This window comes from Lytechinus pictus, chromosome 14 (genome assembly GCF_037042905.1).
Source record: "Lytechinus pictus isolate F3 Inbred chromosome 14, Lp3.0, whole genome shotgun sequence".
Lineage (NCBI taxonomy): Eukaryota > Metazoa > Echinodermata > Echinoidea > Temnopleuroida > Toxopneustidae > Lytechinus > Lytechinus pictus.
This window is the reverse complement of record NC_087258.1, coordinates 1,468,177-1,584,138: the sequence shown is the minus strand read 5'-3', so window position 1 is coordinate 1,584,138 and position 115,962 is coordinate 1,468,177. Positions and strand designations below refer to the sequence as shown.

Below are 115,962 nucleotides of genomic sequence, written 5' to 3'. Positions count from 1 at the left end.
ATGGTAAATATTGGGAAATCAATATAGGATTATCTATATCAAGATAATATTCTTTGCCACAGACGAATTAAGGGAAATGTTTATAAAAAAAAATAAAAAACAGAATGAAACTAAAAGCAATTTTACGGTCAAATTGAAATTCCTGATCACGTTTTGTTTAAAAAGTTGAATCAGGACTTCACTCCAAGGGTATCATCGACACATTAATAGATAAAAATCTTCTTATTTATATTATTCACGTCTCCTTGCAAAATATGAGTTCTAAATGATGGTTCTATATCATGCAAGAGTATATGTTATCAGTGTGTGCATGTCATGTGGAAATGAAAGGGTAGACACATATTTTCATATACATCCAATATATACGGATGTAATGAAATTACATGAGCAGTAATACTTCAACATGTTTATAATAATAATAATAATATAGGTATATTTACCCATGGAAGCCACTTCAGTTCTGAAAACTGTTCTGCCGGTGGGCCCTGCTATTATTATTACCCCGGCTTTAGCTGGGCTGCCTAGGCGCTCAAAGCATTCAAGGAATTTCTTCCCACCGGGTACCCATTCACCTCACCTGGGTTGAGTGCAGCACAATGTGGATGAATTTCTTGCTGAAGGAAATTACGCCATGGCTTGGATTGGACCTCACGACCCTCCGTTTCAAAGTCAGAAGACTAATCCACTGGGCCACAACGCTCCACATCCCTTATAACCCTGCAGGAAGGAACACTATATGTCACAATTTAGCATAGTGACTGCTGTACTGACGATGTGCAGTAATTCTCGTTTTTATTTTCATTTTCGTAGCGAAATATTCATAATAAACTCAATCACTTATGAATTTTGATATATCTCTGATTCTTTATTTTTACCTATTTGACTATTTGATCATAAAAAGCCTATCATACAAAATATAGATAAATCTAAAAATATTTGTAAAGGGTCCGTCCACTTTAATTGGAACATAATCATGATCGTACTGGATTGATGAGAGTTAGAAAAAGCCTATACATGAATAAATTATCTGCAGTTTTCTCCCTTTCTCTCTCTCTCTCCTTTTTTCGCGGTAAACATGGTTTTAAAGAAAAACGGTACAGTGCACATATTAGCATGATTTGTTTGATTTGTCATCACTTACTGTACCTCATTGTCAGATCTATACCAAGTTGTGACATATTCAAATGCCAAGTACATCAACGTTTCACAATGGTTTCACAATGAGGGCACTCATCTCTCTCTTTTTTTTTGCCAATCAACAATTAAAAAGGAAGACAGAGAGAGAGAGAAAATGTAAGTTCGTTAATATCAGGTACTCAACCCCCCCCCCCACCCCGAGAAAGAATGATAGTTGAAATGTTTATAATGATAATAAATAACAAGGATGATGATGATAATTACTATCATAATAATCATGATTAATAGATGAATAAATACATGCATTCATACATCAATTAATTGATTAATAGATAAAGATTACAAGCAAAAAGTGCCCCGTTTCCTTCGAAAGAGGCATGTTTTTTATCTTTACCTCAAAAAGAGGGAAAACAGAAATGAATATATGTGTACAGATAAACTCCCCTTGGGCATGAACATTTGCCCCCTCCCCCCATGGTCTGCTCCTTCAATGCAAAAATGAGCACGATGTAATATCGTAAGCACATGAATAAAAAAAAAAAAACATATTACCTTTATTCATAGGATTGAAACCAAATAAAAAAAATAAATATTAAACGGGTGAGGCAAAACCAACCAATTGGGTTGAATTCTCTTCAAGAACCAACGGTCATTTAAAAAAAAAGAAACGGTTTGATACGCTCATTCACACATTGGCTTGTAATGTCGCTTTTATTTCTAAAGATTGTCTTGTTTTATATGTAAGTATCCTTGTCAAATTATTCAATTTTCAATTTTAAACAATACATTATGATAACTGTTATATATAATAATTAGCTTTGAAGTTATTAGAATTGACATCAGCTCCTTTGATTACAAAGAGTTATACGATTAAAGAGTATGAAACACTTCATGGTAATATTACTGTGTTTAATTTTAGATCGAAGTGATGTACATGCTCAAGTCAAAACCTAGTTGATGACTTCAAATATTTAACATTTCAAGTTTTCCTTTCGATTATCCAAAGCGCTGAAATGCTGTCACATAAAAAAATCTAAAATAACATGCATGACTTGTATACTTCTGCAAAATTGGTAATGCAATTAGGCCTATAAGCACTTACGGAACTATGCACTGCAGTATGAATTCGTCTTCTGCCAAATATTGGTCCTCGGATAATGATTATTTTGTCTTATTAAAGTGTATCGCGAACTCTACATTAGATTCGACAGTTAAATGCTACGGATAATGTTTGCTCAGCCATGTTCGTACTGCCTACATACCAAACAGAGTAAAGTACGCATCTCTTTTACCCCAGATCCCTCTGAACTTTAATCGGAACAAAGTAGTCTCACCAATTTCACGCAGCAAAACAATGTTGAGTTAAGCGGTTTACATAGGGCAGGGACGTGAGAGGGCACGTCCCTGTACAGGGACGACGCCATGTCATTTCCATCCGGTGAGAAATTTATACATATGGATGTTATTACAACATATTCGGTTGTTACTTTTAAATTCCTATTGGTGTTATGATCAATCTATAAGGTGTAATTGGTTCATACACTTCTGGGTGTGGTCATCAAGGGGCACCGATTGGTGCCAGTTTCAACACCCAATTTTTATATTAGATAACTGGACAAAGGAAGAAATGAGAGGGATGTGTTCTGAATACCTTGCCCCTTATAATTTAAAGTTTTCGAGCAAAAAGCTAAAACTGCAATTGTATATATGTATGTAAATATATATATGTCATGTATGTGGCGGATCCAGGGGGGGGGGCAAAGCCGGCCCGTCCCCCCCCCCCCTCGAGAGGCACAATCAAAATTTGTTAAAATTGTAAAATTGTAAAATTGCCGATAAAACAGAAGTGTGCCCCTCCTCTTTGAAAGTGAAGACCCTTTTTTTATTTTAATTTTTTCATTTTTTTTGCTTGCCAAATTTTTCCTTGGGGAAAAATGCCCCCCTCCCCTTGGAAAACCCTGAATCTGCCCCTGATATACACTACTCAAAAAAAGTTAAGGACCACTTTTTAAAACGTACATAAAGATTTTATACAAGGTGTTTTATTTCTGGAAATACCTCAGTACAACTGTCCTAAATGTCCTTAAACACGCTGTAATCAATTTCACGCATGGGTGGTTTCAGTTGTTGCACAATGTCTCTCGCATCACTGCACATCCTGAAAAGTGGGCCCCGAGGGGTATCAGCTACCGACATGAAGTGGTAAAAACGAATGTCTGAGTGTCTTTCAGGCAGTTCAGTAACGAGTGTGACCACCTCCTGCAGCAATAACGGCTTCACAGCGCTGTCTCATGGAGCTGATGAGGCGATTGATGTCTCTGACGTCCAGTGCATCCCATGCAGCCTCCAGAGCCACACCCAGCTGCTGCAGTCCAAGTGGATGGGCTTCGAGCTGCTCGAGACTCCTCCCCATCATGTCCCAGACGTGCTCTATCGGGTTTAAGTCCGGGGACCTCGCTGGCCACTCCATACGCTCAATCCCCTGGCCCTCAAGGAACTCGGTCACCACCCTAGCTCGGTGGGCACGGGCATTGTCATCCATGAAAATGATGTTTTGTCCCACATTTTCTGCAAATGGCACCACTATAGGTTCAAGGACCTCATCCCTGTACCTCACTCCTGTCATTGCTCCCCCTGGGACCACGTAGAGACGAGTACGGTTGGCGTAGGTGATGCCTCCCCACACCATGACGCTGCCTCCCCCATAACGGTCATGTTCTGCAATACAGGGGTCTGCAAATCTCTCTCCTGGTCGCCTCCAGACTCTCGAACGTCCATCATTGTGGTCAAGGGAAAATCTGCTCTCATCTGTGAACAGAACTCTACGCCATTGCTGTCTGGTCCATCTGACATGCTCCCGGGCCCAGTTGAGACGAATTCTTCTGTGAGCAGGGGTGAGTGGGACACACACGAGAGACCCCGCAGTGGCCGACCAGTTTCGACAACCCCTAGAGATGATCGCTACCTGACGAATCTCAGCCTCCGCAACCGCTTTCACAGTGCACGCCGCCTCAACAATGACTTCGCTGCAGCAACTGGAGTGATTGTTTCCACTCAAACAATCCGTAACCGACTTCACAGAGCCAATATGCATGCCAGACGGCCAGCTCAGTGTGTCCCACTCACCCCTGCTCACAGAAGAATTCGTCTCAACTGGGCCCGGGAGCATGTCAGATGGACCAGACAGCAATGGCGTAGAGTTCTGTTCACAGATGAGAGCAGATTTTCCCTTGACCACAATGATGGACGTTCGAGAGTCTGGAGGCGACCAGGAGAGAGATTTGCAGACCCCTGTATTGCAGAACATGACCGTTATGGGGGAGGCAGCGTCATGGTGTGGGGAGGCATCACCTACGCCAACCGTACTCGTCTCTACGTGGTCCCAGGGGGAGCAATGACAGGAGTGAGGTACAGGGATGAGGTCCTTGAACCTATAGTGGTGCCATTTGCAGAAAATGTGGGACAAAACATCATTTTCATGGATGACAATGCCCGTGCCCACCGAGCTAGGGTGGTGACCGAGTTCCTTGAGGGCCAGGGGATTGAGCGTATGGAGTGGCCAGCGAGGTCCCCGGACTTAAACCCGATAGAGCACGTCTGGGACATGATGGGGAGGAGTCTCGAGCAGCTCGAAGCCCATCCACTTGGACTGCAGCAGCTGGGTGTGGCTCTGGAGGCTGCATGGGATGCACTGGACGTCAGAGACATCAATCGCCTCATCAGCTCCATGAGACAGCGCTGTGAAGCCGTTATTGCTGCAGGAGGTGGTCACACTCGTTACTGAACTGCCTGAAAGACACTCAGACATTCGTTTTTACCACTTCATGTCGGTAGCTGATACCCCTCGGGGCCCACTTTTCAGGATGTGCAGTGATGCGAGAGACATTGTGCAACAACTGAAACCACCCATGCGTGAAATTGATTACAGCGTGTTTAAGGACATTTAGGACAGTTGTACTGAGGTATTTCCAGAAATAAAACACCTTGTATAAAATCTTTATGTACGTTTTAAAAAGTGGTCCTTAACTTTTTTTGAGTAGTGTATATAATATATACACTACTCAAAAAAAGTTATATATATATATATATATATATATATATATATATATATATATATATATATACATGTATATACATATATATATTTATTTATATATTTTTTATATGTATTTTATATATTTATCGCATAAAGGGTTACGATAATTCGTCGAATTTTCGTTCAAAATCACCGTACTTGTGTTCTCACAGTGTAATAGTAAGTAAAAAAAAATTTAATGCTGTTAAAGTGCTTACGTTTGATAATGTGAGCATGGTGAATCTCATAATTCCTTTATATGAACATACTGTGAACATTCTCACGGTACAGGTGTCAACTTGTGAAATTATCTTCATATTGTTAAATTTTGGCACTTTTAATAGGTGTATCACATCATGGACCTATTAATAGGTCCATGATCACATCGTCTTATAGCCCATCATGTGAGCACACTGAAAATACTCTGTGACACTGTTGCATTGCATTCTAAAGTGTGATTTGGGATGTTTATTCACTTCATTCAGGGAATCATAATAACCACGATTTCTTCCATATCGTTATCACTGGTTTTACATGTTTTATAAGCCGGGCCGTTGTATGCTCTAACTTTTATATGTTGGAGACAGCGATATTTATGGTTTATTGAGGAACCGGATAATATACCGTGAAACCAATTTAAAGAGGGTGGGCTGGGGGCAAATGACTGATTGGTTGCTTTGTTAGCAGGTTTGATTTACAATGTAATTAAAAGAGATGAGCACTATAGCAACGGGTTTTTCTGATAGAGATATGGCACTTTTAATGGGTGTTCCTTTCCTTACGTCGTTAACCTTAATATTCCCGACCTTTCGTTGGAGAACGCGAACGCTTATTTGCGACGGTAGTTGATTTTGGAAGAGACTTTTTGGCCCGTCGTCATGGTCGTAAAACTCTGTCCTGCAATGTAAATTGTGTGACATGAGATTTTTTTTTTCGTTTCGCATCTGGAACGGAAACATTCAATCTGCGTTTCATGTGCAAAATTCTGGTTGATACTATGGTAACAGCGATATATCCGATTTAGGACGACTTTCCAAAGCCACATTTGGTTCCTCCCAGAGCTCGAGAGGCCGCCCGGGGGCCCACTTCCATTGAAGAGTGGATACCAGGCGCGACCACGTGTAAAAAGGAAAAAAGTGGGCAAGTACGTTACGTATACGCCTATGTAACGTTATCAGGGTGTCAAAAACGATGTTTAAAATACTGAAAAGGAGGATATGTTTTAAATACTTTTAGGGTTTCACAAGCTAAATACTTGTTAAGAGATGTATTTTCATAATCTGGAAAATCCTTGCTTCCCTTGTTTAGGGTGCTTTTCGAAACCGCATGGTCGTGCCTGGTATCCACTCATCAATGGAAGTGGTCCCCCCGGGAATTCGAATCTAATCCCCATTTCTGGGGAAAGTAAAACATAATGCCCATTACATTGTGTGCTAGAGGCATATCGTTTGTGTAGGAGTATACAAAAGAAAAAACCCCGCAAATTCGGCTGGTACGTGTACAGACGTATACATGCTGTGTTCATAATCAACGCATGCGAAATGGTTTCGGCTGGAGGGGTGATTTGACCCATGGAATCAATTGCCGGAGATCCACCAATAATCCACATTGAATGCAATATCGATTCGATGGACTGTAATGATCTATATCTAAGCCTTAATTCAGTAACTTTTTCCTCACTCAATATGTACTCGATTTGTTTGAAAAACAACTTTCTTATCCATGTCATAATCTATTGTAGGTCCTGCATTTAGAATATCTCCAGCCATCAGTCGTAATGTACATGCATGTATGGTGCGGGTGTCGCGGGAAAGAATTTTGCACACGAAAAACAGATTTGTAGGGCCTGTAACCTCCCTGTAACACAAAGCTTAGCATTGATTGTAGAGCAGTTTTCTACGTTTGATTCTATTGACTATAATGTACAATCAATCTTAAAAATCAAGTGTATGATTAAGCGTTAACTTTTGTGTTAGGGGACCCTAATATTAGCGTCCGTGAGGATTGCGAAAGGTGGCTATTGATTTCACATGCACTCTACCAACCACTTTGGTAGAATGGTGAGGGGCCTACTCGTTACCCCAAGAAGTAGGAAAATATTCAACAAGCGGAATACTGAAAATGTGATAAAAACCGGAAGTGAAATGAGATTATACCTGACTTAATTTAAAAAAATAGTAATGTCCACGACACGTGTGATATCTAAATTCACGGGTCGATGATTATAATCATAATAAAAATAATTTAGTTGGTGTTATGTAACATAATATATGTAACTTATATTTTATTTAGTAATAAAGTAACTTTTTTATTGAATTATAATAGGTTGGAAATAAATATTACACATATTCATGGACCATTCAAAGGGTACCCCCTTCTTTTATCATAATTCATTATTTTGTTCATTATCATAAGATATGTTGGATTATTGCTTTTTTTGCTCGACAAATTAAATAAATAAAAAGTATTATTTCAATGGTTTGTCTTGAAAGAGATTTGTAGTTTTGTTTTTATATAATAATAGAAGCCCAACTGATACCACAGCTGAACAACTAATGCCGATGTTGAGGGCTTGACAGAGATGAGCGGTCTGAGGTTTCATTTGTGCCTGCACTTAAGCAGTTTGTAAAGCTTTCCAGTCAGGTAGAAATGACAACAGCCCCAAATGCTTCACGGAACTGACAAGCCTGTGCTGTTAATTTCACGACATCCCTACGATTTGTGTTCATGAATATTTATAAAATATCCTTTGGCTAACCATTGAAAGGACTGTCTTGCGATGCTTGGACAGGAGAGATAATGTCCTGTGCAGGAAATAGCTCCCCACTTAGTTCGTAATAAACGAGTGAGAATGATCCAGCTATATTGGGGTTCTACAAACATGACTCCGTCCATATATACCATCTTTGTCAAATCTACAGGCTCTTCTTAATCATCACACATTTAATGAGATTTAATGAGATCATGCTTATTTGTCGACTATGAATAATATTCAAGTCGTTTGTGTAACCACGGCTGTGTGTAACTTTCAAAAACAGACAAGTGATCGGCGAACTTTGACTAGACAATTAATTTTACCGTAGTGGTTAACATCGCGCCTGATAGATCAACCACTGGCAATCTAATGAATCCGCATCAACCAGGTATTTATCCAAAAACTGTATACGATCTCAATTTAGCGAAGCTTATTTTGTCTTCAAACGTTTGGAAGGGGCGGGGCTTATTTCACTTGGCGCTGTCCACTCGTGCTGTTTGTTCTGTACTTAGTTTTTAACATCTTCCAAAATGGTAGGCCTATATTATGGCAGTCAATCTGGAAAGAAAACATTCTTAGCAAGAAAATTGAAAAGATGGAGCCTTTGGGTGCATTCAACATCAGCTATCTAGTAATATTTTGTGTTTTGGGCATTTTTGGAAATACTGTCATCATACGCGTTTTCAAGAAACGGAATGGGAAAATATCGACAGATACACTTATTATAGCACTGGCTATTGTGGATCTTCTAAGCAGTATTTTGTTTCTTGCACCTATCCTTTGGGCCATCTACAATGGTTTCAGAAATCGCTTCAACTGCGTTTTATTCTGGACGTTTCGTAGATCGTTTGCCTATGAATCTGCATTTCTAGGGATCCTCATTGCATTCGATAGATACATCATCGTATGCAGTCCATTCAAACTGAAAACATCCAAAGGAAAAGCAAAAATATCGATAGTTGTGAGCTCGGTGATCTGTTTTGCCTCAAACATATACTTTGCTGTATATGGTGATGCAGTTGGCGTCGGTAACACAAAAGTGTGCTCTTACACTGGTCCAACATGGCTCAAGACCACCTTTTTCATAGTACCAAACTTGTTACTTGTATTGACAGTCATTAGTTGGTCATTTTCATACACTATGATTTATCTGAAAATAAGAAAGCACAACGTAGAAACTGCACATGTTTTGCAGTCTGGTATCAGTTCTGGAGCCAAGTCCGTTAGTAACAAGGAAAAAACATTCATCACGCAAAGGAAAGAAACGGAAACATCTAATGGGCCTAAATCTCGAGAACTTGGACATTCGTCGGATGTCCGTGGTCAGTTTGAATTGCAAGAAAGCCCATCAATTCCAGGAGACCAGGAAGGTTCTACTGACGAAGAAAATACTTTGGAAAGAAATAAAGACGAAGTGCCCTCCGTCTCCAAAACCGTTGACTCGTCACAGCTTCATATCAACAAGGCTGTTGTCGGCTTCAAGAATAAAATATCACCGCAGACTCAATCATCAACTGGTGCTACTACAGGCAAGGTTCCAGAAGCTAAAGGTCGGAAGAAAAGGGATAAGATGACCAAAATGATGATGATCGTTACGGTGATCTACGTCATATCGGTCTTACCTGTGATGATACTCGAGAATATTCCCACCCGATACTTAAACAGGATGCACGTTTCTTCTATTGGAGAGGCGTCTGTTAATCTATTATATCAACTACGTCTCATCAATCACGTTATCAATATATTTGTCTACTACGGCGTCAATAACCACTTCAGACAAGAAACTAATGCACTGTTCGGATTTGGCAATACTGGAAACTAAAAGGATGGCATTCTTTTAATCTAGCCTATGTTAATTATAGTCTAAACTAGAATTTTAGACCTCACTTCCATGGAAAGCTGGTCGGGTTTCACAATCCTTTTTTTTTCATATTAATGCCAAAGATGAGTAACTCTTTTTTCATTAATTCATTAAAAATTATAATATTTTTACCGCTTCCAACTCTTCTCACTTCACAACGCTAACTTTAATTAGTTAATAAAATAGTGAGAAGAAAATTGATAAAATGAATACAGTGAAATAAAATGGTTAGATTCATTAAATGTTCTGGTCCCAGAACCCACGTTGGCTACACCGAGCTCTCTGGAGCAGGTTTTCTTGAAGTCAACAAAAGATCAAAAGAACACCACTTGCATAAACTTTATCACAATAGATCATTATATTGGATCAAATTTTAATCTAGTTACCGAATTACATCTTGAAAATAACAAGTGTCTTTTTTAATCTCAATACGGCTTTTGTAGTGACCACTCAACAGATCTAGCTCTTCTCGAAGTAAGAAATACCATAATTGACTCCTTTGAGCACGACTAATTCGCAATAGGGATATTTATTGACTTGTCAAAGGCGTTTGATACAATTAATCATAATATACTTTTATCAAAACTAAATAACTATGGTATTCGCGGAACTGCCCTTGACCTTTTTTCTAGTTACCTCTCAAATCGTAAACAATGCACCATTTATCATGTTTATAACTCCGTTCAGTCCGAATTTAGGACAATTGAATGTGGAGTACCACAAGGGTCATTACTTGGCCCACTTTTGTTTATTTTATTTATTAATAACATTTATCGTTCGTCAAATCTCCTTTCCTTTATCATGTACGTCGACGATACCAATATTGTTTATTCTGATAAAAATCTTTATCACTTGTGTGAAACTGTAAATACTGAACTAACAAATGTTTGTAAATGGTTTTGTGCATTAACTATAAGAAATGCAATTACATTATATTCCGTAACTCCACAATTCGTATTGATCTTAATCGTGTAGTGGTGAAGCTTAACAACCAAATTATTCCCAGAGTTGTAAATACTAGGTTTCTTGGCGTTATCATTGATATTAATTTAACATGGATACATCACATAAATGAAATTGAGAACAAGAGAACAAAGCAACTGTTGCCAAAAAATATTGGAATAATACATCGCCTAAGTTTTTACTTGCCTGAAACTGTATTGCGTACAATATATTGCTCTTTAATCTTGCCATATATTTATTACTGTAATTTGGTCTGGGCTAACATGTTCCCTTTAAAATAAAATTGTACGTATTATTTCTCCAGACGACAAGATACCACTAGCAAATAATAAAAATTTGTTTCATTCCCTAAACTTGTTAAGATTAGACGACATCAACAAACTTCAACAATGTAATTTTCTCTACAGTTGTTTAAATTATCAAATTCCACAAAAATTGCGTGATTCATTTACGCATGTTTCCAACATACATCCTTTTGATACCCGCTCAAATAATCAAATATTCATTCCCAGACATAGAAAAAATAATCTTCCAACACAACATTCGTTATACTGGCCCAAAAATATGGAACCAAATTCCGGATTACATAAAAAAAAATCTTTATCGACACCTAGCTTTAAGTATGAAATAAAATTTAAAAATGGTTCTGTCATTTTATACATGAATATTTTCCATTTTACGTTTCCTTTTGACTTTGAGATAACATGATAATATGAACCATGGACAATTATTGTTGCAGCATTTATATTTTTCCCCAACTGATACATTTGTTGAGCATTCTATTTTATTTAGTAATTCATGCCCGCCTCCCCGCTCACGTCTACCTCTCTCGTTCCCTTCCTTCTCTTCTTTTCTCTGCCCTTTCCTTTGTATTGTTTATTGTATTGTATTTTTGTCTATAGGCGTATCCCACCACAAGCCTCAGCTTTTAGGGTACATGCCTTCTTCTTTAAACCCAACACAAACATATTTATATTCTTCATAACAAATTGAATTTTGTATGAATTAATGTTTACGAAATGTAATGAAATGGAAGAAAATAAATGTTTATTTGAATTGAATTGAATTGAATTGAATTGAATTGAATTGGACATAACTATAATACAGGAAACGGAATTTCAATTTCTGCTTACCAGAAAGGGTAGGTATAGTATTGGTAACTCCTTTTATTACAATGCCATATAAGACATTGAAATTCTCTTCCCAATGACTTAAATACGGAAACTTTTTCCCATTTTAAGAGGAAATTGAAAGAATATCTTTCACTTGAGAGTCAAAGAGAATATGCAAATGAAATGTTATACGGTTGATTTACCATGTTCTATTCTCTTCTCTGCCAGGTATCATTATTTATTTTACATAATATAATTGAAGTTTTTTTTTGTGATATGTCCCTTCTTTTTTCCTTCTTTTTCTTTTCTCTGTTCTATTCTCCTCTGTTTTGCTGGTATTTATGCTGTTCTTCCCCTTGTTCTTTTTCTTCCTCGCTTTCCCGTTATTCTTCTCCTCACCCCCCCCCCCCTTCTTCTTGTTTTCTTCTCATTTTTCTTCTTCTTTTTATTTTTCTTCTTCTTCTTCTTTTTTTTCATCATCTTCTTCTTTTACTTCTCCTTCTTCTTCTTATTTTATTCTTCTTCTTCTTGTTTTCTTCTTCTTCTTCTCCTTCTTTTTCTTCTTCTTCTTCTCCTTCTTTTTTTTCCTCTATATTTTTTAGATCATCTCTATATCTCATTTATTGCTAATTATAGTAAATTATTTTTATGTTTGTTTTCAATGTGTGAATAGTATAGATTTTTCTTTTATTATTGTAATTTTATACATGTCGAGGACCCCACTGGAAATAAGCTTTCGAGCTTTTGCATTTTGTGGGTCATCATGTACAAGCCTGTTGTATTTCATGCTACTGTATATATGTGGGGACGACTTGCCAAATAAAATCAATCAATCAATCAATTTTGTTTTCATAGTGGGTTTAAGAATCATATTAGGTTATCCCAAGTATTTGCCGGTAGTAATAGAATATGCAGTATAATTTTGCTTTTAGCAGGTTTAGTGTATAGATTTGTCTTTTGTATTTTTTTATGGTGACTGGAAGTTGATAAAATATAAGAAAAGGTCCTTGACTATAATTCTAAGGGCCTTTTCACAAGTGAATCTTGAATCATCATTGTAATGATGATTGCAATTCGTCTATACAGTGCGTATCAAAAAAAAGTTTACACTTAGAAAAATCCTGTAAAATTATACATTTGTAATATCCTGAAGATTTTTTCACATTTTAACATTGGTACAGATCCATTTAAACAAATGACGATATAACTGCCGAAAAATATTTCCGCTTGAGTGAGCACCATTTACTAGTGAAAAATGTTTTACGCAGAACTTTGAAATAGTTCTGCGAATAAAAGTAGACCTTAATCATGAAGAACACGTGTAATTTAGCTAGTAAAATTTATTTGAAGATATCTTATACCTTTTTAACTTGTTTCCTTGCCCAAAACACTTCGAAGAGTGCATTGCACCCCACCCCACTCCCCCACACACCGAGGCCATCGTGACGATATTTGCTTTACACTGAGCTGTGATTTACATGAAATGGCTTAGGCTTGATTTTCAGTTTGTTAATCATTGTCAAGCTTGGGAAAAGTGTCGAGAAACAAGTATTAAATGAAAAATGAAATGTAAACCCACTTTAAATGATAAAAACTTAGTGAAAAAATGCTGGAGATGTCTGATATACACTTTTGTTCAGACTTAGTTATGTCCTCAGATCCAGCTGGCACCGTGCAAAAAGGGTAAAGGTTGTGCTTATTAAGTGTTGAAATTTCAATTTGGGTGGCAAAATTGTTACAAAATGGTTGAATGTATCCGTTTTATTTCAATTGACTAAAAGTGCAATGGAAATGTAAAAGAAATGTTTCGCAGGGTACGTTTGATTTCGCCCTTTCCTCTTGACACAGCGTGAAAACGAGCATTTCTGCGCAAACAGATTTCTGCGAGCTTTACAAGAATGGACAATGCTCACTCAAGTGTAACATTCTGTCAAAACTTTTACTTTCATTGGATAGATGAGACCTAAACCCAAGATTATATGTGAAAAAATTAGCAACATGTTGTATATTTTTTAATTCCTAGGGCTTTTTCAAAGTGTAAACTTTTTTTTTGATACGCACTGTAGAACCATCGGACCTTTCACACGCTCACTCGAAAACTGTTTGAATTCAAATTCCAGACCGAAAGCGGTATGTGTCCTTGGTGACTTGTCAATCAAAGAACTGCATCGCAAATTTATACGGAAGGGATGAATGAGAGAATGAGACCCCTGAACAAGTGCTTGAAAGGTCACGTAAGCTCCGCCCCCCCCCCCAAAAAAAAAAGATGTTTTGGAGGACAATTAGGCTTTCACACGCAAAATTCGTATCGTAATTTGAGTGAAACTTAACTGTAATTCACCTCCGGAGTAGAATTTGAATTCGTGATTGTGATTAGAAGGCTGGTTTGAGCATGGGGAGGTGGTACTAAAATGGTATGGGGGTGCACATCTTGGGGAGGTGTACATCTTGGGGAGGTGGAACCAAAATGGTATGGGGGTGCACATCTTGGGGAGGTGGAACTAAAGTGGTATGGGGGTGCACATCTTGGGGAGGTGGAACTAAAGTGGTATGGGGGTGCACATCTTGGGGAGGTGGAACTAAAGTGGTATGGGGGTGCACATCTTGGGGAGGTGGAACTAAAGTGGTATGGGGGTGCACATCTTGAGGAGGTGGAACTAAAGTGGTATGGGGGTGCACATCTTGAGGAGGTGGAACTAAAGTGGTATGGGGGTGCACATCTTGGGGAGGTGGAGCTAAAGTGGTATGGGGGTGCACATCTTGGGGAGGTGGAGCTAAAGCTGCAATCGCTGATGTGACGGTACACCATGTGGAGAATTATAGAAACAGTGGATAGAAGAAGAAAAGAAATGGATAGGCGAGAAAGTGGAAATTTGAGAGTAGAGTAATCTTTCTTGAATGTAGTCCTGAAAAGGACTGTAAACCAGAAGAGATTGATGAGTTGAAACAGCTTGAGTAGTAGGATGGATGAGGAGATGCTGGCTTGAGTCGGCGAGTAGAGATGATGAGCAGAACCATAGAGAGATCCGACGTTCCGGGTAGGTTGACTGTCCGTCTTCAGGAGTGTGAGTTTTTGATCTGTGACGGCATATACGAGCAGCTGCCCCGTATTTTATGCACCAAAATGGATACTTTTCAATTTTTTAATCAGTGGTTCATGACTGCTAAAAAAAATCTTTCAGGAGCGGATGTGAAATGATTTGTATGTTGATACACTTAAGGTACAATAAAAACCATTTTAATTTTTTTTTATGAAATTTCATTTATATGTTTTATTACAGCATATATGGGGAAAAACTGCTCGCAAATGACGTCACCATATAAATCTAAAATTCTAAGAGCTTTTTAAATCTTTGATGAATTCCCTAAAACCTTCACCAATATAACTTTAATTATTTTCTGCTATTTCTACCATAAACTTTATGTCAGGGTGAATTGCCCCTTTAATCCATTAAGTACAATACTTGGGATCCAAATTGTGCTTCACATTTGAATAAGACATGAGAAGGCCGTGCATGTAAGTCCAGGGAAAATAAGAAATACTAACTCAAGTGTTATCAATTAGGTGCGGAAGATCTACAGTATGATTTAAAAATGTTACCCTTTCCATTAGTCCAACATTATAATTCTAATTTTATTCTCAGAACCTTTCTTATTTAATCTACTGTACATGGAGGGACTTTTGGATTTTTGGGGCATGGGGGTTTAAGGCTGACCATTTATACCTCTGCCTTTAATATTACCTCTGCCATTTTTACACCGAGCCTGTTATTGAATGTCGATTCTTTGAAATGTATAAAGTGGAAAATATATTATGTCGTTATTAAATTAAATTTATCCGCCTATTTTGCAAGGAATTAATTTACCGTGCGAAACATATTTTTTTTCAAATGACGCTGTGGTTGTCCAATTGGTAAATCAAATTAGTGTTATAAAGCATCCTTTGTTTTTACCGCACATATCCTATTTACCAGTGGATCTTTAAGTCCCCCACATTGATTTAACAGTCATATAACACTGCATAATTGAGAGGAACTAGTCATCGATTCAATGAAACATATACGTTTATTCATAACTGACAAGGAATAATTACTGAAGTAGTTACCTTCATCATTGAAACAAGAGGAAAGAGTCAAGTAAAAATAGGAAAACAAATAATCTAAAAGCAATTTTGACAGTTTGGGCTTCTAATGATTTTAACACAGAGTTGGACCATGACCCAAGTAAGATCGGATTTTTGAAATACAGACCTTTGAACCCGGCTACTATTTTTAGACCTGTGTATTTTTTTTAAAGTCTAAAAATGCAAATTAGGTGTTCGCCTATACTGGGATGCGATTTCGCAACTTGCTCCCCACCCCCTCCCGGTGCCTCCAATGAACGCATATCATATGTCAAATCACTGGCGAATCCAGGGGGGGGGGGGGGAAAGCCGACCCCCCCCCCCTTGAGAGGCGCAATCAGAATTTGTAATGTAAAAATGCGGTTAAAACATAAGTGTGCCCCCCCCCCTTGTAAATGTAAGTGAAGACCCTTTTTTGGCTTCCCGTTGCGAAAATACAATGTTTTGTGCATTTGAATCATTATCTTTATTTGAAGTTGAAAAAAAACCTTTCAAATCATTCCTATGAAGTAATAAGCGCCAGGCTTAAACAATGAACAATTCCCAATCATAAGTGCAGTGTGTTCTTCAGGATGCGATGGTGTTTATTTAGATGTGTTTTGTATGGAGAGGTGGACTTTTGTGACATATTTTTCTACTGTTATGATTCGGTTCCGCCGCCGTCGGGAAAGCGGCGCCTAGTCTCACGTACTCTGCTATGCAGGTGAGACCAAAAAAAAAATCGTAATTTGAATGATGATTCCACAGAAAGATAAGGCTAATGACGAATTTCTAGCACGTGTGCAACCAAACTAGAATCACGAACGCTAATCACATTCACGAAAATCAATTCAAATTCTACTCCAGAGGTGAATTCCAATTAAGTTTCACTCAAATTACGGTACGAATATTCCGTGTGAAAGGGCCGATGATTATGAGGACGAATTACACTCATCATTACAATAGTGATTCAAGATTCACGTGTGAAAAGACCCGAAGACTCATTGTAATGAAAGAAAAAATGATTAACACGGTAGCCAAAAGATTTGAAGAAAATCGGCATGTTCGTTGAAAGGTTTGTTTGAAATACGAGATCACTGAAAATTTGAAACTTTGCATTCCCCTGCCTAGATTTGTGCTATCCTTTCTATGAATTCCTATATCATTTATCTATGTAGCGTCAACTTCACGGTTGAGTTTTACGATTTTCATCTGCGGTTGGCTATTTTGTTTATTACCAATAAAGGCTTATATATACTAGCGCATATTCCGAGAGTGCCGTGCATTTGATAACAATTCTGCAAGATGGACGTAATGGCCGCAACCTACGTAGCTTATCTGGTCGTCTGTTGCATTTTAGGAATTCCCGGGAACGTCATCATCATTCACGTTTTCATGAAGAAAAGACAGAAAATGTCCACAGACATTCTCCTCATCACCCTAGCCGTCATCGACTTAATGAGCAGTGTTCTCCTCATTGTAGCAATCATCTGGGCTGTCAATCCAAGTTTTCGAACCCAGTTCAACTGTGTCTTCTTCTGGTATTTCCGTCGAACGTTCGCTATCGAAACTGGTTTCATGCCAAGCATCATTGCCATCGATAGATACATTATGGTTTGTAGTCCTTTCAACTGGCGAACCTCAAAAAGGAAAGCCGTCTTTTGGGTTGTCGTCTCCAATTCATTGTGTTTTACATTTTCCATACCATTTATTCTCTACGGCAATGCAGTCGGTGTAGTTTGCGTGTACAACGGGCCCAAGATTGTGCACTATTTTTTCTTAACCTTGTTGAATATCATCTACCTGACTGTTGGTATAAGCTGCCCATTCTGCTACTTGATGATCTACAGGAAAATCAAACGCCACTTTGAGGAGACTGCCTATATCCAAGCCAGTATACGTTCTGCCCCCGTGTCAACCAAAGTTTCCGGAAGCACATTTGTATCTCAGAGTCAACCTCGAACAGAAAACGCAGATGACATTCCGTTCATTACTAATGGTAAGGCTCATCAGCAAGGAAGCGTTTCCGAACAAACGGATATCCATGAAGTCACTACACGTTCACGGGTCGCCTTTATTTCTGACCATCTCGCAATTCCCTCAATCTCTGGCTCTGTTGATATCCCGGAATCCTCATACACGAAGTGCCACCATGGCGCCAAAAATCAGGTTTCACCAACCACAGCAGGACCAGAAACAGCCGACCCAAAGGCTGTTCCATCTCTCACCTCCTCTAAGCCTCGTACCAAGAGAGACAAGATGACGAAGATGATGTTCATCATCACCGTCATCTACGTCATCACCGTTATGCCTGCAGTGATACTTGAAAATCTGGGAGAGAAATATATCAAGCAGATACAGCAAACGACCGTCGGGGAAATGACAGTCAACTTCCTCTATCAAATGCGTATCATCAACCACATCATCAATATATTTGTCTACTACGGTGTCAATGAAAATTTCAGGAAGGACACCAATGCGTTGTTCGTTAGTATACTCAGCAAGCTTGGTGGGAAATGAATGACTGGAGAGGGAACTATGATTCATCTGTCCCTTTTTCATTAAATTCTTAATTTCTAGATCAAATTATTGCAATTCTAAGATTGCATGCATATGTATTGGCAAGCACTATTAAAATGATGGAGATAGATTTTTGTTGTAAAATAGAAGTGCTTATGTTTTGTAAATAATTAATTTATTATTTTTAGTAACAATGGCAGTAACAATGGCAGGAATAAATGCTTTACTCAATTTTGTAATACATTTCAGGAAAGCTATTACATACAACCACGGGAAACACTGGGCGTGTCTTTTTAAGCTGGATAAATTATCGTCTGTGGTTTACTCTGATCAGAAATTCATCATCTGCATTGGGCAATATAGCAGAATATTCGTTGCAAGGATTTTGTTACCCTCCCTTTTTTTTCATTTTTACATGATTTTGATTCACTCTTCCCATTGCTTTGCATTATATCGTATATGCCGATTAAACTCAGTCTCAGTCTTTTTTGGAATAATAACTCGAACACAACGTAATGTCTCAAAGTGGTTAAAGGCTTACAGTATCTTACTAAATCTTATATAGTCAAAGATTTTATTGTATATTGATCATTTTCCCATCAAACCTTTAAACAAAATCTTTCAGTCATATCTCTCATTCAAAATTTCAAAATCATATGCTTTTCGTGTCCATGTTTTCTGGGAGCATTGCTGGTTGGACGTCCATCTTGACACCATCACACAGAAGTCATTGATAATATATGTAAATTAGTAATTAATGTACCATGTCAATTCACTTTATACAAGTCTGTCATTTTTACCTTATTGTATTGGCACAGTCATAACCATTATATTATCAACGGAAAGAGTATCGTCTCTCAAATATTTTGATGCTATATTTATTTGGTATGTGTTAACCACTTTGATCAGGGCCCCGTAACACAAAGGTTATAGTAATTTCAACGCTAAATGAAATGGCCTATCAAGATCATCGTTTCATGCGCATTTTGCTCAGTAGACTGACTAGGAACCAATCAAAATTGTTCGTTCGAATTAGCGATTAACGCTAACTTTTGTGTTAAGGGGCCCATGAGGTATTCTTTGCTGAAATGAATGTTTCCAGATGCGATGTCATTTTCCTACAGGAGTTGCAGTAAAGTCATAAACTTGAGAGTAGAAACTATATTGTTATTAACCAATTCTAATATTAATTACTATTGAAAAGATAGATTTTACTGCAATCTCTTTTACGATTATGACTTCATTGACATCTTGATTCATGAACGGCAGTTGTGGCGCAAAATCAGAATTTACATCGCAGCAGAGAATACCTACTTATCTTCCAAGTGTAATCCTCTACTACATTTTAAATGGTATCAAATTATTTCGGTGAAATACTCTTTCAGGACATGGCATAATCTTTCCTTAATCTGGGATTTGTGATGTGTAAATGTTGTTTTACTCACACATGTTGTAGATTAAAGGAGCCATTCCGGATTCGATGTGTACTTTATTGACGATATATTTATTTATATATATATATATATATATATATATATATCGTGAAGCAATACTACACCGAGAGTCCTTTTGGATATCAAAACTAAAAACATTACAACCACATGGTATCAATGCCGAACAATAGATCATTGACCACCCAAAGTTCCCCACCCCCCCCCCCCGACCTACTCCTGATTGACTCTAACCCCACGACCCATTTCCGTTTCCCCTTTCAAGGGTCAATGCACTTTCACATTCACTGATACACACACAAACCCACACATCACCCACCTGGTTAAGCACTTACAGTAAAACTTGAAGGTAAGAAATCAGATATTTATAATGTATTTTTATTGTATACATCACTTATTTATCGCAGAACCACATATATTATTGTTACCTCTACCTTATATAATACTTTGTGTAATTACTAGCACTACCAAGGATATATAGGAGTAGGATTTGTTTGGGTGTCTGCGCGTATGTGTGAGTGTATGTGACTGCGAGTGTGATTACTTACATACATAAGTTCACGTGCTTAGACGCGAATGTATATGAATCAATACCTTTCCTTAATATGTACTCAATATATATTATACAGTACATACACCACAATATGTCTATATACTTTCATAAAATATTTGTAATAAAAATCTGTGCAAACTTAAACTCTTTTAATAGCTTTTGGATAATCTTAATTAAGCATTACCAATGCAATACAACTTCTTTTGAGATATATACTATTTTGAGAAATATGTATTAGTATACATTTTGGGATATATGTATCATACAGCACACATAACTTTAAAAAAAAATGTTTGTAATAAAAATTTGCGTAAACTTAATTGATTTTAATAGCTATTGGATAATCCTAATTAAACATTACCGATGTAAAACATTTTCTTTTAAGATATACCTATATTTAGTAAATTGATCCAAATATATGCATGGTAATTGTTAAGCCATTATGTCTTTTACATCTTCAGATACCTGAAGAAGGCCTAACTAAATGGCCGAAAGCTTGTACTAATAAAAGTTGAAGAAATACAGGCTACGTCTCTAGCTTCAATGCTTTTTGAGCTTCTTCGCCAATATATATATATATATATATATATATATATAGTAAAGAAATGGATGAAGAGAACAATGGTAAGCGTAGCTTAAATCAAGGTTCCCCAGAGCTATCTACCCTTTGGAAAACGTGGTGATGCCGAAAAAATGTCTCTGCCGGGAATCGAACCAGAGCCCCCAGCTTTGAACGCCGGTGCCTTTACACATTTATATATATATAAATGTGCCTTTAATATATATATAAATATATATATAAATGTGCCGGTGCCTTTACACATTTATATATATATAAATGTCCTTTACACATTTATATATATATTTACCTTTCATTTTTGAGAGCTATGCTCCTTTTAAAATCTACGATTTTATTTTTACGGCATTTACTAAACCTTTTGTGATTATGTTATTCCTTATGCCGAAGCAGACTATTTCTATTATATATATATATATATATATATATATATATATAAACATGCATTGTTAATGTATGAACTTTCTTGTTTGATAAATGTCACAAATTGTTTTAGATATAATAATTCGAAAATTCGTGAAAAATCACAACTTCGGGAAAAGCTTTATCATATTTATGTTGCACATCCAGGTGCAAATACTTATTTTCAAATTGTTTCACATTCTTTTTCTAAAGATTTTATTAAACTCCCAAAGACCTAAATGTCGTACATAAAATTGCATCATTCTGTCTCTAAACTGGGCCTCTTCTTACCGCCGAATCATTACATCTATGTTATTATTTAGTCATATGTCCTTTTATGGTTGCAGTTTTCTTTTTCATTTCTGACTACAATCTGTTGGGGGAAATTTATCGAGCTATCAACCGTTCCTTGAAACTTGTAGATAGAATCCTAGGAGTATTGATCACATTTTTATTATATCTTTGCAAGGAAATCCCAACTTGCTACAAATTATAACGAACCGTGAATGGCTTTCCAAAGGACGGACCTAGGGGGAGTCACGTTTGATTCTCTAGTGAGACCTGAATACGAATTTTAATCAAATGAAACATACAAACCACAATCAGTTATGAAATAAGAACTGCCAGTTATTCGAATGAATCCAAATTAAGCTTTGCAAAAGTCAATCTGTAAAATTAAGCTATAAGATGCTTCTAACGATTTTCATTTCATGTATGGTTGGGTGATTACGAATCTTGAAACAAATTGAGCAAGTATAATCATCCGATTACGGCGATGGGAAATCATTATTGTTTATATGATACGATCGATCACTCAAACTTTTTGAAATCAATAAAATCCATTTGCCTGTGGTTATTTTGTTTCCTATTGTATATTATCTTATTTTTCAAAATCGGTCTCGTCGGGATAAAATCATTGTTCTGTCATATATTGGAAAACTTTAAAAGACCGTTACATCTGCGTTTCGTAAATATCTGTACAAGAGGGCGCTTCAGCTATATAAACTGCTGTAATTTTGTGTGGGCGGCACACTTGTTATCATTACAACAAGATGGAGGTGATGCTCGCAATATACGTTTCTTATATGACAGTCAGCAGCTTCGTTGGGATCTTCGGAAACGGTATCATCACTCGTGTTTTCCAGAAAAGGAAACAGAAAACGTCAACTGATACCCTCATCATTGCCCTTGCAGTCGTCGATCTTATCAGCAGTGCCCTTCTCATTGTGGCTATCATATGGGCGGTTACCCTTGATTTCAGAACGCGGTTCAACTGCGTATTTTTCTGGTTTTTTCGACGACTGTTTGCCTGCGAATCTGCACTATTGGCCTCCATCATTGCCGTCGATAGATACATTATGGTGTGTAGTCCTTTTAAACTGAGAACGTCGCGAAAGAAGGCCGTATATTGGGTTGCCGCCAGCAATATCATGTGCACGGTCATATGCTTACCATTCATTCCTTACGGCAATGCGGTCGGTGCAGTTTGTATTTACAAAGGCCCCATTGGGTACCACTATGCCTTTCTGACGGTGATGAACCTGATTTATCTATCTGCGTGCATTAGTTGTCCGGTTTGCTATTCCAGGATTTATCGCAAGATCAAACGCCACCACCAAGATACTGCCTACATGCATGTTGGTATTACTTCTACTGCCGTCTCATCAACGAAGGACTCTGGCATCTCGGAATCGCCAAAGAAGGAACTTCAAGGATCAAACGAAGTTAACCAAGGCCATGACAGTGGAGACCATGTCCATGTAAACAATGGCGAACATTCTCCGCAAAGATGCGTTCCTGAGCCAAATGACAGCCAGGGTGATACAACACGTTCCCGAATATCCCTTGGCAACGACCACGCTCCCATTCCTGCCATCTCTGGCTCGGTGGGTTTCACGAAATCTTCGAGCCCGACGGGTCATTGTGGCGCGAAGAATCGAGTTTCACCAGCTGACGTTCCTGGACCGGCCTCAGTGCCTGCTCCAGCACCCATCGCTAAACCTCGCATTCAGAAAGACAGAATGACCAAGATGATGTTCATTGTCACAGTCATTTATGTCATTTCCTGTATGCCGGTTGTGATTCTTGAAAACCTGGGACAGAAGTACATCGCGTTGATGCAGCAGAGTGCCGCAGGAGAAGCGACAGTTAACTTCCTCTATCAAATCCGTCTGATCAATCACATCGTCAATATATTCGTCTACTATAGCGTCAATGAAAAATTCAGAAGGGAGACCCATGATTTATTTAGTTACAAACGCAAGTGACATGAAGTGAGTGATCATTGATAAAATTTCACGTGACAGTTTGCGATCAATCAGTTCACCAAACGCATTGTTTTTGTTTTTTTCTCTCAATATTCGTAGTCTTGCGAGTTTTCATCACGAAATGGTCGTTTACTCCAACGGGTCTCGAAACAATTCGTCGAGATGCTGTGAAAATCCAGAAAGTTGCACAATCTGTGCAGGAGCAATAATGATATTCAAATATCGGACGAATCAGAAAAAATATACCAGCTTAGTGTTGATACAGCCGAAAGCTTAATCGGCATTTGAATCGGCTCGCGGTTCTGAACCGCGAGCCGATTCAGCATCGGCTTTTTCATAGCGTGTAAACGCGAGCAACTTGAATCGGCTCGCGGTTCAGAACCGGCAATTTGCACCACCAAAGTAGTAGGTTCTGAACCGCGAGCCGATGCAGAATCGGCTTTTTTACTACGTGTAAACAGAAAGCCGATTCTGCACCGGCAATTTGTGCGCATTTCAATTACTTTACCATTGTGACGTAATTGTAAGCGCCCTGATCCAGCGTTGTCTTTGTTATGACGTTGGTATGCGTATCATTTCAGGTTTTTGCATCGGCTCGCGGTTCTGAACCGCGAGCTGTAACAACGTGTAAACGCAATCCAAACGCCGATTCTGCATCGGCATTTGGTTCAGAACCAAATGCCGATTAAGTGTAAACACGGTAAGAGTTGCAATCAAACGCAACTCTAAAAATCATGCGCAACTTGATTTTCAACCAATCAACAGCGCGGATTTGGGACTTGCGATTGATTTTTTGGCTTGCGTTTAAACGAAACTCCTTCTGCAACGGACCCCTGGTCCCTAATCATTCCTCTCGAGACGAGGAACCAATCCTCTTGAAATGAGCTTTGCGTCTTTTGAAAGCGAAGTCAATCTCTTCTTGGACTGAAAGTATACGTGGAAAAGCACAGTTCACTCCAGATGGAATTATAATACACTGTATAAGGATTGGTTTGTAATATCACTCCGAGAGGGGAGGAGCGTGATTTGGGGCTAAACAAGCGATCTCATGTACAATTATTATCAGGATTGCTATCATGATTAAACCTAGTGTACATATCTTTAATTAATTTGTTAGATTTATTCAGCCATTTGGAACATGTCACTATTAACGCCTCGGCACATTTCTTTCTCTAATCTGTTCAAAATTCTTGAAGATTTTCTTTTAGCAGCATTGTAGATGAGCCCCGTTGAACCCTTGGTGATTTCACATATAGTTTCTTGTTAATAATTTACTGGTTTGCTTTTATGGCTATTCATCGATGTATCAATCTATTGGTGTGTTCTATATAGATACTTGTCAAATGTTAAATTCAATCAATATCGATCGATCGATATGAATATTCCAAAGTCCTGGAAAATCTTTTTGATCGAAGTTTCGAAAGTGGTATGAATCAAATTACATGCAGCTTCTTGCCAGCCCCATAGCAGGAAAAAAAAACGAATTCAATTCTAAATCGGAGTGAACCTATGTTTCCATCAGTCACAATTTGATTTGGACTTTACTCCAACCACTGGCAATCACGCATAAGTTTTGTTGGTATTTCTTGCATTACTCTGATTTTAAAAATAAGATCATTTATTTCTTTATCTCTCGTATCCAATGCAAACTGTTATTTCTTAAATAAAAAACGGAGTAGTAGTCTGATCGTATAGTGGCTTTAAAAAGTGTTTTAAGCAGCGTTAAGTCGAGAAATGGCGGTGTGTCACAACGGAGGCCTCGGGAAATGTCCCGAGGTGCAAGTAAGTCAGTTTTCGCTAGCAAAATTTACAGTAAGCCAAACGATTAGTCCAATACCACGTATATGTCTATCTGCATCTAACCTTTTCAATTAATCTTAATATCGGATAATGTTTAAACAATGAAGGAATGCATATGTTTTAATTGAAACCTCATCAGTTGTGCCATCTTCGTCCATCCCACTGCATGGTGTATTTTATAACATTACATATATTCGTGCTTTGATATTTGCTATGTAGGGAAATAAATGCACTTACACAGAATTATCTTTGATTGCTTAGTGCTTGGATATGTTATTTATTTTTATTATTCCTACAACATGTACAGTGCGTCCCAGAAAACACGAAACCGAGATTAAGCGATGATTTATCATAACTTAATCACAAATACAATAGACAAATGACCTACCAATGTAAAGCTTAGAATCTCCTCTTTCATCTGATATTACTTAGATTATTCCTCATTCACGCATGAGTGAGCAAAAACAATTTGAACAAAGGATACCAAAAACTCATTTGGCTGGGGTATCTGAATTTCAAAAAGAAAATCACATGCCTAAAAAATTCAATATCTGCTCTTTTATTTGATACCTTATAATTAATCATAAAAAATGGTCAAGAAGTAAAAAAGTTATGTTCCCTCGAAACAATGCTTGTATTTCCATAATTTCATTAAATAAATGTGTTTCACCGGTTTCCCACAGAAGCTATCGCATGGTTAACAAAATACTTAATGCATGGCTGATCGTCAACAAAACGGAGTGTCAAGTGAGTTTGAACGCTTCCTCTTCATTGTATGAAATTATTGAAATTCAAGCCTTATTTCAAATAACCAGAACTTTGTTATTTCTCGACCATTTTCTGTAATTGAGGTATCAAATTAAAGAGAAAATATTGAACACTTTAACAATGTGGTTTTCTTTTTGAAAACCAGATACAGCCCGCCAAATGGCTTTTTGGTATCCCCTCTTCAAATTGATTTTCCTCACTCATGTGTGAATGAGAAATAGTAATTTCATATGAAAGAGGAGATTCTAAGCTTTACAATGGTAGTTCATTTGTCTATTGTATTTATGATTAAGTTATGATAAATCATCGCTTAATCTCGGTTTCGTTTTTTTCTGGGACGCACTGTACAAGTAGAAATAATAGTTTTAATAACAATTAGCCCCCCCCCCTCCCCGGTCGATGTCTCTGTATGTCTCTTTCTATCCCGAACTCAATCTAATAGTCCAGGATAGGCCCCATAGAAAACTGATCAAACCTTGTTTTTTCATATATACAATATGTTTTGATGGTTTCTTGTCAATTCGATGGTGCTGATTACGAATCTGAATGATGCCACTCGTGTAACCTTGAGCATTTTCCGCAAATTGGCAAAATCTAATATGGCCACCGAAATAGGCAAATTACCCATGAAAATCATAAAACTGCCAGCAGATTGGCTATGAAATGTATGTAATTGTGTAGCAGGGGTGAAATACTCTGTGAAAAAACGATTTTTGAAAAAATATTTATTTTCTTGATATTTAAAATGGCCGCCATAGACCGCTGTATTCAACTTTATGTACAATATGAATGGGAAAAAATAATTTTCACAAAAGTGGGCACTAAATGCAAGTAAATGTGATTTTTTTGGTGAACTAATGGATGAAAACAAGATTGCTAACGAAACTTATCATTTGTTATGTCATATATGTAATAAATGAAGCATTTTAGTATTCAAAAAGCCACCAAACGCCCTGACAGTATTATGTATAATGTTCATGGGGACAAAAGAAAATCACAAGACTTCGTACTAAAATGCATATTATTAAGATAAGTGAGTGGAATACTGGCTAAAAATTCAATTTTAACGGAATATAATATTTAAGATGCAATTTATGTGATAAAAGCTGTATTTTGAAATTCAAAATGGCCGCCATAGGCCCATTATACATTATGTACAATGCGAATGGAGAAACTAATTTTCACAAGTCAGAATAAGTACGTCAAATGCATGTAATTGTGATATACGAGTAAAATATTGTCTGAAAACATGTTTTCTAGCTAAACATATAATTTCTCTTGTCATGCATAAGATAAAAGCTGTATTGTTAAATTCAAAATGGCCCCTATAGGCCCGAACAGTATTATCTACAATGTAAATGAGGACATGTAATTTTGTAAGAATTTGGATTTGCTTGACTATCAAATCCATATAATCCTTTTGTATGAGTAAAATATTATTTGAAAGCATGATTTTTATGAAATATAGCATTTCTTCTGCCATGTAAGAGATAAATACTGTATTTTGACATTCAAAATAGCCGCTGCAAGCCTTAACTAAATTATGTTTAAATGCGTTTAGGGAAACTTATTTTCAGTGGGAATCATAAAATATGCATGTTGCTGTGATGTACGAGTAAAAATATTGTCTTAAATATGATTTCTAAATAAATACATTACATGTTGGTGATGGAGGTAATAAATGCTGTACTTTGAAATTCAAAATGGCTGCCATAAGCCCTAAAAGTATTATGTACATTGTAATTTGGTGCATATAATTTTGACAGAATTTGGCTTTGCTTGACTATAGGTATTGCATATAATTGTGATGTAAGAGTGAAATATTGTCTAACACCATGGTTTCTAACGAGATATATCATAATCTGGTGTAATTAAGGTGACAAATGCTGCATTCTGAAATTGAAAATGGCCCTTACTGTATTATGTACAATTTGAATGAGGACAGATAATTTTCACAAAAGGGCATGTGGCGGCCATTTTGAATTTTGAAATATAACATTAATCACCTAAATTTTACATAATATGATATATTTCGATAGTTATCATGTTTTCAGACAATATTTTACTCATACACCACCATTTAGTCAAGCAAAGCGAAAATCTGCTAAAATAATTTGTCCCCATTCAGATTGTACATAATAATGTTAGGGCCTGTAGCGGCCATTTTGACTTTCAAAATCCAGTATTTTCACCTACCTGGCAGGAGAACTGATATATCTTGTTATAAATTATGCTTTCAGACAATATTTTACTCATAGATCAGAATTACGTTGCATTTATGGTGCTCACTCCTGTGAAAACTGATTTCCCAGTTCGCATTGTACATAATACAATTATGTCTATGGGCGGTCATTTTGAAAGTCAAAATAAAGTATTAAACACCAACTTTAAACCTAAGTGATATATTTCGTTAAAAATGATGTTTTTTAGACAGTATCCATTTATTTATCACAAATAAATGCATTTCAGTGCTCACTCTTGTGAATTCTTTGGTCCTCTTTCTCATTGTACATAATACTTTTAGGGCCTTTGGCGGCCATTTTGAATATCAAAATACAACATTTATCACATACATGGCATATTAAATAATATATTTGTGAACAATTATGTTTTTAGTCAGTATTCCATACGTTTATCTTAATAATACGCATTTTAGTGCTCACTCTTGTGATTTGCTTTTGCCCCCTTTGCTATAGTACATAATACTATTTGGGCCAGTGGTGGCTATTTTGAATATAAAATACAACAATTTTCCCATACATGACATAGTAAATGATATATCTTGTTAGCATTGATGATTTTCATACATTACTTCGTCCATAGATCACAATTACTTGCAGTTTAGGGATCATTTTTTTGAAAAATAGTTTTCCCTATTCATACTGTACATAATAGGGTATATGGCGGCCATTTTGAATATCAATACAATTAATATTTTTTCTAAAATCGTTTTTTCAGATTATTTCACTCCTACAACACAATTACATACATTTTGTAGCCAGTCTGCTGGCAATTTTATGATTTTCATGGGTGATTTGCATATTTTGGCAGCCATATTGGATTTTGCCAATTTGCGGAAAATGCTCAAGGTTACACGAGTGGCATCATTCAGATTCGTAATCAGCACCCTCGAATTGACAAGAAACCATGAAAAAATATTGTACATATGAAAAAACAAGGTTATGCCTCTTCTATCCTGGACTATAAGGCCCATCCTGCCTATCTATATATCGCATGCACCTCACATTCCCTTCCATTTTCTTTTAAAGGTATTGTTTAACTTTGTGAGCAGCCGATTAAAAAAATTATCAAACCAAGATGAAACATGTGTACAAGTGCATGTATTAGAACTAATAAACCCTGAAAACAAACATTATTGAGAATGAAAAGCTAAAACTACAAGGCAAACCCCGATTTTGTAAATAGGCGTCTTATAGACGCCTAAAATAGTACACATAAGTGTATGGGATGAAATTAAGATGGTGTTTTCGGTCACTTTATATTTCAATTTTTGAAGCACTAAATAATTATTTTCGAACGCAATTTTTTCTGGGCTTCATTTTTGTAACATATTACAGACACAGGTGACAAGTGTGACCTTCTAGCTCAGATTTTTAAAAAGTCAAACCAATGTTAACCAATCACTTTAATAACTATCATAAGCTTGAAAAAAAAAATCCCTTAAACGGTTGGCCCTGAAAATGCAAAAGGCTGGATTCTAAGTTTTTAGCCTTTGTAATATAAGTCCGTTCAAAATTATTCGTTAAGAAAATTCACCGAATGGAATGATTACGAAGATGAATCATTGGTTGCGTTTTTCTTATTTTTTTCCAAATTTTACATGCTTTGCGACAGAATTTTGACGTGTACAATGTTTGAAGATGCTGTCACACTCTCTATAATCACATACTCATTTCAAGTCAACTAACATCGATAAGACTTCCTAAGAAACGGTCTGTGATATTAATTCACCAATAAGGCTTACCCAAAATCCGTGTAGTATTGGCGCCCAAGTTTAAAAAAAATTAAGTAACAGCATTAAGAGTCGGGTATAATCAATATAACTCATTTCCAAATCCAATTATCTTGATACCATCGTCTTCTATAGAAGCCTCAACAAACGATACAAATGAAAATATATCCTGAAGGTACCTTAAATCTATCATTCCCTCTTTTCTGTGAGAACCGTTAGGCCTGTAGTCTGTCCGCGTTTCCGATGCCTAAAGCTCCCATCATCACAGCATGTTTAACATATAATGTACATAACTTTTATAGATATCAACCTAAAGAAGCACTCAATGATCAATCAAAATAATTGAAATGGAAATTGAAATTTTATTAAATTTAGTCTCACACTTATTAATTCTTCCGTAACAAAACTTGAATTTACTCTTTCATATCAAAACAGTTCGTACATCACTTTTTAGTGAGAGTGAGACTACGATTACCTTCTCAGCATTACGGTTGTCATTATTGGTTCTCATATAATTTAAAGACCACACAATAATGCACATATAGCTCGTGCGGGGAACGCACGACCATCGCGATGCATAGGTTGAAAATATGAGAAGCATGGGTCGCGTTCGTACGATTCCATGCAGAGACCTAGGGTCCCGTTACACAAAACTTATTATTATAGTAACTTTGCCATCAAATGGAAACTTTCATGGTAATGCTCATCAGCCAATCAAAATCAATGGTTCTTTGAAAGTTACCATTGGATGGCAAAGTTAACATAATACTATTGTTTATGCAACGACGCCCAGATCTCAAATTTTCCTACTGTTGTTTCTTCTTTGTTTATATATCTTTTTCTTCATCCTTTCCCCCTCTTTATCCACTACTCTCATTTCATAGGGCTGACCCTGCTCTCCAACTAAAATGCCTCCAAAATCGCAAGCAGGAAGATTTTAGACAATTATCGCAGGAACACAAAGACAAAGTCCTACAAATCATTGTGCAAGATATTTAAGTGTTCATCTAGTATAAATGCCCCTTACAAACAAGAAGCTTTATATGATGAAAAGAATTTGAGCTATGAACCAGGATTACGATGGTTTGTTGTGGAAAGAGTTAAAAATCAACCATGGATTGTGCACTCAAACATCTATGAATTTAGAAACAGAGTAAAAAGAATCTTACTACTCAATGTTAGTTTAATATTGAGTGGCATCGATCCTTGAAGTTGACAGTTGTGATAATCTAGGTGTAGCCTTAAGTACGCAAATCATTAACATTTGTACTGAGACTGTTACGATAAAAATGTACGACTAATAAGACTACGTCATCCGTATATTCAAAGAAACTCCGTCAATATAGTGTTCAGCATTGTTCAGCTAAAAAAAAAAGAGAAAGAAATTCAATTAACATAATCTCTATGGCGACGAAGAGAAAGACACAAGTAGAGCACACATCAGTGTTAAAATGGACACCTTCGAAAGAGCTTCAGCGCCACCGACTCCAGGGTACAATCCATCGGTCCCGCAGAGGGCGTCCCATTGGCAACCATTCGAAGACGTTTTGAGATGCGACGCCACCTCGTCATAGGCGCAGAAGAAATCCTCGCAGTTTCCGACCTTGATCGGGAGTTCGTTGTGAAGAACCAGTACGCGGTTCTGCTCGCTAGGACACTGGAAAACGTTGAAGCTTAGGTGACCGGACATGGGTGATATACGACCGCTTCTCCAGGCGCGGTTCACGCTGACGTCATAGTTGCTGGCGAGTAGTTTGGGCGTGTCCATGTAAAGGCCGAGAATCGCCAGTAAAGGTTGAAAAGTAGATGAATGGCCGAACTTGAAACTGCCTCTATGGGTTCTGTAGAAAATAAGGTTGACAAAAGCCTTGATCAGACCTGGGTTACTAATCAAAGTAAAATTATACAATGAAAGGATTAAAATTCTAAAGATATTTATCAGATCACGAACCAGACGTAGGCTGTTTTGGTCGGAGGAAGGGTCAGAGGAAGTCCAGTCGAATGAAAGGTAGGAGTAGTGCCCGTCTGGACAGAGATACTCTGACCTTCCTCCGACCAAGGATCCCACGTCGGATCAATGACAAATACTCAAAAGGTTGGGCGACTTATGATAGACCGCTGCCAATGCTAAGAAAATATTGTAAAGAAAAGAAAATGAATTTTCTGCCTTGGAATAAATGCAACGGTGTTCCCACATCCTGTGCTCATACGTCAATGCATGCAACATTGGACTTTCTTAATGTCCTTGGATTTTTATTTTGCCTATCTCCTAAGGTACTTGAACTCCTCAATAATTATACCCTATTAAAAACTTTGATCTCTTAATTCAATTGGTTTTCTATCAAATCAGTGACGTCACTAATTCAGAACAATAATATGCTGGACTATAGTGCTCTCAACAAATGACTTTGGTTCAATATCCGATGACACGACATTTGCTCCTGAGACGTTTGCTCCGACCTCAGAGGGCATATCGATCGTTTGAGTTAGGATTGTAATAGAGTATTTGGTTCAGAATAATGTAAAGATAAGAATTAGGGTTTATGGAGGTAAGTTTTTATGTTTGGCCATGGAGCTATTACATGAATAGCTCCATGGTTTGGCTTAACGTGCAGATTTTCCATCGGAACAGTTGTGGCTGGACCCGTCATGGAACCAATAACTATCCATATTTCGCTTAGGGCAATTGCAGCAAGTTCGCCTGTTCGGTTTGTTTATCATTGCTGTTTACCGGGAGATGAAATCACATTTGTGCCACCGTGGGCCTCGAAAAAATGCGTGTTTGGGGTTTCCATTAGTTCGGACATAACCGGGTTTTCATCAAAATCTTACCTATTTGTCATAACTGACGTCATATAGTTGAGGATATCATCAACGAGTGGGCAGGCCATTTGGTGATTGATGTCGTAGCCATAACCCTCTGTCCAGTACTGTTTAAGATCAAGCCAGTATTCCACTGCCAAAGACTCGTTATTTGAAAAGAGGTTGCACCAGGGGGAGGAACCGTAGTATCCACTTTCATAGCCACACATATGATGCATAACTTCAAGGTCATCTGTAGGATAGGTTCGATAATATCACACGATGAGAAAATAGTGCTAAGAATGCTTTTCGTTAAATGTTGGCCTAGTATTAGAGTATGTCCAATTCTGAGCCATCCTATATAAATATTGGGATACTTTAAAATATGTTTGTTCTAAAGACTTTCTCCCTAAACTAAGATATGGCATGCCAAATGACTGATTTGGAAATAGACTGGCATTAAAGGGAAAGTTTACTCTGCAGTAAATTTGATTTTGATAAAAGCAAAACAACAATTGGAATGCATTATTTTGGCGAACATCCGTGGAAGTCACAATAAACGGAGTAATGACATTTTCTTATCATTTTTTGTGACCTCACAAACGAGGAGCTATTATGTCGTGTGATATAATTTCAATAAAATGTGAAAGTATTTTTTCTACCCTTTTAACCATTTCACAAAAAAAATATTTTTATTCATTGAGAACCACAAGAAAATATGATTTTATGGAATTGTATCACACGAAATAATGATGCATCTGCTCGTCACGGTATATGACGTCACAAATCAAACAGTGTAGAATTTCTTTACTCTCTTTTTCTTTGAGGGCCTTTCATCAAACCTTCACCAGTATTGTTCTCTATCATGTTTTCAGTAAATTTATTATAATTAAATTATATGGTGAACTTCCCTTTGAAATAATACATATTCCAAGGAGCTCAGTAAAGATACCATACGGACAAACATGGATAAAGCTTTAAATCATCACTAACAACCTTAATTTAAAAAAAATCACAGATAATGATGAAACCGTGAGAGACATGTGATATCCATGGATGGCCACATACACGAGAATATACCAATCTCAGTTGTTATAATAGTTTAACATGCAAACAGGATAGAGATAATGTATCTTTCAATAGGACAACAAATATTCGCCCTCGGTTTTTCTCCAGGACACTATCATGACTACACGGCCTACATCTTAAATGTATAATCAAGAGATAAGTGTATGTAGACATCAATATAAGAATGGCTTTTATGCATTTTGTACCCAAAGTGATTCACCTATTATGTTTAGAAAAATGCACCCCCGTCCTTCTCCCTGACTCATCTCTCTCTCTCTCCCTCATTGATTCCTTTACTTTAAAGGAATTAATGGGGAACATAAAAATCTCTCAATAAAACCTGGGAAATATTGTGCATGAGCTCTGGTAGGCATGGTAGGAGGCGGAAATATATATCTAACATCAATTTCCTTTACCCCTCCCAAGCCTTGGACAATCTCCAAAATGACACATACTCGGGGCGCATAATGGGGGCATAACGGAAGAATACACTTCACTTCGTGGAATAACAAGGAGGAAGAGACATAACGAGGGGGAATTTGAAGATTTTTGAAAATATTAGATAGGGAAATAAAAGTTAAGCGATCAACAAACTAGTCTTCATGCACAGACCCTTGGTTTCGCATCGTGGATAATGCAGTCTGAAGTAGTGAGACTATTTAGTGTCAAATGCGTGTCTGTGCTTGCAGACTACTAACAAAGGGTCACCAGCCCTGCGTGTATAGTTTGAAATTACATCCATATAAAAGGGGAAACAGAAATGGATAACTATACATGTATAATGGTAGTGAAAATATCAATGAAAGGTCAACTTAATAATACTGATTTATTTCGACCTATGATAAGTGGGCAGTTAAGTCTACTTGTTCTTGCTAAACATCAGCCTATTTGCATGCATGTTTAATGGATATGTAATACCAGGGGCCGCGGAACGGTTTTCAAAGTGGGTGGCTGACCATGCAAAAAATCACAATCATATGGTCATTTTTACGTTTTTGTACACGGTTTTGGAAAAAAGTGGGGGGCTCAAGCCCCCCCCCCCCCCCCCCGCTTCCGCGGCCCCTGTAAACACTACATGGATGATCACAATCAACGGTCGCAATTACGTTTACATTATTGAACGTTTTTCTGTTTATGAATTAATGTGCCTTATTAATAATGCGAGCCACTTTTATATAAAAGATCATTAACCATATCACAGCCAAGTCAACTTCCCTGTTAGGCCCCGAGCGCAAGATGACTTTGATGGATTCATTTGATCGACAGCAGCAGAAAGGAGTTCCGGGAAATTGAGGCCATGTATTTCGGAAAATTTGGCACAAAACCTTTGGAAATCTTCATCGAGAAAGAATACAATGAAGGCCTTGAATGAGAAAAAATATGTATCTATTTTATTAGTTTTATTCAAACATCAATTGCTCTTAGATAATTTAGTGGAGGAAAGAGGGCCTTGGGTCACCTTTTGTCATGTTCCATGGTGATGTCCATCCTATGGGGGCGAGTTTATCGGCCACCGATTGATAGGCCGAAGTGAGTTCTGGTCCCTCACCGAACCTATCAACTTCGATAACCGCGGCATCGTTGTCGTCGACGTCGGTGATGAAGTTGGTACAGCTCTCGTAGAACTTCAACAGGAGGTCTTCGCCTTCGAGTGCGTGGTCGATGGCTACTGTTTCAGTGTTCGTCGTCGAATTGAACGTACAAGTTAATTCGTCCTATCAACAAGAAAAAGATAGTCACAAAACATTTATTCAAAATGAAAACTAATCATGCAGATCGGTCAACCAAAACTGAAATGTGTATGATTTTTCACAATTTTATTTTTCTACTACATATTGTGCTTTTAATGACCTTGATTTTTTTTCAATTTTCTAAAATATCATTTGGCAGTATGCCTATATTGGCTACATTCTTACATTAACGACCATTACTGATTAGCAGCCATTGTGTTTTTGATGTCCCGTTTTCTACCAAAGGCACCATTCATCTGCTTGTTTTATACTGAATACATTGTTTAGATTTCCATCTTCCCCTTCAATGTCAGATATAAAATTAAAAAAAACGCAAAAATAACAGACACAATATTGAAATCAATATCAATAATCAGTGCGCTAAAATCATTATCAATCATCGGTGACAGAACTGTCAATATTCGTAATTTTGAGAAATCGTTATTGTCATTCAAATCGAATAGAAGAATGGAATAAAATCAAACAATACAGAGTTGATTTTCAAACCGTGTAAAAGAATGAAATGCTCGCATTTTTGTTATAAATATTGGTGTAGTATACATATCGCATAGACTGCATTCACGTTACAAATATTGCGCTCGTCTACGACTCGTGCCATACACATGCCATGTGTATATGTCCCAAGTAACTCGAAAATAAAGCCAATATAATCACTATCGTTATTTTGCTACAGAAACCGAGCCGTCATTGCATAATTAAAATCTGGGATGTAGACATAATCGATTCTGTACAGGGAATAGTGACTGTAATTACGTGGGCTCATATTTTGGCCGTGGGCGCAATTTATCAACATTTTGTAACACCGAACAGTCCAATAAACATGATAAACTATTGCACTGTGTAGTTCCCATAAGCTGCATGAACTCTTGAAAGACACAGGAAAGGGCAAAGTGCTTATCATAATCATTAAACTCGATTCAGTTACATCATCTTCTATGGAAAACAAATGTACATTATATAACAATATAATGCATTGCATCGAACAGTCAATATATCCATGAATGTTTTGGACTTTGATACATTAATTTTCACCCTATGGGAGCATTTTGAAGACAGTATCAAAACTAATACAAAAATAGTTTTACCATTGAAAACGCAGAAAGTTTCCAGGACCCGTACCAAATAGGGATGTGCATGTATTGTATTCATCATTTTATGTTTTTTTTTCTTCTTCTCCTCAGACCTCCTCCTCCTCCTTCTTCTTCTTCTTTTCTCCTCCATAATTCTTTTCTTCCTGTTTTTTTCTCTCAGGTGTGGGGTGTTTTCTACTGTTGCTCGTTTCATTTCACTTCAAACAATCACGATGGCATGTTGTTAAACGCCGAAAAACTTACCACTCCGGAAATATTCTCATATCCGCTTGCAATTTAAGCCAAAATCGCATCCTACGTACGTATGCCCCCTCACCATATAACTTTGTTCTCATAACGCAGTTTTATTCTTTAACAATGGAGCTATTAACATATATATAGCTCCATGCTTTATAACCATGTTTATAGGAAGTGTATATTGATAGAAATAGGATGCCTGTTGAAAACGAGTCCCATCATGCCTAGCTATACGTCATAATCGATGGCTGCCCTGTCATAATCAATGGCAGATTCATTCTATAACATAATATCTCGGCAGTTGATGAACTTGTATGTAAAACCATGCTTACTGTATAAGCTAGGGTAACTTATGCATGCTTAGGCTCGGCCATACAGGAAATGGGCAGCGGCAACCATCCCCCCCCCCCCCTCCTTCACCCCCACACACACGCACCCACCCTCCTCCACACACACACATACACACATTTTATTTTCATTAAAAGATACTGAGACAGTGGACTATGAGATGAATAAGTGTAATATGAGAGAAGCAAACAACTATGTATGCAATGTCCTCGTTTCTATGTAAAAATGCATAACTTCAATATCCACAGGATTATATAGATTACCTCAGGAAAGTTTAAATGATTTTTTAATGTGCACTGGATATATAATTGGAGACACGACTACCTCGTACACTTTTGAACAAAATATCAATTGACAAGATCCAATTTATGGAGAAACAACTCGAAACAAACGTCAAAGAGTTGTCATCATAAAGAAAGATGTGATTTCAATAAAACTGTATTGTGATTCGCTCTTTATTTCTTATTGACTTATTGACTATAACTGAAGTTTGGAACGTTAATGGACTTCAAGTTTATTTGCAGCTATCTAAAAAAAAAATTCAAATAGGCAGTGCCAAGGTCATGAAGGTGCGAGCTTGAATTGCCACACACCTGAAGAGGGGCAACTAGGGAATCGGTTCCTTCTACCAGAATTGCAGTAACTGTTTGTATTTGGGGCTCTATTCATGAAATGAATCAACTTACCCTTGTTGACGATTTGCTCGAGACGGTACAATTTGCTTCCAGACCTTGAAGACCGTTGATAAAACCTTGAGCACTGTCGATCGTCCGCTGTCGATACGTGCCTTGGAAGTCGAATCCAGAGAGACCATCTTCGACGAACAATTCTGGAAGACGTTGTTTGATTCTTGTACCCAACTCTTCCATTTCAGCCAACCCAGCAGGATGTAGAGAGCCTTCCACAGCTATCGGATAGAGGTTATCCGTGATGTTGAGCAGGTAGTCGAACTCGTCGTTGACGCCGGTCAGTTTCATCCTCGCCAAGATGACATTGTAATCTTCGATATCGCCATCGCTGGGGTAGCGCAGTCCATGTCGATGGACTACATAGACGCCTGCTGGCTTGCAGCCGGTCAACGAGGCGCTCTCCCCGACATCTCGAGCTATCGTCTGCCAGTCCCTCAACCGCTGGGCCTTTTCGTCGGTTCCCGGTTCGAAGCTCGTTTCGTATCCAGTCTTCGTGCTGTAGCGTGCTGATGGACCTGCTGGTCCTTGACCATGGGCACAGGCGATGGTGATTACAAGAACTGATATTAGTCGAAGATGCATTTTGGGAGTAGTTGTTGACACGTCCCGCGATGACCCGCACTTAAACTTGTTCTGAGTTCGAGCGATCCCAGGGAAGTCGAGCGGGCGTGTAGTGTTCCGGGGTTTAACATTAATTTCGGAATAACCTTAATGAGCAACGTCCGAACTCAACAAAAGCGTCTCATTTGTCGAAAAGGTTTAAGTTTGGGCCGGAGTTTAAGCGGGAACTAGACACATCATTATAATGTTCGATCTTTTAGTAAAATATACAAAGGATTGACATTGAACTTTATTTCAGGTTTATTTACATGTTGTTTGACTTATGAAACAATTAGAATTTTTGACAGTTTCGAGAGAAACGGTTTAGTTTTCTAAACGATATTTTCTCCCGAATGATTAAAATGTGATTTCTTTTCATGGCAGGATGAATGACACTAAACCTGTTAAACGGTTCTGTGATGTCACTTTTTAAAGTTTAGTGACCTAGCAAGAGAGAATAATACTTGCCTTTTATCATTTCATTCTACGAAATCGGCTATTCGGGTATTTATTCTTATTTTTTAATGCAGTAAACATGAGCATAGCGCCCTTCTGAAAAACATACTATAGGCCTATAGGGTGAAAACCATAATGCTCTTACATGGACTTTGAACGTAAACCCTAGATAAGTTTATTACCCCTCGACCCCATAGCTCCCTAAACATTTATGCGTACTTTTCCCTACGTTTTAATGTCTAATAATTGCAACATATTCGATACCCTGATAAAATGAATGAAAGATTTGCATAGTGAAGCTATTTATTTATTTATTTATTTATTTTTGATATTTTGACAGGGTAGCCCATTCACCAATAAGTAGTGGTCTTCCATGGGGCCCTGAATAACAATAAACATATTTACAAAATGCATAACGTATGTACAGAATGTTACGGCATTAAAATTCACATTAGGATTTGAATGTAAAACGAAACATTAACAAACTTAGCAGCAAACAAAACGCAGACGGACACTCGTTTGACGTATAATCAAATATCAATAAATCAAATTAACTAAGAACGACATGACTGCAAAGACGATGACCAGATCGGAGAACAGTATACGAGGCAATACAAGAATGGTTTTGGCCTACTATAAGCCTCATATTTATTGGTAAAAAAATCGTTTTATTGACTGTAACGTAAACAAGAGAGGCTAATTTCATAGTTCGTGGAATATGCTATCATAATATGCATAACTAGATCTACACAGCAAAAACTGTGGTGTTAACCGGTGTACATAGAAGACCACACCAGTTATTTTACACCGGTGTTAAATTGACAGTGTTATTTTAACACCTATAGGTGGTATTGCAACACCATTGGTTGTTACATTTACACTATTTGGTGTTATGGTAAATCTCGATGGTGTAATTTTAACACCTCAGGGTGTGGTCCTCTATTAACACCGACTGGTGTCAGTTTTAACACTACAGTTTTTACAGTGTATATATAAGTATACTGGATGTAATGAGGTAATAAAAGTGAATATAACATTGCAAGGTAATATTCACCTTAATTACCTCAGTACATGGCTACACATGGCTATAAATCTAATTTTAACATCACGTATAGCATATCAACAGAAGAATATAAAGTATCCAAAGTAATATAAATTGGTTATGAACAAAGCGTAAATGGCTTAAATCTTAATCGAGTATATTAAGCATATGCTTAGATAAGCATTATATTATATAAGTATTATATCATATACACGAAGTCTAAATCGAGTAGATCTATAAGATAATAAAAGATGGATATTAAAAAGTATCCAAAGAAATGTAAATCGGATAATGAATTTAGAGTAAAGGGCTAAAATCTTGATTGGGCTTGTTGAGTAAAATAGACACGTACGTGTAACATTTGCAAAGTAATATAAATCAGATAAGAATAAAAAGTAATTGGCTTTTGTCTCAACAATTGGCATACTGAACTTAAAAAGAAAAAAATAGGCGAATACTCAATCATGTAACATTATGCAAAGTAATACAAATTGGATATAAACATGAAATAGCTTTCGAGGAATAACACAGATTGACAATTATTCTACAAATTAAATATTTTATTCCGAATTTGAAATCAGTTTTTGCGAACCTTCCCCCAAATATTTTCAGATGCGATAGTGCATTTTATTCCCCATGTGTACATAATATTTATATTTAAAAATCAGTTTTGGTCAAAACTAGATTTAGCCCTTTTGGAATCAAGCTCTTCATTTTATGACCACAGTCAATCACAAGAAGAAAAAAAAAACAGTTCAGAACTGGCCTCAATCCCACGCGCTATTAACAAAGAGCAGGTATTTCCACATAGGTAAATAAAGCTCAGTCAGTTATTTTGAAAGAAAGTTTAAAAACAGAATAGCGAGGAGAATAAGACAATCGAAGCCAACTGAAATTCATTCTAAGAAAACAATATACATACATGACGTTTCATTAATCACAAATTTACGAAGAAAATTATTTGGGATACTATTAACGTGATGAAACGATTAAACTAAAAGGTGGGGAAATGAGGACAATAATAATTATTTTATCCTATCATAATTATTAAAAGGAGAATTTTGAATGAATATATATATATATATATATATATATAACAAATCCTATGGCAATGTTAAGATAAACACGACGAGGGCCCACATTAAAGTAAAACTGGACAGCTTCGAAAGAATGCAGGCGCCACTGATATCAGGGTATAGAGTCCATCGTACCTGAGAGGGCGTCCCAGCGGCAACCATCCAACGACTTCTTGAGATAACCATTCAGAGGTGCCGAAAGCGCATATTAAGAAGTCTTCGCAGTCTCCAGGCTTTCAGATTTAAAGTTCGTTATGAAGGGTGAGCATGCGAAAAAAAAAATATATATTAGCACCTATTACCATTAAAAAATCGAGGTCGGGGAATCATTATCTATATAGTAATAATATGATTTCGTTCTATCCCACTTTAATGTTATTTTTTTTTTTTATCAGTCATAATTGCTCATATTATTCCCCCCCCCCTTTTCTCTTTGTCTTTGTCTATATATCAGTGACGGATCCGGGGGGGGGGGCACATCCAGCCCGTGCCCTGCGCACCCCCATAGAGAACAATAATCAATTTTTTAATGTAAATATGACGTTCGTACACAAATATGCCCCCCTTGAATTATAGGGAAAAAAACCTTTTTTATTGGCTTGTCAAATTTTCCTCGGAAAATCCTGGATCATCCCCTGCTCTATAAAACTCGCAATGCGCAGCGATGTTGGTGCGTTAATTTCATTCATCAGTACCTCCTGCAAGAAATCATGCTAGCCTTGTTCTGTTGAAATTGAAACAGTTTCTTTTTCTTTCCTTAAATTGACAACCGGTGAGAATTTACTATTTTACCACAGCTTTTAAAAATGATCATTTCAAAAGCTTTTTTTCATTTTTTTAATAAGTGTTCGTCTTTTCTTTGAAAGAAGTGAGTTTCTTTCATATTTGAATTATTTGTCTTTCTTTCTCCTCCATATTTCCCCTTTTTATCTTTTTTCATGGTAATTCCTTCTTTTCTTTTTATACTGTTTTCTTTCTTTTTCTTTTCTTTTTCTATTTCTTATTACTTTATCTTTTTTTTATTTCTGTTCTTTTCTATTCTATTATATTCTTTTTTTCTCTTTCGTTTTCTTTTTTCTCCTTTAATTTTTGTTTCTTTACTTCGTTTTTCTTGTCTCTATCCCCTTTTGTTTGTCCTCTTCTGTGTATTTTTTCTGCTTTTGTTTTGATTATAAGAATATTTTTGTTTGTAAAGGTTTCTTCTGTTGCATTATGCTACACCTGTCATGTTATGATATGATATATGTTTATGCATGCGCGTGGTTGCCAGGGGTTGCTAGGTAACGCGACATGTAACCAAGATGTAAGGGCTCCGAGTTGTTGTTAAATAAACTTGATATTTGAGAGTTCAATCAGTCATGTGTCCTTCTCAGTGATATACAGTGTCATTCCACCAACATAACATTACAACACCAGAGTCCCGTCTTATATACAAAGAGTTACGATTGATCCGGTCAACCTTAACTGTGTGGAAATCCATCAATGCCATTTTGCACAATGTTCTTTCCAAACAGAAAGAAGCATGCAGAATTTTCAATAAATAAAATGAATGTATGAATAGATATACAAAATGTTAGAAATCTTCTGAGTAAAAAGGGCAGGAAAGAAATAGAAATAAACTAGATTTTAATTCGTCATGCGGACGAATTAGGTGGTCTGTCATGATTTTTCATTCATTGTCGGCTAATGTTGTATAAAATGAATCCCGGGAATGAATCATTCAGATATGATTGATAATCTTGATCATAGACATCAAAGGAATAAATTTTGACCATTGCTAAATGTGATTATAAATGTAGTGATGACAATCGTGATGATTATAATGATGGTGGTGATAATGCAATATGTTAAATACGAAATAAAGTTAGGAGCACGTAAAATGCCGGCTTAAAAACTCTCCAAAAATCTCAGACGATTTTACCGAAATTGGCTTTCCAAAATTGCGCAATGAAAGGCGCCTTAATTTTCACAGCAGCTAATTTTTAATCGACAGTTTGATGTTTTTTATGCAAATTCTTGTTAAAAATTCTTTGTACTTTGAGCATTTTTTTTTTTATTTCACCCACTGACATTTCACAATGTCAGTGGGTATTAATTTCACAGAATACTTGAAAATTCATAGGTGATACTTTTTAAAAGCTAAAATATCTTAAATATTTTTGTTCAAATTTTCTGCTACATTTCAATAAATTTTAATGAGAAGTTTCATAATGCTATAATTTCACAGCATTCACCTCAAAACTCATGAGTGATGTATTTGATAAAAGAACCAGATTTTTTTGTAAATGTTTGCCAAATTTCTGAAAATTTTTAAACATTTCAAATAATATTTTCCGTCAAAAATTGTCAATATCCATTTATTAATTGTGTATGACTTTGACATTTACTTGAAAATTCTTTCTTGATGATTTTTACTGAAAAAAAGTCAGGTAAAAGATTCAAATACTGGCAATTTTCCCGCAAAATTTCGGGAACATGTGTAATTAACTAAATTGCACAATTTTTTCATTTCACAGAAGGTACCTGAAAATTTGTTATATGTTATATTAAGTAAAAATGAAAAAACAGAAAAAAATCCAGGAATTTCCGCAAAATGTCCGGAATGAAAATTTTCAACCCAATAGCGTTTAAATATTGCAGCGTTTACTAAAAAATACATAAATGATGTTTTACAATGTTAAAATTGCCCCTTAAAAAGTTCCGGCAAAATTACAAAAATTGTCCTACATAAAAAAATGCAAGGCAAGTGGGCTTGAAATTTTCAGTAAGACTGTACAATTGGTTAATAAAACATTTCTCTAAAGAATTTCTGAAAAATTACGTCCAGAAAAAATTTGCAAAAATTTAAACACATCATAACACATTGATGCTGTGGTCAAAAGTCAAAATTATTCACACGTTATTTGTAGAGAATTGTCTTCACTATACGATATCAAAATTTGGAAGAAAACTGACCAGTAAAAACGAAGATACGGTCAAGTCATTGACGTTTGTTGCGGAAATATGTAATTTTCACTAATAACTTAAAATTGACGTAATTACAAAATCTCCAAATGAAATATTGAATATATAAAAGAGTGAGAAAAAATTTGGGGTCAACGGACTCCCTGAAGAGCTACAGTGAATTTTATATAGGCATATTTTAGCCCATTTACGCGCGCGTAATGCAAATTTGAATGGACGCGCATTCCCGTATTATTGGTCGTAAGAGGCTGAATGAGGTATCAAATTAATCAGAAGATAATGAACAATGGAAAGACATGAAAGAAATGATGACTCGAAGATGCATAACGATGGTAGGTGCAAGAACGCGCACGCATACCTGTGCGCGCGCAAATTCTTGACATGCTCAAAATGACCAGAAACGTACCCAAACTTGACCACGGTCGATTTGGGGAAATTTAAAATTTTGACGCGCGCGTACGTGCGCGTCGTGACCTTTGCATGACCTCTGATGATATGTCCTGATGACCTGTCACCTGAACTTGATATGATGCAAATATGGATGATTTTTGATGATTAGTTGCGATGATATGATCAATCATTTAATTTTACAAAATGGCGCCTAGATGACGTCATCATGATTTGATAACCTTGAAAAGTTTCCATTCCCATGTCCATAATGATGCCCATACATGACATGAAAATCAAGGAAATTGACATGCCCGATTTTGAGATAGAGGTGGACAAAGATTTGGCAATAAAAATAAAGAAAATTCTGACGAATATAATAGGTGATCTGTCATCTTAATGACAGACCACCTAAAAAGGACCAAAAAAAAAAAAAAAAAAAAAAAAGGGGGTCCAGCGAGGTTTGAACCACCGAACCCTGGTATACCAGTCAGGTGTGTTATCCAGTCGGCCACAGTGTGTTCGACAAGCACAGAGAGCAAAATAGGAAACATATTGTCAACTTGACATTGAATGTACATTCTTGCAATTCCAAATTGGCATGATGACAAAACTCTACAAATTCTAGTTTTGAGAATAGTACAAGCTTTAAAATGAAACAGTGGAGATATTGTCTAAAGGATACATTCTAAGCTAAAACATATTGAAAATTTGGCGAGAACAGAACAAGATTTACGGAATTAAAATCAATTTAAATGACTGTGGTGACATCATGAAACAGAAAACACTTGTTCTTAGTTCCGACGCCATTTTGATGACGTCACGATGTAATTAAGAGTCAAATGTGGCATGAAATCATATCTCCTATTCATACTCTATTCGAATATGAAAAGAAAAATTGGGGTCAACGGACTCCCTGAAGAGCTACAGTGAATTTTATATAGGCATATTTTAGCCCATTTACGCGCGCGTAATGCAAATTTGAATGGACGCGCATTCCCGTATTATTGGTCGTAAGAGGCTGAATGAGGTATCAAATTAATCAGAAGATAATGAACAATGGAAAGACATGAAAGAAATGATGACTCGAAGATGCATAACGATGGTAGGTGCAAGAACGCGCACGCATACCTGTGCGCGCGCAAATTCTTGACATGCTCAAAATGACCAGAAACGTACCCAAACTTGACCACGGTCGATTTGGGGAAATTTAAAATTTTGACGCGCGCGTACGTGCGCGTCGTGACCTTTGCATGACCTCTGATGATATGTCCTGATGACCTGTCACCTGAACTTGATATGATGCAAATATGGATGATTTTTGATGATTAGTTGCGATGATATGATCAATCATTTAATTTTACAAAATGGCGCCTAGATGACGTCATCATGATTTGATAACCTTGAAAAGTTTCCATTCCCATGTCCATAATGATGCCCATACATGACATGAAAATCAAGGAAATTGACATGCCCGATTTTGAGATAGAGGTGGACAAAGATTTGGCAATAAAAATAAAGAAAATTCTGACGAATATAATAGGTGATCTGTCATCTTAATGACAGACCACCTAATTAAGACTTTTTTAAACATGCATTGTTCGTATGCATGCAATGGGTAATAAGTTAACATTTCATTAGATTCGATTCCACGATCATTGCGGCCCTAGCAAACTGGGTCCCAGACTCAGGTCAGCAACTGATCGTATAGCCCTATGCCTGATCTTCACTATTGGCAGTTGTACATTGTGGTCAATACAATCAATCGCAAAACCACTGACCTCTACTCTAACATGGGCGGAAATCCCAGGGGGGACGTGTCCCCCCTACCTAAAATAGTAGGGGGACACAATATCAAATGTCCCCCTACTATTTGTGGTAAAAAAATACATCATTCAAAATCGAAATAAAACATGTATTTTAGGACGAGATGACCTTACTTTTGGGGTGATAAACTTTTTTTTTTGCTTGTCAAATTTTCCAGCCCCTTGTCCCCCTACCTTTTGGGAAAGATTTTCGCCCCTGACCTCTACGATGATCGCTAAGCAGGGGCGTCGCTATACAGGTATATTTCCAGGGGGGTGATTGGTGAAGGCCCTGATTACCGACAATTAACGGTATATACCGATTACCGACGTCCGACGAACCTGAGTCATGGTAGAGTTCCCCATTATCCTCAGTCACATTTTCTTTCGTCATACCCAGGGGCAGATCCAGCCTTCATCAATAGGAGTGGCCGAAAACTATTTTCATTCACAATTTCCCCGTCGTGGCCACCAAATCCGATTTATCATTTCATTAGGGGGATAATCCTAACTTTATTTTCATTATTCGAAACAAGATAGGGTATTTCATGTGGCCAGAATATCAAATACCATGCGAGCGGGAAGCGCGAGCTCTTATATATATATTTCATATAGATCTAGGTCTAATATTAAGAATTTAACATTTTGAGCAGCTTTCATGGATTAGATGCGTATCGAATATGAACGATCCATGTGAGCGCGAAGCGCGAGCTGAAATTTAATACACTGGCCTGCAAATTTGACTTGTGAAAGACAATTCGCAGTGATCCATGATTAGAATATTTTTAGGATCCCAAAATGCAAGCGCGAAGCGCGAGCTGAATTTTTTTATTTCGACCATGAAACCAGACATTCTAAGCAATATTTGTATGAATGATATACGTATATAACTAAGCCGCTAACCTTTTGTTAACTAGTCTTAAAAAAAAAAGAATATGTTAATGACTGTTTGCAGTAATTCATGAATAGAAAAAATTGTCACTTATCAAATAGAGCGAGCGCAAAGCGCGAGCTATAAATTTTTTAGATATTCGACCTGAAAAAATGGATGGTTAGGCATTTTTTTAAATACAGAACATAGTAAACAAGCGCGAGCTGAATTTTTCTTCAGATTTAGAATGAATAAATAGGAATGAGAATAGAACTGAACTATTGTTGCGAGAGTGAAGCTCGAACTGAAATTATTTGATTTTACAACCAGACAATTGGACATTCTAAACCCTTTTTAAATCATGAACACGATGGGTATCTAATCAAACAAGTAATGCGAGCGCGAAGCACGAGCCCTTTTTTTAGATTTAGACTTAAAATTGGATCATGAAAAGAAAATTAAGTTATCGCGCGAGCTTTAAATTCATCATATGAAAATGATAACTATCTTTCTATTCCTCTTGCTAAGCGCGAGATGAAACAAAAGGGACAATTTAATTATTAAATTAATATCATATTTATTAATGCCTAATGAGGGCGCGAAATCTGATGATATCATGGCATAAAAATTGGACATTTCACTTTTGTGATTATGAATAAGATGCATCAGTTAATATATTTTTGACCATTAATGCGAGCGCAAATCGCAAGCTAAAATTTTTGATAAACTGTCATGAAAAGGGGATTTTAAGTAGTTTGTTGTATAATCAATATTGAAACATTTATATAACTCGCCAATAAAAATGCGAGCGTGCAGCGCGCTAGCTGATACGTCTTGACAATCAGACCTGAAAAGGGATATTTTGAAAACTTTATGGAATACACGAAAATAATAGGTACCTGATAAATCAAAATTTGCGAGCGCGCAGCGCAAGCAGCAAATGTTAAAATTTAGACCATAAAACTGACATTTTTACAGAGCACTTTTTAAAAACCAATTTGTAAATTACACATAATAATGAAAGTTCGATTTCCGAGGTGAAATATGTTTTGTATATTGACTTCCAAACTTGATATTCGAACTCCATATCGAACAAGATATGTAAATCACCTAACAGGCAATGCGAGTGCGAAGCGCGAGCAAAAATTTTATATAGTGGCACGAACGATTCTTTTTATTTTCCAAGTCTGCCCCTCATCTTATTTTATGCACTCGTCGTCCTTCTCTTCTTTTTCTCCTCTCTTTTCCCTCCCTTTTTCCTTCTTTCTTTCCCTTTTTTATTTTTTTGCTCCGCCAAGAGGGGGGGGGGGGGGGGGGGGCGGGCCCCTCGGCCCCCTGGATCCGCCTATGGGGACAAGGGGCGGGAAAATTTGACAAGCAAAAAAAAGGTTATTATCGCCAAAGTAAGGTCATATCTCGTCCCAAAATACATGTTTTATTTCGATTTAGAATGATGTATTTCTTACCATCATAAAAGACCAAAAATAGTAGGGGGGACATTTGATATTGTGTCCCCCCTACTATTTTGAGTAGGGGGGACACGTCCCCCCTGTCCCCCCTGGGATTTCCGCCCATGTTGGCTGGCAACCATGGCAGTAAAAAAATGACTATATTTTTGCCACTGCTTTTTTTAGCTTTATTTTCTTTTATTGGTTGAATTGCTTTTTACCTTTCATTTCTTTTCTGCTTCTTTTTGTTTGTTCTTTTTATTTTCATTTCCTCTTTTCTTTTTTTTCTATACATGCGCTAGAGTTAAGTTCTATTCTTGTGTGAAGACGCACTTGTTGATCGAAGTTTCAATAAGGGTCTGTGTCTGCAGACTAACTCTGGTTGTTTATTAGACGTCTCCAGGGGCCGATTGCACGAAAGGGTCCTCCCGATGACCGTCTTTCGTGTCGCCCATCTTTTATGATACGCCATGTGAAACGCATTTCAAATAAATTATCTGCAAATATATTTTATTTGTCCGTTAAAATAAACAAAATATTTGTTTATAAAATGATGTGATATTTCATGAAATTGTATAAAATTTGATTTAAAAGCAAGCTTATGAATTTTATTTGTTTATCATAAATTTCAGAAACACCCCGCTTATAGCGCATCATAAAAGATGGGCGACACGAAAGACGGTCCTTGGAAAGACCCTTTCGTGCAATCGGCCCCAGACAACGGAATCCAACTGGTTGAGTTTCTTATTTCGGGGATTATGATACATTTTTCATTTCATAATTTTCTTTAAACAACTGGATTATTTGAAAATAAGAAGTATCCTGTTCCTCGAATTTATTTCCTCGTGAGTATTTTTGTTTTTGTTCGTTATCAACACAAAAATCATTTGCATGGAAAATGTGTAACACTAACACTCAAAACAGTCCCACATGTAGTATTGTATGTATGGTTTTGCCCCCTCAAAAAAAAAGACATTCGACAGAGACTGAACTTGAGTTGAGACGTTGAGTGAAGACATGGGGCCTGTTGCATGAAAGGGTCTTTCGTAGAACCATTCTACGTAAGAACGAGATATCGCTCAACTGTTTCACAAAGCCGATTTGGGCGATACGAAGAATTGTCCTTGGAAAGACACCTCCAGTCTTTGTCCAGACATGTCCTAAGCCTTAGCCGGCTAAGCTACGTAGGCATTAGACCAAAAGCTTCGGTCTCTGTTATGTTGGTTGTTCAGCTGAACTCCGTTGGCTTCACTCACCAAATACAGAGACCGAAGTTCTAGCGCGATCTGTACAGGGGACTCAATGGCCATATGTTTATGTGTATTAAGTTCGGATAAAACAGGGCAGTGAAGTTGCGGGACAGCCGAGGTAAGTCACTGTTTTTGTTCCTTTTAACTTGATTTTCCCCGTTTTTTGGCAATTGATGCCAAGAGGGAATATTAATTTGCATTTCGGCCGCGTTAATTTTCAAAAGTTTGATTAATTTAAAGACAAAAATTGAAGAGCCCCGACGGGGGGATTTTGCATTGTAAGTCCCCTAATGGTGGCTGCACGATAGCGAGCCGTCTGTGTATGAGGAGAAATTTAAAAAATAAAAAAATGTTAAAAAACTCCTCGAAACAGACGGCTGCCAGCTGTCTACGTAGGCATGATCTTCTTTGCACACCGCCCGCCACCGTCGGCATTGAGAGAAAATGCGTTTACGGCAAGCCACACTGACATATCACCTTTAAACATTTTTGGCCTAAGTTATTTTTTTATATGGGGGCTAGTTGTCATCAATTTTAGGTCGTCTGTTTGCACGGCAAGACGACCAAAAACAGATGTCATTTTAACTTCTCCGGGCATTATGTCCGGGGGTAATGTAGGCCCAAATATTTTTATAAATATTTTTTCTTTTATTCTCCGTCCTATCCCCACACCATTTCTATTAATTTTTTTTTTGAAATATCGAAATGGGTGGCACTATCTCTCTGACCCTCATGCTTTCTCATTATAGATAATTAAACAACATGAAAACAAATTTCTTTAAAATAAATTATGTAAGGTAAAAACGTAATATAACGTTCAGCAAAAAAAAACACGATACAAAACTAAAATGTTAAACATGGTAAATCATTCATTTATTTTTATTTCATTTTCATTATAATTATTTTTTTTTTCTGAGATTAATTTTAATCAATAAAAATTAATTGTCGGATTTGGGCTAACTGGAGATGTGAAACAGTGAAACAAAACAAAAAATCTGCAGTAACAAAATAGCTCATTGAATTTAAGATACAGATTAGGCCTATAGCTTACGAATCCATCACAATTATTACAAATGAAGATAAGCTAGTTCATTAAAGAAAAGATTATGGAAATTAAGTCCATACGAAGAGGCGCATTTTAAATCGTAGGGTAGGCCCTTTTCGGCCCCTATGTAATATGTTAAAGCAATAATGTATTCTCTATACACCTCAACTTTGAAATGTTGAACATATATATTTTTTATATTCTTAAACCTTATATTCTTATATAAGCTTCCATAAATTAAGTGATCGACTTTAGAGATGACCAACGTTTATGATCATTGTAATATTTAGCATTATTTCTGTAAATAGTATTTTTTCCATTGCGGATTGCACACCTTTTTCTATGTTTTAATTGTTATTGCAAAGCACTACTTTATCCACTTGGACATGTTTGCATATTTTCCTTGTCTTCTGTTACTCATCATGCAACTGGTATGTTTATACCCTAAACACTCATATTTGTATTTCTTGCGTTATATCTGACAAATAAAATAAATAAATTAGATTTTTCACAGGCAGCCTCTCATATTTTCCATTTTAGTCTCATACAATCAGGCACTGTTGATTTTGTTTACTCCATTCAAACCCTATTTTTACCTCAACAGATAACTTATTAACGCATAAATTGCAAAATCATCATTATATATATGTATTCAATAAAAAATCAGTATATTGAACTAATAAAATGTCGAAATTACTTAGTTAAATCAATTTTTATGTCGGACAAGGGTCTATTTCGTTGAAATATCAATGAAAGGTGTCTCTAAAAGGACACCGTGTTCTAAATAAAGAAAATAATGAAAATTTCGATTTTATCCAGTTATGTTTGTGAATCTTGAAAGTTTTTTCTGTTTTTACCTCATAAAGTACGCTCCATACATCAATTTTAAAATCGGTAATAAATAAAACATTATTTGATATCCCCTTTTATTGAAATATATGATTTTATGAAAAGTCGTCATTCCAAAATAAAAGGTTCAGGTGACGATGAAGAATAAATATTTTTCCGATACTATCGATATCAAATGATGTCGCGGACTTGAAAGACAAAATTGCCTTCGTGAAACGGAAAGCGCTGATTTGTCGCCAGTCTTCCTATCTCGGAAGAATGGTCCTAGGACGTTCCTACGTATCGCTCATCTCGTCATGCAACAGGCCCGTGAGTCATGATAAACACTAACATGATATGTAAGTAAGTATACACACTTGATTATTGTTTGTATCAATTCAACACAGGTTGTTGGTTTTGCCTAGCCAGGAGGCAAGTTCTAGAGAGTAAAAATCTCCACGAAGTCGAAGCCAGGGATTCTATTTCATTCATCTACACATACCGCCCCAAAACCTCAAAATTTCGCCCCTAAGATTTCTACTTTCCTTCTTAAAGATCTAGCCCTAAATCCTGTAAATGGGATACAACTTCATTTCCGAAATTTCTGCGCCATAGATTTCGTTTTTAAACAAGAATTCATTTTTAAAAATGAGAAAAATATTATAAAAAGGCGGGGGAGACTCGCCAGATGCATGTTTACACCGCCATCTTGATTCCTATTGTTTGCACAAAGAACTGCGTTTGGCAGTGGGTTTCTAGCTAGTGGGTTGCACGTGGTGCGACACCACTTCTGTCGTCCACAACACACAACTTTGGCTTGATTTTTCTGTGAGTGGCGGCATGTAATGAACTCTTGATTGAGTCAGATCTAGATTCTACATTTTATTCAATTATTAATTCAACAAAAATTTGTGCAATCATTCTAACGTTTAGTTATGGTCTACAAAATTAGACCCTATATTGTATTTGTACATCAAGTCTAGGAAATAAGTAATGTTTTTTGTAATTGTAGGTCTATAGGATGTAGGCCAAAGCATGAACAGAGGAGCTTCACATGTTTTGATCGCCATTGCTGGCATGTAGTCTAACTTTTTTAGTGCAATTTATTGTTATTTGCTCACTTACTGTTGATGCCTGAAATGTGAAGCCACCATTTCCATTACTTATAAGGAATTTAAATGCCATATTTTATTATTTGGGAAAATACCTACATGTATGCTATGGTGCACGTCTCCACCTTATCGTATTGGAAAACAATAATTAAAGTAGACCTATAATTTCTTTTACAGGACCCATGCAAAAACTACAGAAACAGGCATAGAAAGTGCATGTCATCATGGGATGCGGATCTTCTCGGAGTTACCCTTATGAGGTCAGTCAGCAATGGGAATCAGTAGAGAAAACCATTGAGTCGAGGGGTCGACAGAATCGGGTCACCATCAGACGATCGGGCTGGAAGACTGTAAGAGTATTTGTGTCATCTACGTTCCGTGACTTTCATTCAGAGCGGGATGTCTTGGTCAAAGAGGTAAAAAAAATAAGAGCACAGTCATTTATGAAGCTTTATCAAAAACGTATATAAATATACTTGTAATAGTGCAAAGGTAATTAAAGGAATAAACATGTTTGATTTTACAACATGTACAAAGGGCATGATGATGCCAGTACTGAGAAGCAGGCTTTAACAGTAAAGATTAGTACATATTTCTTAAGGACATTTAATATACAGAATGAGATAACAATATGTTATTTTTGTTTATCAAATACTTTGAGCACACTCCTCTTATAAAAACAAGTTGTTGGTAAAGTATCTTGTTCTAGACTAAGTGCTCAAGAAGAATAAGAACACATGACTCTTGCACCTTTTAATCAGATTCATTTACCGTTGTGTATGATACTTTTGCTAAAGTAGTTGTTCATTTTACTTCAATAACTACTAGTACTTGTGAATGTATAAGATGTAATTTTGAATGTGTTTCCAGTTTGATTGAAAAGGCAACGTACCAATAATTCTCATTCAAATACCCTTGCCAGTTTGACTTCACCCTGGTTAACATGTAACATGTCCCCCCCCCCCCCCCTGAAGCATAATGTAGTACTCAACAGAGGTGCGTTTCTGTTGAGTGTTCACAATCCTGCCTTTGCAAACGAAGCATAAACACATTTAAAGTATGGTAGATTGAAGGCAATGTTACTGACCAAGTCTTATCTCTTGACTTACAGGTGTTTCCTGACTTACGAGAGTGGTGCGAGAAGAGGAGGTTACATCTTGTAGAATGTGATCTGAGATGGGTAAGAAATTCCTCATGCTATGGTCACTATACCTTTACGATTGCCTAACAATTTTTATGCATAGCAAGAAGTGGTATGAAATCGTTTGATGTTCGTTAAGGTATTTCTGACCGTAGAATTACATATCTAAATTTTTTTTTGTAATAACGCCATGATACATGTAAAACAGTAAATTGATGCAACATATTATTGGAAGTAAAATTTAAAGAAAATAACTTAATTTTGGTAAAAATACTTAAAGCACGGCTTAACTTAATCCAAGGCTATTCATGGATATGACCTTGGTTGCCCTATTAATTGGCCTCAATATCCCATTAACTAGCCTTGGTTATTTTTGTACCCTTATTCAATTGTCCCATTTGTGCTGGAATAAAATGATGTCCCTTAAGTGGTCTTGCCCTCAATATATTCTAATTTTATAACCAATGAAGATTAACTTGTGTAGCTGCTACATGCTTCTCCATCTCTCGATATATCAAGATGTCAAAAAGACCCGGGGGGGCCACTTCCATTCACGAGTGGATACCATGCGCGACCATGGGGTCTCGAAAAGCACCCTAAACACGTAATTTCCATATTCTGAAAATGCACCCCTTAACAAGTATTGGCGTGTGAAACCCTACCCTTAACAAGTATAGGAAACAAAACGATACTCTTGGCAAATATTCCCTGAAATGAACCCCTAAACAAGTACAGGAATGTTTGATTGTTACGGTCCTTCGGTCGTCGGCTTTACCTTATTTGGTTTAGTACGACCCCGCCTTCTAAACCTCGCTCAAATCGGACTCTAAACACGAAGTGTTGGGGCAAAATGGACATCCTTTATAAAACATTTTATTTTTGTTTTATCATTCCCGCAAATTCGACCCTAAACACGTTATTTTCCTAGCGAAATAGACACCCTTTTTCATTATTTTTGTGTTTTTGACACCCTTATCACGTTACGTACGTAACGTGCCCTATCGTGAAAAGGACATCCTTTTTACGTGTTTTTTTGGTCGCGCATGGTATCCACTCGTCAATGTAAGTGGCCCCCCCGGGCAAAAAGATCTCTAGCAGGGTTGCAATTTATTCATTGGATGTTGATCTTGTTAATTGCAGGAGATACTTGACTTATAAGAATTCTTTATTCTGATTGTGGCTGCCAACCATTACGTTTTTGCCGTAATCATTACGTTTTTTCATTCAAATTACGGCATTATGTTTTTTCTTTTCAAATTACGTTTTTTGACAATTTTGATAATGTGTGTATATATACATAATTGTATGTATGTGGAGTGCGTGTTGAGCCCGAGATGAGCCTGGTACTTGCGCGTGCGTAGTCGCCCGCCGGCCGGTTTTCCAATGCACTTTAATAATTTGATAGCGTGCACATGTATACATATAAGTTAGTTGAATATGCGAGCGGCATGCATGGTAGAATCGCGATGTATAGCGACTGGTAAATACGTCTGTAAGGATGATGACGTCATCCAAGATGGCAACTTACGATGACAAACGAAAGGATCGAAGATGATTATGTTTTGATCATCATTTGAAAGGAAATAACAGTAACTGCGGTCTAAGGTACGATATTTCTGAATTTTATATATTTTATCTTAAATTTGCATTTAATTTCTTTCCTATAAAGTGATGTTTTACGTACAAAAAAACGATCCGAAAATCAGATTTCCGCCGAATGTTAGATCTAACGTTACTGCTAATACGTTGTCTTTACGCACGGGCCAACACTCTTCAGGGGGGCGTTGCATGAAAGGACTTGTCGGACGTTTTATCCGACAAGTCCCATTTTATCCGACAGTTACCATAGGAACAGTGCCTCTCAGCCAATCAACATCAGAGAAAGATGTCAGATCTGACAACTTGTCGGATGAAAATGTTGATGAAACACTCCCCAGGTGAGTGGAGCCAACGTTTGTTCTTGCAGCGCAGAGCGAGGAGTACGATGAATTGGGTAGGGTAATTCCCCAAATGTAGTAAGAGAAGAGTCCATTTGTAATGGAGGGGGATTTGGAGGTTTGAGGGAAATTATTATTCCACTTGCAAAATTTTACCAAAATACTCATCATAACAAAAATTGAATCATCAAAATATATTTTTCATATACTTTAAAATTAATTGTAGTGATAAAGAAATGAAATTTTGAGGCTATTTTCTTGAATTGATTAATATCAATTCCCTTCGGATAACGGTACTGTCTGGTTAATTTTCATCAACTCGTATCAAACAAATACGATGAATTCGGCTTTGAAAAGACCTGGAAAGCTCTTCATTGTCCCCTGAAGTAATAATTCTGGGTGATATTCAACATTTATTGATAGTTTCACATGATTTATACTAGAGTCCTGTAGAGAGATGTCCTACTGCCTTTGGAATTCATTAAAAAAGTCGGCACTTTAGCATTCAGTTTAGCAGGAATGCAATGGGAAGATTTCTTCCCCGGTTCTGGCGGCCTAGATGTCTGCTCTATAGTGCTGTCACTGCTGGGGATGATTGAGTGTGCGTGCAGTGTGATTGAGGCTGAGCTGTGCACATCGTGAAGTGATTTACGATGGGACTTTTGTGGAATGATTTCAACTTCTTATCTATAGATCTATTTGAATTTTAGATTAGATTGATTTATGAATAATTTTTCTATATTTGTGGAATGTTACATGTACACTTCCATTTTATGACACTTTAATTTTAAAGGGTACTGTTTGGCAAAAACAATGTTACTTGGGAAGAGAAGTCTGAATTGATGTCAACTTTTTTTTTAATTTCTCTTAGTCTACAATTTGGTAGTTTTGTCAGGAAACTCAACATAAAACAATGAATTATTTTAGAAGTGGAAAGGAAGCCCCAGAAAAATGGAGCCCTAAAAATGTTCACGAGAACTGATTTTGGTGCCCCTTAAAGATTTTTTTTCTCCACAATCTTCACCATGATAAGTGCCGGAGTAGGTTGCACTACAAAATGAAAGGCCTACTTGTCATTTTTAGAAAAATTTGCCTAGGTGCCCATTTGACTAGAATAAAAGTGGCCTTCATGCCCTTTAGAATGGCCTTGATACCCCTTGAAATTTTGGGGCATCCAAGGCCACTTTGCCGGTTGCCCCAAGCTGAAAGTGCCCATTTAAAAATGGCCTTGCCCCTCTCAATTCTTAATTCAAGCCCTGCTACTGACTTAATTAAAGTTGGTAGATTATATCAAATGGCCCAAGACTAAGGGTCCAATTTGTAACACTCCGTTACTTAGCCCAGACTAGGCCTAGAGATTAACTTTTTTTAAATTGTTCACTGCATACATACTTTTTGCATTGGTTGTTTGTCGCATGTGGTTTTAAGGTTCGTTTTAACACATTCCTTTTTTTTGTTGGAAATTCCTTTTTTTGGCCATAATGATTCCTTTTTTTGCTTGCACAAGGTTGGCAGCTCTGTATAATAAGACAAATTGTTAGAACATAACTGACTATAAAGTGCATTGGTTTACCAATGTTATTATCATACTGAATATCCAAATGTTTGTTACATTTGTCCCAAAATATGTGAACATGTGCATTTATTTTTACTGTAAACTTGATGATATTGTTTGTTTTTCCGTAGGGAGTACCAAAAGATACTACAACTGAAGAAACTCTTAGGACATGTCTGAGCGAGATCGATAGATGCTATCAAGAAAACATCATGCCTTTCTTTCTTAACATGACCAGGTAATAAACCCATCTTCATTTTATTTATGAGCGTTCAATGAAAATTACATTAATTAGTTAAAAACCATTGAGGTTTTATTATAGGTCTCCAAGTTTGATTCAAAAAGCAGTTGTTTGAATTTTTTCTGTTTTTGTTGTTGCAATTTTAGGGTGCTGAAAGTATTTAAAAACATCCTAGGAATAATCTTGACAAAGGATGTAGTGTTCATGAACAATCCAATCAATTTCATTTTTTGAAGTTAATCTTGGGCCATCTAGGAGGTGTATGCACTGTCCCTTTGTAAATAATACATAACATTTATAAGGCGCTTACTACTGGCGTTTCTAAGCACAAAAACATGGAGTATGACAGTTGGTCAAAACAAAGGCCAATGCTTTGGCCTAGTTCTGGAGAGAATTAATATCTTTGAATAAACATCTAAATAAAGGTACCTTTGGATTTCCAACAATTAAGACACCGTTCTCATTACCATCCTAAGACTAGTTTACTGGAAACTAGTTTAACGTGTAATGAGAAAGGTCGAAACGGTCTTTAAAATGATCTTCCAAACTGGTTTAGAAAACCACCTTGCGATGTAGTTTTGAAGATCGCTTTGCCTCGTTAAACTGGTTTTCGTGTGAGTGAGGACACAACCATTCTTTGGGAAGTAATCGTCGCACATTTCGAGCGCGCTACTCCATACACTGTGTGTGGAATGCCTACGCTACGGTTTCAAATTTTGCGCGAAGCATGTCACCCATTGAGAGTGTTCCCATAGCAACAAGACCGCTTTACGCGAAGTGAGTTTGAAAACCACTTTTGGATAATCAAATGGGAACGCTAGCAAAGGGCTCTTTCAAACTGGGTTCCAGTAAACCAGTTTTAGAAAGTGTAATGAGAACGGTGTCTAAGATCATTATATCAGTCGCAAGTCTTTGTATAAGGAGGCCAACAATTTCTGCAAACCACCTCCCTCAAAATCAGCCTGCATTTATAGCCAGAAATGAAGTTGATGCTATTTCCATGTTTAACTCTGCATTCCAAGTTCTGAGCAATATATTTCCCTGTTATTTTTTACGACAGTGAAAGATGTGGATGGATCCCAGGTTTAGAGGAAGTTCCATCGAGTGTGGTGAGCGATTATCGTTGGATTCATGGCTTGTCCATCACAGAGATGGAGATCATGCATGGTGCCTATCGAAAAGAAAACCCAAACTGTAAGTTCAAACCTTAGGGGCCGTATTCTGAAAACTTTCTTATCTCTTCCTATCTTTTCTCTCTTTACAACCTATGCTGAGTGCGTAAATTTATCACTTGCGCGTATCTAATACCAACGTGTGCTAAAAAGATAAGAACATCCTTTTACCTAGAGAGAATGCTTGAAAGGAATAAGACGTTTTCAGACAAAATGATGTTGCCACCATTTTTCTATGATTACATTATATTGTAGCCCTGTTTGCCTTGAGAGACGAGTCTTTCATCAGTGAGATACCTGAGAAATATAAACAGGAGTTTGTTGATAGCAACCCCATAGCAACCCATAAACTCAAGATGCTTAAGGAGATGCTGCAGAATAGATTTGGGGTAAGTTGCGTCAGATTTCTTTCCTAAATCTTACATTGTAAAGTAATATCTGGGGGGTGTTTCACAAAGATTTAAGTATGACTTTGATAATAAGTCGCACTTAAATGCTGACGCGTACATGATATGCAATGCGCGATCTTATTGATAGATACGCAGTAGTGCGCGTCCTCATGACACGATCTGACCAATGCGGTCAAGTCTCGCAACTAGGTATTTAAGTGCGACTCTAAGTCATACTTAAATCTTTGTGAAACACCCCCCTGGGTATATACTGTGGCCGAGTCGCAGCGGGCGGTCCACAGGTGACCGACTGATTCACCTGTGCAATACAGTATCTTCCAGGCTGGTACATGTAGACCAATAAAATAACAAAAATAAGTAAGAAATTCTTTGTCACCAAAGACTAAGAATATCAACCACTTTAAGAGCTTTACTCTAAATTTAGATCTATATCTTAACTTTAGCATGGTTCTATATTTCCAAACCTTTAATTGACCAAAAAGAGTTATGGAAAATACAATACCAAGCAGGATATCTTCATTTGATTTCTTGAATGTATAGGCCGTTAATGTTATAATCCCTTTAAGAATATATTTTGTAATCATACAAATGGAAATAAAAACATTTGCTGAGCAGTAGCATTATGCGAGATAATGAATAGATCAACTTTTGTAAGGATACAATACATTGTAAACTGTAAATAAATAACATATACATATAAATAACAATCTACTAACTATAACTTTACTTATAATTTTTGGGCCTGTCAAATGTATTGCTTTACAAAATATTTATTATTTTCACTTTTTGGCCCCGAAACAAGTCGCCAGAATATGACCCCGGGGAAAAAGCTTGGGGAAAAACATACCCTAAACACGTTTGACTAGTCTTTAAAAAAGGCTTTGGAAAAGAAACATACCCTAACTATGTTTGACCCCGCAATTGACCATTGATCAGTTTTTCAAAACCACCCTTTTTCTTGAAAATCATTTTGATACCCTTAACCAGTGCACGCATGGCCCGCGTCCAAAACTGAAAAAACACCCCTTTAAACATGTTTTTTTTGGACACGCATGTATACAGCAATATATTTGACTGTTTTTTTTATTTAAAACAACAATAATCATAATGCTCATATCATATCCTTTCCATTGATATATGATAAGACCATATTCATGATCTATATAATGTATTTCTCCTTTAATATTTATAGTTCGATAAAGTCTTCAAGTATTCATGTTCGTACAATGGGATTGATATTGATACTGGTAAGGTGGATCTTGGTGATCTGGATGAATTTAAGGTCAAGGTGAGCAAAGTATCATATTATATTAATGATGATGATGATGATTATTATGGTGATGATGGTGATGATGATGATGAGGTTGATGATGATCATGACGACGATGATAATAATGTTGATAATTGTGATAATGATGATGGTGATGGTGCTAATGATGATGATTGTGATGGTGATGGTGGTGTGATGATGATAATGATCATGATGATTATGTTATTGATCATGATGATGATAATGGTGGTGGTGATGATGATGATGGTGATAATGGTGATGGTGCTAATGATGATGATTGTGATGGTGACGATGATGAGGAGGAGGATGAAGTTGACGATGTTGATAATAAGGATAATAATGAAAATGATAATAATAATTACCTGAGTAAATTCCACCCAAACAAGGAGTAGGGGGAAACCCCGGTGTAGTGGTCCACCTGCAGTCCCCCCAATCAGTTACATGTATATCGGGAGGAGAGACCTGCGAGTCATAGTGATTCAGTTCGCTTTTTGCCTCCCAGGCACAGGTGATGCCAAACAAATAATAATAACAATAATAAAAAATGTTGACGTGAATAAGAGGAGAAAAAATTAACAAGCATAATGCTGAAAAATTCATCCAATTTGGATGAATAAGAAAGGAATGACTAAAATTGAATTGCGAATTGAATTTAGTTTTTGCATATCTTTCACAAAATAGTTATATGCACAACACAGTGACTATTCATTTTGTATTACATTATATTGAATGAAATATACAAACACTGTATAAACATTGTCATTATCAATATAACATGTTTTAACTATGTTTAAACTATTGTTGCAGGTATTTGATTTCTTCAAGAAGGCCATTGGAGAGCAGTATCCTCTTGATGAGAGTAGACAGCTAGATCCCTATGAACAGGACAAAGAAGCTCATGAATCATTCATGAAGAGCAGAAGCAGTATCCTCCTAGGACGGAAGGATATCTTAGAAAAGGTTGGTGAGAATTGAACAGAAAACTAACTTCAAAATAGTGTTATTTTGGTGTGAAGTTGATAGATAGGAAGAAGACAGAGGACTTGATGCAGGTGTTTGGTTTGGAAGAAGAAGTGGACTGGTTGGTGAAGGCGAGTGGGGTGCATTGGTATTGGCACATGTTTAGGAGGGATGACGGTCATGTTTTAAGAAGGGCTTTTGAGTTCAAGGTGGGCGGTTTGGAGTAGGGGGGGGGGCAAAGAAGACATGGATGAGGCAAGTGGAGGAGGAGGAGAGTGGAAGGGTTGGCTTGAGGATGGAGAATGCTCTGAATATGGCAAGGTTGAAGGGATGGGGTAAGGGCGACTGCTGCGAGTGTGAGGTGAATACAGCCACCCTTGTTCCTGGCGACAAAACCAGATTTAAAACTATGATGATGATGATATGATCACTTGTTTGGTATTCCCTCAGACAGCAACACAAAAACTTAAGTTCCTCTATGAAATGTTGACTCTCCATTTTTTATTATCTACATATTTATATTTATTTTGCAGATTGAATCATATATCATGGACAAAGAGAAATGCAGTGCTCTCATTCTCCTTGGTGGACCAGGGAGCGGAAAGTCTTCTCTCCTAGCTCGCGTTGCTGATGTAGCATGCTTGAGGGTTGCCAAGGGAGATATACCAAGGTATGTTCTTTAGAGAAGATCATTTATCCTGATACCAAAGTATAGTGATTATAAGATAAATGCATTTCACTTTACACCACGACAAGTCCCTGATATATTTATATCAAACCTGTTATACAAGTTAGACCTTCTTGAAATAATTTGTGTCTGTCGTCTAGGTCATATGAAAATTTGTAATGCTCTGAAGTCATGGATTAAGCAGTGAAGTGGTGTAAGAATGAAGAAAAATAGGGGTTGAACGAATTTTTTTTAATTTTTTTTATGAAATTACCCAAATTTATTGATTTAGTTAAAAGGAACACACTTGATCTTCTTAAAGGGGTAACCAGAAAACGGTCATTAACTGCCAATTCCTTTAAATAATAAACCGTTTTGTACATCTGGCTCGTGTAACACAAAAGTTAGCAGTTAATCGTATGTTTGATTTTCACGATTGATTGTACACTTTAGGCAGTGCAATCAACCGTTTACAAATGTTCTACGATCATTGCCAAGCTTTGTGTTATTGGCCCCTGATCTTTAACCCTAAGAAGACTGGGGGGGCTGATTCAGCCCCCCCCCCCTCAACATTTCCCACGATAAATCCGCCGCTTGAAATTTTTTGACCGCGTCGCTTATTGACTTTTTACTTTCACGTCTCGCGCAACTTTTGGGACCAAAATTGTGACCCCCGGGATACACGGTTCCGAAATTATGCAACATTTTGTAAGTGCATGCAGACCCAAAATTACTCAAAAACGTGAATTTGTGTACAAATCCAATGCAAATAGTGTTTTTAGCCAAAATTCATAAATGTATCATTATTTTTCCTTTTACTGTTTAAAATCAATTGATTTATGTTTTTTATGGTCAAAATAAAGTCCCCGACAATTTCCATTGAAAAAACAATAAAAAACAAAAAGTCGAAAAACAAAAAAATACATAAGAAATTTAGAAAACAATAGAATACATTAGAAAATAAATGTGATGTTGAAATTTTTGAAAAATGAATTTGATTAGATGCCTATCTAGAGTATGTGGAATTTTTTTTAGCATTTTAGGTGCATTACATGTATTTTATGAATTAGAGCAAACTTATGATTTTACGCAAAAATTAGCATAATTAATGAGATTAATGAGAATATGAATTGTAGATCGTGCCATGGGTAACCCGCATGCCAGTTTTCGTCGCGATCACGTGATCGACGGCCGAGATCATAAGGGGGGGGCTGAATCAGCCCCCCCCCCAGTCTTCTTAGGCATCGAAATAGCCCAGTCTATTTAGGGTTAATATTTGTTACTCTTGTTTTACTTCATGGAGCTGATCAATCTGGGATATTAAACATGAAAGCATTACAACTTTTAGATGAACTCAAACCTAAGATGCCAGTAATTTCAGGAAGGTCACACTAGTCGAATATTAAATGTATATACTTTTTGTAATCACCAGACTAATGATGTCTATTTCTTCTACAGTGGACAGGGACCATGGAACATATTCTATCACTTTGTAGGGGCCATCCCTGGATCCACAAACCCAGAAAAAATGATCAAACGACTCTTGAGAGAACTTAAAGTCTGCAATGTAAGTACACCCTCAAACCTACTCTAGTGACCACCTGTCAATAAAGACCACAAATAGGTTTGTTTCCCTCAAAAAACATATTCAAGAAGCTTTTTCATAAAGGTCATCTGCTTATCAAGACCACTTTTCTTAGAGAACTCAAAGTCTGTAATGTAAGTACACCCTCAAACCTGCTCTAGTGACCACCTGTCAATAAAGACCACAAATAGGTTTGTTTCCCTCAAAAAACATATTCAAGAAGCTTTTTCATAAAGGTCATCTGCTTATCAAGACCACTTTTCTTAGAGAACTTAAAGTCTGTAATGTAAGTACACCCTCAAACCTGCTCTAGTGACCACCTGTCAATAAAGACCACAAATAGGTTTGTTTCCCTCAAAAAACATATTCAAGAAGCTTTTTCATAAAGGTCATCTGCTTATCAAGACCACTTTTCTTAGAGAACTCAAAGTCTGTAATGTAAGTACACCCTCAAACCTGCTCTAGTGACCACCTGTCAATAAAGACCACAAATAGGTTTGTTTCCCTCAAAAAACATATTCAAGAAGCTTTTTCATAAAGGTCATCTGCTTATCAAGACCACTTTTCTTAGAGAACTCAAAGTCTGTAATGTAAGTACACCCTCAAACCTGCTCTAGTGACCACCTGTCAATAAAGACCACAAATAGGTTTGTTTCCCTCAAAAAACATATTCAAGAAGCTTTTTCATAAAGGTCATCTGCTTATCAAGACCACTTTTCTTAGAGAACTCAAAGTCTGTAATGTAAGTACACCCTCAAACCTGCTCTAGTGACCACCTGTCAATAAAGACCACAAATAGGTTTGTTTCCCTCAAAAAACATATTCAAGAAGCTTTTTCATAAAGGTCATCTGCTCATAAAGACCACTTTTCTTAGAGAACTCAAAGTCTGTAATGTAAGTACATTCAAACCTGATTTAAAGGGATAGAGCAACATCGATCTGACGGTGTACTTTGCCTGCCGGGTGCAATATCAATTGTGCAAAATAAATTTTCTGAGTATTTCTGTTTCAGATATCTATTTCGTAAAATAAGATATGGATTTTTCTTTTTAAATTCAGTGTCCAATTGCATAGATGGCCACCAGTCTATACAGACTACAATCTCATATTCCCTTCAATCAATACCTTGTTGAAATATGTATTCCAGGAACCTGTCTGCAAAGACTGCTTTCATGTGGTGATTCTTAATCTACAGGTTTCACTGTGCATTTGTGATCACCCAACTTAAAACCCACAAGAAGTCACTAGGGAAAAGTTCTCCAATGTCACAAATATTTGGCCCTTCAGAAATCAAAATTGAAAATTGAAAACGTTATTCCTCTTCTACAGTAAATATTGTATTGGTTTCTGTTCATTTTTCATGTTTGTAATATTTGTGATAATAAGGCCTCCAAATATGAAAATCCATATTTTCATAACAGTGTGTAAACTACTGATGGAGCCACCCTGCTAATACTAATGAATAAAATACCTAAATAAATCAGTGAATTCCAGTAAGGGCCAAGGTCCTGTACAAGGCTTTTCATTAATCTTCTTCTTTTTTTTGGTCGGATTGTTGATAGTCCCATGTATGTTTTTTAATGTTAGGATTCTAACATGCCAAAGGATTATGAATCAGCATGTCAGATTGCTAGTAGCACCCTCTCAAACCCAAACACCAAGCCAACAATTATTGTCATTGATGCCCTAAATCAGGTATGTAATGAAATCGATTATCTTTTTTTCTTATTCTTCTTTTTTTCTTCCTTCTTCTGATGTTTTCTTCTTTCATCCTTCTTACCTTTTCCTTTCTTCCATCTCTTTTACCATTTCTTCATTCATCCTTCATTGCTCTCATTCTTCTGCTCATCTTTCCTTTTGTTATCTGTCTTTTCCATATCATCCCTTTTCATTCTGTCATCACTTTCATTCTTTCTTTTCCTTCCTTCTTCTGTACTCGTTCTTCCTCTCTTTCTTCAGTTGAGTATTTTATTCTGCGTTGCTAGATGCTAGAATCACATTCATTTTCATATTGATACAAATCTTCAAGAATTGCCTCCTGCAGAAACGTGAAATACAGATTTAATTCACACTACACATTTTCAGATCTCAAAATAATTTAGTACTTTAATATTGCACTTGTAAACATGCTAGAACTGTACATATACCAGGGAATAGTGTTTATTATCAACATCATCCTATTAAACCAGACACGACCTACATATGTAGCAGCCTTAATAGCACGACCTCAAGTCCTCAATAAAACTGGCCAGGTTCGTAACTCATAATGCAACATTCTGAACAATAGTCTGGAATATTTTGCTTTGTTTGCTTTGTTTTATTACTGCGTTCAAAATATTACAATATCAGATATGACATAATTGTATGCAATATACAAAATAATATATATCATAAAAAATATAATCATAATACATAATGAATACTAAATAGCGATGTGAGCATAAACTTGACTTTTCAATAATAATGACAATGAAAATATTTAATGAATGCAGGAGACCGCCATCGTGAGCGGTTAAGCTTGAGATTGATGGTGACCAGGTTCGTAACTCATAATGCAACATTCTGAACAATAGTCTGGAATATAGGCCCACTTGAGTGATAATCACATGAATTCATTACTCAATACATTGTACATTCATTCCACATACCGAGTAGCAAAACAACTACAAACAAGTACCAGTTTCTCTCCAAATACATTTCAGTATTACTAAAATTATAGGCTAGTTTCTTCTCTACATTAATCTACAGCAAGCAGTGATTTCTCGAGAAAGTCTTCAATATCAAGATTGCTGGAAAGCCCCAAATTTTATTAACTACATCTTTCTACAAGAATCACTTTGGGACATATTTATTTTCATTTAAATACTTGTGTGATCATTTTATTGCAATATCTTCAAATTCATTTTCAGGTAAATACAACTGACATTTATGTTCAAGGATTGTCCGTACTTGTCCAAACCTTCATCTTCATTATCCCAAATACCTTCAATTCCATTATACCATGATAACTTCTCCCTTTTACCGTTTCAGCTTGATGAAGACAGAACTGCTTCTACATTGAGATGGCTACCGTCTAAGTTGGCACCTCAGGTTCGTTGCATCTTTTCTATGATCAATGAGACTCCACCTCATCGTATGCTGAAAGAGAGAAAGAATAAACCAGTAGAGTTACCTGTTACTCCACTTGATATGGAATCTAGAAGGGTATGTCTCCTTGATGTTCTTGCAGTATTATTCAGAATGCATGATTAAATCCTGTTTCCTCCAATCTCATTTCCCCACGTAGACTCCTAAATTGAAAAAAAAAATCTTGGCAAGTGTGCGTCCGGATAATAGAGAGATCCGGATAAGGGGAGGCGGGATAAGAGAGGTCGGAGTGTATTATTCAGAATACATGATTAAATCCTGTTTCCTCCAATGGTGGAAAATCATCCAGGATATATATGATACATGGATCGGTTCCATTACTTTTGCTCCAGAGACAATCACTCTAGTAGAAAATCTGCACGTTAAGCCAAACATGAAACCTACATGTAACCTTCAAAATTAAATATACCCTAATCCTTATCTTTACATTATTCCGTACCAAAACTCTATTATAAACCTAACTCTAATCCTGTGCCCTCTGAGATATTAAGACTATTATTATTATTGATGATTTGGCGTCACCTGTGCCTGGGAGGCCTAAAGCGAACTGAATCACTATGACCCGCAGGTCTCTCCTCCCGATATATAACTGATTGGGGGGAGAGCGCAGCTGGACCGCTACACCGGGGTTTCCCCCTACTCTACGAATAGTGCAGTGGGTTCTTAACGTGCAAAGGTGGTGACTCTCCTCTATACGGGGCCTCCATTTAACATCCTATCCAAGGGACGTAGTCTTTTCCAGTGTAACATAGCCTGCATCTATGAAACATGGGAGAGACGTTTACACACAACGCACTGGCTTCAGTAATCCGCCCGGGGTAGGACTCGAACCCAAGATCTTTGGTTCAACGGGCAGACGCGTTACCGACTGAGCCAACAACGCTCTCTTACAGACTGGAGTAAATGTTCTACTATGTAATGTGCCATGGGGCCATTGATTTGTATATTTTGTTGGAACACACAATAATGAAGGGCATTAGATGCCATATTTGAATTTTAATGGCTGAAACAATGCCAAATTTAAATTTATCAACTGAAAATAAAATTCAAGGACCATTAAACTTCTGTAAATATTTGAAATTTGATGACACTGGTATGAATTCACGTTACCGACTGTTTACCAAAGCTTTAGTTGGTACTTTGTCAGTATTTTCAGCATGTACTTTGATCAGTGTCCGTTTTTCTACAATGGTGTTTCAATTGCGGAGCGTTGTGGCCCAGTGGATAAGTTTTCTGACTTTGAAACAGAGGGTCGTGGGTTTTTAATTCCAGCCATGGCGTAATTTCCTTCAGGTGAGGTAAATGGGTACCCGGCAGGATTAATTCCTTGAATGCTTGAGCGCTGAAAGGCAGCTCGAGCTAAAGCCGGGGTAATAATAATTACAACGCCCCTCGGAATAGAATATTTCTAGATAGATGGCGCTATATAAATGCCAATTATTATTATTATTAATACTCAAATGTTTATCTTTTAACAGGAGATTGTCTCTGAGATCCTTGGGAAGTTCAACAAGCGTCTTGATGAAGAACAGATGATAAGCCTTCTCAGCAAGGAAGCATCCCAGAATCCTCTCTGGTTGTCCATCGCTTGTGAAGAGCTCAGAGTCTACGGTGTCTTCGCCAAGGTCACAGACAAGATCAACACCCTAGCAGATGGTCTCCTAGAGTAAGCTTAGGAACCTTGTCAAAAATCTGTACCATGTTTGTTTAGCAGCAATCCTACTACAAAGGCACTATGCATCTTTTCATAGCAGCTCTCCCGCATTTTCCCCATTGTTTTGTCTATGTTGAAATGTGAGAAATAGAATCAAAAGCTTCTTACAGGTTTCCTACGGGGAAGAGATGCTTTTGGCAAAGTCCCTTTATAAGTTATTTTGAATCTTAAATCATGATGAAGTAGATTCTTGTATTTGATTTATGATAGGCAGATTTGAATACCGTGATGATTCAGTTTGGTCTGATTCTTGTCTCACTTGAGCCTTGGAATGAGTGTGGGCATCACTGTTTCCACAACTTTTCTTTGTGGCATCCTGGAGGGGTAGGGGTGGAGTAGGTCACTCTCAACATGGCCAGCTAAGCACTCTGATCCAAGAACAGCATTAAAAAGCGTCCCATTTCAGGCGACCAAGCGCTGTAAATGTCTTTTGTGAAAAATGTTTATTAATTCTGAGTTTGTCGGACAAAGAAGAGTGATAAGTTGTCGAATCTGATAGCTTATCCGACAACAAATATTTGATGAAAGGCTCTCCTGGAAGAAATGATAAGCTGGTTTCTTCTGTAGGAACACAGGTAGTTATTATTTCTTGTCTTCATCGTTCCTCAAGGCTCCTGGCTCAAGTCCTGGAGAGATTTGAAGACGAGAGTGGAGGGAGTCTGATGGTAGCGACCCTTTGTCTTCTAGAATGCTCCTCATCTGGTCTCCTGGAAGCTGAACTCTTGGCCATTCTTGGAGATGAAGATAACCTCATGCCTTCAGATGATGGAGAGAACAACAAAGAAAAGGGTTTGTAAAATGAGACATCTTTATGTTTTACATTTTCAGTATTTATCAGTTTTAATCATGATTTTCATCAGGGAAAAGCAAAATTTGGATGGGATTGGGATAATAGTAAGAAGAATAATCAGTTCTTGTAAAGCACATGTCATGCTATCATCTCACATCTCTTTGCTCTTCCAAAGGAATTTTACATTATTATTACCTTGGCAAGAAATTATTACTTGGCAAGAAATTATTACTTGGCAAGCCTTTTTTCATTTCACAATCATTTCAGGGAATGAATGAAAATGTGTATCACTTTCTTCTGAGGGAAATTACGCTATGGCTTGGACTCGAACCCACGACCTTCTGTTTCAAAGTCCAGAGACTAATCCACTGGGCCACATTGCTTTACCAATGCCACAGTCCTGGACTCCTAGCCTTCTCTTTGAGGACTGCTCCCAGTTCTCTTATTTCTCTCTCTTCTAGATTTTCTTTTTTGACAGACTGTCCATTTTGAGTTTTTCTTTTTTTGAATTATCCATCTTTCTCTTCCTCTAATCCCCTTTCCATCAATCCCCCTGTCAACATTTTTCAGCCTTCCCTTTATCGTTGTCATTTGAAATATCTAGGTGCAAGTGAAAAGAAGGAGAAATCCACCAAGCTCCAACCCCTACCTGCCGTCAAGTGGGCCAAGGTTTACCGTGCCCTACGACCTTTCCTGCGACCTTTCGGTGATAGCGGGGAAGGACGTCTCGACTTCTATCACCGCTCCCTGAGCAAGGCCATCAGGAAGAAGTATTTCAATGCCCGGCTGGCTGGGGAAGGGGAGGAGGATGAAGATGGTGGTGCAGCAATGAATGAAACCCTGCTAAGATGGTGGAACACTAAGCTTGCTGATTACTTTGAAAATGTCTCCAATATTGAGAGGAAAGTGGAGGTTAGTCGATAAATACAAATGTGACCAGCCACTAGTCAGGCAGCATATGTCATGATTTACTGGCTACTTCGACAAATTAGCTACGTCTGATTTTTCACTTTTATGTGATTGGTGACATCACAAGGAACAACTTACAACTTGGTGACAAATTTCTAATGGTCATATTGACCATGTTAGTGGTCAAAATGGGGTCAATAGGGGTCATTTTTTTTAATTGCCCCGATTCTGTCGAGTGACACATCAAATTGTTTGTCTTGTTATATTGAACAAAAACTTGTACACAACTATATACTCTTGACCTCCCGTTAAAAAGTTATGACCGGAAATGTCAAAGGTCAACGATCTTTCGTTAAATGGCAAATTACACTGAAGGTGTGAAGAAATTTTTCCGTGTTTTTATGCATGTGTGTACTTTTTTATTTTCGATTTTGATAAGTCCATCGTCAGAAATCCTTATCCAGAAGATATAAAGGGTCAAGATAAGGTCAGGGAAAGGTCAAAAGGTCAACAAACTTTCATTGGAAGCCAAAATACACGTCTAAAAGCGGTTAGAAGTTTAGAAGTCTTATTTTTCGTGGGTTCTTTATTTTGTTTGGATTATCTTGCTAATAAGATAATGAGGTTAGGATTGAGGATGATAAGTTGGGCTCCAATAAAAATATTGCTCCTCAATTAATTCTAATATTATTTCTGACAAAGAAGCAACATCGTGCAAGCATGCTCATTGTAGTCAGTCATGGGTGTCCATTATGGTGATGTGATATATTCTGACCATTACTCGATCTCTGGAGCCAAGAAGGACTACACATTTCTGGTGCATGTGGTGTTCTGAGCTTATCATTGGGGCCTTTTTGCATTTTGTATAGTGAAATTTAAGGATTTTGTGCATACCTTTGGTCAATTATATTTATTTTTCAGTAAAAATGCAAGTCTTCACAATTTCTGGGGGCAGCTGACCACCTTCCCTCTGCGGTATGGCCGTGGTTTACTTCAATGACATAATGTGACTATTCTTTCTCGTAACATCCAGGTAGTTAATCAAGTAGGAATAAAACAAGAACAAAAACAAAATCTGCATCTAATCTATGCACATCACTATCGTGAGAACTGGTATTACGTTTAGTTTCACGTTGTATGCTCTGGAAAAACACACACTTGATAAAATAGTACAAGCCGTGTTAATGGCAGCACATAATCAGGAATGTGTAGTCCTTCTTGGCTCCAGAGATCGAGTAATGGTCAGAATATATCACATCAGCATGATGGACACCCATGACTGACTACAATGAGCATGCTTGCACGATGTTGCTTCTTTGTCAAAACTCAGAAATAACATAACCGTCACACATTAGAATTAATTAAGGAGCAATTGGAGTCCAACTTATCATTATCCTCAATCCTAACTTCATTATCTTATTCGTAAGTTAATCCAAATAAGACGTTAGTCATCTTTCTTGGGAGCTGGGAGCACTGATCAATCGATGTGTCTGTTATTAACATATAGTGCACATTATATACCCCCAATACATTACAATACTTTCTGTTGATTAAAATATTATGTACAAAGCAAATGGATTAAATGTATCTTTACATATCAAAGACTAGTAAATTAAAAATGAATTGAACTTGAATTGTATTCCTAAATGAAGAAACTCGGAAAGAACTGGTTGCACTTATAACATCATGAAGATGTACAACTTTTAAGGGCAAATAGGGTTTGTCAAGTCGTTTCAAGGTATTCCTGCAATACCATGATACCACACTGAATGTATTCGACGTCTATCTCTGTTTATCTATTTTGTTCCTAAATAAGCACATTTGACCCCTTCATATATAATGTCTTCTTAGATGGAGACTTTTCAAAATAAAGAACTCACGAAAAATAAGACTTCTAAACTTCTAACCGCTCTTAGACGTGTATTTTGGCTTCCAATGAAAGTTTGTTGACCTTTTGACCTTTCCCTGACCTTGTCTTGACCCTTTATATCTTCTGGATAAGGACTTCTGACGATGGACTTATCAAAATCGAAAATAAAAAAGTACACTCATGCATAAAAACACGGAAAAATTAGCTTTCTTCACACCTTCAGTGTAATTTGCCATTTAACGAAAGTTTGTTGACCTTTGACATTTCCGGTCATAACTTTTTGACGGGAGGTCAAGAGTATATAGTTGTGTACACGTTCTTGTTCAATATAACAAGACAAACAATTTGATGTGTCACTCGACAGAATCGGGGCAATTTAAAAAATTGACCCCTATTGACCCCATTTTGACCACTAACATGGTCAAGATGACCATTACAAATTTATTACCAAGTTGTAAGTTGTTTCTTGTGATGTCACCAATCACATAAAAGTGAAATATCAAACTTAGCCAATTTGTCGAAGTAAATGACATATGCTGCCTGACTACACCCCAAAACAAGCAATAGTTGCCAAAAATGAATTTTGAGAGTTTCATTGAACTTGAAAAAGTACATTTTAAGCTTTAAAATGATATATCAACCAGTTTTCTTTCTTCCTATCAAATAATCTACATTTAATGGTATACCTTAGCAAAATATAATTTTGAAACCTCAAAAATAATCTTTAGTAGAAAATGAGCTTGGAAATTTTCTATCAGTACATTAGCATCAAATTTGTAACAAACAGGGAATTTGAAAAAAAAAAGAAATGTCAAATTGATATTATAAACCTTTTATTTTTACCAAGTTCATAACCAAGATACATTGCCTGTCATAGCAGTAATGTGGATTCCGGGGATATTTTTGTCAGTGGCAGAGGGGCACAAGATGACCCTCTTCAATAGACTGCTGTACAATTTTCTAAATTTGGGGTGGGGGGTGGGGGGAGACATCCCCCATCCTCTACATGATTGTTACTGCTTGCATCCCTCTGAAAGCACCTGAATTATTAAAAACCTCATTGTTGTGAAATTATTTTTGTTTCTTTCCAGGAATACCCATACCAGTTGATCAAGCTTGGAGACAAGAAGCGTTTGACAGAGTGCATCTGTGATTGGGATATGATTGAGGGTCTGTATGATGAAGACTACAGCTCACAGCTTCTCTCTTACTGGAGAAAGGTAAGGTCCAATAAAATAAAGGGACCACCTGTCTATAAAGACCATAGTTGGTATTCTCATAAAAATAGTTTAGTTAACCCTATGTTGCCTCCAACTACACTTTTATGCAATGCCAGATGTTAACTCATTCACTATTGAAGTAAAACACAGATCCTTTTGCAAAATAAGTTGTCAAAAAATTGATTATTTTGTGAAATGATAAGAATATGATGATGTGAGCATAGAATTTGTTTTTTTACCAAGCTATAACTATGATAACAGTGAAATACAAGATTTTGCATTAAGTACTAAGTATATTTTACAAATGTAAGCCTGACTTATTTGAAGATTTAACCTACATGTATATCTTCTCTGATTGTTTTGTGTAGATGGATGAGAAATATGACACAATGGCTTCTAAATTCACAGAGATGAGTGAAGCTATGACAGGTGATGATCATAAGAATACTGCTGATAAGCTTAGCTGTCTTGCACACATTCTGTAAGTACTATTAAGCTATTCACCTTACAATCCTTTCATGCAATTCATCATTCCCCCCCCCCCCTCCCCCTGGGGCGGTGGCTTCATAAAGCTGTTTGAAGGTTACGATGTCTTAACGCACGACTCATGTCCCTTTCTTTATTGTGCTAAATGATATATCTCCATGTTACTAACTTAGCATCTAATAACATGTTCCAGTTGTTCATTAGACCCTTCAGCAATTTGCAATATAAATGATTTGATGTCAAAGGTCAGCTGGAATCTAAGTTTAACTCTAAAAATTACTCCTTCACATCATTGCTCCAAGACAAAACCTTCCTGTAAAACAATGTATTAAAACTACAGGGTTCCCGGCCCATCAGGAAAAATTGTTTTACTTTTTTCCAGTCAGGGAAAAATCAGGGAATTTGATAAAAAAATACATGTACCTCAAATCAGGGGAAAATGCCTCAAATGAGGGGAAAATCAGCGAATTTTCATCAGCCCAAAAGTTGAAAGCATGGTAGTCAGTCAGACTCTGTTATATTTTGTTGCATATCAAAACAACATCCATTGAATGACTGGTTATGGTGGTACTAATTAGTTTTACATTATTGTTTTTATACTGAAAATACATGTAATTCACTGCAACAACTTAGAAAACATGCGAAACTGGGAATGAGTTTGAATGATTATCAGGGAATTTTAAACTCTATCAGGGAAAAATCAGGGAATTTTGTTTTCTTCAAAAGCTTGGAACCCTGAACTACTGAGTTTAAGGTTGGTGGTTCCAGGAGGAGGGGGATGGCCAAAGAAGACATTGTGTGGAGGCAAGATGAGAAGGAGGAGGGGGATGGCCAAAGAAGACATTGTGGAGGCAAGGGGAGAAGGAGGAGGGCTGGGGTGAGGATGAAGGATTCACTGGATCAGGTGGGTGTTTCATAAAGCTGTTTGTAAGTTAAGAGCGACTTTAAGAACGACTGGTGATCCTTTCTTGTGGTAAATGGTATATTCATTGGCAATGGTTAAGCGCGTAAGAAAGTTTCACCAGTTGCTCTTAACTTACGAACAGCTTTATGAAACGGCCCCCTGGCAAGGTTGAAGGAGGGTGTAAAAGGCGATTGCTGCAAGTATGAAGTGAATCCGGCCAACCCCTTCACAAGGACAAACCAGGATTGAAAACTTTGGATTGATGATAATGATGATTATGATGCTACTACGCTATATAAAAAAATTGATAAATGAATAAATAAAAGAAGACTTGAACGTATATCTTGGGTGCGTCCTGGTCTGGTGGTTCTGACTCTCGCCTTTCAAACAAAGGGTCGTGGGTTTGAATCCTAGCCATGGCGTGTTTTCCTTCAGCAAGAAATTTATCCACACTGTGCTGCACTCGACCCAGGTGAGGTGATGGTTACCGGCAGGAAGTAATTCCTCAAAAAGCTGTGCGCACCAGAATCGGTAGACTAGCTTAGCCGGGGTAATATCAGAGCGCCTTGAGCACCTAGTAAGGTGGATACGTGCGCTATACAAATCCTATATTATATTATTGAATCCTATATTATTTCATGTGTTGTGTGATACAGGACGCAAGCTGGTCAATACAAAGCAGCGCAGGGTATCATCAATAAGGTCCTAACGATAGAGACTGATGAATTAGATTCTCAACCAGAGAGATTGGTGGAGATCTATGATCTCTGTGGTGAACTCTTTGATGAGGTAAGGTAACTCTTTCTTCTTTTAACCCGTAGGCCCGAATTAACAAAGGTTGTTTTGAAAACCATTGGTATGCATATTTCCTGTATAAGTTACGCTTAATTCAACACGTACATCAGAAAAATGTAAAATGCTGATGCAAGCTTTTGTCACAGTGCACCAAATTGACGCCTGTTGCCATGGTTAAGTATGCTATTGTATCTATGAGTCCCTTGTTTTGAATTAATTATTCCACTCTTCAAAACGGGGGATTCATGAATGAATTAGTGTACACAACTATGGCAATAGGTGTCATTTTAGCACATTGTGACAAAAGCATGCATCAGCATTGCACATTTGTTTAAAATATGCGGTAAAAGCATAATTTATACATGAAATCTGCATAAACCATGGGTTCAACCAATGGTTTTAAAAACCACCTTTGTGAATTCATAGAGGTACCCAGCTTTCACAAGATCAAAATCAATCGTATTTTGCTACTCAAACTTGCAACACTCATTAATTTTTCTCTTAATTTTCACATTTTAAAACTATATACATGTATATATATAAAAGGGATATAACATGAATCAAAATTAATGATTAAAGAAGTGTTTTACCGAATAGTTGCCAATGTGCATTTTAAAAGAATACTTTTTTATTTTCATTGTGTTGCCAATTTTGACTATGTAATATGATTAGCTCATGTTAAATGGATTGTATTCAGTTAGGGGATATGAAATTTGAAGAATTCAACATTTGATTGTTTGTGGGTTTTTTTTAACCCTGATAGATTGCTAAGCTTCATGATTTCATCACAAGAGAACAGATTTCTGATCTGAGACCAGCCATAGACTACTGCAGGAAAGCTGTCGCAATCAGAGAAACGTTAGAAGGACCTTCTCATAAGGTATGTGTATAGGAGAATCTACACAAGTCAAATCCCCAGGGACCTCAGAAACCTGGGGTGGTATTCTGGAACACTGTCATAACTTTTGTCATAAATTTTGTCATTTATCTCCGAGATGTGACACCGCTATGATTGTCACAAATCGGTATTCTGAACATTGTCTTTTCCCTGTCATATCTCTCTAAGTTCCTGCCCATCTTTTCGGAAGTAAACCAATCAAAATCATCGTTAGTTCCCAGTGGGAGCACTTCTAGCCAATGGGAAGGCCCCGTGGCAGGTAGGGCGTATCCCCAATACAGTTGCTTGCATCGCGCAACTACGCATATATTGATGCACTTAATTACAAAGAGAGACAGGGAGGTGTGAAGGATGTTAGAAGAGAAGTAGAAAAAGAAGGAAAACAGAGAAAAAAAGGAGGAATTAATATGTAGGGCCTAACTAAATGTAGCATGACAAAATAATTTTGAAAATTGTCATGGATGATGAGTGAAATTAATACCACAATCTAATCTAAATAATATCATTATATCCTTGACATTCAGTCGGCAGGGTATTGAGATATTTGGTACTAAAAGATATGACAAAATTTATGACTGCTACCCCCTGTCATAACTTTTGTCATATCTTTTGCTTGTATAAAAGGATTACGCGTATTTAAAGCCGCATATTTTTGGTGCGCGCTAAAGAGAAGAGACAAAATTAATGACAATTTTTGTGACAAAAGTTTTGATATCCACCAGAATACCGATTTTGTCATATCTCTGAGAAAAGATAAAATATGGAGAAAAGAAAATGTTCAGAATACCGCCCCTGGATTCCATTTCAGAAAAACTTTTGTCTCGTAATCAAGTATCACTCAACATCTTGTGCAAGTTTCAAGTCACATGACCAAAATAAAAGGTCATTTAAGCTCAATGAACTTTGGCCATGTTGGGGGTAATTGTTGAGTTCATGAAATGTGGACATAGGGTTAATCAAAATATTATTGATCATATTGCACAAGTCCTTAATCAAGATCAAAAGTCACTTAGGGTCAATGAACATAGTATATTATTATATGGATTGTGATTTTTGTGAATGATTATTTGATAGTTGTTTTCAAAGTTAGCACTGCTACTATATTGAATCGCGTAATGCATGCCAGACTGCCAGAGGCGCTCCACTTGTTATAACAAGTTTACTATCAGCCAATCAGATTGAAGGATTTCAGTAGCATTTATGTGTTATTGCAAATTTGTTATTATAACAAGTTTTATGAAACAGGCCCCTGGTTGACTTACAAGCAAATTTTGACTTTGAAGATGTAAAAAATATAATTTTTGCAGTTTCTGGCCTACCAAAATGCCATGAATTAGGAGATATTTGTCTTATGAAAGGTTGTCTTAAGCAGAGTCTACTGAAGTTGTAAATAAAGAGTTAGATCTGATCACTATTTTTATCAATCATTCTAAATTGTTCCATGACATAATATTTTTGTATTTCCTGTGGTTTGCCAAATGGAATGGATAATGAATTAGAGGAAGAGGATAATGAGAAGAGGGAGAAGGAGGAAAGTAAATAAGGTAGAAGTAACTACAGGTAATTGTACATATTCATGAAATAACTCATTATCATGACATACATTATATGTTATTGTCTTTTCTTTTACCTCTCTCTCTCTCTTTCTCTCATCAGTTCAAATTAGCAAACACATTGATGAGGCTGGCTTTCTCTCTGAATACATGGATGGAATGTGGAGGTGATAACACACTCTTGCCTGCTGAAGCCTACGATGAATCTAAGAAACACATTGAATCCTCAATCCAGATGTTCAAAGAGGTAACAATTCATCGTGTCGGTGCAAGAAGGTCCTTAACACCACATTTTTGTGCATCACATGCACGCAAAAATGCCCTTAGCATCAAGCTTAAGGACATTGCATAAGGGAGTACCTGCTCCAATGTGGTGCGCAAAAATGTTTTCTAAGGGCTTTCTTGCTCCGATATAACAAATTCTGCCCTACCATGGCAAAAGGAAACAAGTATCAAATATGTAATTCCGTATGATATGGTACATGTATTAATGCTGGTTTTCAAATTGATCCCGGTGCCGTAGCGGGACGGCGAGACCGCTATAAACCCTCTGTATCTTCATTAATACTGTAAACGCTGTTTTTTGGCGGGATTAATTTTTCGCGCTTGGCGGCTTCAAAACATTTTCGCGGGTTCTTAAATTCGCGCAGCACACTCCATAAATCAAAAAGTCACTTCCTTCTTCCCCATTTGTGAATGGTTTTAATTAACATTTTAGCGATGAAATTGTTTTTTCCGATCATAATTCTAGCTCTAAAGCGGCATAATTCAGCATTGTTTTGATCCAATCATGAGCTTTTGTGACATTTAGTGCAACTTTTCTTTGCGGAGCGGACATCGGGGAAGGCAAAACAGAGGCGCTGCTGGCCTGGTATGGACGGCCAAGCACCGGGTAAGGACCGGGGGATTATGGTTATTCAAAGTGCATGGGATCAATCAACAAACCTGGGAGATCGCACAACAAACCTGGGAGACCCAGGTCGAAATTCCTATAGGCTGAGTTTTCTATAGGACCCATAGACACCTATAAGCCTACGGGGTTCTATATGGAAATGGTATATAGGAAACCCATTGACTTCTATGATGTCTATAGGAAAAATGATACAAAAGGACGTAAGGAAGTCTATATGGGACTGATAGAAAATCCCATAGATCTTTATAGTACCAATAGGAAATGCTATGGGTGCCTATAGGACCACTATAAATGCTATGCCTATGGGTGTCTATTGGCCCAATAGAAAATGCTATGGGTGTCTGTAGGACCAATAGAAAATGCTATGGGTGTCTATTGGCCCAATAGAAAATGCTATGGGTGTCTGTAGTACCAATAGAAAATGCTATGGGTGTCTATTGGCCCAATAGAAAATGCTATGGGTGTCTGTAGGACCAATAGAAAATGCTATGGGTGTCTATAGGACCAATAGAAAATGCTATGGGTGTCTGTAGGACCAATAGAAAATGCTATGGGTGTCTGTAGGACCAATAGAAAATGCTATGGGTGTCTATAGGACCAATAGAAAATGCTATGGGTGTCTGTAGGACCAATAGAAAATGCTATGGGTGTCTATTGGCCCAATAGAAAATGCTATGGGTGTCTATAGGACCAATAGAAAATGCTATGGGTGTCTATAGGACCAATAGGAAATGATATGGGCGTCTATAATAGATAGGACCAATTGAAAATGCTATGGGTGTCTACAGGATGAATAGAAAATGCTATGGGTGTCTATAGGACCAATAGAAAATGCTATGGGTGTCTGTAGGACCAATAGAAAATGCTATGGGTGTCTATAGGACCAATACGAAATGATGTGTGTGTCATTATAGGACCAAGGGAAATCATATTGGTATCTATATGGGACAAATATCTGGGGAGGGAACGGGCTCTATGGGGTAGATGCATGTAGTTCATATCGTAACTGACTTCATGAAGCGTCTGAAGAGGCGGAAATCAATGAAAACTGAATAAAAAATGTTTAGATATCTAGAATTTCTCATAATTCAACTCTATCACTGTGTTTCCTAGATTCAGTACTATAATGGTATGTTGGTTCAGTCACATACTTTTAAATAGCCTTAATGCATTTTTATCAGAAATATATGTGAACGTTCATGAAAGTGATAACGATATGCCTGCAGCTAATGGTACTGATCAGCATTAAGAATATCCTTGTTGCAAACACCTTTTCTGGAAAAGATAGTCAATGGTAATTTGGAAATATTCAAATGAAATAATTCAATGTCTGAAAGTCTCTAGAGCTCATTTCATGGGTGATTTTATTCACTGAATCACAAATCAGCAATGCAATGCTAACAAAGATTTCCAATTTGTAAAATATATCATGTTTTCCCAGGTTGCCTTCATAAAGTGAAAATCACATGAAGCTGCAAGCACAAAAAGTTAGCAATATAATTCAAACATTTTAAATATAGTAGGAAAGTCTTTACCACTTGGAAGTTTAGCAAATGATAAGAAGTTTGACAAATCAATAAATCCTTACATACAGTGTAAGTATTAACGTTCCATTTTTAAGTTTATGTCCATGTTGATTAATGTAGGCATTATGCATTAAGTAAGTTAAAAAAAAATAAAATATAAAGCGACGTTTCAATATTACGAATTCAAATAGGTCAGTAATTATTGCATATATCATTTGAATGTGGTGCATTTCAATGCAGCGTATTTTTATCTTCTTTATATAGCATAATGTAGGTTATATCAAACAAGGTTTTTTGATTGGTCAGATTTGCTCTTGCGATTCTTTACACCATTTCCAGGGTATGAAGTTTTATCGCACACGACATAGTACAATATATGCTAGGTATAGAAAAGATAAAAATTAAGTATTGGCATACAGTACACTTCAATTGGCAGTAACAGTAAGCTTTGATCACAAGAACAGTGCCAAACATAGTACTTATGATAATTTCAGAACATCAGCATCCATACAATACATAAAGAATTGTTGTGCACTATACCAAGCATCAGCATACATGCACATTATTGGTGAAATTGATATAGAACATTTGAGAATTTGTCAAGCTATACAACCACATTGAAATGAATATACTAACTTCAATATGGTTGTATAGCTTTACAAATTTTCAAGTGTTTTGTATGAATTTCACCAATAATGTAGGCTGATGCTTGGTATATAGTGCACATGAATTCCATTTCATGAAATACATTATAATATACAAAAATATTTTTAAAAAATCACCTTTTCATCCCTACTCCTAATACAATGTAAATGATGTGCTCTTCATCATGATGAATGCACAAAAAATGTAGTTAAACAAAAATATTTTTACTTTTAGCACACATAAAACTTTGGTATATGAGCTGAAAGAAATTTGCCCAAAACACGTTTTTTTAGAATACAGGAGTCAAGTTTTTTGGTAAGTTTGTCCGATTGATTTAAGAACTTCGACTGAAATACAGACCATGATATTCATACTCAATAAGATTAAAAAATAAACTAAAAAACTAAAACTAAACACAAAATACATACGGAATAATAGTTTAGTTTGAGGCATTGAATTGGGATAATTAAAATACAGATCTTTTACAAATAAATAAATGAGTTCACGTAAGCAAATCATTTTATAATTAGCAGAGCCTTCTTATCAGAAGAAGTATAGGTTTTTAATGTATATATCATAACTTGGTACCATTTTCAGTAATTTGTTTACATATCTACTGCTTTAAAATATATGTCTACTCTAACGATAAGTATGTTTTGGTGAAGAAAAAAATATAACAAAGAAATTAAAATACAGGTGTGGGTTTGATTAAAGCTTGTCAAAGAATAAAGAGTTACCAACTGTATGATTTCTTAAAAAGGTAAAGTTACGGCATTAAATGCGAGCACCTTCGCAATGTATCATGTTATGTAAATTCTACTCATTCCAGTTTTTGTGAGGAATGATGATGAATACAAATACTTTTCTTACAGAAGGTAGAAATTGATGTGTCTGATGATAAATTCACATCCCCGTCCACAACCTACATATATAATAAATTTCCAATTATTGAGAAAATGAAAATATTGGTAATTTATATCCACCAAAAATAATGAAGGAGCTGCCCATCTGTCACAAAATGAAAATTAAAATTACTGTTTTTTTCTTTGACATATTTCTCATCTAACCTTCTTCAATATGTTTCTCTGATTTTCACAAATATATGATATCAAAACAAACTTCTGATAACTTTGCTTACGCATGTCCCACTTTTTGGAATAGCCTTCCTGAAAACATAAAAACCTGCAGCTCTGTTGATTCTGTTAAATGTCAGCTAAAAACCTTTCTATTTTCTTCTTAACTTTCTAATAGCGCCTTGAGCACTCTCGAGAGTACGAAAACAGGACTCCACTTTACATTTCAAACATTTACGATATTATTAGAGTCCTGGTCAGCAATAACAACTAATTTCAACACCTATTTCAATAGAATTATTATGCAAATTGTTCATCAAACACTGCGTATGTGGCAGACTTCCAGCATAAAGTGATAGTGTCACACCTTCAAACGCTGCGTATGTGGCAGACTTCCAGCACAAAGTGATAGTGTCACACCTTCAAACACTGCGTATGTGGCAGACTTCCAGCACAAAGTGATAGTGTCACACCTTCAAACGCTGCGTATGTGGCAGACTTCCAGCACAAAGTGATAGTGTCACACCTTCAAACGCTGCGTATGTGGCAGACTTCCAGCACAAAGTGATAGTGTCACACCTTCAAACGCTGCGTATGTGGCAGACTTCCAGCACAAAGTGATAGTGTCACACCTTCAAACGCTGCGTATGTGGCAGACTTCCAGCACAAAGTGATAGTGTCACACCCTCAAACGCTGTGTATGTGGCAGACTTCCAGCACAAAGTGAAAAAAATACAACAAAGAAATTAAAATACAGTTGTGGGTTTGATTAAAGCTTGTCAACGAAAAAAGAGTTACCAACTGTGTTCTTAAAAATGTATAGTTACGGCATTAAATGCGAACACCTTCACAATGTATCATGTAAATTCTACTAATTCCAGTTTTTTTTAGGCAAGATGATGAATACAAATACTTTTCTTACAGGAGGTAGAAATTGATGTGTCTGATGATGGCACTTTACAAGTTACATTATTATTATTATTATTATTATTATTATAACAGTTAAGTGACCATTTGGCTGATAATATAAAAATGGGTTCTAATATGTCATGTCAATTAAATGAACAGGGTGTTAGATGGGTGGGGGTATTTCAAGTTAGAGGGGGAAAAAGAATATTACTGATCTTCAGCAACCGTCGGAGCCAATTTTTTCGGTTTCAGGTCTTGAATTTTTTCCCTTAGGTACCTTGAGAATTCCTTCATTTCTTTGTGTTTTTCTGCAGGTTGAAGGGGCTGCTTCCCCAGATGATATTCGAAGAAATCTAAAATATAGGATTCATAGAAACAAACAAACAAAAAATAAGAAATACAAATAAATAAAATTCAGAGATGCAAAAAAGAAGATATTATAAAAGGAAGCACACCATAAAAATTTTAATTTTCATTGAAAAGTACATTTACATTATATTACTATTTGAGCTACAAGCCTACAAGCATGTAATTAAGAAATGGCAATTTGAAGTGGATGAAGGTACGCTATGACATACATGCTACATTACTGATAGACAATTACAAAAGTTGATTTTGCTACGTGTACAAGAAGTACAGGCGATATAAGCTCTTAATCATATGTACCAAAACCTAAACTATAATTTGAAAAATTTGTCTAGGCATTCCTGTTGTAAGTATCGAGATAAAATAATGCATTGTACGTGTATGTTACTATAAGACTACCTTTCAGAGCCTTGACCTTTGCAGGTTCTAGAGCTGGAAGAGGCTGCCTTTCCTTGAACCGATTGCTTGCCTTTCCAGTGACTGATCGATTCCTCAAAGTCTCTGTCCCCCATATGGCGACGGCCATGTTCTTGACGACTAAAGAATTGCGAGTCTCACTAGCAATTGTATCGAACTTTTCCTTCGGGATTTTTATTCCTTCCCCCAAGGAAACCTGAAAGGGGGATATATGTATTAAAATAGATTATGCATGTCAATTTACATTGCACATCTTAATATACATGTATTAAAGGGGTACTCCAGACTAAAAAAAAACCCTCTCATGAATATCCGTAAGAAATTGGATGATAATTTCATATCCCAACTTTCTTTTAATCCTTATATATTATGTTAATACGAAATCAGAATTATCCTAAGATGTGAACATTCCTTGTAGCAGAATAGATATTCTAATACATTGTACTTATTTCATATTCTTTTTTAATTCTTGAGGGACAAACATTAAATTCATGTTCATTTAATTTCATATGATGAAATAAAAAGTTATTAGTGGAGATAAGACATTATAATCAGCCTTTGCATTGAATATTCATGAGGACGTATTCAAAACTGCTTAATGAATTAAATAAAAACATTAACATGTACCACTTTGTTATGATTTTCATACAATTTTCAGTCTTTTGTTTCCCCGACTTTGCTATCATCCATGGAAATTATTATTTTCAATCAAGAATACTTGGTAAAACATTGCCAAGTAATTGCTGAGGGAATTTCCATTATCAGGTCAGCCTAGGTTGTGTAGTCATGCAGAGCATTTATTTGTAACCTGGAAAACATGCAAGGTGACAATCTTAACAATAATTCATAAATAAAAAAGGGGGTCCAAATCACAGAAGCAATTTATAATATCAACATGAGCTGATTAGTTTGATTTGTCAAATGGTTATGAGGTTATCAGACAGCATAGTTGGATCTAGTAGACAAATTTAAATATTATTAATCTAAATTGTTCAGAAAAAAAAAATAATCATAAGATAGTAGTGAGGGTAAATCAAAAAAATCTCAATATTATTTTCAAATTATGATTTTGAACCCCCCCCCAATGTAATCGATTATGATGTGAAGAATTCAGAGAGTAAGCTTATTGGCCTACCTGTCCGTCTTGAGCCATATATTTGACTTCTGAATCTTTCCTAGCTGGATCATCTGCAGCTGAAATGCCTGGGGTCTGGCCCGTCTGGGAAGTTCTTCCAGTCGTAGCTGTGCTTATTCCAGTCACTGATATTAACAAAATAAGAACAAACAAAAATCAATTGAAGAGAAAAACTATAGTGACCCGAAATAAAAGAACCAAAACAAAATCGATTGAAGATAAAGCTAAGACTAGTGACCCGAATTGACTGGACATGGAGCTTAGACAATGAAAAATCTTAATTTGAAACATTTGTTTTCTCCAATAATATGACCAATTATGTATCTTCAGCACTCATGAAGGGTCTATGAATATGTTTTTTTTAATGAGCATTGAAATTTTATAGCATTTTTCCTGCTTTAATTATGGCCTGCATTGTGGACAATATTAATATAATATGAACATGAGTATAGTTACCTGTATTAAACTTGTCCAAGACCTCAACTTGGAGCCTCCTGTTTAATTCAGATAGACGGGCCACCTCTTCCTCGAGGGATTCGTTTTTTTCAGTCAGTTTTTTTAGTTTTGAAGACTGAATCTTACAGTTTGCACAGGAAGAATTGGAAGAATTGGAAGGGATGACAGGAGTGGTGGTCGTTGTGTTCGTCTTTTTTACTACAGCCGTTTTTGTAGTCTTACTTGTACTCATACTTGAGGCAAATGACGAGGAGTTGCTCCTCTCGTTAATCTTTTTAGCCATGATATTTTTCAAGGCAGCATCTTTACTTTTCTTTGCTGTGATAGTCTTTTCTTTCTGTATGCAAAGAAAATGAATAAAAGTATAGACCCTCATAAATATCACTGTATTCAGGTATAGAACTTTTTAGTAACTTCCCTCAATTCAAATACTTTCCCACTCTTAAAATTACTTCTTTTCAGCAGTAATAAGATATATCCTTTGAGGTTTCAGAATAGAGCCTCAGGAAATTACTTTCCTTTGTTTAAGCCTTCAAGTTAATCCTATCAAAAGGAGCAGCAACAACAATACTCTGCTAATAGCATATTTTGTGTCCGGATTATCTTCTCCTGGTTGTGGTCAACATCCAAAGCAAGCACAAACTTAAGACCTTTCTCTATTCAAAATCACTGCCTTTCTGTGTTGATCCCTATCTTCTTCAAGTAAGACATCCTCTAAATATATATATATAATTCTATGTGTATATTTTCCAATTTATTAAGAATAGCATGACGTTTACTTGAACAGCATGAATAAAACTATTAATTTTATGTACATCCCTAATCCTTCATGGCTTAACAGATGTAATTCAATTATATAACATGAATATCAATTTCAAGTTGAACAAAATTTATGAAACAAGTAAACTGAACGATAAATTAATTATACTGATGCATGATGTATGCTGCAGCAATTGAAAACAGATAAAGGAAAGAGACAAAACATATATATAACTTTACATTAAGATGTTGTTCTTCCTCCAGCTTCCTCTTCTGTTGAGATGGACCTGGACAGTCATCATCCTCTGACTCTGTCATAGATTCGATACTAGAATCGATTACTTTTGGAATTTTAAGTCTAGGCCCATTTGCGATCCTTTCAGTCAACTCTTCTTCAGTTTCTGAAATGAATTTATGATGTCATTCTAGAATTTAAAATGCCACATTATAGTTGACCTAGTAGTAGTAAAACAAATCAAATTTTAGTCCAATATAGGGGACTAGTCTTGTAACTTGTTAATCATAATTTAACTCTTTAACGTACATGTATAACCCTCTCCTCAAGAAAAATTAAGTAGGTCTAGATCTAGTGCAAAATAATTGTTTTAATGGATTTGGTATAAAAGCGACAAATATTAAACGAGCTAGCAATATTACATTAAATAAATTGCAAATTATTAGACAGCAACTTCAGAGTATCAACGACACTAACATTATCATGAAAAAACAGTGATTGTAGTCAATGTAGTTAGCTAGCTTATAACTCACTATATCAATCTATATCCCGATCTATATTGATATTTTTTCAATATTTTATTTTCAGTTCAATAAGCCATCTCAACTTTCTCAAGTAGTCTCATTTGAATTTTTAAACTTTAACAGTTGGATCGGACATTATAAATTTAGCTCACCTCCGAGCAGCAGTATTTGTGCTTTGTAGTAGCGTGGTCTGTTTTCATCGTCGTCGATTTCCATTTTTTCGTCATCACCACTGCCAGTGTCATTTTCCTTCTTTTTACTCCATAAAACCCAGTAGCAACGGGAGGGCTCATGAGTTGCTTGGTCAAACTTGCTTATGTCCTTCACGTTAACAATCGCCGTCTCTTGGTCATCCCGATAACGAACGTAGGCAAAGTTGAATGTAACCATCTTGGCAAGGATCACGATATTTTTGACAAATGCAAATATAGTTAAAGTTTAGCGAAACTTTAGCGGTCGCGTATAGATGATAAGTAAAGGCAAAAGAAAAACAAAATCACTGCAAAAGTTACCAACTCTAATAGAGTATAGACCAACTCTGAACACGATCGATATGGCGTTTAACACTTTGAGTGAAACCAACTGAAAAGTGAATGGGTGAGATTCGATTGTGCATGATTGGTTCAGGGTTACATAACAAAGCCGGCCGCCGAACGGTTGGAAAATTATACATGTACACCCGTCCGTTGCTGCGCTTGCAAAAAAGCCCGCGCTAGCTTATTTAGTAGCTCCATGCTGCATCAGCAAAATATGCATCAGCAGATGGATGCGGTACACATGACGGTGGATTGAATCGAGGTATTGCCGGTTTGGTATAATTGAGATTCATTTTATGATTTAATATAATGTAAATAAAACAAATAAATTGACTTTTTAGGAAAAAAATATTGTGGCTATATTTTTTATATCAATAATTATACATTTGTAGAAAAGTGTAGGCCTAAACGTGAGGGGAGCCGTGTGAAACATTGTCTATGCCAGAAATTATTTCGCGCGCGAAAAAAAGGTACAGAGCATAGTTATATAATGCATGATACAGAGCTAAGCTAGCGCGCCGCACGTGCTCTCCCTACAAACAATCCAGAGGGGGGAGAGAGAGAGAGAGGAGACAGGTGTACTGATTGATAACATTCGCCTTTCGGTATTAATATTGTCGTTAGCATATCTTCCGCACTGGTCAGCCTATCCCGGAATGGAATGTAAACAATCTAAGAAGAGGTTCAAGTTATACCTCGAACCAAATAGCACTGCTGCTGTTCCAACCATGACTTTGTGGAGAAAGAAAAGAGCTAACAAATCAACCCCTTCCGACCTCACTTGCGGCAGCAGCCAACATGCAAACTCTGAGGATGAAGAAGTCTCCGTGGAGCAGCAAGAGCGCCTTAGGTCTCCCGCTAGAAATGGCGAATTTACTTCCACTTCCAGTGAAGAGTTGATTAACATGGACAACCGTATATCGGGCAGGAGCAAAACGAGACATGTGAGGAGGAAAAGATCAAGACCAAGGACGATTATTTGTACTTCAAGTTCAGAATCGGTAAGTAAAGTCTTTCTCCCACGTTAAACCCTAAATATTAGTCTATGTAGACTCTAGTAGTAGATCTACAGGCACATTATTTTAGCCATATAGTTTTTTCCTAAGACGTATTCGGTATGATTGGGGGGGGGGGGGGGGGGGGGTCGGGTGTCCGGACACTTTATATTTTTGAAGCCTTCTTTTTTGTTGATTACCCTAAAAATATTAATTTGATAGCTGTAATCATCTTCTATTTTGTTCTCTATAATATTTCCTACAATTTGTACTAAAAATTGATGAAACTTCGACTGTAAATTTTTTCAAATGACTTCCTAAAAATTGATCGTCCGGACACACAACAATTGGGTATACTATAATGCAAATCTTTAGAATTTAATGACTTTACTATTCAATTTTTATCAAATTTTCAGCACTTTGCTCTGTGAATTGTACTATATTTATTGAGAAATAAATATCTCCAGTCTAGCTGGACCATCCCTTTCGTGTTTGGTTTAACACATTTTTCTCAAACCTTCAATATATATATATTTTATTTTTCTTATATTTTTACCACAAACTTTTCTTCAGGGTGAACTTCCCCTTTAGGCCTAGCCTAATAGGAAAAACTTTAATATTAACAAAATGAATTCTGATGTAGATTTGAATGAAATTTGTATGAGCATCAATTGAAAGCTAAATTATTATCCTTTAATAATTTTTTCCTTAGTTTTATTTGTTACCTAGGATGCTATTATGGCCAGTGGTTCAGCCACTTGGGTGTGTGTGTGTGTGCACATGCCCCCTCCCTCCACTCTCTATTTAGTCTATGTCCTATTTCAAATGAAATATTTTTGGTTAATAATGCAGATGCATCTTTGTCTTCTTGTTACTTTTGTACAGGATGACTGCCAAAACACAGAAGCGTCTGTTGCCGATTCTGATTTGTTGTCTTCTATGGCAGAAATGATTGCTTCTGACGTTGACTATCCAGGTTTGTGAAATAAAACTTCATAATTCATAATTCTCAAAGAAGGGAAACCATGTAGGCCTGCATTGATGTTTTCCAGACATCCGACATGACCAAGGAGGAGCTTCAATTTTTCTAAGCCACTCCTAAATTTGCCTGATTTTGGGGCCAATTTTCCCCCATTTATTTGCAGAAGCCTTCTTTGTATTTATGATTTATCCCCACAACGAATAAATTTGTCGTACTCCTACAGAAGGCCATTCTAGATTTCCAGGAAAGAAAGTGGCACATTGTTTTGCAATTTACATTTGTTTTTTTATTTCAAGCATTAAATCTTATTTTATTGGTGAAGTTACATGTTTGCATAGTAAAAAATAAACAATAATTTCATTATGATTGGACCCCATTCAGTGTTACAGTTTCCTTCATTTTCCCTTTTGTAATAGAGACAAGGATTGAAAGCTGATTGCATATTTATTCAAATCCAAGATGAAAATGAAAATGGATGTGTACATGTATTTCAATATCAGTGTCATCTAGCAAGACCAGCATTAATGAAATATTTCTATGAATATGTTCATGTTAAATCTTTTTCAATTTCAGATGTTTGTGGAGAAGATAAAAGTGTGATAAGCACTCTAAATGGAGAGAACAGACATGATAACTTAGTTGCTATAGATGACATACAAGATGAAGGTGATGCTGGTGATTTGAATGGCTCTGTAACTTCCATTTCACAAGATATTGACCATCAAGATGTATTCAGTGACTTTCTAGATGATAGAAATTTTGACGTTGAGGATACAGTTGACGACATTTATCCTGATAGATCAGCATCTCTTAATAACAGTGATGATGAAACTGACATTGAGGAATGGTGGGATGCAGAAGAGGAAGTTGATATGGGAATTAATCAAGGTAGCAGTGACGAGAACAGCGATAGTAACAATAATGATGAATCCATCATGATTGATGATACTTTGAATGACTCTCTGTTTGAAGGGTCAAAAGTTTCAAAGGCAGAAGCATTGATACTTATATTGTCGTTTGTTATGAAACATTGCCTGTCGGCGTTGGCAGTAGGTGATCTACTGGAACTAATGAACATTCTCATAGGCAAGCATGTATTCAAATCAGTCAAGTCTATAATGAAACTTATTTTTTGTAACAATGTAATACAACTCCGTTTCCACTTTTATTGTTTATACTGCTATGCATTTGTGCGCTCATATTCAGGTGTATCAGATGATAATTTATCATGTCCACACTGTAACAAGGCCTGTATCGTGTCTGACCTTAGTAAAGGAAACTTTTTTGTGACAGCAAATCTATGCTCCCAAGTAAAATCCCTCTTTCAGCGAAGAGATATAAATCCACATTTATTTTATCGTGATAGTAGATCTAAGATGAAAAGGGACAATACCGAAGATATCTACGATGGGAGTGTTTATAAAACTATGATGGAAGATGGGCAACCCCTCAGCAATAAACATAATTTCTCATATTGTTTTAACTCAGATGGGTTGCCAGTATTCAAATCCTCTAAGTTCTCAATATGGCCAATATTCATTATGATAAATGAATTACCACCACGATTGAGATTCAAAAACTTAATCCTTGCTGGTGTTTGGTTTGGAGATAAGGAACCAAAAATGGAAATATTTCTTCAGGAGTTTGCAACCGAAGCCAACAAGCTAGCAGAAGAAGGAATCTTTTGGATGAATGAAGGATCACGTATCCACAGTAAACTTTTTGGGCTGTGTTGTTGTGCTGATGCACCAGCAAGAGCTGCAATGCAAAACACTATGAAATTTAATGGGTATTTTGGATGTGGTCTTTGCTATCACCCTGGTAAAATTGTTGACAGAGTAATTAAGTACCCATTTGATGTCTGTGATTACAATGATAGAACAGATAGCGAAGTACTTGAAGATATGACAAGGGCAATTAATGAAGGAAGAACAATAAGGGGTATCAAAGGCCCAAGTGCTTTGATAAATCTGTCCAATTTTCCAATTTGTTGGGGCTTCCCTCCGGATTTCATGCACTGTTTGTTGTTGGGTGTTGTAAGACAACTCTCAGAATTATGGTTTGCATCACCAGCTAGCAGCCCATTTTACATAGGCTCACCAAGGATGGTCTCTCTTATAGACAAAAGATTGAAGTCTATTCAACCACCAAGTAATGTTGCAAGAGCTCCAAGACCGATTTCTGTACGAAAATATTGGAAAGCTTCTGAATGGTACTCCTGGTTGCTTTTCTATGGTGTGATTTGTTTAAATGGAATCCTACCAGAAGAATTCTTACAGCATTTCATTGTTCTTGTAAAGGCTTCCTTCCTTCTTCTACAAAAGTCCATATCATTGGCAGACATAAAGCAAAGTGATGTACTTTTATTTTCATTCGTATGTCGCTTTCAATTGCTTTATGGGACAAACGCAATGACATTTAATGTACACCAATTAACTCACCTTGCCAAGAGTGTTTATTCCTGGGGTCCATTGTGGACCCATTCTTGTTTTCCATTTGAGTCGGCTAACTGGAAAATAAAACGTCAATTGCAGGGGAGTAAAGGATTCATAATGCAGGTAATGAGAAAATTTCTGACATTGCAGACTTTGCCCTTATTCATTGATCATCATTTTATTTCACCCCGGGTCAAAATTTTCACATCAAAAATGCTAAACCTAAAAAGTAACTTAAATGATTTACATGTACATGTAGATCATATCCAGCTTGTAGGCTCTGGTCGTTCTGTGCAGTGTTCGGATCCAGAAAGGGAGGCGCTTGCTGACATTGGTCATTTCCTCGATGAAAATCAGTCAGTTGTTTCATTTACCAGGCTTAAAATGAATGGCTTCCTCTTTTGTACATCTGAATACAGGACAGAGACTATGAAAAGAAATAACAGACTAGTCACATTTTCAGAGGGCAGGGTTGGTAAATTGGTAAAGATTTTGTCATCAAATGATCAATGTTTTATGATAGTGAAGTTGCTTATTTTAGAAGACGAACCACCATTTTTTGATCGTAAATCTGAATCTGAACTTGGTCATGTGAAAATCTGTACTAACTATGCCGAATCATTAACTGCTTTTCAGGCAAAAGATGCTGTTGGTAATTGTATATCAATGAATGCTGATGGGATACATTACATTGCTGAGTTTCCTAATTATGTAGCCCTTAACTGATCGATTGAATTGGGCACTTTGATAGTCATATTTTTGTCATGCCAATTAAATGTTTCTCTGCCTCACATGTGTACATTAATGCTAAAGCTGCTAAACCTGTCTGAAATTGGATTTTTAAGAGAAAGATAACTTGTGTTATATTTTCAATTTGTATTTCTTTCAAAATAGAAGCAAGAATTGAGGCTACATGTTATAATACTTAATATTGTCCTTTGAATGTTAAAATTATCTGATACACCTGAATCTAGAATTGATCTCGATGTTTGGTTGCTTAATTACATTAGGTCAAGTAGCAACGGGATTCTTCTTTTACATGTTTTACACCTTGATGAACAATGGAACTGAAATAGGCAATTAAGGTGTGCTTTGTGTCAATGTGATAGCGTCTGGTGCGCTTGTCTGCGGACATTATTTGAGCATCCAACTGAAGTATCGAGCAGGTGAAACCTTGTTTAGTTATAAGTCTTGGTACTCTTGCAACATTATTTGTGGTTGAATAGATTTCAATCTTTTTCTCTTTAAGAAAAACTATCCTTAGTGAGCCTATGTAAAACGAGATACTAACTGGTGATATAAACCATAATCATTTAAGAAATAAAATTAGATAACCATAACTGTTTTTCCACGCCTAATATGTAAGACTTGGCATGTATGAGAGTATGAGACCTATAGGAAACTTACAAGAGCTATAGAAATCAATAGGAAAATGTGATATTTCTGGACGTATATAAATCTATAGGACCAAGAGGAAAACTATAGGGTTTGTAGAATATAGATACCCATAAAGATTGACCAAGTCCCTTAGAAATCCATTAGAATCCTATAGGAATGAGACCAATAGGAACCATTTAAGATCCATCAGAAACCTATAAGACCTTTAAGAAACCTATAGGACCTATAGAAATCAATAGGGAAATTTGATATTTGCGAACCTATATAAATCTATAGGACCAATAGAAAATCTATAGGGTTTGTAGAATATAGATACCCATAAAGATTGACCGAGTCCCTTAGAAATCCATTAGAATCCTATAGGAATGAGACCAATAGGAACCATTTAAGATCCATCAGAAACCTACACACTTAAAAATAGGTAGTCAAAATTTGACTAGTTTGGGTAGTCATTTCAAAATAACCCTGGATGTAGTCAAATTTGACTGCATATGGGGTCAACCTTTCACTGTTTACTTTGCCTTTTGGCTTTTTGACTGCGCCGGAAGTTAAAAATGACTAGGTGTATGAAGTGGAAAAATAACTTGCCTAAAGAGTCATCATCAAAATGACTGCAATGCAAGTTGAACGGCGGAGGGATATATTACTGTGTGCAGTGTTCAATAATCAATAGTTATTTTGCTAATACTTGTAATGTTGTAATAGCAAACAAATTTAATCAGTGTGAAAGAAACAACATTTTAAAACTTTCCATGTCTTTCACTTCATTTGCGTTGTGATATATATTATTTTTATCAAAGAACTATTTTACTTCAGGTCGAATCACTCAATGTATGGTGAGTATGATTTCGAATTTCCCGCGCGCCGCGTCTCGCTCAAGTTGCGATTTTTTTACTGCAGTCTGCGCATGCGACCGCTTAGTTGGTGTTGATGTTACCGTACTGCGGCGGCAGCGCAGGCTGCGCAGCCCGAACACGTCTAAAGACGTGTCGAGGTCCCCGGGGCAAGTGTTGATGATGGAGAGGCTCCTAAATAAGTGGGGATTAGGTGGTTTAGTTGCTGTGTTTGAAGGTAAGAAATTTGTCTTGAGTGTCAAACATATTTGTGTCTTTACTATGTAAACTTACATGATTGTAGTATTTCGTTAAGCTTAAGTAATTTCACAAAATAACACGTTGACATTGGCATTGCCATTGCAGTGCATGGCATCATGTAACCCAGAGAGCTCCCGCCCGCGCAGCGGGCGGGAGCCCAGGCAGAATCTAAGACTTAGACAAGTAACACTTAACATAACAGATATTAATGCTAAGTCAATCGTATTTCAACACTGATTATTCTGAAGTAAAGCGTTCCTGAATAAAAGAAACTGCTGAGAATTATACTTATTCATATGAAGATGAAATAGAGGGGACGGACTAGGCCTAAACTTCAACTTTCAAGCTTGAAGTTTGGGCCTAGTCCGTCCCCGCTATTTTCATACCCCATGACTACATCGACAATCTCGCTAGCCGGCTAGCACCGGCGATATCAAAGGCCGGATCCCGCTCTGACCATATCCCTACATTGACCTAAATTTGAATAGGCCTAAAATCGACAGTTTGTCGTTACTAAAAACAGGAGGTCGGAAACAAGTCCACATCTACCCCTGATAATTGTCTAATCACAATAAAACTGAAATAAAGGTTTACTTTGGACCTACATGAAGCATTCCGATGAATGTCTAGATCTACGACAAACTATATATATAGACCCCTAGATATAGGCCTAGTATTTTTTGAGAAACTCAATGATCACACTTATTTGGAAGTCAGGCAAAAGAAATATTGAAATTGAGGTTTACATAGTGCGTAATACAGGATGAGCCCCGAACCCCGGCAAACACATTACAATTTGCAAGTGAGATCAAAACATGAAAATGAGCGTAACTTACTTTTATTCCTATGGAATGTCATTTAGAATAGTATTGATGTTCCCTCCAAGATTTTCCGCTCCAATGAAGTTCACTCAGAAACCATGATTTCGAACATCAATTCTATAAACAGATAATTAGTCTAGCTATTTCGTTTCAGAAACTTCAAATTCGCAGAGTCCAAAAGAACGACACTTCGCACAGATATCGTAGGGAATTGTGGGACGGAAAAAAATGTTTAATGCATGAGTACATGAATAAAACATAAGCGTTTAATCCAATCATACAAGTGCATTATGCGTATTTTGACGTCATTCTCATGAATAAAACATTGACCCTCCAAAATCATCCTTCAAATTGTCCGCCGGCAGCCATGTTGGCTATGTACAAAACCTAGCTATGGGAAATAAAAACACGCGGAAAGAGTTCCCTCTCTATTATACGTAAGATCGTATCTCTGTGCCTACAACAAACAGTACAATGTCCCATGCAATGTCTATGTGCTTGTGTGCTTTACGCATACACACAACCCAGTGTGTAAGCACTGCGCGCATATCATATGCAAATAGGTAGACAGGCCAGTCTATTCTCAAGCAGGGTAGAGTAAGTTACTTACAAAGATAATCAAAGAGTTGCCTAAATTTTAGCAATATCAGTTTTAGGAAGAAAACAAACTGAATAATCATGCCTTTAGAATCTATTATAATGCAATGAAAATGATATTTAGCCACTGTATCTTCTGTTTGACATATTTCCCCATTATGTTGATACCCCTATTCCGAAATTGATGAACCTATATGGTATGATAAGTTTATTGAACTTTATTGAACCCTGTATGTCTAGACTATTCCATTTTCAGTTGGGTATGTGGTGCATCATAAATGACTTGGAAGTACTAACAATTGTTTTTCTCACAAGTAAAATGTATTCTTATAACTGCAGGAATTTATTTTTTCATAAAGATGTTATTTCTTAAGATTTATGTCTATCATTCATCCCATGTAAAGCTCCTACAGGTTGCATAGGGCCAATGTCTTATTACTCTGAAATCATATATCCCCATAAGTAAGTGCTGTGTTCCACACTAAGTATAGATTAGACTCTCAAGTTGCCAATGGGAAGAGTGGTCATTGAAATCCTCTCTGACAGGCCCTCTGTCGCGAATGAGTTAAATCGTAAGCATAGCTTACATCGCAAAATTGGATGTTCAGTTGAATTTTTGGACAGTTGAAAATTAACGCAAAAAATTGCATTTTGAAAATGAATAGAGTTTTGTGTCTGATATGAAGACAAATATTGGATTTTGGACCCTGAATTTTTTTTTTTGATGTTAAGCCGGCATGTACAATTTTGTACGCCAATGTTAGAAAAGACGCGCAAGCGTCATTTTAAATCGTAAGCACAGCTTACATCGCAAAATTGGACGTTCGGTCAGATTTTCGGACAGTTGAAAATTAACGAAAAAAATTGCATTTTGAAAATGAATAGAGTTTTGACAAATAGACAAATATTGAATTTGGGACCCTGAAATTTTTAGAATTGGATGTTTAGAATTGCAAAATTGGACGTTCATTTAAATTTTTGAGAGGACTGCCTTTCAATAAAAAAAAATACTAATCAATAATAAAAACCCAATATTTTGAGCAAAATAGGAGTCATGCTGAATAATAGGCCTACAAAATCAGATTGATGTAAACATTTTGTATTTCGTTATTCATTGCACTATACATAATTACATGTACATATCAACTCGTTAACAAAAACTTTTGATAACAAAAAGTATTTTTGTCAAATCTCAAGAAAATGCCTCACATGGTATAAATGTAAACAGTTCTGACAAGAAGTAAATTCTAATTCCCATGTACTTTAACGAGTAACAAATAATTTTTTTCTGGCCTAACTGAAAAAAAAATACTGGTATAATAAAAATAACCGTTCAAATATTTGTTTTTTTCTTTACCAAATTCTAGGACATAAGTGCTATTCTGGAAAAGGCTGCTGGTGGCCAGTCCATTCTCAGTGAACTTGAAGAAGGTGGACCACAAAGTGCCTCTAACAGACGAAGAATGGTGAGAATAGTTGTATCCCACCTCATGGAGAAATATGGAAACAAGTAAGAAAATACTCAAAAATTTCCAAACAACTAACAAAATCAATAGACCAGGGTTGGAGCTTAGACCAGTCAAAAGCTATTTTTCACAAAAGCGGTGAAATGCAGGTTTGCTGCCAGCTTATGCATGCCCTGTCTGGGGATATATGAGGGATGGATATAAGTTCTCAACCTTCAGGTAGAAGGAGAAAAGATAAATTGATGATTTTCATATCCCTGATATGATTCAACAACTCTTAAAATTGGGGGGGGGGGAAGTTTCATTATAAAAATTAACTGAAATATTTGCTTTGTTACAAAACTTTGACTGTTTCAGGTTTCTGAAGATAACTTTTCAATAGAAAATGAAGACAGTTACAATCAATATTCATCTCCAAACTTGTTCAGGTGCATGGTGCAGTGACATCACTGGAAGATGATTGCCCTTGCTGTGCTGCTAAAAAGTATGCAGCATAGTTTAAAGGCAGCAGGGAGCATCTGGAAGATGAATGAGTGCAAAATCTATTTACTAATAAAAGACAAATTTGTTCTTATATTATCTTATAGGTATCTGTAGTAGATCATTATTTTTTTCCTTTCTTCTTGGATCTTTATAATATTATAGACCATCTGCTGAACAGAAGGTGGGCATGGCAATATCCATGATTCAACAATTTCCAGCACTGAAAGATGTTGAAGGACCTGGTTATGTAAGTATAAGTTTAATCACGTTAAAAGAACATCATTTGAAGCAGAAAATTGTGTTGTTATCAACAAGTTGTTTTTGTCCCATTGTACCATATGGCTTTTCCCATGAACAATAACTTTGAACAGAAGATAAAATACCGGACTCATCTAACGCTTATTGGTGGCATTTCGGTTTCTCTCGTGCCATATTCTTTCTGTTGTTCGATAACAACAATATGCGTTGTCAACTATTTTGCACCATCATAAGTGTTTAAATACTGAATTGAACAAAACTTTTACACTTAAATGTTACACTTTTTTAGGTTGTACTGTAAAGTAGGTGCTGTATATTCACTCATTGCTGTTACATGTATTTCTTTGAATAAATTTCGCACATAGGAAGCATGGTATACACCAGCAGTAGAGGGTGAACATGCAAAGGGCTTCATCGAAGAAAGGTTGAAAAATGTGAGAAAGAGAATGCCAAAGCAAGGGTGGACATCTTTGGAACCTTCAAGTTCAAGTGAGGAGAACCAGAAAGAACCATCAACCAAGGAAAAAATTGAAGAACTAAAATCTAAAGGTATGTTAATGTGCCTAGTTTAAGTTTTGTTGCATGCTTTGTGAACATTGAATGTTTAATTATTACTGGCTCATCTTCAAGTTCAAGTTGGGTTTGGTAGGCTTACTTGATTACAATCTTCAGAATTATCAGATGATTTATAATGTTCCACATTCCACAGGGACCAGTCTTTGGTCTACCAATTTTCACCTCATGATGCTCAGCAGATTGCTTGTGATCAAGTTAGCTCAATCGGTAGGGCATTGTACTCCAGATCTTAAGGTTGTGTGTTCAAGTCCCAGCGCAGCCATGATTTGTATGTTTGATTGAAATTCCCTTGGCCACGGAACTAATTGCTTATTGTCTCAGCTACCGGTATAATATTCGGGGACTCCGAGAGCTGGTCCCAGTTGCAATATTGTTCTTATAGATGTAGGCTGAATAGGGTTCTGTGCCCAATAGCAGCTGCATCCCTGGATGATGCTAAATGGAGTGTCTTTTGGGTGAAAGTGATCAATGCCATTTCTCTCAAAGTGTGTTGAGGCTGTGAGTTTACGCTTTAAATTTGTAGAGCGCACTTTAAAATCATCTGCATGGTTTTTTTTTTTTTTTGTTGTTGCTTGTAACACTTAATCAACTTGCATCAAAGGCATGTTCCAACCTCTTACAAGAAACCTATAACTAGTTTAGATAAATTTTTACAGGAAGCTTAGTCTGATTCCTGCAGTGCATCTGGTCAGGAACTTACATCCCAGGGGGGGTCTGTCCTCATTGAAAGGGGGGTATCATGCATGACCAAGGACTTGCCAAAAGCATCCTAAACAAGTATTTACAAATGCAAAAATATACACCCTAAATAAGTATGATTATCGGTAATTTGCTACCCTAAGTAAGTAATCCCCAAAGCAAGTAATAACTATTTTCAAACCAAGCAAATAGTGATATATGTTTTGCTTTCCGTGCATGAGGTCGGGCTAATTCAAGTGTTTGCGGGCATGTGCAAAGTGTTTTTGGCTGGGATTTGGGAATATTCCATCATTGTGATAAACTGTAGTGTTAAATGAACATGCAATTAGCCCTAAGTACACAGGTAAGGTGAATTTTTTTTAAGACACTGAATGCGTAACTCATCGGTTTAAAAAAAGTGACCCTTTTTCTTGATTTTTGGTGATTTTGAGACCCTATTTAAGTTACGCACGTAATGTGCATGATTGTAAAAAACACCCTTTTTACGTGAATTCTTGGTCAAGCATGATACCCCCCCTTTCAATGAGGACAGACCCCCCCCCCCCGGGACTTACATCAGTGCACTAGATCTTAGGATTGATTGCCGTCAAATTTTAGAGCCTTAAACAGGTGTCACCGGCATGGTGGCCTAGTGGTTAGAGCGTCCGCCTCATGATCGGGGGGTTGTGGGTTTGAACCCCAGCCGGGCCATACCAAAGGCTTTAAAAATGGTACCTACTGCTTTCTTGTCAGGCACTCGACATTAGAAGAATGGAGTAGGGAAGTTAAACACATGGCTACCAGTGGACTAACCCCCTGCTGTAGTTTCTCTACTTTCCAGTAGACATGTGGCCTAGGTTTATTGAAATGGAGATAGGCGCCGCTCTATGGGCCGAAAGGCTTGAGAAGGACTTTAACTTTTTGTAAAAGGTAGTTTAGGGTTTGCTGTAGGTAGCCTACTATTGAGTTTGTTTTTTATCACCTTGTCTTTTTCAGAAAAAGATATGGAGCCGGAGAACTTGGAAGAAATGAAGCAATGGCTTCAACATAATAATAGCCCTATCCCTAAAGTGGTGGAATTCATGAAGAAGACTGCACTGAAAAGACAAGAAGAAATTCACTCAGAGAAGAAATCTACCGTGCATGACATCGAGTTGCAATGGCCTCGACTCTTTGATGTCCCTAACATGGTATGGGGTAACTTTTGTTTTCTTGGTTTATGTCAAAAGTACAGTAAAGCATTAATTCTTGAGGTGTGCTTCTCAAAAACCCAAATAAAATTCCTCATTGATCTTTTTTGCCTGCCAGGACCAGTAACAAAAGTCTACCAAATTCTGCCTGTTTTTATTTGGTACTACTGATAATAATATACTTCCCTACATGTATCTTTTGCCAGGTGTCATTAACATAATCAAGGCCTAGCTCCTTGGTTGCTGGATATTCATTTTGCAATTAGACATTACACATGTGCCCACCCCAAAATTACCATACTGAATCAAGGTTTTACAATCCTTCTTTATGCATTTTAATTTGAATCACAGATAGATGGTGATTTCAGAGCAGTTCATGGGGATGTGTCTGACAGATTAATCATGAAATGGACTCAAGAACTGGCAAAAAAACTACTGCAGTATGGAGAAAAGCAAAGTCCACAAGTGCAAGCCGGTACATATTTTCTCCGGGGGGAGGGGCACTCAATATGAAAGTGACGTACGAGTAAGATCACACATCTCGAACATAGGGGTCTTTCGGTGATGCGTTCAAATGAAAAATAGGGGGTCTTTGGGTGACAAATGAAAAATAGGGGGTCTTTGGGTGACAAGTAAAAAAATAGGGTGTCTTTCAGTGACAGTTTAAAATCTGGGTTTTTCGGTGACACACCAAGCTAAAAAATGGGCTCTTTTTTAGTGTGATTAAATGGCATTTTTCTGAAAATCAAAAATTTGGGCAATTTTTGGGTCAGAGAGTGCAAAATTCATGGGTCTTTGGGTGACAAAAAAAAATTGGGTCATCAAATGGAAAAAACGGGGGTCTTTGGGTGACAGCAGTCCAAAAAAGGGGGTCTTTTTGATCGCACATGGTGCGAACTTCAATATTGAGTGCCCCCACCACCACCACCCCCACCCGGGGTATTTTCTGTAATATTTTGCTTTTCAATAATTTTGTATACTGTTGTAAAAAAGATGCGATTCAGTGTTAAAATATTTACCATGGAATTGCTCTATTTTAATTGAAGTTTGTTTTCCTTTCAGATATAGATGATCAAAGTGCACAGGATGCAGGTCTGACAGCACTGCCCTTGATACTGCCTACAGGAAAACTGTCAAACGCAAAGAAATCCAGGGCTACGGTGAAAGAAGCAATGGAGTCCTTCATTGATTTTCAGCCGGTAAGTATGGAGTAAATTTTAGTGCCTACTAAATGAAATGTTTGGGTATAGAGGTGGGATGCAGATGGGATATATCCAATTGGAGGATGTTTTTGTATATCTTCTTGCACATAAAATGAAAGAAATGCCTCAAGTACTCCATTTGGTTGAAAGTGATATGTAAAGAATGGGACACGTTCATCAAGACAACAACAGTTTGGCTGATGTGATGCTCACACAGTTTGTATTGCATAGATCTGTTTTACTTAATTGTTATCATCGGAGATGCCAGACTTCAGGAAATTTTTTTCAGCATCTCCAGTACAAAACAAGATTAAAAATTCATATTTTCAAGAAATTTTATTAGCGTTTCAGGAAAATGTGACCAAAGTCACTGGCATCTCTGTATCATTTTGATTATGGTTCGATTAACTGCAGAATTTGCATGCTTGTCGCACTACAACATTTGTAGCACATCCCACATGCAGACCAAACTTTCCATGTTTGCTAATTGAAGTTCAGCTGACAGGTCCCTAATAGAACTCGACTCTCACTCTACACCTAGATCTGTGATAGATCTTTAGAACTGTGATATAAAGAAAGGTTAAGTTTATATGACAACTTCTATCATGATCATGGTCAAGTTACAGTAGTTACCCTCACTATATAGATTTGACAGACTGACCCATGATGTCAAACGCCAGACAGTATAGTCAAATATTGTTCCTCGACCAGCAAAGTGTGTGCACACAATGTACATCAGGACCATGCTAAAGCTATATCTATCTACAACCCACTTACCAGTAAGAATTAAGTACGCAGACAGAAAATATCTAGATTTATTTTTTAAATGTAAATTAATCAGTAGATTCATTTTCTCTTTTTACAGATAGGGACAAACCTCCCTAAATACTTGGATGGACTCATGTCAAAGAGGCGGCAACCATTTGTCCTGGCCCTTGGCCCACAGAAAGCGCCAGCACAATATTTTGCTGTGGTTGAGGGCCGTGCCCTTAAGCAAGACAGCCTTCTGAAGGCTGTTGATGTGTGTTTCAAGTTGTTTTATGTACTTGACCTGGAGTATCCATCTGCGTGCTATACTACATGGGAGTTTATTCAAAAAGTTCTGTACCAGGTAAATGCCAAAGACAGGAACACCTCCTCCTGTGTGAGGTCATTAAGGACATATGTCCTTCATACTTAATTTTCAACCATTTAATGGTCAATGTCAGTTCAGCAGAACTCAAAATTCTGATATGTCTCCTAATTTGGATATGTCTGTATGCCATGTATGAAATTCAATACTAAAATGGATTTTACAAGTTCAGGTATCGAGGTACGTCAATTCCTCAAGGCAGCAGCTCCACGTGCGTACTTAAGCAGCATCTTCAATTGCTTGCGTGTGTACGCATGCGCCTTTAGGGTTCCTTTGTGATATCAGATAAATGCGTATCAATTTCACTGCCTATCCTTTTCAAATCTATTTTAGTCATTCGTATACAGGGGGGTACAAAGGGTATCCAAATTCCAATACCACATTTTGATTTTAAATTTTGCAAGCAACAAAACAAACAAAATTGCAAAGTGGCAAGTATGCCAACATTTTCATTTTGTCTGCTAAATACCTCTGCGTTTTAAATTGTATTTCTGCAAATTAATGCTAGTGGCTTTAGAAGATGGGTTTGTGACAAAAAGCTCAAACTTGTCATTTTTGTGGCAAATTATGGTTTTTTGATCAGTTAAATTTATAGACTAGGTTTAAGCCAAAATGTTTGCACAGATAACATTTAATGTACATAAGTTAATATATAGCAGACACATTAAGCAAGTTTTGACATAATTACCACTGTGTGATATTGTTTTCTTGACATTAATATTCTGGTAGCAGAATTCAAAGACCTTAGCCCTCATTCATTATACTATGCCATTCATTATACTATGCCATAACCAAGGCGCATATCCAAATTGTGATTCGTATTTTGAGTTCCGCGAGTTGATGTTATTTATACCACTGGATGTACTGAACTACATAGGCCCTTCAAACTAGAATTTAATGAAAATGAAAATAATATGCTGAACTGCATACTTATCAATGTTTAGCTTGGGATCATTGTACTAACCTTGGTGTGATTGTGAGAGGAGAGGGTGGCCACTCATGTGTATACTTTCAAAAATGACCCCAAGCTAGGATTCACCAACAGTGGTCAAATTTACCCCAAACAAGGATTTTAATTGACAAAAAACACCCCAAACAAGGGGTAAAATACCATGTGATCACAAGGTGTGATTGCGCCAGTGAAATGACTAAAATCTATGAATAAGTGATGTAATGTGTGGTAATTGAGTTGTATTGCCTTTTTACAATTGAAGTGTTACAAATAGCAAGTTTTACTTTTACTGATGGAATTATAATTGTAATGGGTAAACAGGAATGCAGGTGATATGCAGCTTTTCTTGGGACAATTCATGTAATAACATCTAGGTGTCAGATGTGGTGTATCATATGCGTGTGTAAATGCCATCATTCCATGTGAATCTGATGCAGACACTTTGTAGATGGCATACAGATATTCAATAGAGAAGATTCATCTTGACAAAACCAATATCAATTACTGACCTGACAGTTTCGGCCATCCTGGTCGAAAGCCATCTTCTCTAGAGGGCGTTCCGACGAGAATCGGATCATAACTGTCAGGTCAGTAATTGATAATTGGTTTTGTCAAGATGAATCTTCTCTATTTATGATGTCAATGCAGTCAAACCAGATGAATTTATTCAAGAAAAAAGCATACAGATCAGATATTTGGCCTACTACTACATCATTGATCAATCAAGGTCAATTATTTGAAAAGCAAATTATAAAATCTGTAATGTCTTAATAATGTTAGAAAATGCTTCAGTGCTTTTCAATTTGACAGTGTACTTTTTAGGATCAAATTTTAAATGTTACCACTCTTGTATTGCTATTTAGTGTTTTGGAAGCATCTAATATGTTCTTTATAAATAAATTATTTGTTTATGCACAATGATCTTTTAGTTTTTGTGTCTAATTAATGTGTTAAGCTTACAAGTAGTCGGATACAACTAACCACTGAAGTCAAAATCTGACTACATTGAAGTTGAAATTGACTACATTGAAGTGAAAGGATGGAGGAATGAAATGACCCTACTGTCTATTGCATTTGACCCCTTTTCATTTAAATGTAGTCAAATTTTGACCTTTTTGTAGTAATTTTTTACTTCATTTGGGTCATTTGTTCACTACCATTGTAGTCAAAATCATTTGACTACATCTAGTGGGTCATAAATGACCCCAATGGGTTCGGTGTATAGTTGACCCTGAGAATGGGGTCAAAAATGACTGTTATAGGGTCATTTTTGACTACCTATTTTTAAGTGTGTATAAGACCTTTAAGAAACCTATAGGACCTACAGAAATCAATAGGAAAATTTGATATTTGCGGACCTTTATAAATCTATAGGACCAATAGAAATTCTATAGGGTTTGTAGAATATAGATACCCATAAAGATTGACCGAGTCCCTTAGAAATCCATTAGAATCCTATAGGAATGAGACCAATAGGAACCATTTAAGATCCATCAGAAACCTATAAGACCTTTAAGAAACCTAGAGGACCTATAGAAATCAATAGGGAAATTTGATATTTGCGAACCTATATAAATCTATAGGACTAATAGAAAATCTATAGGGTTTGTAGAATATAGATACCCATAAAGATTGACCGAGTCCCTTAGAAATCCATTAGAATCCTATAGGAATGAGACCAATAGGAACCATTTAAGATCCATCAGAAACCTATAAGACCTTTAAGAAACCTATAGGACCTACAGAAATCAATAGGAAATTTTTATATTTGCGGACCTTTATAAATCTATAGGACCAATAGAAAATCTATAGGAATTGAACAATTCATTAGATACCAATAGAGTTGACCGAGTCCCATAGGAATCCATTAGAAACCTACAGGAATGGGACCAATGGGTTCTTATATAGGTTTCTATGGGTTTTATATGTTTTTCGAGCATCAGATATATTTCTTATAGGGACCTATAGGAAACCAATAAAAACCATTAAAACCATCAGAAACCAATAGGAATTTCCTATAGGTTTTCTATAGGCCTCTATCGGATTTTCGACCTGGGGATCGCGGGGGCAATCAACCCAACGTCTTTTTAAAAACTAAACAGATCTAAACACTCACCAATCAAACAGCAAAAGCAAGTTATATTTCAACCAAAATCACAATTTAAATACCGATCTGCAACTGTTAAAAAATAATCGCATTGCTTTGTAACAAATTCTCGCGATGCATATGATTTTGGAGCTCAAGCTTGCTTGCTTAAATGTCGCCCTCTATATGTCAAATTATGCAGTCTCTTTGCCAAAACGATACACGCAATTGAACCGCGGTTCAAAACTTTCATTGAAATACATGTAGATGCTCATAAATTTGCGTGTTTTTAAATTCGCGCTCGCCGATCTTGCCGCGAAATCCGCGAAAATTTCCACTTTTACAGTAGTTGAAAAGTTATCCCAGTACAGTTCCGGGGTAAATTTGAGTGTATCCATTCACACTGCAGTAGGTGAATTTTTTACCTCCGCACAAAACACATGTAGGCTTGTGACCACTAGACCACAAAGCCCCTACATTATAGCAAACATATCACAAGATAAGTGGTATATTACAGTATTGTAGCGGTATGTCTACACTGAACGAACACAGCAACAATCGCCATTACAATGGCTTGCCTAGCAAAAGTTATAGCAAGACGAGGTTATCCTGGGGTAGTTAATTGTTCTGAGAATTCACACTGAAGACAACACCGCTACAGTGTCGGACCTCAATTTCAGTTCTCTGGAAACTTGATTCCACTCAGAAATTGCTCAGCCTGTACCGGACGACCCTTTTTAGGAAACAATATCCATATCATCCAAAGCAGGAGCATGGAGAGAGTGCTGCTGTACTTTGACAAAAGGAAGCAAGTTACAAAAGTATCATTTGTTGTAAATGAGCAATGTGTTTTCGTCATTTACATAGGCGTCAACGCAATTTATCAGCATATTTCCTTTAATATATTTCCATAGAACTATCATTTCTCCCCAAAATTTTGCCTGAACGTGCAACATACAAAAGGTGTTTCAGAAACAACAATAACTCAAATTTGACTGATGTGTCACTTGCTTCCTTTTGCCAAAGTTGGGCAGCGTGGTCGAGCACCCAGGTCTTCCACTGGTAAATCACATTATCTAGCCACTGCTACAGTGTCTCCTCAGAAGTCTCACAGCCTAGATTTAAGGTCCATGTTGACAAAAACAATTTAATTCCATGTTTTTGCTCTTATGATTCCTTGTGTTTTGGGGTTTTTTGCACCACAAGGTTGACATTCAAGGGGGTGTTTCACAACTATTTAAGTGTTACTTGGAGTTGAACTTAAATTCCGAGTTGCTGTGCTCTACAGTGCATCACCGCATACATGTACATGTAGGTCGAAACATGCTAAGAGAACTGGCGCTACTGCTTAACTATCAATAATATTGCATAGGGTTAGGGTTTTACGTATCATATGCCCATCAACATTTAGGCATGACTCGAGTTAGTTACCTCCTTGTTGAACACCTCTCCCCGATGTATCATTTGAATTCTGCTTTATTTTTCTTTTTTCAGATTGGAGACCTTGGAAAAGAGGCTGAAGCTAGTATGACCAAAGCTATTCTCTTTGAAAGGGGAAGTGAAGAACAGAAAGAGGTAATCATGTTATAATAATAATAATGATAATAATAGGCATTTGTATAGCGACATCTATCTAGAAATATTCTATTCCGAGGCGGGATGTTATTATTATAATTACCCTGGCTTTAGCTCGAGCTGCCTTTCAGCACTCATGCATTCAAGGAATTAATCCTGCCGGGTACCCATTCACCTCACCTGGGTTGAGAGCAGCACAATGCGGATAAATTTCTTGCTGAAGGAAATTACGCCATGGCTGGGATTCAACCCACCATGACCCTCTGTTTCAAAGTCAGAAGACTAATCCACTGGGCCACTATGCTGCGATTCATTAGACATTCCTTCTAAACTCAAGTAGTTGCAGCTACATGTAGCAGTCCTTGTTTTCTTCCGCTTATAAGACAATGTAATCTGCTGTGTAGGAGTGACAATACTATACAGGAATGTAGAGCGCTAGTAAATTTCATCTTTTGATGTGACCTCATATCGGAATATAAACGTGACCCTCTCCCTTGAATATTTGTGTTCGTGATTTTCAGCATTTTTATTGCATTACTGGTGGTTTTTTACTATTACTATTTTATATTCAGTGAATGAAACTGCCTTTCAATAATGATTGATTTTGATTTAATTTGCGCAAATTTTTCTCAAAACATTGCAGTTTGATATCTGACTTTGCATCTTAAATTTTATTTTTTCAAAGTGGTACCTAAAATCCCTGGAACAGTGCCAGCAAGCTTTTGGAGAGAACTGTAAACTGATGACGAGGATAGTTAGTAATACTGGTATATACTACGAAGACATTCAGGATTATTATACAGCTTATGATTACTTTGTTAAATGGCACCAGCTATGTATTGAGGTAAGTAGAAATAAAGACCTAGTTACCAACACACATTATTTCATTTAAAGGTCAAGTCCACCCAAGAAATATGTTGATTTGAATCAATAGAGAAAAATCAAACAAGCACAACACTGAAACTTTTATCAAAGTCGGATGTGAAATAAGAAACTTATGGCATCTTAAAGTTAAATGCCAGTTGTGGTAACAATTTCAAAATGAGTTTGTACAGAATCCAATGAAATAACCACCAAAGTGTCTCGTGAAATCAGTGTTTACTACAACTACTTTCATTTATCTTTAAGTTTCGCTTAGTGTTCACAAAACATATGCTCAACTCAGTGATATCTGATATGCAAATGAGAAAGTCAGTGATGTCCCTCACTCACTATTTCTTTTGTTTTTATTGTTTGAATTATACAATATTTTTTACAGATTTGACAATAAGGACCAACTTGACCATAATATGTTAACAAAATGGTAATTCCACGTTTTCAGGGAGGAATAAAACTTTTTATCACATGACAATGAGGAGAAAATTTGATTATTTCATATTTCATATAATAGTATACAAAAAATAGTAAGTGGATAATGAAATCATACTGACCAGGATTTGCATATAACTCTTTTGATAAATTAAGCAAAATGTCATAACTTTCTAATTTTTCATCTGTTTTGGATGAAACTGTCAGTGTTACATGTATGCCTGTTGAATTTTTCTCTTTTTATTCAAATTATCTTATTCTTGGGGGTGGACTTGTCCTTTATGGAAAGTGGTATGAATATGCATCCTCACTGAACTTTCATAATAATCTTGCCTGAAATTGAATTAAATGCATGGTATAAAGAACAAAAATAGACATTGTTTCTCCATATTTTGTGGCAGTTTGATGCTGTCATTTTTCACGGTTCATTTTCTTTCTTTGTGTTATAATTTGTTTTTAAAGTGAAAAATGTAGTGTCACTCAGTCAAGAGATAAACGTTAAATTCTATTCCAACGTATTCAGTTTAAAGTCTGTTTATATGTATACAAAACTCTAAATCAATTGGCACATGAATATCTTAATAATACCATCAAATTATACACACCCTCTCGTAATCTTTGTTCAATCACTGACACATGCAGACTTTGCATTCCCTTGTCAAATCTCTCCTCTGCCGAAAAACGTTTTGCTGTAGCAGCTGCCAAGACTTGGAATGCTATCCCTCTTTCAATAAGAAATGCTTCCAGTGTTCTTGGCTTCAAATCTTCCCTTAAGACATACGTTTTTCGTCAATAATTATTTTCCCTTTTTATCTTGGATATTGTGGTAATTATTGCAAATGTTATAACTTATTATTCATACATTGTACATGCTATGGTACTTTTTGTTTTTAGCACCTCTAAATATCCATTATTATTATTATCTTCTTGTGGTAGGTGTTTGGAGAGGGTCACCCACGCACAATATCAGCAGCAAACTGCCTGAACGAGCCGCGGTACAAACAGATCGCAAACGCCAAGGCTGTCACGTCACAGATGCAGGATACCAACATTGATGATGAACTTTATCAAGAAGGTGATGAAGACGATGAGGATGACAACGACAATGAATATTAGGACGACCACCCAGGCAATGTGGTAATCGTATCATGGGACTCTTCCATCAATTTTGTAAAGTTTATAATGATATGAAGGAGAGTGTTTTTATATGTAAGTTGATATGCTATATTATTTCAGACAATAGTTGGGTTACAGTAATTGAAAAATTATAAGGAGAGTTTTATCTGCTGAAGTCTGTGCTCATCATTTTTAGGCTGATACAAAATACATGATGCTGAACAAAAAGGTAAAGTTCTTTGCTCTGAGGAACATGAAGAAATCTACAAGCACATGTGATGTGAACATACTGTACATGTGTTATGATGAATGAATGTAAAATGAAGATACATATCTAGAATTACTTTGAACTTTCATATATGATAAATGGGGGAGGGGTTTACTTTAATATTAAAATCGTATGCATCTCGGTGTATTTTAGATGTACACTATTTTTCAATACAGTATTTGGCCATTAAAGGATATTTGGTCTCCCTGCACTGTGAATCCAAACATAGTGGTCTTGAATAAAACAAAATTCATGTCTTGTTTTCATAAAATTATTTTTATATACTCTTTCAGCTGCAAAATTACAGTGCATTTACTTAGAATTAATTGAAATTTAAATGTGAAATAGATATTGAAGTACTACATGTAACTCTTGAGATTTGGTAGAGATGATGTGTTACTTATCAAACTTGAGTTGATTTACTTCCTATTTAATAGGGTTATTAGTGATATGATCTTGTAAAATCAAAGTGCATTTATTTTTAGATCGTACTGAGAAATTTTGTGAAGAGGAATTCATAAATTCTTTGTTTCTTGAACTGGCAGCAACTGGTAAAATTTCATAATATTTCAATGTTAACTTTATTTTTCGGTTTTTTTTTTTTTTTTTTAGATCTTTAACCCTAATTCTCCCGGGGGGGGGGGGCCATAATGGCCCCCCCCCTCGACAATTTTCGCGATATATCCGCTGCGCAAATTTTTTTGACCTCGCCGCTCACTGACTTTTTACTTTCAAGTCTCGCGCAAATTTTGAGACCAAATTTGTGACGACCGGATACGCGGTTACGACATTACGCAACATTATGTAAGTGCATGTCAGACCCAAAATTGCTCACAAACGTGATTTCATGTACAAATCCAATGCAAATTGTGTATTTAGCCAAAATTCATAAATGTATCATTATTTCTACTTTTACTAATTGAAGTTAATTAATTTTGCCTTGCTTATGATCAGAATTAAGTCTGGAACGATTTCCATTGAAAAAACAATAAAAAAACAAAAAGTAAAAAAAACAAGGAAATACATAAGAAATTCATAAAACAATAAAATACATAAGAAATTGATTTCCAAACTGAAGTTTTTTTAAATTGCCATTGTTAAGAATGCTACAAAGAATATTTTAACCAAAAATTAGCATTCTAGGAGCTTTATTTAGTGAATTAGAGCAAAAAGTATGATTTATGCATAAATTAGCATAATTAATTCATATAAAATAAAATCTCATTATTTTTGAAAATTTTACCATACAGCCTTGTAGATTACATCGCACACAACCAGCGTGCAAATTTTTGCGTCGCTCGAGCGATCAGCGGCCGAGATCTTAAGGGGGGGCCATAATGGCCCCCCCCCCCCCCCCGGGAATGACAAGAATCAAAATACCCCGGGAGATTGAGGGTTAACCTATTTCTTTGACTAACATCACCAATTTTAGACTTTTAGGCTTCATGCAGTGTGAAAATGAAAATGCCTGAAAAATAAGATTTTGCTTTTTCACAAAGGGATTTCCTAAATCTGTCACTTTGTGAAAAAAGGAAAAAAAAGGAAGTTGGTTGTTTATGAAGTTTGCCCATTGTGATGTGTGCTAACCATGTCCTGTATATGTTTTTCACTTTGTAAAATATGTCAGAGCGAGCAGCATCAAAACTTCCTTTCCATAATTTTACTCACAAGATCAAAATTTCTCCAACAGGGCATTTACATGAAGAATAGCTTGGCCTGAATAATCTGAAAATTCAAAATCTTAACTTTTAATAGGTGGTAAAATTATTTCCCATGCTAATTAAAGGATAGGTATGTGAAATTAATTATGTAAAAAAAATTGAAACATTTCCTTGTATCTCTACAAGTATATTACCCTTTGATTAGTAGTACATTGTATCTGCCAGTTCATGAAACAAGGGATGAAATCTTGTACCAGTGTTTTGACATGTTTCAGGGCTGCTTTATCTTCAATATTAAACGTCTTTCAGATTTGTATTGTATTCAAGTCTTGTAAATACAGATTGAACATTTTTCTGTGAATTTAATGTTGTGTGTGATTTGTTAACAATGAGAATCATGATTTGCTTCATGACTGTAAAAAAAGAAAAGAAGTACATGTATGTGTAGCAGTGGATAGTTGTTCTTTGCCTATGTACTGGGGGTATTTTCTTACTCAGGTTCAAACACTACAAATTTATTGGTTAATATTCTGGTAATTAAACCAAGGTTTACATGTAGCTCCTCCAGGCTTAACAAGAATTTGAGTCCACACTCTTATGGAATGCTGTCTTACTTCTTTAATAATTGATTGAAATTCACTGTATCTCAGGGTATTCTATTCTTCTCACTTCATAACAAAATTATTATATTATTAATTATTATTGTTTCAATTATGCAGCTTTTCACTGCGTGATTGAATAAATTTGTTGATAAATGAGGTAGCAAATGGCACTCCATAGATATGTGGCTGAAATTTGCCTCAAGTTAATGTAACCATTGGTATGAGAATACCACCCATTTTATCTCAGGAATGTTTTGAAATATACACCTTGCATATGTTTGGAAATGAAAGTGAGCTAGACAGTTTTACTTTGGACACCTAATTTAATAGTATTTGTGGTTGATTGTCATGAATCACAATTCCTAGGAAGTTTGTTGGAATTTTTCAGCTTTAATTTCTCATGGAAACAAGAAGGCTGAGATGAAGTCTAGATTACATTATTGATTGTGATGAAAGAACAAATGTTTGATAATTTGTGTTATAATTTAATTTCAAGTTATAAATTAAATCACTTGGTTTTATTATGTTTACTTATTTTATACATTGCCTATTCTTTGAAGATTTGTGATTCAATTTGGATAACTGAATTCAAAGCAGATCTTTGCTGTGTATAGGCCTACTGAGGTGATCGGAGTACACATTCATTTTAAGATTGGGTCAAATCAAGCGCAACTTTATGTTGATTGTAAGATAGGGGTTGAGATCAATCCTTCCATGAGATAGATGCAAATTAGTATTGTACGTGGTAAGATGAATTGATGATGTATTAAACCATAGCTTGCATTAGAAGTGGTAGTATCCCATATTTTAAAAGTGACATGACATAGGTTTTCTAATAACAGTATATTCATAACAGGGAACAGATAATAGTAAGAGCTAAAAAATATATTTTGGAAACATTTTTGGTATTGATATTTTGACTGACGATACTTGTTCCCCTGCTGATTTCAATGAGTTGTGTATTAAAGTAAACTGTAGGATACCATAAGATGTACATGTACAGTAATTAATTTTATTTTTATATCGGTGATTTCAGCTAGCTGTATTTATTTACCTGCAGACGCACATGAACAGAAATGTACTTAGAAATGTACTGTTTAGATTTAGTAGAGAGGATATTTTACTAATGAACTGAAGTTTATGTTCTTCTGTTTTTAGTCTTCACAGAGTTTTATGTTCAAAAGTTGTGAATTTGTGGGGGGGGGGTTGTTGGCTGGAAATTTGGGTTCCAGTTTTGATTATGTATTCTGCTTTTGAATGTTCAAGTATCATCATCAATGTATTTCATATGGTTTTATGTTGTATCACCATGTCACATTAGTATTGGTATAACAGGGTATCAATAATATGATCCGACATTTTTTGTTTACCGTTATCAAAGTCTTATCTTAGTAATGAAAACAATTATTTTTTAATGTCCTACATCCACTTTCGTTATTTTTATCTCGCAAACAATCACTGTCAGATCAAAATAAAATTTCTGTGTATAAGTTTGTAAAGTAAGTGCTCAAAGGGCTGCTTGTAAAGGAAAACAAAATTATTAACAAGAGAAGGCACTCCCATAGACCAAATTTAAATTCTAATGACTGAAAAAAAAAAACACATCCAATGACATCCACACTTTCTCTTTATTATCAATCTAAAAGTGTATATATCATTGATTTAAACTGAAATTGAATGTATATAAAATAGTTCTTTATTATAAAGTGATAATTTAGTATACACAGTTAAATGTTATTTGATTGTTATGCATTGATTTAATGTAGTCATTACCTAGAAGGTATTTTTTTTTACAGTTTTTAACAGTAGAACTGAATGTAATTGATATGTTGGCCTGTTGTATGTAATTTTGCTTTTAAATCAGTGTGAAATATTGAACAACAAAAAAATACTTTAATAGACCTCTTCTTTTTGTTAAAGTAATCATCCTGAAAAAAAAAATCATTACTTTGACACAGATTGGTCTTACAATTACCTCATAGTTTTCTTTCAGTCTTTGAAAACAAATTGGAAGTATTTTGCATTATATCTTTCTATTCTCTCTTTTTTTTTAAATAGCTTTTATCCTGTGCAATACTTTTGTGTTGATTTGCTGTTTCTTTATTGCTTAATACGGTTATGAAATAATCTTTTGTGGCACATTGAATTTAATCTTTAATTGTAATAATATTTTCCTTTTTTTTATTGATGCAAATATTGGTTGCTGTTTTATAAAAACTATTATCAATGGCAAAGAAAGCCTCTTGATTAAGGTACAGAAATTGTGTTATTAATTGTGTTATTATATTGTTCATGACAAAATTAGAGTAGTCGTTCTTCAGTTCATGTTTATTTTATCTTTCTTTCAAATCTTAGTCATGGGATGGGTGTAGAAATTATGTAATTCTGTTCAAGTTGAGGGAGGGGTCAATCTTCTTTGCATCTCCCCCCCCCCCATATGTAAATAAATAAATAATAAGACTAATAATGCTGCTTAAATCTATGCCTGTGATCACAGTGGTATTTGTTCATGCATTTGATATTTTTTATAGAAATGGTCATAGAGCATTTAATATTACTTTTTAATGAACATGTATCCTATTTTTTTGTAGATACATAAGTATCCCAGGGTCCCAACACAAGTAGATTAGCGATTAATCATACTTTTCATGATTGATTGTGCATTGTACACTGCAAAAACTCCGGTGTTGATTTAACACCAGCCCGGAATCTATATATGTCCACACCAGAGAAGTATCGAAACAACTCCAGTTTGGAATCAAACCGATGCTGTTTTAATACTAATTGGTGTTGTATAAACACCTTTCTGGTGTAAGACCAAAACGAAAGTGGTGTTGTTTAACACTTCTCTGGTGTGGACATAAATAGATTCCGGGCTGGTGTTAAATTAACACTGGAGTTTTCGCAGTGTAGTCAATGCAATCAATTATACAAAAATGTTCTATGATCAATCGCTAACCTTTGTGTTACGGGACCCGGGATAGCAATCTAACCATATATCTAGTTACTAAAGTTTGTTTCAATCATCGGAATTTTCAATGAATGAGTGTACTAGTTGGGTTTCCGTCCAATTTCTTGGCTATTGGATATCTGGTATTATTATATACAACCGATCATGTTCCTTGATGTTAATGAGTATGAGTAATAGATTTTGTTTTGTAA

General features: G+C 36.4%; 6 protein-coding genes and 1 long non-coding RNA gene across 11 annotated transcripts; 5 read left to right on the top strand and 2 right to left on the bottom strand.

Moving 5' to 3' along the window:
* Positions 1-17,310: 17,310 nt before the first annotated feature.
* On the top strand, positions 17,311-18,525 carry LOC129276077 (uncharacterized). Its single transcript, XM_054912516.2, has one exon. It carries the CDS (start codon positions 17,311-17,313, stop codon positions 18,523-18,525), a length of 1,215 nt encoding a protein of 404 aa, XP_054768491.2.
* Positions 18,526-22,560: 4,035 nt separating this feature from the next.
* On the top strand, positions 22,561-23,775 carry LOC129276078 (gastrin/cholecystokinin type B receptor-like). The gene has a single exon (XM_054912517.2). The coding sequence runs from the start codon at positions 22,561-22,563 to the stop codon at positions 23,773-23,775; it is 1,215 nt and encodes a 404-aa protein (XP_054768492.2).
* Positions 23,776-30,395: 6,620 nt separating this feature from the next.
* LOC129276796 (multiple inositol polyphosphate phosphatase 1-like) lies at positions 30,396-39,299 on the bottom strand. Of its 2 annotated transcripts, XR_010295724.1 has the most exons (5): positions 38,300-38,971; positions 35,646-35,901; positions 33,149-33,371; positions 31,086-32,157; positions 30,396-30,985 (listed from the first exon to the last, which is right to left on the bottom strand). XR_010295724.1 is itself a non-coding variant. In XM_064109588.1 (4 exons), the coding sequence occupies exons 1-4, from the start codon at positions 38,882-38,884 to the stop codon at positions 31,719-31,721; spliced, it is 1,503 nt and encodes a 500-aa protein (XP_063965658.1). In that variant the 5' UTR covers positions 38,885-39,299; the 3' UTR covers positions 30,396-31,718. The 2 variants fall into 2 exon arrangements, 1 of the variants encoding a protein (XP_063965658.1); XM_064109588.1 differs by having other exon boundaries at positions 30,396-32,157; positions 38,300-39,299.
* Positions 39,300-49,639: 10,340 nt separating this feature from the next.
* LOC129276797 (TPR repeat-containing protein DDB_G0287407-like) lies at positions 49,640-81,011 on the top strand. Of its 2 annotated transcripts, XM_064109129.1 has the most exons (20): positions 49,640-49,796; positions 53,364-53,602; positions 54,298-54,366; positions 57,951-58,057; positions 59,121-59,254; positions 59,488-59,621; positions 60,835-60,930; positions 61,741-61,893; positions 62,427-62,563; positions 64,019-64,127; positions 65,733-65,840; positions 67,176-67,349; positions 68,771-68,958; positions 69,617-69,795; positions 70,401-70,708; positions 73,667-73,795; positions 74,164-74,276; positions 75,842-75,974; positions 76,744-76,860; positions 78,535-81,011. In XM_064109129.1, the coding sequence occupies exons 2-20, from the start codon at positions 53,411-53,413 to the stop codon at positions 78,781-78,783; spliced, it is 2,829 nt and encodes a 942-aa protein (XP_063965199.1). In that variant the 5' UTR covers positions 49,640-49,796; positions 53,364-53,410; the 3' UTR covers positions 78,784-81,011. The 2 variants fall into 2 exon arrangements, with proteins under 2 accessions (XP_063965199.1, XP_063965200.1); XM_064109130.1 differs by lacking the exons at positions 49,640-49,796; positions 53,364-53,602; positions 54,298-54,366 and adding an exon at positions 56,534-56,650 and having other exon boundaries at positions 78,535-81,010.
* Positions 81,012-83,612: 2,601 nt separating this feature from the next.
* On the bottom strand, positions 83,613-87,019 carry LOC129283848 (BEN domain-containing protein 5-like). Its single transcript, XM_054919456.2, has 5 exons — positions 86,871-87,019; positions 85,872-86,208; positions 85,416-85,540; positions 84,263-84,476; positions 83,613-83,850 (listed from the first exon to the last, which is right to left on the bottom strand). Exons 1-5 carry the CDS (start codon positions 86,946-86,948, stop codon positions 83,705-83,707), a joined length of 900 nt encoding a protein of 299 aa, XP_054775431.2. The 5' UTR covers positions 86,949-87,019; the 3' UTR covers positions 83,613-83,704.
* Positions 87,020-88,397: 1,378 nt separating this feature from the next.
* LOC135156582 (uncharacterized) lies at positions 88,398-93,675 on the top strand. The gene is made up of 3 exons (XR_010295646.1): positions 88,398-88,926; positions 89,806-89,896; positions 90,476-93,675. It is a non-coding gene; the product is annotated as an uncharacterized LOC135156582 (long non-coding RNA).
* Positions 93,676-94,617: 942 nt separating this feature from the next.
* On the top strand, positions 94,618-111,586 carry LOC135156610 (uncharacterized). Of its 3 annotated transcripts, none has more exons than XM_064109231.1 (11): positions 94,618-94,806; positions 97,615-97,757; positions 98,359-98,443; positions 98,820-99,003; positions 100,705-100,898; positions 101,250-101,373; positions 101,967-102,097; positions 102,966-103,211; positions 107,765-107,845; positions 108,531-108,689; positions 110,090-111,586. In XM_064109231.1, exons 2-11 carry the CDS (start codon positions 97,711-97,713, stop codon positions 110,267-110,269), a joined length of 1,431 nt encoding a protein of 476 aa, XP_063965301.1. In that variant the 5' UTR covers positions 94,618-94,806; positions 97,615-97,710; the 3' UTR covers positions 110,270-111,586. The 3 variants fall into 3 exon arrangements, with proteins under 3 accessions (XP_063965301.1, XP_063965302.1, XP_063965300.1); XM_064109232.1 differs by having other exon boundaries at positions 94,629-94,806; positions 97,615-97,713; positions 101,961-102,097; XM_064109230.1 differs by having other exon boundaries at positions 94,629-94,806; positions 101,961-102,097.
* Positions 111,587-115,962: the final 4,376 nt, after the last annotated feature.

What these genes read in the sequence shown, in the direction of transcription:
- LOC129276077 (XM_054912516.2), top strand. Translation starts at nt 17,311, where the DNA reads ATGGACGTAATGGCCGCAACCTACGTAGCTTATCTGGTCGTCTGTTGC.
- LOC129276797 (XM_064109129.1), top strand. Translation starts at nt 53,411, where the DNA reads ATGGGATGCGGATCTTCTCGGAGTTACCCTTATGAGGTCAGTCAGCAA. An exon ending in GAGAACTTAAAGTCTGCAAT is followed by an intron (nt 64,128 to 65,732) that starts GTAAGTACACCC and finishes TTTTAATGTTAG; the next exon opens with GATTCTAACATGCCAAAGGA. An exon ending in TTGATATGGAATCTAGAAGG is followed by an intron (nt 67,350 to 68,770) that starts GTATGTCTCCTT and finishes ATCTTTTAACAG; the next exon opens with GAGATTGTCTCTGAGATCCT.
- LOC129276078 (XM_054912517.2), top strand. Translation starts at nt 22,561, where the DNA reads ATGGAGGTGATGCTCGCAATATACGTTTCTTATATGACAGTCAGCAGC.
- LOC129276796 (XM_064109588.1), bottom strand. Translation starts at nt 38,884, where the DNA reads ATGCATCTTCGACTAATATCAGTTCTTGTAATCACCATCGCCTGTGCC. An exon ending in CGAGCAAATCGTCAACAAGG is followed by an intron (nt 35,902 to 38,299) that starts GTAAGTTGATTC and finishes TCTTGTTGATAG; the next exon opens with GACGAATTAACTTGTACGTT. An exon ending in ACCATGGAACATGACAAAAG is followed by an intron (nt 33,372 to 35,645) that starts GTGACCCAAGGC and finishes CCTATCCTACAG; the next exon opens with ATGACCTTGAAGTTATGCAT.
- LOC129283848 (XM_054919456.2), bottom strand. Translation starts at nt 86,948, where the DNA reads ATGACAGAGTCAGAGGATGATGACTGTCCAGGTCCATCTCAACAGAAG. An exon ending in CTTGGACAAGTTTAATACAG is followed by an intron (nt 85,541 to 85,871) that starts GTAACTATACTC and finishes TGTTAATATCAG; the next exon opens with TGACTGGAATAAGCACAGCT. An exon ending in AAAGGTCAAGGCTCTGAAAG is followed by an intron (nt 83,851 to 84,262) that starts GTAGTCTTATAG and finishes CCTATATTTTAG; the next exon opens with ATTTCTTCGAATATCATCTG.
- LOC135156610 (XM_064109230.1), top strand. Translation starts at nt 97,711, where the DNA reads ATGGTGAGAATAGTTGTATCCCACCTCATGGAGAAATATGGAAACAA. An exon ending in TGAAGAACTAAAATCTAAAG is followed by an intron (nt 99,004 to 100,704) that starts GTATGTTAATGT and finishes TGTCTTTTTCAG; the next exon opens with AAAAAGATATGGAGCCGGAG. An exon ending in GGCACCAGCTATGTATTGAG is followed by an intron (nt 108,690 to 110,089) that starts GTAAGTAGAAAT and finishes TTCTTGTGGTAG; the next exon opens with GTGTTTGGAGAGGGTCACCC.